Source organism: Centroberyx affinis, unplaced genomic scaffold (assembly GCF_046629955.1).
Source record: "Centroberyx affinis isolate AG114_WGS23_722 - 3 ecotype Tasmania unplaced genomic scaffold, CSIRO-AGI_Caff_v1 ptg004376l_1, whole genome shotgun sequence".
Lineage (NCBI taxonomy): Eukaryota > Metazoa > Chordata > Actinopteri > Beryciformes > Berycidae > Centroberyx > Centroberyx affinis.
Window position 1 is genome coordinate 1 of NW_027282069.1, and position 142,007 is coordinate 142,007.

The window sequence follows — 142,007 nt, forward strand, 5'->3', positions numbered from 1 at the left end:
GTTACCAGGTGGTTCGTGAACCTCTGTGTCAGCCATCAAGATTAAAATGATGTGAACACTGACATCTTAACCTTTGTCTTTCAGGGAATGGCAAAGATCAGATACTGGGAACTGCTTTGCTAAAGGAGTAAGTATTTATACAGTTAGCTCGCCCCTTATAGACCTGTGCAAAGATACAGTAATTAGTAGTTACTACATATCTATGTCTGTCTCCACCTGTGTACAGTTTCATCTTTGAGCGGGTTCGTCGGCATGGGGACAGCAATGCCGTAGTGACCCGGGCACAGCTGGGTGGAGGAGAGCTGCGTGACCCAAACCAGAAGAAGCTTGCCATGTGCCTGCAGAACATTGGAAATGAGCTGGATGGAAATGAAGAGCTCCAAAGGTATCTGACTGTGTTGGATTTTCATCAACTTTCAGGCGAAAGAATTATGAATTCCAGTGTTCCACCATTCATGCCTGTGCAATTATTCTGTTCCTGTTTGCTACAGGATACATTAATCAATCTACCTATGTTTTCCCCAGGATGATAAACGATTCTTGCACTCAGTCCAACAAAGGAGGTTTTCATGAAAGTTGCCGTTGAGATATTTTCTGATGGCAAATTCAACTGGGGCAGGGTGGTCGCACTCTTCTACTTTGCCAGTCGGTTGGCCATCAAAGTGAGTGAAGCAGCCCCGTTGTACTTGTCCCCCCAATACGGCTGATTATTGAATAACATAGACCCGAAAACTGACACGTCTCCCACTCACCGTTTTCAGGCTGTGGTGACCCAAGTTCCAGATATCATCAGAACCATTATCGCTTGGACTATGGACTACCTGCGTGAAAACGTGATCAACTGGATCAGAGAGCAAGGTGGATGGGTAAGGAGCCAGCTTAAAAATACAGTTCAAACACATGATCTGTTATCAATTTAGACTCAACTCTTGGTGGCTGTGATGACAGTTGTTAACATCAGTCCTGTTGTTTCTGATTTTTAGGAGCGAATTCGTTCTCACTTCGGCAGTTCCACTTGGCAGACGTTGGGAATTTTCTCAGCTGGTGTTCTCACCACTTTTCTGGTGACTGAGAGGAGCTGAAGAGCAGACAGGAGGAAGAGGAAGAGTTGGACTGGAAGAACTTGAATTTGGATGCAAACAACCACTGTTTGTTTGCACCTCCCATTCATGTCAAACAAGTCACTGAATACTTTTTTGCCGCCAGAAAGGGTATATGGACTGATAAATATCTTTTTTTCTCTCAGCTTACCCCTGAGTTGAGATGCACTACAGAGTTTATTCTGTGAATTATTTTCATTGACTTTTCTTTTTGCTCGAGTCTCTGCTCTTCCAGTTTCCCTTTCTTTCCATCCGTCTCATCATGGTTTCCGTATGCTATAGTATGTTTTTTATGTCTGAGTGTTCACTTGTGTAAATCTGTAATGATCTGCTGGTATTGGAAATGTTTGTTGAGGGCGCTCAGACAGCAATATTCCACTTAGTTTTAACATAGGGGTTATTTGGGACTTGACCGCCATGAAAACCATTATATAAACTAATCACCAAGATTGGATGCAGTGTGGACGAGTTTGTAGTGTTTGCGCAGCGGTGAGTCGGGGCCGGGCATTTTGAGGAGGTAGAGGAAGAAGGAGGAAGAAGAGGAAAAATAGGAAGAGGAGGAAGACAAATGAGAAATACATGAGGGTCCATCAGCAGACCTGTCTGGACCAAAACTATCATTAAACCTTGAAGTATCTTTGAAATCATGAGTCTCTAATCCACACAGCACAATGCCTGAGTAGACATAAGTGTGAAAACATGTTCTTTCTGAAGCACCCGAGGCGCAAACTCACAATCTTCATCTGCAATGGCAAGTCTTTTTTTTTGAAAGATTTATTTTTGGCATTTTATGCTTTATTGGACAGACACAGTGAGAGAAAGAGACAGGAAGGCATGGGAGAGAGAGTGAGGAGAGGACATGCAGCAAAGGACCATGGGCCGGATTTGAACTCGGGTCGCTGCGGGAAGGACTGAGCCTTATGGTATGTGCTCTACTTGGTGAGCCACCTGGGCACCTCTGCAATGGCAGATCTTGATCATGTTGAGCTACCTGAGAAGTGGGACAGCTAGAGGTGGCTTCACACTAGAACTTAGCCAACCACCAGGGTGCAGGATAACAGCTGTCCATGCATTTACAGGCAGATTCAAACTAGTGTCAAATATTCAGTATTCAAGACAAACTTCTGAGAATTTGCATACTTCATCTAGACAACATAGAGATGTCTGTAAGTTATTTTAACAAAGATTGATTGCTCAATAAGCCAAAAACTGATGTTTAAAGATGCTCTATTTCCATTGACTGCAATAGTTTACATTAGGGCAGAATTCAAAATACTGTCAAAAGTTCCGTTTTTGAAATAAAATTCTGAAATTTTACACACTTCATCTACCATGACTGGACATTTTTGTCATTTATTTTCATGAACATTGGAGATTTATTTAGCGAGAATTTGCAGTAGCTGTTTGCAGTAGCTGTTTACAGTAAAACATTTTGATGCACTGGGCTCAATTTTTGATCATTCAAAAATCTGGCTGGATCGTTTGTGGAGGACAGTCTGAAGATGCAGTGTAGCAAGTTTGGTGTCAATTGAGCAAAAAAATGTGGGAGGAGATAGGCAAAAAACAGAGTGATGCACTTCATAATTCCTGGCAGCTCGAAGCATCTGAACATCTCTGCTCACTTGGGCCTACATTTTGGTTAAAGTTGCAAAGCCGCAGCACGTCCGACTGATTTGTTATGAATTTTCAAAGTTTTAAACTTTAGACGGTTGCTGTAGCGCCACCATCAGGACTATTGACCCCCAAAGCCAGTTGAGTAAGTTTGGCATGGGACTGGACCTATGTGCAAAGTTTGGTTTATTTTCATGCATGGGAAGGCAAATTTCCTTGTAGGAAGAAGAAGAAGCAGAATAATAATAACATTGGCAAAAATACAAGAGGGACCGGGAGCTGCCCGGCCCCTAATTAGTTACATATTGACTAATAATAATCTGTCACATGACTTTACGGAAGCAGTATCCACACAGGCAAAGATGGCATCTCCAACAGGAGGAGGTGAGTCTGGTGTCAGCAATAGCAATACTATAAAGTTGACATTGATTGTGACAAACATCAACAGTATCGTAGACAATCCAACAGTTGAACCATCTTGTTTGTGGCTATAGCGTGTTTGCTCGGCTTGTTAATATTAACTTTTGATGAACTGACGTTAGCAAGATAGCTAAACATTAGCATTTTCGATTTACATAGGCTTGAACGCAGTTGGCTAGCTACAATATTGCCCTGCTGACTCGAGATCGGTTTTTTAAAGTCTAACGTTTTTGCGGCCGCAGAAGGCGGTGGCTGCTGCAGGACTGGAGATCCAAGGTAAGCGTCAGACTGTAAAAACCGATCTCGAGTCAGCAGAGCTATACTGCTGTGATTTAGTTAACATGTCTGAACAAAACCGAAACATAGATATCAGCAGACTAACGTCAGCGCAACTTGAATGGATGGAAATTATACTTCCTCATGGTAGTTTCCTTTGGTACAGCTAACATGGCCTCCGTAGCATGTTTGATAATGTTGTCATAATTATCATTATTTCATGTGTGGACAGAACATGAGACTCAGAAAGTTAGAATGTTCCTCACAACTGACACTCGTCCAAACATGCCGTTGCCATGGTACCGCATCATCTTTTTGAGTCTCATACACTGAAACAGCACCGATATCCCTGACAACATTATCAATCATCCTATGGCCGCCATTGTAAGTGTGCCAGCCAAATGACTATTCAAGATTGTAAATTTGAATAGGAATTACTGGTCTATCAATTCTAATGATATGGTTTTACCTTGAAGAGGTCATCAGTCAGTTTCCCCGGCTTTGTAGCTGACTATTGTTTTCTAACCGCAACGTTATCTAACTTAAGCTAATTAATACAGAGTGAATATTCTGCTGACTTTGTTTACTTTAATCACTGTTACCAGGTGGTTCGTGAACCTCTGTGTCAGCCATCAAGATTAAAATGATGTGAACACTGACATCTTAACCTTTGTCTTTCAGGGAATGGCAAAGATCAGATACTGGGAACTGCTTTGCTAAAGGAGTAAGTATTTATATAGTTAGCTCGCCCCTTATAGACCTGTGCAAAGATACAGTAATTAGTAGTTACTACATATCTATGTCTGTCTCCACCTGTGTACAGTTTCATCTTTGAGCGGGTTCGTCGGCATGGGGACAGCAATGCCGTAGTGACCCGGGCACAGCTGGGTGGAGGAGAGCTGCGTGACCCAAACCAGAAGAAGCTTGCCATGTGCCTGCAGAACATTGGAAATGAGCTGGATGGAAATGAAGAGCTCCAAAGGTATCTGACTGTGTTGGATTTTCATCAACTTTCAGGCCGAAAGAAATTATGAATTCCAGTGTTCCACCATTCATGCCTGTGCAATTATTCTGTTCCTGTTTGCTACAGGATACATTAATCAATCTACCTATGTTTTCCCCAGGATGATAAACGATTCTGCACTCAGTCCAACAAAGGAGGTTTTCATGAAAGTTGCCGTTGAGATATTTTCTGATGGCAAATTCAACTGGGGCAGGGTGGTCGCACTCTTCTACTTTGCCAGTCGGTTGGCCATCAAAGTGAGTGAAGCAGCCCCGTTGTACTTGTCCCCCCAATACGGCTGATTATTGAATAACATAGACCCGAAAACTGACACGTCTCCCACTCACCGTTTTCAGGCTGTGGTGAATCAAAATGTCAACTGGATCAGGGAGCAAGGTGGCTGGGTAAGAAACCAACTGAAAGACAGGCTACAGTCTAATCACATCATCTATTAGCAATTAAGATTTCACTTTCGGCTGTGACGACAGTTGTTAACATCAGTCTGTCGTTTCTGATTTTTAGGAGCGAATTCGTTCTCACTTCGGCAGTTCCACTTGGCAGACGTTGGGAATTTTCTCAGCTGGTGTTCTCACCACTTTTCTGGTGACTGAGAGGAGCTGAAGAGCAGACAGGAGGAAGAGGAAGAGTTGGACTGGAAGAAGTTGAATTTGGATGCAAACAACCACTGTTTGTTTGCACCTCCCATTCATGTCAAACAAGTCACTGAATACTTTTTTGCCGCCAGAAAGGGTATATGGACTGATAAATATATTTTTTTTTCTCTCAGCTTACCCCTGAGTTGAAATGCACTACAGAGTTTATTCTGTGAATTATTTTCATTGACTTTTCTTTTTGCTCGAGTCTCTGCTCTTCCAGTTTCCCTTTCTTTCCATCCGTCTCATCATGGTTTCCGTATGCTATAGTATGTTTTTTATGTCTGAGTGTTCACTTGTGTAAATCTGTAATGATCTGCTGGTATTGGAAATGTTTGTTGAGGGCGCTCAGACAGCAATATTCCACTTAGTTTTAACATAGGGGTTATTTGGGACTTGAGCCATGAATAACCATTATGTTAAACTAATCACCAAGATTGGATGCAGTGTGGACGAGTTTGTAGTGTTTGCGCAGCGGTGAGTCGGGGCCGGGCATTTTGAGGAGGTAGAGGAAGAAGGAGGAAGAAGAGGAAAAATAGGAAGAGGAGGAAGACAAATGAGAAATACATGAGGGTCCATCAGCAGACCTGTCTGGACCAAAACTATCATTAAACCTTGAAGTATCTTTGAAATCATGAGTCTCTAATCCACACAGCACAATGCCTGAGTAGACATAAGTGTGAAAACATGTTCTTTCTGAAGCACCCGAGGCGCAAACTCACAATCTTCATCTGCAATGGCAAGTCTTTTTTTTTGAAAGATTTATTTTTGGCATTTTATGCTTTATTGGACAGACACAGTGAGAGAAAGAGACAGGAAGGCATGGGAGAGAGAGTGAGGAGAGGACATGGCAGATCTTGATCATGTTGAGCTACCTGAGAAGTGGGACAGCTAGAGGTGGCTTCACACTAGAACTTAGCCAACCACCAGGGTGCAGGATAACAGCTGTCCATGCATTTACAGGCAGATTCAAACTAGTGTCAAATATTCAGTATTCAAGACAAACTTCTGAGAATTTGCATACTTCATCTAGACAACATAGAGATGTCTAAGTTATTTTAACAAAGATTGATTGCTCAATAAGCCAAAAACTGATGTTTAAAGATGCTCTATTTCCATTGACTGCAATAGTTTACATTAGGGCAGAATTCAAAATACTGTCAAAAGTTCCGTTTTTGAAATAAAATTCTGAAATTTTACACACTTCATCTACCATGACTGGACATTTTTGTCATTTATTTTCATGAACATTGGAGATTTATTTAGCGAGAATTTGCAGTAGCTGTTTGCAGTAGCTGTTTACAGTAAAACATTTTGATGCACTGGGCTCAATTTTTGATCATTCAAAAATCTGGCTGGATCGTTTGTGGAGGACAGTCTGAAGATGCAGTGTAGCAAGTTTGGTGTCAATTGAGCAAAAAATGTGGGAGGAGATAGGCAAAAAACAGAGTGATGCACTTCATAATTCCTGGCAGCTCGAAGCATCTGAACATCTCTGCTCACTTGGGCCTACATTTTGGTGAAAGTTGCAAAGCCGCAGCATGTCCGACTGATTTGTTATGAATTTTCAAAGTTTTAAACTTTAGACGGTTGCTGTAGCGCCACCATCAGGACTATTGACCCCCAAAGCCAGTTGAGTAAGTTTGGCATGGGACTGGACCTATGTGCAAAGTTTGGTTTATTTTCATGCATGGGAAGGCAAATTTCCTTGTAGGAAGAAGAAGAAGCAGAATAATAATAACATTGGCAAAAATACAAGAGGGACCGGGAGCTGCCCGGCCCCTAATTAGTTACATATTGACTAATAATAATCTGTCACATAACTTTACGGAAGCAGTATCCACACAGGCAAAGATGGCATCTCCAACAGGAGGAGGCGAGTCTGGTGTCAGCAATAGCAATACTATAAAGTTGACGTTGATTGTGACAAACATCAACAGTATCGTAGACAATCCAACAGTTGAACCATCTTGTTTGTGGCTATAGCGTGTTTGCTCGGCTTGTTAATATTAACTTTTGATGAACTGACGTTAGCAAGATTGCTAAACATTAGCATTTTCTATTTACATAGGCTTGAACGCAGTTGGCTAGCTACAATATTGCCCTGCTGACTCGAGATCGGTTTTTAAAGTCTGACGTTTTTGCGGCCGCAGAAAGCGGTGGCTGCTGCAGGACTGGAGATCCAAGGTAAGCGTCAGACTGTAAAAACCGATCTCGAGTCAGCAGAGCTATACTGCTGTGATTTAGTTAACATGTCTGAACAAAACCGAAACATAGATATCAGCAGACTAACGTCAGCGCAACTTGAATGGATGGAAATTATACTTCCTCATGGTAGTTTCCTTTGGTACAGCTAATATGGCCTCCGTAGCATGTTTGATAATGTTGTCATAATTATCATTATTTCATGTGTGGACAGAACATGAGACTCAGAAAGTTAGAATGTTCCTCACAACTGACACTCGTCCAAACATGCCGTTGCCATGGTACCGCATCATCTTTTTGAGTCTCATACACTAAAACAGCACCGATCTCCCTGACAACATTATCAATCATCCTATGGCCGCCATTGTAAGTGTGCCAGCCAAATGACTATTCAAGATTGTAAATTTGAATAGGAACGCTTGGTCTATCAATTCTAATGATATGGTTTTACCTTGAAGAGGTCATCAGTCAGTTTCCCCGGCTTTGTAGTTGACTATTGTTTTCTATCCACAACATTATCTAACTGAAGCTAATTAATACAGAGTGAATATTCTGCTGACTTCTGCTGTTTACTTTAATCACTGTTACCAGGTGGTTCGTGAACATCTGTGTCAGCCATCAAAATTAGAATGATGTGCACACTGACATCTTAACCTTTGTTTTTCAGGGAATGGCAAAGACCAGATACTGGAAGACGGAAATGCTTTGCTAAAGGAGTAAGTGTTTATACAGTCGGCCCGCTCCTTATTGACCCGTGCAAAGATACAGTAATTATTAGTTACTACATATCTATGTCTGTCTCCACCTGTGTACAGTTTCATCTTTGAGCGGGTTCGTCGGCATGGGGACAGCAATGCCGTAGTGACCCGGGCACAGCTGGGTGGAGGAGAGCTGCGTGACCCAAACCACGAGAAGCTTGCCAAGTGCCTGGAGGCTATTGGAAATGAGCTGGATGGAAATGAAGAGCTCCAAAGGTATCTGACTGTGTTGGATTTTCATCAACTTTCAGGCCGAAAGAATTATGAATTCCAGTGTTCCACCATTCATGCCTGTGCAATTATTCTGTTCCTGTTTGCTACAGGATACATTAATCAATCTACCTATGTTTTCCCCAGGATGATAAACGATTTGAAACTCAATGCAAAAGGGGAAAGTTTCATACAAATTGCCATTGAGAACTGGATCAGGGAGCAAGGTGGCTGGGTAAGAAACAACTGAAAGACAGGCTACACTTCAAACACATAATCTATTAGCAGTTAGGGGCCGTGTCCACCAAGCGACCTCTTGAGCGCTTGAAGTGCTGGTGCTGAGCGCTTTGGCAGCGTCAGGTGAGCGCTGGAGCAGGGAGCTGAGAAGACGTCTCTGGGTGTTGTTGCTATGATAAACGTTAGCCTAGCTAACACTAGCTACAAAACGGCAGGATGCCGGCTCTTGGTCCCGCCCCTGGTTGGTAGAACTCTGAAGTGACATTGATGAGTGGTGTGCTTCAGACAAAGTTGAAATAGTTCCAACTTGAGAACAGGTCCAGCGCTCACGGGGCTGAGTGTTAAAGAGAGGTGAGGTACTTGTTTTGGGTCATAAGTGCTGAAAGCGCAACTTTTCCATAGGAAATAATGTAGAAACAGCGCCAGCGCTCTTTGGTGGACACGGGGCCTTAAGATTTCACTCTCGGCTGTGATGACACTTGTTAACATTTGTGTCTGATGTTCATGATTTTTAGGAGAGAATTTGTTCTCACTTTGGCACTTCCACTTGGCAGACATTGGGAGTTTTCTTAGCTGGTGTTCTTACCACTTTTCTGGTCACTAAGGAGGATTGAAGAGCAGACAGGAGGAAGATGGGAGGAGCTGCGAGGGAGGGAAATGGGGATCGAAACGAGGACAACATGAAGCAACATTCTGAGGACAGAAGAGACAAGTTATGGCAGAGTTGGACTGCAGAACTTGCATTTGGACGTGAAGAGCCACTCTTAGTTTGCACCTGCCATTCATGTCAAACAAGTCACTGAATACTTTTTTGCCGCCAGAATTGTTGAAGGGTATATGGACTGATAAATCTATTTTTTCAACTTACCCCTGAGTTGAGATGCACTACAGAGTTTCTTCTGTGAATTATTTTCATTGCACTTTTCTTTTTGCTTGATTCTCTTTTTCCAGTTTCCCTTTCTCTCCATCCGTCTCATCATGGTATCTGTATGCTAGAGTATGCTTTTTATGTGTCTGAGTGTTCACCACACTAGGGACTTGTTTCCAAAGTATTGTGCGTACAAAGTAATTAGCATGATTCAAAAAAGGCACATCAGAAAGATACAGTAAATGTGGCGATAAAATGCACTTGACTACAATCATGTTTCATCACTGCTTGCTTATGTTTTTTTATTTATTTATTTTTTTTTAATTCCCATCTCACACACAATTTAATGAGTTGCTGCCATTGGGCTTTTTACCTGCATGGTCACCAACTTTATGTGCGCTCCCACCAACTCGCAGAGGTCTATGTACTGTATGTATGTATATATGTAATCTTTTTGAATCGGAGTCACACAACTGAGCTCTGAATTACATTTCATGGGATCTTTAAAAGACATGTTGCACTGCAGACACGAAAAGCACTTAGCATCGCTCACAGATGCTTACCTCACTCTAGGCATATGTTCAAAGTACTGTATTTTTAAGTGAGTTATTCAAACTACAATCTTACCTACACAACAAAATGCTTTTTATACATTTTTCTTGTATGTCAGTGCCTTGGGGTTTGTTTTTACTATGAAATCACTTTGATATTCTCTACTTTTCACATTTGTAAAGCTAAAATTTGTTTCCAGTCTCCCTTAAAACCTTTTTCTTGACATTGTATTTTGTAATATGGAAATAAAACATTTTTAAGACTTATTATCAAATCTGCATTATCACAGTTAATGAATGAGGATTATATTTAACAGGTTTACAGTAATGTCATTACATCAGTTATTAGCTGAAAAACATCAGATGAAGCTGAAAAACAGGTGATTCTTGTATTCAGAAACATGAGCATGATTTTGATTTGGGGATTTTGCTCACAAACAGTTGAAGTATTCATAGATTACTGAATTTATAGTCTATGAACGGCAAATTCAATCTTACTTCATATAATGGGTTTGGGAGACAGTAAACCACAACTAACTGAAAATAATCAGATTACATTACTACAGAGGACTTAACAATGTGATTACAGAGAATCATGTTCAAAGTCATCCTTGGGATTGTAAACTAACTAATGAACAGGATGACTAACATTTAACAGTTTTTCTACTGTATAAACACAGTAGAATCAAGGCGAGCCCTTGATGCCCCACTTCAAAGCCAACAAGGCAGCAGCTGAATCACAACTAATAATAGCTTTGTTAGGTTTAACAAACCAACCAAACTATCCACCATGAAGCCCATATAATTGCCAATAATTATGTTGCAAAGACTGATACTCCATCAGAAATCCATAAGCCTTGAATTTGAAGCCCCACATACCTGCCTTTCTACTATACCCAAACCCTGCCTTTCTACTATTTAGATCCTTTGATCCATCAGTAAAGATCTGTAGCCCTCATGTTGTTTATATATTTATCCATATATATATTTCAAATACTGGTATCTTTCTTCTGCAGCCGTTCCACTACTGCCTTATCAATATTGGGTTCTTCAACCAAAAAGGCATAGTTAACCAAAATTAATCAATCACATATCCTACCAACTCCTAATCTTCTTGCAAACTCTCTTACATGAACTATGAAATTTCCTTTCCTCTTTCTTTTAGAAAATTCCCAATTGACATCAAAGAGACATGAAGCTGTGATTGATTTTAATTTAACCCAATAAAAACACTGAGTCAGCTAAGGCTGGGAACACACTTACTCAAATTAACTAGCACTGCATGTAAACGAAGGGTAATTGCAAAACAAAGCCACAACAGTTTGTGATTCTAACTTTCTCTGCGTTATACCAAGGAGACAGTATTCATTCCATAATATTAAACCCACCGACTGCACAACTCCGAGGATGATGGGAAACGCCTCGAGCTGAGCGCTCATTGGTTCATCACAGTTGTATCACACACCCACAGTGAAATTAAAAACTTAAGTTTTTATATCTATTCCAAGATGTCACTCCCTGAGCAGTATATTATTTTATTAGAACGCTATGTAATATTTTCCACAAATGCCACCTGTAATGCCTATATTAAAATAAAAATAAGTAACGTGAAGGTCTGGGTCGTTAGAGCACAGTGAGTGTGGGGGGCGGTATCACCTTTTAAATTGTTTATCAACCGCCGTTAAACAAAACTGAAGAAGATGAAGAAAAAGAGCAGTTGAGTGTGCAGTCGGGAGTGTTCGGCTTGTTGGTTCCTCGCCTGACTGCACTCGGCTACTCTCGTGTATTTTCCAGGCGTGCAGGTAGTCATCTCAAACGAGCCTGCTGTTGTATGCCGTATAGTCACATGACTATACGGAAGAAGTATCCAAACAGACAACAAGATGGCGTCGCCAACGGGACGAGGTGAATCAGGTGCGAGCAGTAGGCCTATTGTAGACATAAATAATCTGACACTTGAACCAGTAAATTTTGCTTTGTGATTATAGCTTGTTTGCTTGCTGCTAACTCTAACATTAGCTGAGCGGACGTTAGCAATACATTAGCATTTTGTATTTGTTTCTTCGTGACAGCTTGACAGCAATCACTTTTTTAAGCGGTGCAGTCGTCTGACAACAGAAACAGATAGATATGCCAATGACAACACCTGCATTGTGTTATACGCTGTGTTGAAACACAATATAGGATATCACAGTTGTCTTCCTAACATTGCTGGCAATGGTGAGAATGGATCTATCTGAAGTACTTGCCATTTGTGAAAAAGGTCTATTTAGCTATCATGTCTGAATAAAACCGAAACATCAGCAGAGTAACGTTACAGCATTTCACCTTCAAGATGTCGCCGTCAGTCAGTTTCTCGAGCTTGGTAACGTTAGTTTAGCTAACTAACGTTATCTAGCCACAATGTGATCTAATTTAGGCTAATTAACACATTCTGCTCTGACTTTGTTTGCTGTAATTGCGATCCACCTGGTTGTTGAACGTCTGCTTCAGGGTTAGCATGACGTGAACTGACATCTTATAAACATCTTTGTCTTTCAGGGAATGGTAAAGATCAGACACTGGAAGAGGGAACTACTGTGCTAAAGGAGTAAGTATTTATACAGTCAGGCTGCTCCTTATTGACCTGTGCAACAACACAGTACTAGTTACAATCTATCTATCTCTATGTACAGTTTCATCCATGAGCGGGTTCAGCGGCATGGAGACAGCAATACTGAAGTGACCCGGGCACAACTGGGTGAGAGAGAGCTGTCTCAAACAGAAATGAAGCTGCTGGCTGCTATGCTGCGCACTCTAGGGGAAAGGTATCTTACTGCGTTGGATTGTCATCAACTTTCAGGCTGAAAGAATTATGAATTCCAATGTTTTACCAGTCATAACGATGCAGTTATTCTGTTCCTAATTGCTATTGGATACATTCATTGATCAACCTTTCCTATGTTTTCCCTGGGATGATAAAAAATTCTGCTCTTCCACTCACCCCTTCTCTGGCTGTGGTGGGCGACTACATGATCAGGTTTGACGAGGAAGCTGCCAGCTTAAGCAAGCAAGCTGCCAGGGTAAGGAGCCAATTTAAAAAATATAGTTCAAACACATAATCTATTAGCAACTAAGACTCCACTCTTGGTGGCTGTGATGACAGTTGTTAACATCTTGTCTGTCATCTATGATTTTTAGGACAGAATTCGTTCTGTCTTTGATGCTCCTACTTGCCAGACGTTGACAGTTTTCTTAGCTGGTGTTCTCATCACTTTTCTGGTCACTGCGGGGGATTGAAGAGCAGACAGGAGGAAGATGGGAAGAGCTGCGAGGGAGGGAAATGGAGATAGGAACGTGGTCAACATGAAGGAACATTCTGAGGACTGAAGAGACAAGTTATGGCAGAGTTGGACTGAGAGAACTTGCATTTGGACGTGAAGAGCCACTCATAGTTTGCACCTGCCATTCATGTCAAACAAGTCACTGAATACTTTTTTGCTGCCAGAATTGTTGAAAGGTATATGGACTGATTAATATTTTTTTCTCTGAGCTTACCTATGAGTTCAGATGCACTACAGAGTTTCTTCTGTGAGTTATTTTCATTGCACTTTTTTTGTTTTACTTGAGTCTCTGCTTTTTCCAGTTTCCCTTTCTCTCCATCGATCTGATCATGGTTTCTGTATGCTAGAGTATGCTTTTTCTCATGTGTCTGTGTGTGTTCACTTGTGTAAATCTGTAATAATCTGCTGGCATTGGAAGTGTTTGTTGAGGATGGTCAGACCTTAAAGACCCCATGAAGTAGAAAAATGACTTTTTGGAGTACTCAACCATCAGGTAAAGCAACAAGATGAGATGTACAAAGAAAAAAAAAATTCCTCTCAGACATTTGTGCTCAAACAACCTGAAATAGTCTTTCCACCTTCCAGTATACTCAGCTCAACCTGCTGTCAGTGGATAACAATTTGATTGACACCCCTCAGAAAGCCTGAGGTGCCACACTAGGGACTTGTTTCCAAAGTAATGTGCATACAAAGTAATCAGCATCATTCAATAAGGCACATCAGTAAGATACAGTAAATGTGGTAGAATGCACTTGACTACAATCTTGTTTCATCACTGTCTGTTTTTTTTCTTTCTTTTTTATTCACATTTCATACACCATGTAATGAGTTGCTGCCATTGGGCTTTCTACCAGCATGGTCACCAACTTAATGTGTGCTCCCATTGTTCAACTCGCAGAGGTCTAAATGTGTGTGTGTGTGTGTGTGTGTGTATATATATATATATATATATATACTGTATATATGTATGTATATGTATATATAATCTTTTGGAATCAGAGCCACACATCAACTGAGCTCTAAATTACATTTCATGGGGTCTTTAAAAGACATGTTGCACTGCAGACACGGAAAGCACTGATGCTTCCTCACTCTAGGCATATGTTCGAAGTACTGTATTTTTAAGTGAGTTATTCAAACTACAATCTTACCTACACAATAAAATGCTTTTTATACATTTTCTTTTTTTCAGTGCCTTGGTGTTTATTTTTACTGTCAGTTTGATGTTCTCAAATTTTCACATTTTCTATCACATTTGTAAATTTGATTTCAGTCTCCCTGAAAATCTATTTACAGAGACATTGTATGTTGTAATATGGAAATAAAATATTTTTTAATATTTATAGGGTTTACAGTAATGTCATTACAAAAAAATTAATCAGTTATTAGCTGAAAACATCAGATAAACCTGAAAAACAGGTGATTACTTCTCATATTATTCAGAAACATGAGCATGATTTTGATTTGGGTATTTTGCTCACAGTCAATACAGTTTGAAGTAATAATTGTAGATTACGCTATTGAATTTATAGTAAAAGTAAACCACAACTAACTGAAAGTAATCAGACAGAGGAATTCAACTGATTACAATCATGTTCAAAGTCATCCTGTGGATTGTGAACTACAATGAACAGGATGATTTTAATTGTGTTTTGTATATTCATCCACATCTATATTTGAAATACTGGTATCTTTCAGAATCAGAATCAGGTTTATTGCCAAGTAAGTTTTCACAGTACAAGGAATTTGCCTTGGTATGAAGGTGCATACAATAAACATAAAAATTGAGAAAAATAATAATAATAAAAAAAATATATAATAAAAATTCTGCAACTGTTCCAGTAATGTCATATCAATATTAGGTTCTGGGAGGAGCAAAAGGCACAATTGACCAAAATGAATCAATCACATCCTTCCTGCCAATTCATAATCTTCTAGCAAACTCTTTTATATGAACTGCGAAATTTCCTTTCCCCTTTAATTCCCAATTGTCACCAAGGAGACATTTGACTGAGAAGTTGTGAATTGATTTAATTGAATTTAAACCAATAAAAACACTAGCTGGGAACACACTTGGGAACCCTATATCAAATGAACTAGAACTGTATGTAAACCAAGGGTAATTCCAACACAAACCCACAAGCGTTTGTGATGCTAAATTTATTTTCGTTATATTATGGAGACAAAATTCATTCCATAATATTAAATCCATACTGGTGTCATGCTGCGCAGACCTGATCGACATGAGTTTACTGCGCATAATCGATACAGATCACCTGCAGCCGCCCTTCAGTTGCCATAAACAAAAAACTTTGTCACGTGATACGGAAAAAGTATCCAAACAAACAGGCAAGATGGCGTCGCCAACGGGAGGAGGTGAATCAGGTGCGAGCAACAGTAACATTAAACTGACTGTGACACTGACAACCGTATCGTAGACATAGCTGATCTGACACTTAGCTGCGCGGACGTTAGCGTTACATTGGCATTTTGTATTTGTTTCTTCGTGACAGTTTGACAGCAATCACTTTTTTAAGCGGTGCAGTCGTCTGACAACAGAGACAGGAAGAAAGAAGTTATCATAGAGTCGGAGGCGACAGAAAGTTGCTGGCAGGGTGGATCTACCTGAAGTTTGAGAAAAAGGTCTATTCAGCTAACATGTCTGAATAAAACCGAAACACATCAGCATTTCACCTTCAAGATGTCGCCGTCAGTCAGTTTCTGGAGCTTGGTCACGTTAATTTAGCTAACTAACGTTATCTAGCCACAGTGTGATCTAATTTAGGCTAATTAACACAGCCAATATTCTGCTCTGACTTTGTGTACTGTAATTTTGATTCACCTGGTTGTTGAACATCTGCTTCAGGGTTAGTATGACGTGAACTGACATCTTATAAACATCTTTCCCATCATCCCTCGTTTTTCAGGGAATGGTAGAGATCAGATACTGGAAGAGAGAACTGCTTTGCTAACAGAGTAAGTATTTATACAGTCAGTCCGCTCCTTTTTGACCTGTGCAACGACACCATTCCTACTAGTTACGATCTATCTACTGCATCTATCTCTATGTACAGTTTCATCCATGAGCGGCTTCAGCTGCATGGAGACAGCAATACTGAAGTGACCCGGGCACAACTGGGTGAGGGGGAGACTGACCCAGTCCACAGGCAGCTTGCTCAGAGGCTGCGGGAGATTCATGACTCGCTGGATGGCAATGTAGAGCTCCAAAGGTATCTTACTGTGTTGGATTTCCATCAGCTTTCAGGCCGAAACAATTATGAATTTAAATGTTTTACCAGTCTTAACTATACACTATGTCTGTTCCTAATTGCTACAGGATACATTTAATTGATCAACCTTTCCTATGTTTTCCCCAGGATGATAAACGGTTACTCCAAACAAGGTCCAGCAAGGAAAGTTTTCTTGGATGTTGCTGCTGAGGTCTTTTCTGATGGAAATGTCAGCTGGGGCAGGATTGCTGCTCTGTCCTACTTTGCCGGTCGGTTGGGCTACAGAGTGAGTGCAGCAGCCCCTTCTTACCCCCTCTGGCCCAAAAACTGCTTTATTATGGAGTGATTATTGAATATCACAGACCCAAAATCTGACACTTCTCCCACTCAACCTTTCTCAGGCTGCGACGGGTGAAATTGTCAACTGGATCAGGGACCAAGGTGGCTGGGTAAGAAACCAACTCAAAGATAGGCTACAGTTCAAACACATAATCTATTAGTAATTAAGACTCCACTGGTGGCTGTGATGACAGTTGTTAACATCTTTTTTAGGAGAGAATTCGTTCTCACTTCGGCAGTTCCACTTGGCAGACGTTGGCAGTTTTCTCAGCTGGTGTTCTCACCACTTTTCTGGTGACTCAGAGGAGCTGAAGAGCAGACAGGAGGAAGATGTGAAGAACTGGGCATAAGAACGAGGGCAACATGAAGGAACATTCTAACGACAGAAGAGACAAGTTATGGCAGAGTTGCAAATCAATTCAAAGTTATTCTGAGTGATCACCTTTATCCTATGATGAAACATTTCTATCCTGATGGTAGTGGTCTCTTCCAGGACGACAGTGCCCCCACCCACATGGCACGAGGGCTCACTGAATGGTTTGATGAGTAGGAAAATGATGTGAATCATATGCTATGGCCTTCGCAGTCACCAGATCTCAACCCAATTGTACACCTATGGGAGATTTTGGACTGACGTGTTAGACAGCGCTCTCCACCACCATCATCAAAACAGATGAGGGAATAACTTTTGGAAGAATGGTGTTCCCTCCCTCCAGTAGAGTTCAGAGACTTGTAGAATCTATGCCAAGGAGCATTGAAGCTGTTCTGGCGGCTCGTGGCCCAACACCTTACTAAGACACTTTACGTTACATTCCTTTAATTTGTCATCCATGTTTATATGTATGTATGTATGTACACATGCATACACACATTACATTTTTTTAATTAAATCACTGTGATATTCTCAATTTTTTTTTTATTCTCAATTTGTTTCCTGTCTCCCTGAAAATCTTTATGCAGAGACATCGTATGACATTGTATGCAATATGAAAATAAAACATTTTAAGACTTCCTAACTTCCTACCAGATCTGCATCATCACAGTTAAGGAATGAGGATTGTATGTCACAGGTTTACAGTAATCTCATTACAAAAAATGAATTACCATTAACTGAAAAACCGGATGAAACAGATGATTACTTACTGTATTATTCAGAGACATGAGCATGATTTTTGATTTGTGGATTTTGCTCACAAAGTCTACACAGTTTGAAGTAATAATTACTGTTGTCGATAACACTATTGAATTTAGGGTCTATGAATGGCAAGTTCAATCTTAATTCATACAATGGATTCGGGAGACAAAGTAAACCAAAAGTAAAAAAGTAATCAGACTACAGAGTAATTATCAAACTGATTACAGGGAATCATGTTCATGTTCAACTCATCCTGCGGATTGTGAGTTAACTAATGAATAGGACGATTTTATCTAATGAAGTTGAACAGTGAAGTGAGGTCAATAATGCATGAAACACTCTGCAAAATAGTTACTGTTTAATGGCTTGATATAAACAATAAGCTACAAGCAAGAGGTGTAACAGATGTAAACATCCTAGTGGTCACATAAGCTCAGTGATTTCATTGGGTCATAAGTGCTGTAAAAACAACTAAAAGACTACAAAAATACCACTCACTCCGACAGTAAAACTTTCAAGATGGACATGCTAAAAAAGGCATTTTTTTTCTCCCCTGAAGAAAACATGTTCCTGGCACATTCACAGACATACAAACAGCACATATTTAAAACAAATGGAATGGAAGGTGAGCGTTGTCGGCTCTATCTCGTCTCCAGCAACCCGTCTCTGATCCTCCATCTCCAGGCGGGGCTGAAGTCTGGCGCAGACACACAGCAGAGCTCCAGCCCGGACTCCTGCACCTCCTCATCGTGGGCGACCTGCTGGCCCTCCTGGGTCTCCAAGGTGAAAACCCTCTCGGAGATCTACAGGGGAGGGACACGCATAGGTATGATACGAGTGTAACCTCGCTCTTTACAACGTCCGTGATGGACAAACGTGAGTAGTCGTGCTGAGGCATGACGGCGTGCGAGCCCCCACCTGATCGCTGATTCCAGTGGCGATGTGGCCCACCTTCACCCGGCGCGTCTCTCTGATCCGGATGCTTCTCCTGTTGAAGTCTCTGATGCAGACGTCCACCCCTGAGCCAATCACAGAGCAGAGAGACAGACGGCATGAGGGCAAAGCACATGATGTCACTGAGAGTCGGGTACAATATTTGGCATTTTAAAAGAAGAGACACGAGTGACGTCCGTCTCACCCTCAAAACAGGAAGGTGGTGGGAGCGGCGTGTGACCCAGCCAGTCCATACTGAAAACCTGTCCATCTGGTTGACTGTTGTAGGAGAACACACCGGAGCTTAAGTCGTCTCCTGGGCTCATGGACCAGCGGCCAGAGTCCTGGGATATGGGGTAAAGGAAGAGGAACACAGGCAGAACAGTTGGTTTGTTGATACTTTAGCCAAATTGGATGAGCCAAGAAACAAGAGTCCTTTTGGTACATGGACAGATATTAGGTATTAGGACAGATTAATTAATACTATGCATATTTTCAGATTTTGTTGGATAATTCTCACTCTGCAATGGTTTCTTAAACATCACCAGACATCTACAAATGTATTTTTAGGATCTCTTTCCAGCTTTTCTGCATTTCAGTGCATCTCTCTGATGATTCAGCTCTGGCTACACTAGGCCTGCCTGGAACCAGCCCCCCCCCCTGAAGAGCTGTGATGCTCGGATTTGAAAAAGTGGTTGTCACAATGATTTATAGAAGGCACTAACTTACTCTGAGGCAGTATGGAGTGCACAGTGGGAGTAAATGGTAACAGGTAAGCGAGGGTTGGGGTTATCAATCCAAACTCTTATCATTCTCCTGCTACAGTGCTTCAAACTTGGGATGTACAACTTTTTGTCAATACCAGCTTCCCCATTTTGGAGATGATAATGATTGGACTGGACTCAGATCCTTGTTTACTTGTTCTCACTTACCCCAACCATGCACTGCACACTGCTGGGGAGTAAGTTAGAGATGTGACCTGGGTTACCTTTTTGTCCCATGGTTCCCGATTTGAGTAACAGTCACTGCTGAGGCAAGACAACAGCTGCTCCTGTATCTCAGCAGAGTGCAGCTGGGACAGACTGCTCAGGTAGAAATCTGCATTCAAACAGACAGACAATGAGGAGGAGGGTTCAGTCGTATACGTGACAAAAGAAAAACATGCAGGATATTGAGAGAAGCCTCACCTCGCTCCAGTTTGCGTAGCTCAAGTTCGGAGACGGTGGTGGTAACGTTGCCCATCTGGTGGTTTGGTTCAGAGATGAGTGTTTGCAGACGGAGAGGTGAGCCTTGCTCTGACGTATCAGCATCAGCCTCATTCTCTGCATCATCATCATCATCATCATCCTCCAGCTCCTCCTCCTTCCCTGAGATCACCACTTTCTCCTCAAACTCTGAGTCAGAGTCAGAGTCGACTCTGCTGGTGGGGTGTTGCAGGGAGTCGGGAGGTTTGTCAACAATATGCAGGGGCTCTGTGTAGGGTCCCCTCGCTGGGCTGGTCAGTCCTCCCACTAGAATCAGACAAACACAACAGCTTAACCCATGTGGCTGGTGCTGACACAACATTATCTGCACTGATTGGCTGATGTGAACGCTGATGCAAGAATCGCTGCAGTGCAGCTTTGGTTACCATCTTTCAGAGCTCTGGCTGTTCTTTCTTTGAGGTTGGATGCTGACGCTCTCGCGACTGGGTCCTTCTGAAGTCCTGCCTTTATAACTTCAGCCGTGAGGAGACTACAGTCAGGAGGGATCTCTCTCAGAGGCGGAGGCTCGTAGGCAATCTGTAACCATCAAAATATGGTCAAGGTCTGATGTGAATTCTGTGAGGGGTAAACTGAACGTCCACGATGAAACAGCGGGTAGTGTGTGTGTCGCTGTGAAGGATACCTTCAGGTAAAGTCTGCAGGTGTAGTAACGCGTCCAAGGCTGACACCCATTGAGCATGTGCAGTAACATACAGCAGCTGCTCCACACATCTGCTTTGGCTCCTCGGGGTTGCTCATTTACAATCTCAGGGGCCATGTGAGTCTCTGTGCCCTTCAGATCTGCGTTGAGTTAGATTGGGAAACAGTGAAGATTGACACATGGAAGTCGCCGACAAAGTACAGTATATGACTAATACATGTAGATTTGAATGTCTGAAGTCACGCTGTGTTACCTTTGGACCCACTGAGGCTCTGTCCGTGATTGTCGAGTCTCTCTGAGTGTCCAAAGTCACACAGGAAGGTGTCTCTACCGTCCTCTGACAGCAACACGTTGTCAGCTGTGGGAAACAGGCAGATATGATAATCAGCTGGTTTGTGGATGACATATTTAGCAACAGTGTATCTGCACAGACAGAAAATGGTCTGGAGACCCGTGAGGCAAACTAAGAGAGGGAAATATTAAGTCAGTGAGGGACAGCTGCTGTACACAACACTTTAATGTGGAATGAATGTGGAGACTAGTAACAGAGACAGCAGGTGAAGGGATTTGGCAGTGTTACCTTGTTTTATCTTAGGCACTACAGACACCAGGTGGCGCCTGAGCTTTGGCTTTAACAGCCTATACTGAGTTGTTTGTCTGCCTGCCAGTTTTGATCTGGTTCTTGGTCTTCCTCTTACTCACTCTCTCATTGTTTCTCTCTGTTTTCTCTCTCCCTCTGTCTTACTTTTTTACAATGTGTTTTCTCTCCTTCAGTCTCTCCTTGTACTTACCCCCCCCCCCTTTCTCTCGCTAACTACTTCCTCCTCCTCCTCCTCCTCCCATCCCCCTCTCTGTCTCGCTCTCCCTTTCTGTCTTTCTTTTGCTCTGGTTTGCACATGCGCTGTCTCTACAGAGCAGCGGTGAGTCACTGTGGGAAATTCCCAGCCCTTCTCTGTGCTAGTCTGGTTTCACAACACAGGTGCTGGAGATGAGATCTAAACTACATCTATGACATTTGTGTTCCACACAACAGCTGCACAAAGAGCTACTAAACTCCTCTGATGAAAACTAATTAGAAATCTGACTTGCTCTCTCTGTATTTTTTGTTTTCCACCAGGTACCATAACAAGCAAAAGCCAAGCTGACACATTCTGTTGTGCCATCAGTTGTGCTAACTCAGTTTGATCTACACTTTGTCAAAACTTTGGACACACCACATTTTTCTTTATTTTTACTATTTTCCACATTATAGAATAATAGGAAAGACATCAAAACTATGAAATAACAGAAATGGAAATTATGCAGTGACCAAAAAAGTTAAAACTATCTTGATTCTTTAAACTAGCCGCCCTTTGCCTTGATGGAAAGGCAAAGGTTTTGGAAAGAAATTCATACATAGGCATTCACTTTACATTTGTCTAAGAAACAAATGCAATTCAAGCATTTAAGCATAAACCTTTAGATCAAAATGGCTTTAAGATAATGAAAAACATAGTACTTTCAATCAGGTGTGTCCAAACCTTTGGATGTTAGTGTATAATTACTGTTTAAATAAATACAAGTTTTCACTCAAACCTTTTGGCAAATAATTGACAAAAACATACATTTTGTTACATTTCAAAGATTCTTTAAATTCTCTACTGCATTGGGAAAGCTAAAATATTTCTGATAAAATACTGATAATTACTCAAATATTTCTGATATGTTGTTTAGCTCTTAAGGCTCTGCCTGAAAAAGAAATGTAAGAAAGAACTGGGAAAAAACAAATGGCTGAGTGCTCTTTACATGCATGTCTCAACAATTATCTAATGTTGTCAATTTGATTCAGGTTATTTGAGGTAAAACCTAGTGGAGTGACTTTAGTTATGATATAGGTATGTCAAACTTCAGTAATGACTAAAGCATACACTTTCAACAGGGCGGCTCCACTGAAATCGTGTTATGACTTTTTAGTATAACAACTCAGATAAGACTTGAACGTTTGTTTTACTATAATGTCACACATACATTTGTTGAAGAAATGTTTTGGAAACAGCCGTTAGCTTGACTTACCCTTTATGTCTAGATGCACCACTCTTTTCTTCACTAAGTACTCCAGCGCTACCAGGACTTGCCAGAGGTAGTGGAGGCTCAGGTCCTCGGGCAGCCGGCCCCGCTCCGCTATCAGCTGGCCCAGGGAGCCTGGAATAACAGAGGAGGTCAGGGCCACAACTAAGTTCATCTGATTACTAATACACATGATCTGATACAACCACCTTAGGCCTGTGGAGAAACCTGGTTTAGAGAAAAGAGGGGGGTAGGTGACAGTAGGTATGTCACTGGGTTTACCAAGTGGGCCATCTCCCATCATAGCTGTTTTGTGGGATTTTTTTTTTTTTTGCATCTTTTCTTGCATCCCAGAACCACCCACTACAACACCGTAACACTAATCACAACCATATTCATCTACGCTTCGACAACATTATCCCGACATTGCACCTACACGTGGGTTTACACCACCCACCACATCTCACCCAGCAATTTCCGCCCTCACCCTCCATCTCAGTAGCAACTGGGTAAATGAAATGGCTGACACATCTGCTGCACCTACTATCAGAGAGCGAGTGATAACAGAATGTAGTGTGTGTAAACGACAGAAGTACGGCTTGTTTACCAGATTTGTGGTCCATCAGGAGGACGACATATGGCCCCTCTCTGACCACACCAAAGAGTTCCACCACACGGGGAGACTTGAGGGCACTCCACGCACCCACCTCCTCACTGCTGAAACTCTTCAGGGCGATCTGGGAGGAGAGAGCGGAACAAGAGAGTCAGCAATCACACAAGAACACATTTTAGACACCGAAAAGACACAGCAGGAGGCTCTTTTGCGATACCTTTTTGGCAGCGAATCTGAAGCCTGTGTTAACATCTTCAGCACTGTGCACTTCGCCGTAGGAGCCTTCCTTGATGAACTTCACGAGGACGTACTCCCTCCCCTCCCTGTATTCAGAATCCACAGGTTGAATGTTCTGAAAGGAAAGGAGAGAATCAAGTTAGGTTACTTAAAACGAATCGTCAAGTGGTGTTAATTTAAGCCGAGACCCTCAGATGGGAGTGAAATAGAACCTACTTCATTGTCAAAGATGATTCCCTCATTGATGACAGAATTGGTTGCCGATAGCTCCTCCTCCTCCTCCCGCACATCCCGCTCCACGTCTTTGAAAAAGGGGCCTGTGTAGCACGGGTCCCCATGACAGACGTTGCCCCTGAGGCCGGCCAGGGCCAGACTGCAGTCTCCCACACTGCTGAGGGAGGAGTCTGTGTCGCTGTCCTGCCCATAGGAAGCGAGGTTTGAGAGGGGGCCGCACACCTGGTCGCTCCAACCCAGAGGAGTGCAGCTGGAGCCCCCGCTGTAGATCTGTCGTCTGTACAGAGGAGGGCCCCTGTCCTGCACTTGTGAGCTTTCAACACTGCTGCTGAAAGAAGCGCTGCTGATGCTTCTCCCCCCGAGAGACTCCGACACCTCCTCCTACGAGAGAGATGGGCAAACGGCGAGGCGATCAGACCAGGCGATGCACCGTTTTCATTCTCAGGTGATGACGCTGACAGTGAGAGTTGGCTCAGGGGCTCAACGTTCACGGCCATGAGAGGCAGCTTTGTCTAAATTCAGTGATTCACTTCCACAACACAGGAAGGCTAATGTTTGCACCAGGATGTCTAGAAGTAGAGGCTCAGGCTGCCTAAGAATGTCGCAATTTACCCTTGAAAATGATTCACAAGAAAAACATTGCAATCCTCATCAGTTCGCTTTAGAATATATGAGTAATAAATATGTCTACTTACTTCTGCATGGTGGTTACAATAACATTTTTCCTTTTTCTACATAAATCGCTGTGGGATGTGAAGAATAACCAATGTTCCTCTTACCTGGATCTGGACCGGAGAACTTCCGCTCTCTTGTTCAGGGACTCCAGAGGGCACTCGATGTCTCTGTCGCTGCTTCTCCCTCTTCCTCTCCTCTTTCTTTTTCTCTTTGCGCTTCTGTCTCTTCCGGGCCTTCTTCCTCGGGGTCGTGGAGCTGTTAGGTTCCTGGATGGAGGCGGTCGTCGGGCATGCCACGTTGTTGTGCTCCGAGGAAAGACTGCAGAAAGAAAAAGCACGGTTACAAATGTGAATTCCCACTATGGCATGGAGGAATCCAGTATATTCTAAATAGTAAAATAAGATTGCAAAGGCGGAGTGAAATTGTGAAGACTTGTTATGGATGTAAAGGTAATGTCATACCTGATGAAGCAGTTGGGGGAGGGAACATAGGAGCGTTCAGAACAGGATGGGCTAAATTCTTGGGAGTCCTGGGTTTCACCTGGAAAGAGAGCAGGTGCTCAATGTTCAATTCTCTGTCTAGGCACGGTTAACCAAGCTTACATGTTATGTTTTAAATGAGTCGAATCCATATACTCACAAACAGCCTGAGCAATGAAGGGAGAGTTCTTCAATGGCCCTTCTCCCACTTGCTCTGCAGTCCCTTGTGTCAGCGCCTTCTTTAGACTGGAGGTAAAATGGGACATGTCCATTTTGCTTTCCTTCCCCCCCTCCTCCTCCGCCTCTGCCTCCTGGTCCGGGGTTGGGCAGCTCGGGTGGGATCCCTTCAAGTTGACTTGGGACGACCCGGAGAACGGTGCGGTCGAGTTGCAAATCCTCTGCCTCACCGCCATTTCATCTACTGGAGGTAGAAACAGTCAGAACACTATAAGCAATCTGTAAGCCAACGCATATACGATGACAACCCGACGACTTTATACATCTGTTCCTCTCGGCAAAACCTGTGTGTGTGATCACACACGCTTGTTGTTGAAGAGCAGGAGCAGTTTCTTGCCGTTTCCAGGGCCACCAATAGTAATCAAACAAGGCAGAACAGTTTATTAACTTGAGCTAACATCCTTACTCCTGTCAACTGAACTTTGCACCCACTTAAAATGGAACAATGGCAGGTTTTGTGTTGCAGTGAAATACATGTCAATCTGCTTCTTTATGGCTTGCTTAATGTGAGACATATTTGACTCTGACAAGGTTAGGATTAGGGATTATGATTGACATATCGAAACTTGATCGTCGGAAATTACTGAGACTAAGTTTGCAGTGGGCAGATGAGGCAGGAAACGCAACCCTGGCCTTGTTTTGACAGTTGCAACCGTGCAGCTAGACGCAAGTGCAATGCTTCAGTCAGGAAGTAAACTACAGCCTTATGGGAAAAAGCACATTGTCCTAGGCAAGGCTGAATTTCCAATAAAGTTTCACATGATCAATTCCCAATGGCTTGGAAGTTCTAAAAATGAAAACATGCAGTGTATGTCTGTAAAACCAGCACGTCACACACACTCCTTTAATCTCAACAGTGGTCAAATGCATCAAATATAGGTAATTAAGGAGGAAGGAGTTAATTGGTAGTCAGTAATTGAGAACTCTGGGACTACAGTTGCAGTTTGTTGCATCAGTGTGTCTGTGTTGCACTTGACCCTTTCTGCACAGAGAGATTCTTGATAAAGGCCCTATAAGAGTGATATAGAGTACAGCGAGAGTATGACTGCCGATATATTAGACTCATAATTTCTGCTAATTATACTAAACCCCCTGGAAAACTGACTTCAAAGAGAGGCCCACGTATGGATTTAAAATCGTACTTATACTGCCCATATCACAGAAAACTGCCAACATTCAAGCTCTGGTATTGGTTTTCATTACCTTGTGTGCCGACTTCACGCGCTCCAACATACAGTATACCTAGAACAAAGCAATTCAACTACCACTTCCTTCTGAGGACGCTGCATATGCACCGGTGCTCCAAAAACACACAGCTTAACACCACACCCCAACTGAATTCAAGCAGGGAGGAAGCAGAGACAAACCCACTATACGACCACAAAAACAAACACTGAGGGGGGCAGAGACATCTAGACGTACCGACAGAGGCCAGTCTGAGCTGCTGTCTCTCTCCTGGGCGTCCGTTCTAAATAGCTTGACATCTACAATGGTAAAACCAGGTACTCGGTTGGTCTAGTCGGTCCTTGCAGATTCTGTCTAGGCTGTGTGTCTGCTTTCCGCCACTGCTCTGCTCGGCTTGATCCTGGCTCTCTGCCAACCGGGGGAGGAGCTGCGATTGGCTGACAATGACTTATGGGAAATGCATCTCCACTTCCCCATATTCCCCCCTCCCTCCGCTCCCTCCAGCAGTGCTGGTTTACTCGCCCTGCCTCTTCCCTCTATCTAAATGACAGGATAATCCGTTGATCTATGATGTATGAAAAGTGGCCTTAATATCAAACTCAACTTCCTCTTATGTTGTGCTCGGATGCGCGAATCAACTATGAACCATGGACGATGACAAGAGCTATGTACTTTTTCTGTACTTTAACACCCTGTGGCCACACACATGCACTAGGCCTATCACAGTGTTGTTGGTTTTGAAAAGGTTATGGTGTATCACAACACGTGTTCAAGGTTAAACGTCAAACAGATAATGTATAAATGTTTATAAGTAAAAACACTGTAGGCCTGTCATGTTAAATATATTCACAGGCCCATGAACTGGTTGCCAATCAATCTAGTCTGTGCTTTTTATAATGACTATTTATCAGTGGTGGCACTTCAAGTTGAGTTTGAGGCTGACCTTCTGTTTCATATAGTTGTCATTGTTCCCAACCAAGCTCTGTCGTGTAAACAATGGAAACATGGACTAATAACTGACCAATAACAAACTAACTACATACAACCTCATACAATTTCAAACTAAATTTAAAGAATTTGCAACCTTTGGTGTTCTGACGTCCAACCCTCTAATGGCATGTAGTCAGCTCATGTGAGTTTGAATGTCTGTCATGTCAGACTTCAAGTCATAAAAATGTATAATGATAATAATAAAGGTTTTTCTTGAGGACTGCCCACTCAAGTAAGAATCTGAGTTTCATAATGAGGACTTTATTATGACAAAATATTTGCCACCAAGTGAATTGGGAGCAAACGAATGAGCTGTCAGTTGAACTGTGAGGAGTCAGAGCAGGAAAAGTTGGTCTTCTGTCTCTATCTGGAATAATCTCACTTCCTTTTTTGATTTCCTTTTTAGCAGCATAACAACTTACTCATAAAAGAACCACAGGATATAGGAACTTAAGAACAACACATCATCAAACCATTAACAAAAAGCAAAATGCAAGTTGCCTATTGGCTCCTCAGTGATAGGGAAATTGCTTATAGAGTGACAAAAACACTTAATCTGCAACACTTTCACATAAATAAATAGCTGCTTTGTTACTCTCTGTCGCCAACTGATATAATACAATACAATATGATTCAACCAATAGCCAGTTCATGAAAGCTTTTATATTTGCCGTTCTGAACACCAGGTGTCTGGTAGGTCTTTCCTGGGAAAAAACATCTGGCAACAGCGGTTTGTTTGGAATAAACAGAACTGGGTAGTTAGCATGAGCAGTGATAGCCACCATGGCTGAACAGACAAAGAAAAGAGCACCACCTACAGAAACTCAAACTTCATCAACAGAAAATCCAAAGAAAAAGACGTCCTAGAACTGGTCACACTGCAAAAACGCCACAGCAATGACGGCTTAGCACCACAGATGGAGACAAACTTAAAAAAAAAAAAAAACGAGGATCTCGCAGATTGCTATTTTGAATCCTACCCAAACAAACACAGCTGTTTGATAATATACTTCAGTCTGAACAGGCGCTTTCCCTTCAAATGAAAACACATGATGTAGGGGCGCAGGGGAAATCTGTAGTTCATGTTAGGACTATATATGACACCAAACAAGTCAGGCAAACATCAATACAAAAACAGGCCACAGCTGAAAGACACACCAACACCAGCTAATGAATGGCCACCGACTTATGCTGTACACCCACTCAGATTAGTAAAATACCAAAGCCTTTAGTAAGGACAGTTAAGGGGGGCTGAGTCTCCAGTCGGCCCCAGAAAACACACGACACAGCATTCCTGCAGGGAAAGCCGTCTGCCTCTCAGGAAAGCGTCCCGGTGCTCGGCTGAACCAGTGCACTTGTCCAGTGAAATTGGGAAACTATCCATGTGCTGCGACTGCATCGGTCTGAGTGCTTCTCATGCTCTCTCTCCTCTCACACCTTCCGTCTTTCCTGTTACACTGTCACTACAACTATGATGAAGGAAGAGGCGCCATTACAGTCTGAAAAGGTGACTGCTGAGCAAAAGTCAAAATGGATGCTGCAGATACAGAACTTTTGGATCAGGGATGCTGGAAGCAGCCTGGTGCAATAAGTCATCAGCTTTCAATTAGCTAATTAAATCTTGAGGGTTTATATATTTTTATCAAGAAAATGTGTGTTTTTCCTCTCACTGATGGGCCAATCATCTCACAAAGAGTATAGGGGAAAAAATGATACGGTACTTCTTGATACTTTTCCCCACAATATTGTATTGCTATGCTGACAACACGCATCAATACGCTTAGTCACATCAAAGCTATTGATAAAAATGTATTAAATCAGCAAAAAGAAAAAGGAGAACAAATAGCAGCAGATTATGTTTCACAAACTTCTGCCTTCCAAATCCAGATACAAGTCAATACTGAAGACTAAAATGGCTACCTCAAGTTTTGTGCTCCCTTTTTTTTCTGGATATGTTTTGTATTTTGAATGTTTTAACTAAATAACAGATTGATATTTTTGTTGTGTTTTTAATCATATTTTTGTTGTTGATTGCTTGTATGTTCTTATTCTTATTCAATGATACCACCTTACGCATTTAAAAGTTCCTTTAAAAAAATATTTCAATTGAATTGAAAGATGACAATGATGTTTTATCAAATGATGTTCAGCAAATTAAAGAGTGCTCAAACGTTTTATATTTCATTGAGCTATTACCTTGTGGCTTTTTGCTCATGAATATAATTGAATTTAAGCATTTTACTAGAGAAGTGATGTAAGAGAAAAGTAAATCATAATATATGATAGTATGAAGCAGCTTCTCTTGTCTCCTCCACTAATGGGGGAGCAGATAAAACAATATCATAACAGCTAGTTCATGTTTTCGCTCCCTGACTTGTGCAATTGTAAAACTGTGCAGGTGAAAAACCCAATTGTGTCTGGCCCTTGTCCGAACTGCCCACCAGGCCGTGCAGTACCTGCTGATCAGTAAGCCTTTTCAGTACACAGAGCATGAACATTATTCAAATTTCAAAGGCATTTTTCCCTTCCGACATCAGGACTGTGAATGCCAGGATATTATGCTGTATACCATGTGTTACACAGAGTCAAGATCAGAAACATACTGACATACTAACTTGAAAAATTGAGTGAAAAATGCCCATAACACTGTGCTTCATGAGTAATAATCGAATCCAAAGTGAAGAAAAACAGCCACACTTTGATGGCAGAAACATCAGCATGAGGGACTTCGGTATGGTTTTAATCTAGTATGAAAAACTTGTCATGTGGCGTGTAGTCCATGTTTTGCATGCTACATTAGACTACAGCCTACTAACTGTTAGGATTGTGTATGTGCTGAACAGATTTTGGACACTGCCTGCCGCATCTTCTTTCTATTTAGTGGAGAAAAGGAGGGGTGACGTTTGGACTAACAGGACACCCGTGGTTTCCCATCCAAGGCCAAGGATGGACCGGGGCCAGGCCTGCTTAGCTTTAAATGCAGGCCAGGAGTTTGAGTCGGGGCCAAGGAGGCTCCTGCTATCCCACAGCTAGGACTATTTGTGCCCTGTCGAGGAGCAGCAGCACTTATAGCCCCAACATACCTGTCAAATACGGCCTAATGAAAACTACCAAAGCTGGTGGATAAGAGGTGATGAAGGCAGAACATTGGATATATCAATACTGGACAAATTTGACCTGGAATGAACAATGTTGACAATGTCTGGGTTAGTTCGGGGCATTGTGTCTAAAACAGTCTCTCTGACAAAAATCACTATAATACATGAATACTGTAGTGTCTGTGGTACTAGTGAGTTTATAGTGACCTTATCCTATCACTATAGCATTCCTATAGGACGTTGCACAGTTCTGATGTGACATTTGTATGGTGTTCTTCTAAAATGTATTTTAGGAGTATTATTATTATAGTTATAGTATTATAGGTTCAAGGCTATCTGAGAATTCCCTGTCATATGTCGTTTGGCAAGCAAAAACATCCACCCATACACGCACTGACACTGAAAAGTGCAAGTTCAAGTACAATACGAGCTTTTTTAGCATAGATAGATAAAGCATTGTTTCATTTGTTCCAATGTATCAGACCATAAAAACATATCTGGGGTTGTGAAAAGTTTGGTCACCCCAACTTTAACACAATAGGTACCAGCAGCCTATAGGCTACAGCGGTGGTCTTTGATGTTCGTAACATATAGATTCCATTTATCTTCCTGCCACAGTGAAATGTCTTCTTTAACAGCGTAATGCGCTCGCTACTAAAATAATAGCAGAACTTCCTTCTTCTCGCTACAGTACAGTCACCGCCATTTCACATACTAGCTTCATTAAGAATTTAGGCAGATGTACTTTTGCCAATCGTTGTGAAGTTAACAATATTAGAAATCGCTCTCTCGGTAGAACGGCAGGAATCGAGACTAGAAAACTATTCACCTGGTAAAATAAAGTCAATTTTAGGACAAATAATGGTTCTTGACTTACCAAGTTTCCAATTAGTAGGCGTCGGCCGGTTGTGCTTACAGCAGTTTCAAGTGAGCCAGAATAAAATATGAAACCTCCGGTTATAAATTTCAAAATAAAGTTCTTGCCTTAGCTATATGAACACTACAGATACCCCGCACACTGACAACAAAGAAAGTAATGTCCACACTGAATTTAACGAAACAAAAATGGGGAAACATTTATAATCAAACATTGTGCAAAGTGCAAAAATTGTACTGTACAAAAAGTGTTCGGTGAGAAAACAGAGATGTTTCGGTGCTGTAGTGTAGGCTACCTTCATCATTCTGTCTTCATCTGTAATTTTTGGATTTTGATCTTAGTTTTAGCATGAAACACAAAGAGACATAATGCTATATAATCTTTTATATTTTTTCACTGATTATTTTGATATGAGTTTTGGTGTTATTTACACCCCAGCAGTAGGCTTACTTAACACATGGTTTTATTCTGAGTGACACATTTTATACTTTTGTTTTGAAGCCCAAATCGCAACACTTCCTGTCTGTTTCTACCTATCTGTGGCTAGCTTGACGAAGCACATCAAGATGCAGGAAGGAAATGGTCGCGTCATGAGGTGGTGTGAAAAAAACAAAACATTTCAAGAAACAGTTCTGCATCTCCATTAAAGATGTGAATTAAGGGGAAAACGTCACCAAACGGTACAAATAGTAGCCTACACTACGCTTAATAGGCTTTACATGTTTTATAAGCATTGGTATTTATTGATAACATATAACATTTATTGATAACATATAACATTTATTGATAACATATAACATATATATAGATATATATATCTATATATATATATATAGAGCTGCGATGATTAATCGATTAATCGATTAGTTGTCAACTATTAAATTAATCGCCAACTATTTTGATAATCGATTAATCGGTTTGAGTAATTTTTCTAAGAAAAATAAGTCAAAATTCTCTGATTCCAGCTTCTTAAATGTGAATATTTTCTGGTTTCTTTACTCCTCTATGACAGTAAACTGAATATCTTTGGGTTGTGGACAAAACAAGACATTTGAGGACGTCATCTTGGGCTTTGGGAAACACTGATCGACATTTTTCACCATTTTCTGACATTTTATAGACCAAACAATTAATCGATTAATCGAGAAAATCGACAGATTAATCGACAATGAAAATAATCGTTAGTTGCAGCCCTATATATATATAATACAATACATTTTAGACGGGGGTCAAGACATCTCAGTGTAGACTAAATAAATCCCCTCTAGTCTGTCCATTGACAAATAATAGTAATGTAATATTATAAAAATATAATCATAATATTACTTATTATGTAATTTGTGTCTTATGTTTTTGTGCACACAAGCAGCGTATAGGCGTGTACTATTGTATATGCATAGCCTACTTACTTATACTATATATAATATACATACATACATTATTCAATTGTCACAGCAGCAACAAACTTGGGACATACATGTGACATGTTGACATATTGGCATGACGACATATGGACACATGACATGTAGTAAAGTTATTATTACTGCTATTGTTCCACTATATATAGCCCATTTTAAACTCTGTTATATAAAAGTGCTGCAAAAAATAAAGTAAATAAGCCAAGCAGAAAAGGTTTCATAATGAAAAAGACAGTAGCTATCTTTGACAATACAGTCTCATTAGATTGATAAAGTCTGTTGAGTACAGTTCATATTGTATCCTGAACATGACACGCAGTGTCATCCAGGATGCTATAATGTCACATGCTGCTGTACATCCACAAGGCGGGAGTGATTATCTGCTGCTTTTTAAGAGAGCTTTGATAATGACATTAGCCATAGATCATGTTCTTCTGAGATGGTTTTATTCCTCCCCCTTGATAAAGACAAACGACCCAAATTATTAGTAGTGATAATCTAACCTTGTCTTCAAGAAGATAGACCAAAGCATCTGACGTCAATGTTTTGTCACTGAAATAATACACACATTGGTTTTCTTTTCACAGTAATAATGTAATGCTTTATTGATCCCTGTTAGTAAATTCTCTTTTCGCTTTCCCTCCCTGCACAGCGAGGGTCAGAGGTCAGAGGTCAGCGACAGAACAGGGAGGCATTCAGTGTCTTGCTCAAGGACACTTCAGCAGTGTGGATGCTTGTCAATGCTTGGGCCTTGGTTTAAGAGTGGTCTTGCTATGCTGCCTTGTTGCCACAAATATTTTGTTATATATCACCATCTGTGGTCTGATATCTGACTTTGTCACTTGGCTGTCATATACTGCTGCTTTTTTATCTCCTGCAGGTCAGGACTGTGTAAGTGACTGTTGACTCCAAATAGTTGAGATCAGCAAACAAAGAAATGGGTTTCCAAAATGAACTTTGTTTAATTTTGTTAGATTTGTTAGTATACACGTAATTTTTGAATTGTAAACTGGAAGTACTTGTATGTAATTCACCTTGTATTTCACCTTGCTAGAAATAAAGCTGGACAGAATTTTTTTTTACCAAAGTGTAGTTTATCTGTCCATAAACTTATTCTGAATAGAGTTGTTTGTATGTTCAAAGAATGGCCACAAGATGGGGGCCTAAACTACTGATTGAAAGGCATTTCAAGTTCAACACATTCACACCAGTGTTCACATTTACATGTATAGCCTCTGTGATGTGCCATCTTATGTAATTAACTGTGATAATACATATTAGCCTGTTTAATGCTGAATAATTTTCCAAATCAATCATTCATTTAAGTGTAGTGCATTGGCACTGAATGCACCATCTTCTAGTTGTGCAGATATCCTATATCTTGTGCTGCATATTATGTACAGAATAAATTCTTAAATATTAATTTGTTAGAGAAGTTATACATTATTTTATTGTATTGTCACTATTTATCTATTACTGTAGACAATTCAGTTTTGAAGCTGGACATTCATCTGACTGCAATATGTCCAGGTGTAGACCTGAATGGAAGAAGACTATTGGTCAAAGGGTGTAAGGGATGTAATGCCCATTCCCATTCACATCTATAAAACTTTTCATAATGGTGTAATGCTGTTTCTTTTCATGGTAAAAACTGACTAGCACTGTTCAGGAGACTCTGATGAAAGCTGATGCATTACATCATACCATTGTAAGAATTTAATTATCCTTGTGGTTTTGCACAGTCGAATTAGTGTTTGTGAACATGAACAACTCTCTACAAGCTGGAAACCAGAGAGCTAAGATTTAACACTCTGCTCCATATAGAGAAACCTTTTCCAGATTACATCCGGATATTATCAATCAATTTTATTGATGCAGATTTTCTTTCGTATTTCAATGGGGTTTTGGCACAGACAGATTCTTCCATTCTTCTATAATTGCCACTAGAGGGGTTGAGTTCATCATCAATACTGCAAGGATAAGAGTTTCTTTCATATTTTAACAGCATATTCTTCTGTACATTTTGTACTGTCTCCTTGGTTCATCTTAATTTTTGGCCCAATTATCATGTTCAGCGCTGCAGTTGAACTACAAAATGGTTTGCTTGTTTAGACAGACCAGTGAACATTAATAGAGTAAAAATGTAATATCAAGTAGAATCAAGTGGGTGTAACTCTACAGTTTTTTTTGAAGTAGGAAGAAAACTTAAAAAAAAAAATAGGATAACCACATACTATTTTTGGGACAATTTACGATAGGCCTTTAAACACATTTAATGTTGTTACTCTTTATTTAGACAGCAGGAATGTGGCAGGACAGGTGGGATACAGGAGAGAAAGCTCTGCCAGGACATGATCCTATAGGAGAGAACAGAATCGACTATCTCTGGGAAACATGATACTTAAGCACACTTTCATGTGGCACTTATATGATACTCTCTGTGGTTTTGTATGTGGTAACATCTGCAGTACATTAGCATAAGGCCTGTGGTGCATTACCAGATATTTGGTTGTCCTGAGATACAGTGGCGTGCTGGGACAAAATACTTTCAGTTGGCTAAAGCACCTACCATGTGAATCCAACATCTTGGGTTCAAAATCAGCCTTTGTTGCTTTCCCATCTTGCTTATACTCTCTCCCATCCACATAATAGTTGCTTTTTTGACATTTTTTCTGCACAGATTTGATAAGAGAAGGAAGCAAATGTCTTATGATTTTATAAAGAGGACAGAAACATTCATGTGGCCTCAAATGCTCTCTGCTGACTGATGTAAGCTGTTGAAGAGAGGCAAGGCACATGTGCTAGGGGTGAATAACCTACATAGTGGAAAAACTGCAGTGTAAATGCTCCTCAGAATGGTTATAAGCCCATTTTAGCTTGTAGTTCTTCAGGTAGTCAGCATTAGTGATGCCTGTTTAGACACTGTCTTGGTGTTTCAACCCCCCCCCCACCTGCACGTCTATGCTCTGATAACTATATCAACACTGTTAGACATTTTATTGCATTTTTACAGTAACTTACTGGCGACACTGTTGCCAGGAAGTTACTGTAATTACGGTCTACAGTACCTTTACTGTTATGATGTTTTACAGTAAAACACTTTTACTGTAAGTGCATTTTACGGTAAAACAGCTTTACTGTAAGTGCGTTTTACAGTTAGACAGTCTTACCGTGAGTGTGCTTTACAGTATAACTGCTCTATTGTAAATGTGGTTTCTAGTATGATACTGTAATTGTCTTTTATAGTACGATACTGTAATTGTTTTACAGTATATCTGGTCTACTGTAATTGTGTTTTGGAGTATGATACTATAATTGTGTTTTACAGCATAACACATTAATATTGCAGAGTATTACTGCAAATTTAAACAGGTTTACTGTATTTAATATAAGAATATTTTACTATAAACAATTAAATTTCATAAAAGAAGTATTAGTCAGAGTACAGTGAATAAAACAGGTATTTATTGTCAACAGATTTGTACAAATTAAATCCATTTAAGTGTTCTCAATGGCATAAAGAACAATGTCACAAAACAATGAACATAGGACACTATACAAAAACAAAACCATAGACAATAGAAAACACTACAGGACCTGACAAATTTTATACAACACATATACACCAACATGAACACCTGTATCATTTAAATGCCAAACAGCCACAAACCAGCAAAGGCTGTATTGTCGTCCACCACATCTGGATCTTCATCCATGGTGGGATGATGGTGGGATCCATCTTGTGGGAGCTGAGCTGTAAAGAAATAGAGGGACAATGTGAGACGTCATGAGATGGTCAGGGGGTTATCTACATGTTTAAATCAACAGGTAGGCTAACAAATTAAGTTGAAGTGAGGAGGAGAGGAAAGGAGAGGAGAGGAGACAAGAGAGGAGATGAGGAGAGGAGATGAGAGTAGGAGGAGAGGAGAGGAGAGGAGGAGAGGAAAGGAGAGGACGAGAGGAGAGGAGACAAGAGAGGAGAGGAGAGGAGGAGGAAAGGAGAGGAGGAGAGGACAGGGGACAAGGAGTGGAGAAGAGGAGAGAGGAGAGGAAAGGAGAGGACGAGAGGAGAGGAGACAAGAGAGGAGAGGAGAGGAGGAGGAGAGGACAGGAGACAAGGAGAGGAGGAGAGGAGAGAGGAGACAAGAGAGGAGAGGAGGAGAGGAGAGGAGACAAGAGAGGAGATGAGGAGGAAAGGAGAGGACAGGAGAGGAGAGAGGAGACAAGGAGAGGAGAGAGGAGACAAGGAGAGGAGAGGAGAGGAAAGGAGGTGAGGAGACAAGGAGGAGAGAGGAGAGGAGAGGAGACAAGAGAGGAGATGAGGAGAGGAGAGAGGAGATGAGGAGAGTAGAGTAGAGGAGAGGAGAGGAGAGGAGACAATAAGAGGAGAGGAGAAGAGACAAGGAGAGGAGAGGAGAGGAAAGGAGGGGAGGAGGTTATAAATTCTAGTCATATTAAAAGGCCAGAGTAGAGCCAGAGCATGCAAGATAGGAGGCAAAGGAAACAAAATAATAAACAATTGAGAAAATTCTTACCTAGTTGGAAGTCCTCTAGTTGGGAGTCGATCTACGAATGACAAAGGCGGCTCAGGATGTCCTAAAATGGCCACCGTACTACAGGTCCTGCATGCACAAAATCAAAACACCAAAACAAATCAGACGATGACGTATAAATCCAACAATAAAAAAATGATTGGTGAATAATCTATGATTTATCTCCCCTCCCTCCCTGCTAAAGGGAGGGAGGGAGGAGATGTTAACATTCTAATAGAGTTCCTTCTCTAATGCTAGTAATTCCTCCACTTCCTGAATGGAGGGATTACTACCCAAGCTTTAAACCAGATATAATAAAATAATTAGTGTGCATGTAAATATACAGAATGTTATATAACAACTTACTTGTCTCCTCTGTCGAGCCTTCTTCTTCTGAGACTGCTGCACCCTCTCCCCCAGGTTCTGAGGCAGCACAGATGTGTAGTTCCTTCTGACTGCTTCGTAGTAGGTTGCACATGATACTGGAAAAAATACAAAATCACAATGACAATGCAGGCAGAACCTTTGTAATTTCATAATTGAAATGTGGTTAGATTGATAGCCCCAAAAGAGAACAACAAATGAGAGCACTCAGGGGCACTGCTCGGCATGTGAAATAGGGGTTATGCCCAACCTACTTCCGCATTCTGTAAAAACGGATTTACTAGTTTCCGGTTCAGTTTCGCTTTACCGAAAGCTTGTTGTTGTACCAGCTACGTGTGGATATGGTGGTGTTTTATTCACGGCGTCTTCGGAAGCTGCCAAAGATGAGCATTTCTGATGTACATCGTATGCAGGTTGACCTCCAAGACTCCCACGACCAAACTGGATAAAGTGTTTAAGCTGTACGCTTCTTCATACATGTGCGACAAGGGCAGCTGTGTACTAGCTAGCTGGCTAGTTATTTAGCTAGCTCACTGCTTAACACTGTTGTTAAGTGTCTGAGCAAGTGTCTGATTAATGATTGCTATATGTGTAGATGCCTATATAATCACGTTGTCGTTTTATTTTCACCAGTGTCAAACAGAGACAGGCTGACTGGTGAAATCGGTATCAGGGCAGCTGAGTAGGCTAATCAGGGATCATGACCAGGTCCCCCTGTGACAGCTGCCCTGGTACCGTATATACTGTAGTCTTGGAGGTCAAACTGCATATATAATGTACATCGGAAATGCTCATCTCTGGCAGCTCCCGAAGACACTGTGAATAAAACAACGCCATATCCACATGTAGCTGCTACAACAAGCTTTCGGAAAAACTGAACTGGAAACTAGTAAATTTGTTTTAACAGAATGCGGAAGTAAGTTGGGCATAACGCCTATTGATTCACCACTCCAAACCTTACAACTTCATCTGCTTTCATTGAATTAAAAGTAGTGCATTATCATCCAGAGAGGACAATTATAATAACATCAAAATGTATTTTTATTCCCAAATTATGAACCCAGCTTACATTTTATGAGCACCTCAGGAACATCCAGGCTCTTTTTGACTTCTCCAATGATGCCGTAACTGCCACATTGGGATCTGAAGCTGAAAAGGACATTGGCATGGAAAGAAATTATCTAGGGATGCCCGACATGTACAATAAAAATGTACAAGAACCAGCTTCTTGACTTCCAATAATATTTCATACCTCTCGGATGGATTAAAACGCCTTTGATTTTCCTCTGAATTATAGAGGCACCTAACCACGTCCTGTACCATTCAAGATATGATTAAATTATAAAATCATAAGTCATAGCTATTCTATACACTGTTGTATAAAAAAATATTTACACTTGAGGCCATGTGTCCAGTGGTCAAATCATAGCCATGAGGTTACAATAGCAGTCTCTACCCTCTCTCTCTCTCTAACGGTCAAATCACTATAATATGGCCAAATCGTATTCCATAAACGCCGTACGTGTTTTACAATTGTTAGTGTCACGTTTTACATGCCAGAGTAGCTGTAGATGGCCGATGCAAAACATACCTTAGCGTTCCCTTTTTAAATAAGCTTTATCTGTTTAAATAATGCCATCAAAAACGGTTGCGGCTCGCCAGAGCAAATGGCTTCCTGCAAGCCAAATAGCACAGAAGTTGTATAGGAAAACTGTACGCTGAACTCCATTCAAACGGCTTCCTTTGTCGTTGTTAATAGTAGAAACAAATGCATGGCCAATTCACAACTCGACCCGAAAGATTTGCAGTAAAGAACATATTCTGTCAACTAATTAATTAATCTGCTTTAGTTGCTTGTAAATAGATTGATATTAACGTACCGATAAATTGACATTTAAATTTGGCGCGTTAATTTACAACAACATATCACGCCGCTATCAACGCATTATTACACATAAAAAGTTCCCTAGTCGACTTAAATCGTTTAAACAAATCATTAATCATTAAAAAAAAATATATGGACAAGCAAGTTGGGGTTTAGTTCTGCATAAGCTTGGCTGGCCGTTACCGTTAAGCTAGCCTTTTAGTAGTAGGAGTTTGGCTAGCGCACCCAGCAACTAAATTAACGGATTTTTAAACGAAAGTTGATAAAGTAGCTGTACAAACAAGGTAACCTTGGCCTACTGACTTACCACTGACTTGCCGCAACTTTCGGCGATCGATCGGGCTTGCTTCAGTGGCCTTCTCGGATGTTCTGTCCTGTTCTGCCCAAGGTTCTGCCTCCCCAGCAGGTGCTCCCTTCAAAACAGTCCCACCGTCTGCGTTGCACTGCTTCAGAATGGCGAATGACGCGGTGAAAAGGCCAATAGATCGACATTTTCAGTGGTTGCTTTTTCTGTGTTCTAATAATTTTTGTGAAATGTATATGGTGTAAATAATTTGACGTTACCTTTTCATGACTGTCAAACAACAGTAAGATCATTAAAATGTTTTTCTTGAAGTCTCAAAATGCTAGCATGAATCCTCTCTTGAATGGAAGTTTGCTAGCTTGTTAGCATTTTGTGACTTCCAGAAAATAAACATTTGAATAATGATGCAGGTCTTTGATAACCGTGAAAATGTAACGACACATTATTTACACCGTATACATGTCAGATAAATTATCAGAATACAGAAAAAGCAGCCACAGTAAATGTCGATGTTGTTGAACCGCACGTTGTGGGCGTGGCCTGTTTGAAACGTCACGGGGCCTGTTTCGAACACATTTTTGGGGGGCTTGGCCGTGGATTGGCTACATTCCATTACAAATCCCGTCAATCTGCCGTACAATGTGTATGGACATTTCTGGTTTCTGAAATTCCCAGTTATCTAAAGCTGGGGCATGGGAGTAAACTGACCTGGAAATGTCCGTATACCCACAATGGAATAATCTGGGAAGTATCTGGGACCTGAAATCCCTGGGTATCTTAAGTGGACAGGCGTGTGCTGGGAGCTGTTGACATGCTGAAGTACAATATTTCCGTTTACTTCCGTAAATTGGAAATTTCATGGCAATATACAGAATGTGATTTTTCACAGAAATGTGTATTTTCATCCATTGTTGTATGTGAGTTATCTATATTATATCAAAAAAATATAAGAACATAACTTTATATATAATTACAGGCAGTTATAATATATATTTATTATATACAGTAGTATTATATATAATAATTATTATAATTAATAATTTTTTAACATATAGGCTACATTTAGATTTTTGAAGTGGTCTTATGATCAAAATATAATAAAATGCTAATAAATTAATAATAATGATCATAATTTAAAAGGCAGAATGTTGTTGAAGACATTATGTTGATTTATAAGTATTTTGTTAACCTTTTTACAACCATTTAGCATTAAACGTTGTTTCAGCGTTGATTCAACGTTGAAACAACAACTGACATTATTTCAACCACATTTCAACGTTGAAGGTCGGTCACGTGCCAGCTGGGTACAGTAGCACTACTGCTAATGTGTTAACAGTAAATTACCGCAATCTCCTCTCTCTGCAAAAAATACAGTAAGTTACTGTAAAAGACATATAACGTCATGCACTATACCCATAATGCTATGCAAATTACAGTAACTAAGTGTAAAGATGTTTTATGGTAGGTTTACTGGGCATTTTGTGGTATTTAACTGTAAAAAATACAGCAAAGGCTAACAGTGAAGTATCAGTGGAATACCACAAGAGCATGTCCAAGTACCACCAAGTACCAATTTTGGGTACTTGGTGGTAGGGTGGATAAGATCTGAATTCAACACTGCCACAGTCCTAAAACTGCCTTAGCTCAGTGAGCCCATCAGAATCGACCAAACAGCGGTACGACAGTTTGACTAACAGCAGATATTACTCTCCTGCAGTCCTGCTGCTATTGGTGTTACCACAGCTGCTAAACTGGTCCCCCCGGTTGAATTAGCTAGGGATGTAAAATTTGACTCCTGTTTTAGATTCGGCACATTTGAACTCATTCAGCATAGAGAACAAATGTTTGAGAGGCTGCATTGTTAGGGCAGGGTAGACATGCTGACTGATGAACAGTGAAGTGGTTCTCCTGCTTTGAACACAGCTTGGTGTCCAGTGTCCAAGTTATGATTGCCTGTACTGGCCTCTGGTTGGGTGGATAACAGACCACAGTATTTCTCCAGACAGCAATGGTTAGCAACTGTTTGTGTGACTAAATGAAATGAATGTAAAGCTAACTGGACAGTTATGTGCACTCTCCCAGCTAGTTTTCATTTTAATTTAGAAGGCTAACAAAGGAACGTGTTGATTAAAATATATCAAAATTTACTGACCGATAGGCTGCAAATTTTCTAATATCATCATTTCTAATTATCATCCAGAAATAGACAATCTATTGAAGGAGACAACAATAGATTGTCTCCTTCAATAGTTTTTTTTGTACTCCAAATATTTGATCAATATATATATATAAATATATGCATATATATCAAATCAAAGGATTGATATATTAATAATAATAACATATCATCATAATTCACCAAGCTGTGCAGTTTTCCTGTCAAAATGTACTGGGATAATATGGAAGATAGCCTAGTTGGGAACCTTCTCCTGGGTTTTCGGCAGTTTCTTACCAATACAGTATATAAAAAAATTGAAGATAATTTTTGAGCAAATTACACTTTGATTTAGTTGCCAGATGTATGTAGTTCCATTGTCAGCTACACTGCAAAGCTGTCAGTAACCTCTTTGTGACCTGACCAAAGGTAACATAATCATGAAAGTTTTGTGAAATATGAAAAATGCAGGCTTCTTCAAACTACAAATTTACTATGGATATACACAGTTTAAATGCAAAATAAATGCCTTTGGTCACATCTAACCCTTTTACTAGCACTGTCTAAAGTCTTCTAAATTCACAGATAATCTTTTACCATAATAACCTGGTGGAGCTGAAAAGATGTATTCACAAGGAGCGAATCGTTCGTGAATCGCACATCACTGGAACAGCTAGTGTTGGACTCTCAGACAGAGCCAGTGAGAGAAGCTGCTGCTGTGTTCAGAAAATGGCTGACAGATTTTCTAGATTCAACGAAGAGCGTGATTTCCAGGTAATGCTTGTCGGACGACTAATAAACTGCATAATTTTTTTTTCCATATTCCGATATATTGGCACAAAAACGTGGAATGAAAAAATCCTTAACGACTGAAATAGATTACAAGTAGCATCGTACGTGCAGCTCGCTTGCTAGCACTGCAAGCTAGCTAGCTGGTTAACTAGGCTATAGCTACACTGCGGCGCTTTTGAATTTAACTTCCTTCAGCTCTCCAGAATTAGCAATGCGATTTATTTGACTCAAAGCATGGGTTGAATAGTAACATTGGTCTCTGCATGCTACGTTAACATAGTTTACCTTGCACTAGCAAACTAGATTGCCAACGTCAACTAGCTCGTTAGTGACCTTGGGAAGACTGGTTGTTTATCGACATAAGCTGACGATAGCTAGCTAGCAGCTAGCTACACGTTGGCTAATGTTAGCAAGCATTGGCTGTCGTATTATTTGTGCTGACAAAGATATGCTGTCACAGCAGCTAATGTTGGCTCTCTGTAAATTAGGTCCAGTGATTTAATGACATGTTTTAACCTTTTAAGACATCTGAAGCAGGACAACAATGTATGGAGAACGGCATGTAGTGGGACCGAGTTAGCTAAGTTAGCTAACTTTAGATTTCAATAACATCATTTTGGCCTGTACTTGCGTTACCTATTGTCTGTTTCCTATCTATAGCATGGTAACGTCTGTGTTTTTGTGACGTCATTTAATGTTTTCCCATTTGCTGTTGTAATGTTACCACACTTTTTTGCTGCATCTTGTCTTTCTGGTTTGGACTTATAGTGGAAGTTAAATTTATTTGGAATAGGCAACACAAAATTACAGTAGGCCCCACTACACAGCTAGCTAGATGGCAAGAAGAGATCCACATTTTGTTACAATTGGCTCTTTCTCTCGCGAGTTTGGCATCTCAAAATATCAGGATATTCACTATTTATATTCACAATAAGGGTCCATTTTTGCGGAATGATAACATTGTTACTGTAAAATGACATTCATTCAGGCTTTACGCATTGCCCTTTAGCACATTAGTATCACACCTAAGTTAATGAACTTCCTCAATCGGTCTCTGGGATGTGTTTACTTGCCTAACTGTGCTCCATTTACCACATAACGTATAACCAAGTTCAAACAAAGAACAACATTATTTGCTAAACTACACAGTTAGCTAAATCCCAGCTTTAGCTGGCCGTCTTTTCACACTGTAAATATTATGTTGTTCATCACAGTAATTTTCTCCTGGATCCCTCAGATGACATTGCAACCACTCTCTACTTGAGCAGCAATCAGTGATACTTTCTATTAATCTGCTTCTCATCTCATGTAGGCTAGGTTGGGTTTTTAAGTCTTGACAGCTGCCCACTCTCCAACATGGTATTTAACGGCTAACCCACCATCTCACACCATAAACGTAATATCCTAAATAACCATGTTAATAATTATGCTGTACTTTCTTGATGACTATAGGGAAATTCTCTTTTTGCTTGCCCCTTTCCACAGGGAGGTCAGAGGTCAGGGTCGGCTACAGAACAGTGTCCCTGGAGCTAGCAGGGATTCAGTGCCTAAATACGCAGTTTTGGGATTATTAAATAAGCAGTTTTGGGATTATTAAATAAGCAGTTTTGGGATTACAGTGGGACACCTGTGCCCATTGAAGCTCAGATGTCAATTACCTAACAATATGAAATTATTTCTTTGGGCTGCAGCCGTGGCGGACAACACCAAGAACATAAAAAAAAAATCAGACAAGTGGATGCCATTCAATCATACGTTAGTACTAATGGATGCTTTCTAAACAAAGAGCCTAGTTCTTACACAATTTAGTTGTCAGTGTGATGAAAATTACAAGATCAGTTCACATGTCTGGTCGGGCAAAATGTCGGTGCCCATCTAGTTTAAAAAATACAAACATTGCTGCCTTCTCTCAACTTTTAGATTTGTGAAGGAAGAGAAGTGTTGGTGTGCTGCTATACCCATAGTGATGTTCAGGATGGGTCAAATTTGGGGCTTAGATGGTTCTTTTGAAAACCAACCCTGAGGGAAGTGCCCATCGTCTCTTTTCTTTCAGAAGCCCCTTCCCCAGCATTTTGCTGAGGACAGCATTTTCTTTTGTCATTTACATCCCCATTAAAGAATGTAGGCAGGGTTGATGAACAAGGACAATGAAGTCACCGATGCCCTGGTCTCTGTCCATAATGCAATTTTTTTGGTGTAGGCCTAATAGAGAATGATCCTGAAACCAACTTCTAATAAAACTCGTCCGTAATGCGTAAAGGTTATCACCTATTTTTTCAAAAAACATTTGCAGTAGCTGCCACACAAAGATGTTGTAGTTTCTTTAATTAGAGGTATTCAGCTGTTTACTGCAGTGAAACGGTCTATCAAATCAAATTACCAGACATGCCACAAAACTCATGACAAGTTTTAGCAGTTGTACTGGGAACGGCTTGTGTGATTGCTTATGATTTATTCAAACCCACTATGCTGCTGTGTGTCCGGTGGGAGGTCAGTCTTCTGGTATGTTGTCAGTGGAAGGTGAATTGCTGTGTGGTCTGAATGAGTCTGTGTTGAGAGCTGCTCCAGCTCAGCACAGTAGAGCTCTGTGTGAGATCTTCTGTGAAGGCATTCAGATGCTCAGTATTCAGAGTGTTTCTCTCCTCGACTCCACGGACTGAAGCCTGCTGCCAAGCAACATTGCACAGGGAACACGAGCCCCACAGATGGTCTGGCTAATATCTACAGCGCAACCGATCTCTGCGTTTTCTAACAGCCCTATCCACCCTATTGATTTACATTGTTGTTGGAGCTCCGGTATGTTGCAGATCTTGAATTGCAGAAACATTGCAGGCAATTATGAGGGTCCAAGGAGCTAGCAGGCAGCACCTCTCTCTCAGGTCATCCTAATGCGGTGTCATACAGAGTGAAGCACCCACCCAGTTGTAGAGCAACTGGAAATTCAACATTATCCTCCCTGTACTGCATTTCAGATGACAGAGTGAAGATAATTTTTATTTGGCAGTTATTTTTTTTTTGTACTAGAGTCAGAGAGATGAGGAGGCCAGCAGCAGTGAAAATACAAGGTCATTGTGGTGGGTGGGGGCTATGCTGATAGGGCATTAAGCGGTCTGAGCAGAAAGTCTGGAGGAGGAGAGATGGCGGGAAGAGGAGGGAGCCATTGATTTGTACATAAATATCTCCTCCGCTCTCCCACAACATCCCCCTCTCTCAGAATCCTCTGCTTCACTCATGCTGATGCTGGGTCCAATTTCACCTGGATTAATGACTGCCACTGTGGGATCAGATCACCTCCTATTGTGTGGGCTGATTTGAGCAGTTGCTTCTTATCTGTGTAAAGCCAGATTCGATAGAGAAGGTGGCAGGCAAAGGCTCAAGAATGAAGTTGCCCATTCATGAATCATGTTTTTACAGAAATGTGCACTTCCACAGTCCCAAAGAAAAGGCAAATGTTAGCTGTAGACTGCAGATTAGTTTAGGATGCTATCTCAATTTAAGGAGGTCCTCAACAACAGAAAGTTAAGGTAGACATCCTGCAGTGCATATTCAAGTCATAAAAAGATATAAAAAAGGAAAATTGAATTCTTGTTGTAGGGTAGATTGGAAATCATTGAGTTGTATCTGGTCTTTAGTAAGTTCAGTTTAAATTTAGTTGTTTCTACAGCAAGCCTGTTGCTAGTAGTTGCAAGGAACTAGTAAATAATATCGCACTATTGATAATTTTTAGAACTCTTTAGCTGTCTGCCTGTTTGAAGGTCAGGAGAAAACGCAGACTCACAAAGATGACCTTCGTTTCTCCTCTGCTGCTACTGAGAGGAAGCCATCTGTCTCCGAGCAGAAACTACACCTATAAACAAACCCGGGCCTTTAGGATAGAATAGCGAGCCCATTACTCATCCTCTGTCCCACCCGGGGCAAGGACCTACACGTAAATCGTTGTTGTGTTTAGGTTCACCTCTACTGTGAAATCAGTGTACAAATAACCTGGGAAAGTCGTGCCTCACTATCTACTATTGTCATAGCCTAGCGATGGGTTACAATTTGGAACAAATTCACCAAGAAATGAATAGGCATAAACCAGTCCAATCAAGTTATTAGCCTATACAATGATGGAGGCTATGACTAAACTAAACCATAGGCTAACTAAACTATAGATGACAGTAAAACTCAGGTTGAAGGTCATGAATATGCATAAGATCAATTAATCATGCCCAACAGTAGCTCTAAGGGATATTAGTTTTGTGTTTCACTGGAGTCAGATAACAGACACAATAATAAATTGGAATATTGCAGAATGAAATAACAATTCGCAGCTTGTATAATGAAATAAGCATCACAATAGAGCTCAACAAACAATTGGAGAAAAAAATCACAATACGAACATCTGCAACTTCCAAAGTGCAGAAGCTGCAATTAATCGCTTAAGAGAGAGGGGAGTTCAAAATGGATTTGGACTTTTTTTTTTTAGAGTTCCAGGTAATCTTTCATGAATCAAATGAAAAAACCTCTCATAATACTCAAATTCAGTAAATCCTGCACACTGACATCTATTTTTTTGTTTTTACAAAATCACATTTCTTTAAACAATTTAAAAGTTCTAAAAAAGAAAAAAATGTGATGATATGAATCACAGTTTTAATCGCATTTCGATTTTATTGTCAATATCTTTCAGCCCTAACTCGCAATATTACTGCATCAGAAGTATCGTTACCCTAGCTGTTTTTTGTTTTTCTACGCTTTTCTGGACCGTATAGTGAAGGGGGACTGGAAGACGGAGAATGAGTGGTTGAAATGCAACAAAGGAAATTATGCCGACACAAATCGCCTAAGTTGCGAGTACCTGCTGCACATGTTAGTCCTCTGGGGCACGGAGCTCAGCGTCTAGCTTGTTCCTCGCCTAACTCTCTGTCCCAATGTGTCACACTCAGGGTGGGAATCACTTTGACCAGTATGAAGAGGGCCAGTTGGAGCTGGAGCAGGCGTCCCTGGACAAGCCCATCGAATCGGTAAGGCCGCATCCATCAACCCGCACCATTGGACCAGCTGTGAGAGTGGATGATTGGTCCAGGGAGGAATAAGAGCCACACCCTTTACTCCATTCATTCTGCCCATGTAGATGCATCCAGTGTTTCCTTGAACACACTGCCACCTAACCTGTAGAATCATTGTCTTATGTCCATTAAAACCCTTTTAGTCTCCCCCATCCACACTTCCCAAGTCCTCTGCCTATTCCATTTCCTGTGTGACAGTTAAATGATTATGTATATGCTAGATCTTGTTTTCCTGTTTTATTTAGAGCTTATAGATAAACGATTTGATTTTGTATCAGTCTCCCATTAGTCATTGTTAGTCATCCAAGCCCTATGAGATGAGATGACTGTGAAAACATGGAGTGGATAAAGCACTGTCATTATTGACTATTTTCGAAATACCCTAGCTATTCATCCATTTTAAAGTCAAAAAATAAATGTAAGTCTTTCCGTTAATGGCCAAATTTGATGTTGGATACATTGCCCAGGATCCTTTAGCCAACTTTATTGAACTGTGCAGCTTAGTTGAGCCCATTTCTCACACTAGTTCTTGGTGGATAAACACTCCTGGACAATGGAGCCATGAAAGATAGTCATGTTAAATCACTTCAACTTGACACACACCAAGCACATAGACACACACACTTAAATTGTAAATTATGACCCACTGGTGATCTACCCATTGAACCAGTCTTATAAGATGTAAACATACATTCAGATGGGTACGTTCATAAATATAACCCAATTTACTACTCATTAAGGACAAACGGAATTAACAAGCGTTACAGAGCAAATTTGGAGTTAAAAGCTGAGTTGACCATTCTATATCAGATTGTTTTGTACTGGCTCAAATTTGTCTTATTTGGAAAAAGGGTTGTCAGTGCTTAATCCACTCCATTTAGCAAGCAAGAGAGAGTGGACTTTAGATGATGTGAATGGCTACATTTGTGTTTGAGTGAGTGTGTGTCTCTGTAGCTTAGAATTTATGTGTGTTAGTGTATAGTGTTTGTGTCTATAGGACAGTTATCTTATTGTACACAACTTGGGGTGTTCGACATTTCTCTCCTGCAGCGAATTGGCCCCTATTAGCTAAGCAGCAATGACCCGGTTTGTATTTGCACGCTCTGCTTTCCTACTCCTATCTTTAGGGTCCTTGTAACGCTTCTCTTACTGTCTCTCTCTCACTCTTTCTCTTTTTCACTCCTGTCACACTTTTTATATCTATTCTCTCTCTGCTCTCTCTCTCTGCTCTCTGCTCTCTCTCTCGCTCCCTCCCTACTACACAGTGATTCGGTGTACAGTACCCTCTGTCATTCTGTGCTGGCATGGTGCTTGTGCAACTGGGACTGCATTTTTCGCTGAAGAGGCACATAGATAATAGCGCAGGCAGCTCTATTCTCTCTGTCTTTCCCCACTCTCTCCATCCCCCCTTCAGTCTCTGAAGCATTGTGGTGAGCAGGCCCAAACTCCACTTACCTCCACAGTGTCAGATCGCTTCTTCTCAGCATTGTGAATGTGCTTTGTGAACCAATCAAATAAGATCAGCTGGTATAGATCAAAACGATATTGTACTTCTCGTTATTCCATTAATGCATATTTACATATGATATGCCTTTATATATGTAACAGTACATAATTGGCCAAATTCAAAGTGATCAGAGATATGGCACATTGGGTGTTATTAAGCCTGTGTCTTTTCTTTGAGTTTCTGAGCAGCAGCAGGACCAAGTTTAGTCCTCTTGGCTTTGCAAATGACTGCACTGATATTCAAATGTCCTGCTGAAAGGAAAAATACACCTTTTTAAATACAATTTGCATATGTTTTTCTTATCGATATAATTATCTGAGATCATATTTGTTAACATGAACATGTGTTTTCCAAAGCTAGAATCCAGTGAACCAAGAATATTGAAAATTTGTATTCTGGACAAGGTCGAGTTTTATGACGTGTCATCTCACAGGCCAGGTGGCCCACTGTGTGTGGGTGGTGGAGAGGGGGAAAAGAAATGGAGAGGTGGCCTGCTCACCTGGCTTGAGTGGCTCTTTTGCTCCTGCGCTATTGTTTATGGAGGGGCGCTGAGGGCCGCGCTGCAGCAGCACACAGCTCTTGACACATAGGTGGCCACATCAGAGGTGCTGTCAACTGTCACTTAGTCAACAATAGTAACACTTGCACACCTGACACATCCTCTTTGGAAAGTGCACACACCCATAAAAAAAGAGGGCCGGAAACTATTTCATCCGCAGGCAAGCGAACGGCAAAAATCACTGCATTAACTATTGTACAAGCCAAACTGATAGTTGGAGAAGAACTTTCAAAGCTACGGCCAAACTTGTGATTAATGTTCATTTTCCACTTGGCCTCAATATAGAGCTTCAATTATGATCTCCAGGTAAACTGATACTTTGCATGTCAGTCTAAAGGGTTTCAACACACAGACTGAGAGAGTGTAACCACTTGCTCAGGTACAGAGGCCTGCCCCTCCCTCCTTAGTGGCAAACCTCTAAGGTGATGTGATCCGTGGCAGTTGTCAACAAGTCTTAAGTCACGGAGCCGCTAGTGAATGCATCGGCCCAGCTTCTCGGAGCCCCTCCCCCTGCCACTTATTGTGTGTGATCTATAGGCAGCTAGAGGTCTGTGGTACTTTATTGGGATCTTTTTTCTCTTTCTGTCTTTCCCCTTTGGTCTTTGCTCTTTATCTCTAACATTGTTTTTGCATTGCATGTGTTAACTGGGTAGCATTCAGTACTATTTCCTCTCAAAACTCTGTCCTAATCACTACTACACTTTTCCTCCCAGATCCATTCCTCCCAACGTCTCCTGCCCCTTCCAGTCCTCAAGCCTACCCTCCTCCCTTCTCCCTCCTCCCCTCTCCTTGACCCTGTCCCAGAGCGATATGCAGCGGGCAGCCTCAGAGCCACAGAAACCACACATGCACACCGGTAATCTAAGAAACACATGTACACAGGTTGCTGTTGGACATGGAAGATTAATTTGGTCTTCTTGGACACTTTGATTGGCCCCTTTCCAGTCACCTTATGTTACACCACTGAACAGACATTTGGTGCCTCTCTACTCTGGTCCAGGTACTCACATCCATCAGAACTGGGCTGGTTACATCAAGTGGAACAACACAGCCTGGGGACATTTTAGGTGTTGCAGTGTTGCAGCTGTCTCTGAAATGTCCAACCTTGAACTTAGCGGCTCTCACTTCTCGTCCATACAGTATGTGCCCTTTTGCCCTGCAGCACAAACACCAGCTATATCTGTTATTTGGCAGTGTAAACTGTTCAACTCCTGCCACCTATAAGTCCAAAGGAAGGGTCAGATGATGTCACTAACCTGGCCCTTTTACAGTCCCGACCCACATTGTTTCGTGCTCTCCATTTAGCACCAGCCCTAGCCCAGTGAGCAGCAGGGATGATAGGGTCAAAGTCATTGCCGAGGTCCCTGAAACGTTTTAAACATCAACAACTGAGTAAAAGTGGAAAAAACTGAACACGCTACTTCCAGTTTACAAATTAAAAGCATTTCGCTGTACACCAATCAACAGTTTTTGCAGGCTCCCTTCCACTCACAAATTAGTTGAGGAAAAAGAGGGTGTTGAATTTTGGCATACAGTGACCACACTTTGCTAAATTCCCTGTCGTTGAATTGGGCTCCCCAAAATCTGTTTACAAGGTAAGTATGTGTGCCTAGGAAAGATTTACATTAATTGCAGTCTTGCTGTATTGTGTTTTCCCCACTCAATCAGTTAATGAAATCCTAAAGTGAACCCCTTAAAGGTCAATTAGACAACATCTACCGTTACCTCAGTTCAGTGCTATATTATTAACAAGGGCTGGGTAGTAGGAGCTCTCTGTTTTAGTAGTTTGGCTCTTAAAGCTCTGAGACTGTTGTTTCCATTTAGTCACACCTAGCTGAAACCGACCAGGAATGTACAGAGCACCAAACACAAGGGAACTGCAAGAGTTTATGAGGAGCAGCAGAAAGCAGAGCCTGTCCACCTCCAGCACCTGCCAACAGACATTCCACTGGGACACGAGAGGGGATGACGCCTGGTTGCGACCCTGTTTTCCGCAAGACAAATTCCCTAACAGTGCCTCACTCTTACTTGCTTTCCTCAAAATGTGCAAAATCTCACAATCTATGACTCAAAGAGGTCATTCAAGGAATACCATATGAAATATTTGGTTTTGGCTTCATTATTTGCTGCTTAACTGGATTAGTATGTTGCCCTCACTGAATAGTAACTGCCCAGGGGGAAAACGGAGTAATCTGAACCAGAGTGATTGCCCATGCCCACACAGGGACACACACACACACACACACACACATATATGCACACACACAAAAGAATTAAGACTCCTTAATACTCTGAGGTCTCTAGATGGGGTCCCCTGCATATCTCCTCCCTCACCCACATCTCTTTGATTTACCCTTTTGCCATGCACTGTGCCAATGACAGCACAATGCACACTCTTAAAACCACCCCCTCTTGTAGATCTCTTTTGTTTGGATAACATTTTCTTTTTTTATTTCTCCTATATTAACAGTCAATTGGTGGATTTATTGACATGCCTACCTTATTTTTTCTGTTTGTATACAGTATTATGTTTGTTCAAAGGCAGAGAGAGATTTGCATTTAAGAACTAGAGAAGCTAGCAGAATTGCAGTTGAAAGCGTTTGGCCGGTTTCTTACGTTGTGTCACGTGTGACTGTTCTTTTGACAGCCCAGTATTTTAAAGCCAGGTTCGTATGGAAATGCCTTCACTCCACTTGCACTGCTGTTGGACTCGCCGTCGTTGCTTTCATCCGTCTGTCTGTCTGTCTATTCTTTTAGTGCATTCATCTGTTGTTCAGCACGCAGCCCGCGCCTCATCTCCGCCCTCCACACATTGCTCAGCCCATTTTGATCTAATCTATTTACTAGTGTCAGCAGTTGCCACCGGTGCCTCATCCGCCCTGCCCTGCCTGTTTTTATTTTGTTTACAAATCTGATTCAGATAATAAATTTAGCTTTGGACACCCAAGGAAAAATGTGATAGGGGTGCGTTAGGGGAATCGCACTTATTTCAAGGCAGGGCTCCTTTACTGTCTGAGCTTGCAAAATTTAACATTTCATTGTGCAACCCTTGGGTAATTCTCTGACTTCAGTGTTACAACATAAATGTTGAATCGGGTAACAGAATGTGTGTAGGATTGCTGTGGGGGCAGAGCAAGCATTTATGGTTCTCAGGCTCCCGGTTTATGTTATTTTCTTCTTCACTATAAGCCCCATAGATCAGCTAGGCCAATATAAATGTTTGTGTGTGGGGTGTTGCTGCACCGTAATGCTGCAGTGAAGGACAGAAGCATGCCCAGTGTCAAGAGAAAGGGAGGGGGGCGGGGGGTGGAGCTCACTGCAGCAAAATCTGCAGTGTTGCTTTGCAGAATGGAATCATGGGTCATGTAGTCCACCAGGCTGAATTAAACGCAGTCTAGCAGCTCTGCAGCCTCTAATTCTGCATATCTTATCATGACATGCCCAGTAGCTGCCAGGCAGGGACGTGTTGCACACAGTGATACCACGTTAGGTAATATACTCTTTAATTTCCTAGTTATGAGTCGATACAGGCTGGCTCTCCCCAGCTCTCTTCCCACCGAGTGAAGCTCGGCAGCAGCAGATTCCTCTCTTATCTCATCCAGCAGCGGAAGGGATCTGACAGCCACACAGAGCGAGCACAGCTCCTGCGTCCATTCCCAGGCCTGGCTGTGTGCGTGTGTTCATGAAATTAGACGAAAGAGAGGGGGGGGGGGGGGACACACACGCCCCCAAAGAGAAACAGGAAGTGGTGCAATTTAGCCTCTCTCTCGGGTATGAGAGACAAACATCAGCATAGCCTTGGGAACAGATTTATCTTAGTCATGACGGGGAGCTGCCATTGCACAATATTTCACAACTGACTTTTTTTTTTTCTTGAAACCTAGAATAGGTTACGGGCAGGAGACGGCAACAGTTTGCTTTGAAACACCAAAGACGATTGGAAAAAAGCATTAGACCCAATTGAGACCTATGGGCGGAGATGCAGTGTGTGCCGTGTGTGTGACCACCACCACCACCCCACCTCCCCCCCCCTTCACATGCACTAACCCATACTGGCCCAGCTCACCTCCACCACCCTAGAACTCCATCCACACCATGGTTCAGCCTGCTCTATCCTGCCCCGCTCCTCCTCCTCCTCTGTCGACAACTTCTTGAGCCCTGTCGAGCCATCACCTCTCTGTGCCTGAGCCCACCTGAGACTAACACAGTTGGACTTCTGTTGCCTCCCCCCAACCACCCACCCGGCCCGCCCCTCCCTCTGTATGTGTACCATTCACAGTGCGCTACTAACACCGACGTTTCTTTTTGTTAAAACTCTTTAACAAAAAGCTGCATGCTGTTTTTTTTCCTGTTTGGTTTCAACCCCTTTCACTTTCTGTTTGTGAAACTTGATGTCCACTCTCTTTGTGATTATAAATATCCTTCTTTTTGTTTGATTTTGTATGTTTTTTTTGGTAGACTGCAGCACTCTGGTGAATGTTAGACAAGCTTGGAATAGTTATAATCACAACAGAAAAACACTGCTTATTAAGAAATCTCATTGTTTTCTGTTTTATTTGTGCTTGAGGATGTACTGTAGTGTGTAGTGGTGGGACGGTCTTGCATTTCACTCAATGTTTTTGTTTTATTGCTGACCCATACTAGTGATATAACAGTCTCAGTCATGCACATTTGGCCCCACAATGTGCTAGGGATTCCTGTTGTGCATGTTCTCACACTCCTCTAGCCTCTTTGATTCATTATCAGTTGCCTGGTCTCGTCCACCTTGCTGATTTCTGGTTGTATACTGTTTGCATGCTTCGTCATAGCAATCATTAGTATTAATAAAAATGAGGAAAATGCATACTTTGAACTGGATGGCCCCACCCCAGTTGCACGCTTATTTTTGGGGGTACACTGTGGAACCGTGCCTATGATGAGCTTGTTGTAAAACTGCTGTAAGCACATTTTGGCTAGCAAAACACAATCTTGCAGTATGGTAAAGGCCATCTCGCTCACAAAGTATGTGTTTTCCAGTGTATGAATACTAATGATATCTATAACCACCATCAAGGAAGAGGCATCATAACAGCCTAAGTGGTCCCCACTAATGGATTACAAATAGAAAATGCCTACGTGGTTGGGACCAGACCATCGATAACAGACCAGAGAAGCTGGTGGTGTCCAAGAACATGCACAATAGGAACCTCTAGTGTATCTAAGGGGCTACATGCACACAATGTCTCTCCCTCTCCTACCTGCACACACACATCCCCTCACAACCTGAATACTCTCTCAACCCCTGGGCCTTGTAATGGTAATCCAAGGCCCCCCTATCTTCACTTCTCTCTCTCTCTTTCTCTCGCTATATTTCTTTTGTGACAGCTGCATATGTTTTCATGGTTCTGCCCCCCCTTTTGTCATGGTTATGGAATCACAGCAAGCTTGGAGTTTCTGGTCCTCGTTCTGTTAATGCAAGATTTCCATACCTGTTCTGTGTCACTTTTCTTTGTGTACTAAGGTCTCGCTCTGTAGTGGTTCATATATGTATGCGTGTGATACATATATTGCCCTCTCCTTTCTCCTCCTCCTCCTTACTTCTCAGTCAGTAGATGTGACTTGTGTCTCTTTGTTAGCCAAAAGAGTAGAAATGCCTCATGCCCAATTTCTTAGCCCAAACAAGGTTTTTAACTGCACTCTCAACACATGGTTGCTAGTTTACAGGCTACACACAGCCCATTTATTCATCATAGTGGAAAACCTCTCCTTCCTCTCAATCTCCCACCCTCTACCCCCCCTCCCCCCCTTCCAACTGCCCCCTCACCACTCCTTGTGCTGGAAGACACTGATGTTACACGCTGTAGGTGATGTGGATGACAATGATGATGATGATGGTGATGGTGGTGGTGCTGATGATGATAGTGTGATCTATGTGTTTGTTTGTTTTTTGTTTGTTTTGTTTTTGTTTGTTTTTTGACCCGTGCCCACGGGGGAAAGCTCCTCTTATTATTGGAATATTTTTGGTCTTTTTCTCCTCTGTTCTCTCTGCTAGGATAACATCGGGCACCGGCTGCTTCAGAAACATGGCTGGAAGTTGGGGCAAGGCCTTGGCAAAACCATGCAGGGTAAGGATTCACTCTCCACTGTACACCTATGTCAAATGTACGCTGGTACTACTGGGCCACTACCTTCTATCCTTCTCTTTCCCTTCACATCTCTCAAGGTTTTTTTACTTTATTTTTTGTATCAACAAATTTCCTTTCCATTTTCTTTGATCTCCACATCCTTTTTCTGACCTCTCCCTTTGTGTCTGTCACTGGGTTAAATGGATCATTATTTAAGCGAACGTCATCCCAGTTGTTCCTGTCGCTCTCATGCTGCCGTTCCCTGGAACTTGCAGAGCGAGGAAAATGTTCCTGAGGCCTTGTAATGGGACAGGATTAGGACAGGGGGCAGGGGCCAGGGGGCTTGGGAGAGGGAGGTGAATAGTGTTTATTTGCCTGACTGCGTCATTTCTGTTCCCTTCCCGTGATGCATTTAGCCTACAGCAAGTCTCATTAAAGTGGGCCCATATTTTTTTTTATATATATAAATATATTTTATTTTTTTTCTGTGTGTGTGTGTGTTTGTTTTTATTTTTTTTTATTGTGGGACAAGCTATGTGCACAGTATTTCAGGACAAACACTTGCCAGAATGTGGCTTCTCACTTTCACATCAGTGTGTTGAAGGTCCCCTGACAGATTAATCAAACAAAATAGTTGTTAGTTGTACCCATAGCCTACTCTATGACCATGAGGATATGAATTTGTGGTTGGCTGCGATGGCGGAGCTTTGTGCTAACAGAACATCATTATCATAGTTGGCGTGACCTTTGCTAAAAGCATTAGCTCGACATGGCAAAATTATTCTTGATGTCTCAGCCTTAGTATGTGTTGAAGCAAAGCTTGATTACATGAAGTACTCATCGTGCTCCTTATTTGACTTCCCTTATAGACTATTTCTGTTAACCATGACTTAACAGAATTAATTAAAAGAGAGCATTTATGTTAATACGGCACCACAGACATTTCTTTGGACTGAAAGGGAGTGTGCATAGCAATATTGTGGTTGTAAAGGAATGTTTTAACAGCATAAGCTGATTCTTTTCCTCAGGCTTTTGTCATTCATTAGCCTGCAAATGCCTAAAGTAAGAGCTGATCTATTTTTTTGTTCTAGCTAGCCATCTGTGTATTGACATTACAGGATAGTTCTGTCTGGTTTAAGATTAGCTCAGGTGTATCATTTTAAAAACACTCTGTAAGCCTTGCACATAGCACTCTATAAGATGTAGGGAGCTTTAGGCCACATTAATGATGTTTACTTTCTGGAGACAGCTGTGATTGGCTGGCTGAGTCTGTATTGATTGTGCTGAGCAGAAGGGGAGTAGGCTGGACGGAGCTGGGTTTGTGTGGGCAGGTTTGGCTAACGTCAGCACCTCATTAGCTCAGCCCTGCTTTGCTCACAGGCTCATTGGCTCAGTAGCAGTGGTGCAGAGACCTGGCATGCCTCCATGGAGCCTCTGCCTTTTACAATCTCTCTTCGCCCGTTTCCTCTCCTCTTCAGTCTCTTCACTCTCTTCTTTCCTCTTTCTTACTCTAATTCTGCCGTCATAGCCTAGCCCTCCCCTGTACTCTCTCCAAAAAGGATGATGAATAGCGTTATCTTCCTCCAGCTCTAAATGATGTCATCACTGGCAGGCCAGTGGGGCCCTGCAGTCCACTGAGAATTGGGTTTGTTTTTCGTAGACTTTCTAGCATTTTGTCTAATTTACCTCCTCCACCATGTCCTTTTTTATCCTCTGGGTCTCCATCTACACCCTCATACCCCCAGATCCCCATTTTTAATTTCTACAACTCTCAAACAGTCATTTCTCATTGCTCCGTCTCTCTTTGTCGCCCCATTTCAACTCTTGCTCACACACAGTCCTCTCCCTATACACCCAGCAGTAACATCTGTGCTCAATTTCAGCATGTTAATGAGAAACACCCCTTAGTCCACAAGTTGAGTCTCCAACACACACCCAGACAATAGACAAGCTAACGTCTGTTATCCAAACACATGAACAGTGACTCCCTTAACATCATGACTTGGAGCTGAAGTCATGTAACCTTTCGAGGACACTCAGGCAGTGTCTGCTTTCTGACAACTAACGCACAAGTGCTTGCTTCAAGTTTCATGTCACCCTAACCATTGGAGCGGACTTCCTTATACTCGGTAACAACACGTGCAATTGGCTGTTATTCTGGTAGGTGCGTCAGATGCCAGTGTTGAATTATCACCATTTGGCATGGCAAAGTGTGGCGTCCACCCTTGTTTTGTGTCTGTGCCACTCTCTTGAGTGCTGTAGGCTACTATAGGCAACATAGATTTGAATGTGTCTCACCCTACCGGTTTGCACAACTTAGCTAAGCAGCCACTCAAAGGAATGCCACACAACGGCCTCAAACATGTCAATGTTAAAACTGTTCTGTGTCCTTAACACTTGTCTCCATGTTGCTCTGTCAGATTGAAGAGCTATGATATCCTGTGGTCTGACAGGGTGATGAATGGGACATTAAAATGTTGATAGTGTGTGTACCGGTGAGCTTCAAAGGCCAGAACACTGTCAGGCCTGTTTGTATCGGAGGCTGGTGATGGCTGGCTGTTGAGCTCTGTTGTTGCTGCCCCTAGCACCTCTGTTCATGGACATATATGGCCTTCATTCCCTGTGTCACCCATTAGCAACACAAACACTCAGCCGGACCATGGCCAGGGACCAGAGCAGACCAGGAAGCTGCCTCATTCTTGGCAGGCTGACAAGAGTATGGAAGCTAACAACATAGCAGTAACTTGTGAGCTCAGCCCTCAGTGTCCATGGTTGTTTATTTTCATGTGGCCTTGAAACAGCTGAATAGCGATCTATTTGATGTGATAGGGATGTGTGCTTTGTGTGGAGGAGAGAACAAGTTGCAGGGGCTGACTGACTGTGCTCGTGTTTTTGCCGCTGGCACCACTGTTGTGTGGTTATGTAAGCATCCTGCTTTGTGGGCAGATGAGTCTGTGGCGATGTGTGTCCAGTTGTTGTGTAGGAATTAATGGTCCAGTGTTTGAGCCCACTAACTGTGCTCAAATTTGCTAATCTACTTTGTTAGGAGTAGACTCGCAACACAATTGTACCATTGCGTCACAGCATAGTCTGCAGGATAATCATTATAATCTTCCTCTCCTTTCTGTCCCTCTTGCCAGAAGAGAAGGTTTTTGAATTTTGAAGTCAAAGCAATGTGTCCCCTATTTTAAGTTTTCACTGTATTGACTTTGTTCTTATTCTTCTTTTGTCCTTTTTGCCCCTTTTTAGGTAAGGTTTGTTGGATTCCCTCTGTATGTCAGTATGTGCGCGTGTGCGTGTGGGTGTGTTTCTTTCTCCCACTCTGCAATTGACCTCAATGTAACATCCCTTTTACAGTGTACTGTAGGCTAATGGCCTCTCTCAGCTTCCTCCTTTTTGCTTCATAAATCACTAAACCCTTATTTCAATCTGCTGAAGTGTAAAGTGTTTCGATTTGAACAAAGAACAAAAATCCATTTGAAATCAAGGTAGATTTAGGAAGCCATGATTCCATCACATCCCGTAGAATCATCAGCTCCACGTCTTTAGATTTTTATTTTTTCCTCTTTGAGTGTCCGTGGCTGCTGTCGGGTTTCTGATTGGCTGTAACCACGGCTCAGACTTTGAATGGCTTGCAGAGTAGACAAGTCCCCCCCCCCCTCTGCTTGTTTGCCTGTATCTACCTCCAATCCTGTGAAACTTGTGTGTATGTGTGTGGTCATTATGTGGGACTGAGATGTGTGTGTGTGTGTGTGTGTCCGTTACTGACCGGGCCATAGAGTCAACTTACAGGGAAAACCTCACGCCACCCCTCTGCACCCAAAATGTCTCTGTCCCCATGGTTACACACTCCCATCCTCCCCCTGTTCCTTTGCCCCCCTTGCACAGCATGCTTGTCCCAGAGGTGCACTCCTGCCTGCCTCAAACTGTGTCACACTCATCTGGGGCTTTAAGCAGTGTTGGAGGTAATACACTCATGGGATTTCACATGATTGTAATGCTCCAGAAGGGTGCACATTTAAATAGTAATTTGGTCAACCACGTTTTGCTGTTACATAGCAATGCATATCTGACTCTAAGCACTGCTCAAAGCCTGGCTGGCCCTTTTTTCTCAGGTACATTTTCTGTATGTGTTCACCGTCCTGGGGGTAAGCATATCCCAAAATGAGCTTGCTGGCTGTGGGCTAGCAAGGAAATGAAAGGATCTTGGGGAGATCTGCTAACCGGGCTGACAAGCGTCTGTGAGGCAAAAGGCTCGTAGGGGAGAATGGTGGTCGTACCTAGCGGCATCCATTGTCACGTTCCAGATGACTGATCGCATGTTACAAAACAAAGGCATGATTTCTCTAAACCAGACGCTCCTAAATAGATGTTATTTTTAAACGTAATAACCCAAGCATGATTTGTGAACAGTGAACTTGATACCTTCATCTGTTCAAGTTGATATACCCCCTGTTTTTTACAATCATTCCCTCACCCAGTACAGTGCCCCCAAGAGTACTTATCTGATGGGGTACTTATTGAACCCAGTCATCAGGCTAAGGTGAAAGTGATGGAGAGCAGGATTATTACTGATATGGGGGTGCAGGATTTTGGGCTTACTTTGTAAAGGGAGGCAGTCTGGTACCCTTGGGGCATCTTCTGGTTGAGAGAGCAAGATGAAGCCAGGCTAGGAACCTGGGGACTGGGACGGGTGGCTGGGAGAGAGTGGTGAGAGGAAATCCCTGTAAGCACCTAGCCCAGAGTGAAGGGAGGTGGTGGGGGGGGTGGGGGGGGGACACACTGAAGCCCCTCTCGTAATGAACCCCCCTAAACCCCACAACCCCACTCCCAACCCCACCCTCCCTTCTCTATGTGCCTCAATCTTCCTGCTTAACCAATTGGTGTTTCTTTTTTACAGTGATTTGATCCTGCCCATGTTGTGCTGATGGTAAACTTAGTGGTAAATGTTATTTTATCCCCCAATTGAATTGTTTTTTTGGTTTTTGTTTTGTTTTGTTTTAGTTTCTCCCATTTTTTTTGTTTTCTCGTCATCAGAGCACCAATGCTACATAGGCTTTCAATTCTCTCTCTGTATTAGCCTTCATTCTGCTGCTTGTATATTATCATACATTCAGTATATATTACTCTTAGAACATTGTCATTTTGTTTGTTTTCAGTTTTTTTTAACCTTGTGATTCACACCCTGTGATTTTAGATGCACTTTTTTTTTTTTTTTTGTCCGGTCCCTTTCTTTTCCACTGGAATGGGTAATGTGAAGTATTGTCACTGTGTTTAAAGATTGGTGATAGTTTGGGATGGTTGTAATTGTTTATTGATCACTGATTCTGGGCCTGGCTTGCGATTCCATCCTGCTGTTCTCAGTGAAAGGGTCCACTGGGGAACTTGACTGCAGTGGTCTGTCCGTGGGCTGGCCTACAGCCCAACCTGCTTGTGGTTTCACTCCTCTAATGCTGTTAGGCAAATAGCAGGAAGGCACATGTCTACCAGTAGAAAGTCTTGAGACCTTGGTGTCACACTCAGAATCCTCACATCACTTCCTCAGTGGGATAAGGCCTGTCTGTGATAATCAAATCAGAGTTAAGTTTCTAGTTGATAACCTGTCCAGCGGACAGACACTGCAGTGGGGATGTGAGTCCAGGCAGGCCGTTATATGATATGATGCCCATGCATCTATGATTTCAGAATTATTATGCCATTGGGCTATGAATACAAAATTGCACAGGAAGGTATATAATAAAATATTTACACAAAATTATATTCTTACCTCTTGCCAGGAAGTTAAGAATGGGCCACAAATTAAGTGGACTCACATTTTTGTAGGAATTAGTGCTAAGGTAGTTGAAGGCTTTTCACTTCCCTTAAACTTGTGAATAGATTATACATGTTGTCTCTGTGTCTTTGGCACAAACTATTAGTCTTCCAAGATGGAGAAACAAATGTATGGTATTAGAATTCTGTTTTATCTCTTTTTTTTTTTCTTTTTTTTTTTTTTAGAGAAAAGCCTTTTTTGTGGATAGAATTGGTAAGAAATTAAACTAGCTGTTCTACTTAAGTAACATAAGTAACATAACTATAAAACTGGCACTATACAGTCGTAAGTTTCAAATTATGTGATCAATTGGTTCTCAGTTGCTATAGTTGTAGCCATTCCATATGCCCAATGGTATAAACTGACAACAAAATTGATTTATGGAAAAGAACCAACTTGAGTATGTGGGGAAAAAAAACTGAAACCAAACTGAATTGATAATCAGTATCAATAAGATTGATTATTGTATCTGGCTGGCAACAGCTGCAGCAGACTAGTCCAAATTCTTTTTATGCATTTTGTTTTGAGATTCCCGTCTATCTGTCTGTCTGTCTGTCTGTCCTCCCCCTCCTTTCCCTCCTACCCATACCCCTGTTTTACCAGGTAAGTATCCCCATCCCTTGCACTGTCACCATGGCGATTCCTGGCCTGTGACGTCACTCTGCTGTAGTTCAGTGCTTGTGTCCTTTTTTTACTCTGTCTTTCTCTCTGCTTTGTTTGGCTGATTATGAGTGGATTAAGCAATTCTGTGTCAATCTCCGAAGTAGTTTTGATTTTTGTTTTATTTTTTTAATATCTTTTATGTTTCATTCTGTTTTTGGTTGTTTTTGGTTTGTTTATTTTTCTACAGTTAATTTCCTTCTGATCTAGCTCTTTTCACAGCTTACATAACATAGCTTAAATAGACAGGGGAAGAGTCTTTTCGCCCCAGCCATGATGAGGAAAGGGGCCTAGGACAGGGGAACAGAAGACGGGCCTCTTACAGGACACTGAAAGAGCTTGCGAGGATCAGCCAGCCATCGGGCAGTTCAGAAAGAGATGATGCATTAGATGAGATGGGGAGGCTCTATTGCCCTTATGGAGGTTGTCGCAGTGACGCTCAGTAAGCAGCAGCAGCTGCGCCAGGCCCCTCCTCCTCCCCGTCCCTTAGGCTGTAGCGTCCTTGATAAACTTGGCATTCTGGTTTAACAGGACTGCAGCACTGAAGAGAGAGAGGGGGGGGCATACTCAGCAGAGCTAGATTGAAAAGAGTTATAGATATGGCAACAGATTGGCTTAAACCTGACAGTCTTGTTTCCAGTCGACTTTATCCCTCTCTCCAGTAAAACACATCTCTGAACTACCCTGATGACTTTTTTTTTACCTCCCTTTATTCACCAGGACTACAATAGGTGCAGCTAATTTGACTGTTTAAAAAGAAAAGCAAATCAGCCAGCCAGGTGTAGCAGAGCAGGCAGCCTAGATAAGTTGCGCTGTACTTGGTGGCTGTAGTAAGCTGTGAGAATGGCTGGTGTTTGGTTCACTGTAGCTTTCTGGTCTCTTTGCACTTCAAGGCAAAATTCTCTAACCCCAGCACCCTATGCTCTAAAAGCAGGCTGTCTCCGAGCTGGCCCTCCATCCCAGTGTCAAAAGCTCACCTAGTCCTGTCTCTGTCTCTTTCACCCCAGGGCGCACCGATCCTGTGCCCATCATCCTCAAATATGATGTCATGGGGATGGGACGGATGGAGATGGAGGTAAGATGCTCTGTTTGTTATTTTATGTTCTGCACTTGTGTGTTGTGTTTAACGCAGAAATGCACTGGAAGTGTCAGGCAGTTTTCAACTGTGCCCATCGCACACTAAAGATGTTCCAAAGGCAGGTCAAGGCGTTTCAACAAATCTACTCTAAAGTTTGTTTCATTTTGGTGCGTCAACAAAGGACGAGACCAGCTGTTTGGTGAGGTTTCTGGAACTGACCTATTTTGCGGCAAAGGGACATCATGCATGGTTTTAATTTGGGTGTTCTTGTCGAGAACTAGGCTATAGGAAGCCAAGACAATTATTGGGAATGAAAATCCCCAAAATGATCTGTAATATATAATTGCAAACTAAGTGAGTAATTTAGCTGGTAGAATGCAATTGGTCAGGTGTATGAACAATATATGAAAACCATATAGTATAATCCACGTAGCTGGTCGCCAAATATATGTAACAAACTGAAACAGGCCATGAAACGGAAAATATGATATAGTAACAATGAACAAAGACAGTGCTGCTGATGCATTAAATGTGATGCCTGTAGTACACCATTGAAGTAGATTCTTGCCCTCCGCTGCATTTGACCGTACCCATCTAGAAATGGTTATTATTCTTGAGACTGAATCTTAGGGAAAACAAAAGAGCACAGCATGGCTGGACAAAATGAACACGTGTTTTAACCGGTATATTTGTCCTTACAGCTGGACTATGCAGAAGACGCCACAGAGAAGAGAAGAGTGCTCGAGGTGGAGAAGGAAGATACAGAAGAACTCAGACAGAAATACAAGGTGAGGCTCTAATGCTCTGATTCATAGTCTTCTCAAGGTTAGGCTGGCCTTCATAGCCTTTACTGCTGTTATGCTTTAACGCTCCTTACTTCGACCCGCTCTCTCTTTGAATTAGGCTGTCTCTTTATCTCTCTCTGTCAACCCACTTATTTCTGTTCCGTTCTCATTTCTTCTGGCTTTGTCATGTGCTTTTGACTCATGAGCTTCTTGTAAAGATTCTCCTCTCATTAGAATTGTGGAGCGATTCTCCTTTTCCTCCTCCCTTTATGCTCTCCCCTCTTTACTTGGCCTTTTTCCCAGTGTAAAAAAAACTAGATCGCTCCATCTAGGGAGCAGAAGTCATTTTATCTGTGCCGCTGGAAATTAGAAGCATATAGGAGACAAATGGAGAGAAATAGACAAGGGAGATCAGAAGGGGGACCTATAGAGGCAGCTGGCAGACTAAAAACATTTTCACAGGTGATTAGTCAGTCATATGTAGTGTCACGCACTTGGTATAAACCCCAACAATGGCTGTAATACTGGCCTATTAGTGCCATGGATTTAATTTTACCAGGTAGTGTTTCACTACCTGTTTAGATGAATAACATCTTTTGACACCTTGATGTGATATCTTTGAGAAACAACATCCCCTGAAGTATTTATATTAGCTAGGATTAATTTAATAATAGGAAGCACAGGATATTTTAACTTTTTTTTTTTTTTGCTTCTGTTTTTTTGAGACTGTACAGCTACAGTAACATTGTGCCATACAGTTTCTTGTTCTTATCGAATGCATGCCAAGGTCACTCACTCATGCATTTTCTGCCAACAATAGGACCAGGTGGAAAAGGAGAAAGCCATTGCAAAGGCTCTGGAGGACCTGAGAGCCAACTTCTACTGTGAGCTATGTGACAAACAGTACACCAAACATCAGGAATTTGACAACCACATCAACTCCTACGATCACGCTCACAAGCAGGTGAGGACGACCGCTTATTATTAACACATCATCTGTCCAATCCTTTGTATTCTCGTTTTTGCATGATGTGTGCCTGCTGGTGGAGATTCATATTGCCTTAAAAGATGAGAGTGATTAAATGGTGGTCTGGCTTTTGCCGTGGAAGCAGAGATCTTGAAGTCCTCTCTCTGCTTTGCTTTTGTGTAATGTAGAGGCTTAAGGAGCTGAAGCAGAGGGAGTTTGCGCGGAATGTGTCATCTCGTTCCCGGAAAGATGGGAAGAAGCAAGAAAAGATGCTGCGCCGGCTACATGAGCTGGCTGAGCAGAGGAAACAGCAGGACCGGTAAGAATGTATTCCTGGAGTGCCCTCTGCTGGCTGGATTTCAGGGTAGAACTATTGACATTGTAATTAGATGCCCCCTGTGTTTTAAATGAATAATAAGAGTAATGTAGATTCTAAAGGGGTTAATAAAGAAAACAAACCAGAAAAGATCTTTTTTTGGGGGGTGTTTTCCTCAAATGCAACATTAGAATAACCGAATATCAGGGAGTGATAACTGAAGATCATTTGATTTGGTCAACTCACATGACACTGCAGGTGCCATATCTAGCAGATGGATGATGTTATGCAAATGTGTAGCCAGTTAACTTCCACAATCCTCAATTTCATTAACTTCAGTTATTGCATTGTCAAGTATATGAATGGCGGAGTTTGTATTTGTGTGAATCTGCTCCCTAGCAAGCAAGACAGTTGGACCTGTCAGTTAAAAAAAGTTTCAAGGAAGGGGGCACAGAGGGGCACAGAGCTAAAATATATTTGGTGTAACACCCAATGAGATGTACATTAACAATTTGAATGGATGTTGCTGAAGAAAAGAAAGAGCTGCCTGAACCAAAGTCCATTCAAATTGTTAAATGTACTCTTGGAAGGGTATTGTCCCATTTATACCCTAGCAGCTTGCCAAAGAGTTAAAGTTTTACCTCATATTTCTGGATATCCCCAGTTAAAACTTTTTATTACCCATGTCTTAAGATTATTCTTGATGATCTCTGGATATCACTACTAAATGAGCAGTGGGTTTGTCCCTCTCAGCTTACTCTGTGATCAGACTCAAGCTAACTCCCATTGACATTCTTCAATATTGCTTCAATTTTCCAAGTCCCAAAACATTCTGGAATTTTTATTCTAGGCATATAGAATAAAACATATTGACCCAAAGTAAAACAGAGATGGGGAAGACCATCCTATAACTTGCTACTTTCTACTTACTACTTACTTTACTAAATCCCTTGAATGATTTGTTATTTAGTTGATAAAACTGCTTTCTAACCCTCATATTGTAGACTTTGTCAAGATCTTGTGTACTGAGAAACAAATTCAACATGTTTTAAACTTCCACTGCTATTACAGCTTGCTCTCACCATCAGGTTGGAAACATTTATCCCATGTCTCACTGTGGTCATTCCCTTGTATTTCAGTACTCCAGGAAGTGGTCCCATGTTCAAAACTACCACAGTGGCTGTGGACGGAGAGAAGCCAGAAGATGGCGACAGCACAGTGCCTGAGAATATTGCTCTGACAGACAGTGCCGCGGAGGGCTCATCGGGAGATAAAAGTGGGCAGGCTTCCCCAAAGCCAGGCCCAACCATCAGCTTCTCTCTGGGGAAGAACAGCTCCTCCTCCCCAACCCCCACTGGGGCATCCAAAGTCAGTGTGTCCTTTTCCTTTGCCAAGAAAGCCCCGGTGAAGCTGGAGACGGCAGCTGCCGTGTTTGCTGACCACGGAGAGGAGGCCATGGAGGGAGAGGAGGGACAGGAGGGAGAGAGGGCCACAGGACAAGAGGAGGCGCCAGCTTGCGACACAGAAAGCCCCAAGGGAGGAACAGGAGGAGGTGAAGGAGGAGAAGGCGGAGAAGGCGGGAGTGTGATGGCGACGGAAGAGGTGCAGCAGCAGGATGACGGAGCCTCTCTAGCCTCCACTCTCAACAAACTGAAGATGATGATGAAGAAGGAGGAGGGCTATGCAGGACAGGAGCCTCAGTACTATCACTACATACCTCCAGCTCACTGCCGCGTAAAGCCCCACTTCCAGTTCCTGCTGTTCATGAAGGCAACTGACCAGTGTGAGAGCAAAGAGGAGGAAGATGAAGAGGACGGGCAGGAGGAGAAAAAGGTTGAGGAGAGTTCAGAGCAGACGGAGCCCAACGTTACGGATTGTAAGAGTGAGAAAGAGCAAGGGAAGGTCACTTCAACCCATGTCCCAGAGCCAACCCCTCCATCACCTAAAGTGAAGACCGAGGAGGCGTCCTCATGCGCCGTGGACACAGCTTCCACAATACCCACCACCCCCGCACACACAGCAGAGAGCACGCCGGATGCTCCGGATCCCAACTTGGGCCCTAAAATCCCTACAGGTCCCTTCTTCCCTGTCCTGAGCAAAGATGAGAGCACGACCCTGCAGTGGCCCTCTGAGCTCCTCGAATTTACAAAAGCTCAGCCCTCACTGTCTTACAGCTGTAATCCCCTCTACTTTGACTTCAAGCTGTCCCGCAACAAAGGAGTGCGTGGTGGGAAAACAGCAAAGTCCCCGAAGCCTTGTGAAGAGGGTGATGACAAGGGACAAGAGATGGCTGCCTCAACTGCTGAAGTGGATGCAACCACTAACCCTGGGCCCAGCACTGACAAAGATAAACCCATGATGAAGGGCGAGTCTGGCCAATCAGAAGGTGATGAGCAAAAGGCAGCAACTGGCAGCAGTGGTGCCAAGAAAAAGAAGAAGAAGAAGAAGCATAAGAAGTCAGTGAAGCACTCAAAACGCAAAGGAAAAGAAAAAGGAGCAGCAGAAGATGGGGAGGGAGAAACTGAGGCCATGCAAGAAAAACCCAAAAAGAAGAAAAAACACAAACGAAAGAAGAGCAAAAACAAGGTTCCAGGTCAAGATGAGGAAGCAACAGGTGATGAAAAGGAGAAATCAAAACCAAAGGCAGAAGATAAAGCCGTCGCCTCCACTGTTCAGCTGACAACTGGAACGGCAGGAGCTACAGGAAGTACAGTAGAACCTGGGAAGAGGAAACGTCCTGCCAAGGAAGTGCCTTCCAAGTCTGGAGTAGAGGAAGGAGGGTCTACAAAAGGCTCTGACAACAAGGCCAACTCCTCAGAGGAGCACAATGGCACCAAGAGACAGAAGACTGACTCCAATGCACCTCAAAGTGCCTCCTGTTCCACCTCAGCCCAAAAGAGTCCCGGTCCGGGCAGACCTCCCAGCAGCGAGAGTGAAGAAGAAGGAGGCTCTGCTACCCAGCGCTCTCGCCATCGCAGGTCGAGTCCTCGGGAACAGCGACGCCACCATAGTGAGGACTCTGGCCGCTCCTGCAGCCGTTCGTCAAGGAGGGGGGAAAGACGGGGCAGCAGTCGGCGGCGCCACCGCGGCCAAACCTCCCGTAGCCACTCGTACTCCAGCAGCTCTGAGCGCTCCTCAGCGGGCAGCAGTGCCTACAGCCACAGGAGCCGCAGCTACTCGGACAGCTACAGCGACTACAGCAACGAGGGTCGCAGGCGGAGGCACTCCAAACGCTCGTCAGACTCTGAGTATGAGCGGAGGGGCAGCCGGGGACGCAGACGATCCAGGAGACGCCAGTACTCCTCTTCCTCCTCTGAAGACTCGCGCTCACGCTCACGCAGCCACAGCCGCAGGAAGAGGCACCGGCGGCACCATCGGAGCAGCTCTAGGAGCTCCAGTAGCAGGAGCCGCAGCAGCAGCGCCAGATCCTGGAGGCGCAGCTACAGCCGGAGCCACAGCTCTGCCAGCCGCTCCTCAAGTTCCACCAAGGGCTCCCCTCATCGTCGGGGCATCAGGAGCCGTGCGGACATTGACGCACATCGCAGGGACTTCAACCGCTCTCGCATCTACCGCTCCCAGTCTCCACGTTCAGCTTCATCACGAGGCCCCAACCGCAACAGCCACTCATCCAGCTCACAGGGTCTGAGGCCAGGGGCGTCTCGAGACGCAGGGGAGCAGAGAAACACCCTTACTGCTCGCCAGCTGCTGGAGAAGGTTCAGTCTAAGAAAGGCTCTGATGACCATCCCACAGGGACAAAATCTGGCATTAAGATCAAGGACCCACCACAGGGCTACTTTGGTCCCAAACTACCCCCTGCCCTGGGAAATAAAGCCCTGCTTCCCCTTTTTGGTAAGTTGCAGGCAGGGAAGAAACCACCTATAATTCCCCTGACCAGACCTGATGAGGGTGAGAAGTCATCAGCAGGGAAAGGCTCTGAGGCTGAAGGAGAGATTATTCTGGTAGAGCCCATAAGGGAGTTCCCCCCGCCACCACCACCTCCAGCTCCACCAGTCCAGAAGGTTGAGGAGGCCCTGCAGATCACAGTTGTGCAAGAAGAGGCACAGCACCCCAGCACTGAAACCCAGGTACACCATGAGCCCCGGCCACTGTTTGAACAGGAGCCCTCCATGCTGATGCCCCAGTACCAAGGAGAGGCAGGACAGGACCCCTCCCAGAACCCCATGATGGAGCCGCTCATGCCTGAAATGCAACAGCAGCAGCCCCCCATGCATGCCTACCCCGCTTACCCCCCACCCACCTTGGAGGAGGAAGGTATGGAGGCCGAGGAGGATGGCCTGGCTCCTCTGGAGAGTCAGCCTATCACATTCACACCAGAGGAGATGGAGAAATACAGCAAGCTGCAGCAGGCTGCCCAGCAGCACATCCAGCAGCAGCTCCTGGCCAAACAGGTCAAGACCTTTCCCTCTGCTGCCGCTGCAGCGGCTGCAGCTGCAGCAGCTGCCAACTTGGCCCCGGCTCCCCCTCCCCCCACCCTGCAGCAAATCCACATCCAGCAGCCCGCTGTGTCCGTAGCCTCTGCCACCTCGATCACCACAGTGCAGCATGCCATCCTGCAGCACCATGCAGCCACTGCTGCAGCCATGGGCATCCACCCAGCACATCCCCACCACCCACACCCCGCCCATGCCCAACTGGCCCAGGTACACCACATTCCCCAGCACCACCTTACCCCTATCTCCCTGTCTCCCCTGGGCCACTCTCTTGGTCACTCTCTGGGACACTCACTGGGACACGCTGGGCTGATCCCTGCCCACCACACAGCCTTCCTCTCTGGTCAGCCCATACACATTATCCCAGCCTCCGCACTTCACCACACCCCCTTAGCTCTCCACCATGTACCACATACAGCCCTTTACCCCACACTCTTCACCCCCCGGCCCTCACAGGCTGCTGCCGCTGCGGCTCTCCAGCTCCACCCCCTCCTACACCCCATCTTCTCAGGGCAGGACCTCCAGCACCCCCCTAACCACGGGTCTTGAGGAGTGATGGCAGTGAAGCAGCGTATTCACAGCAGCCAACCAGGAGGGGGACTCACCTGAACCGGCTTGGTTGAGACGCGAGCGAGGGCTTTGAAGGAGGCCTCGTACAACAGTGTGCAGGCAGTGACACTAGGAAGCAGGAAGCTTGTCACCAAACCACCGTTGTACTGGCCTACACAGTGCAGCAAGATGTAGCCACCAAGTGGTGCTGCCTGTGTAGAGGTCAGACCTGACACTAACATTTTTCTTCTGGCTCTTATGAAATTTTTTCACTGTAATAGCAATGCTTTGCCCTGAATTTTCTTACACAGGGTGAAAATCTAAAGAGACTTCTCAGACTCTTGGGGTATGTTGACAAACTACAGGACACACATTTGTTTTGACTGGGCAGCCAGTCAAGGAAACCACTGGAGTATTTTATTTTCCACAGTTGAATATGATTGTTAATTTCATAGTTCTTGCTTGTTTCCTGCAGCCAAAGAGAGACGTAGTGGCTGAAGCCATAAGCAGAATCATGTTGTGGGTAATAAAGTATGAAATGGGGAGGAAGTGGGTTTGCCCTAGAAAGGAACTGCTTTGACTCTGTAATGTAACCTGGTTGCTTTAGAGAGCCTGACTTATTTTGTAATTACTGATATTCTGTTATGTTCTAATATGACTACTTGCTCTCTATTGGATCCTTGCTCTCAAAACAATTTGTGATGCAGTAAATTGTACATATATCAGTGTGTAATGTGAAGAATCCCGCCAATATGATGCCCATATTAAAATTAATGCTATGGTGCCCAAATTGGTATCAAATTGTCACATAAGAAACCCTTCTCTGAGCGATGGGAATTATGTTTCAGGTGACACATCCCTAGTACTCAGAGGCAACGGTCATGTTCCCTGTGGTAAGGGTACACCTGAATGACTTGCACTGAAATCTACATCAAGATGCTGCTTTTGCATCATGTAACTATATGATTGTAGTATACTGCAATAATTGTATTTTTCTGTTTTTAAATTATTTTCCAAAATGCTCTTCAAAAGAAGGGTTGTGTTTTGCTTTTGTGTAATTTTGTAAATAAAACTGCTGTAGTTTAACCTAATAACATTCTAGAGGTTTGAAGCTACTGTTGGAAAAGCAGAATGAATGACAACTTGGAAGGAAAATGGACAAATGCATGTGTATTTTATCAAGGTTATTTCTAAACTACCCTGGCTAAGATGGGCGGGGGTTGGCAAAGGATAGCGATCTGTTAAACAGTAGCAACTGTATGTCTTTTTTAAATCTTACTATGCTTCAGCAAATAAAAACATTTGAGTTCATTTGTCTGTTTCCATAAAGCCTCTAGGGTTCACGCCATTCACCAGAAAACACTTTGTTAAAAATCTGCAAACCACTAAACATGTGAATGATGACACTAGCATCGCTTTTTGAAAAAGTCTTAATTCCTTAAAACAAATTTGGTCAAAGACAGGCAAGCATTCCCCAAAGAAGTCCACTTTGAACACAAGCCACTAGATGGTGCCCTAGTTGCTTTTAATTTACTTGTGAAACCAGGAAATGTCCAATGTGCATACTTAGAGAGAGTAGTGCCACTCAAGTGCTAAAGCTTTGGTAAGCTACCAGTAATTCTGTTACAGTGGAAGAGAAAACCGTTATAATAGCTGTGTGACTGAAGTCTGTCACAGATTTAACTGAACCTTGCTCTATTCCCAGCAGTCACTAGATGAAGATATCATGAAAATGAAACAAAAACAGAATTAATTTTTATTCTATTCAGAGAATTAAAACACTCACATAGTGAGACTAGACCCAACCAGAAATCCAAGAGAATCTTACAGGGGTAGTTACAATTTATGACTTTATGAAACTGTATGGCAAACAATTACAAACTAATACTTTTTGCTTCCATTGTTTTTCTGAGCAGTTCCTTGTTGCCACCCCATTCATCTCTGGTGTATATCTTGGCTTTCATACATCATTACACATTATAAAATATGATTCTCCAAGGAGTATTATTAAGTTGCCATGTAATGAAATATGTCAAGATCAGGTCAAGATTGGTATTTCCATAGAGCCCCACTTCTCTAGGAAGCATGCTTAGCAAGGCAGAATGACATCAGTACTAATAACATTTCTGACAGATAATTAAGGGGGGAACAAAAAAACGAAACTATGAGTAGCTGATTAGTGGAGGCAAAGGCAAGCTGAGCTTTAAGATTAGTTTGAAGAATAGAAAAAGCAGAAAACCATCTGAAATATTCTTGTCACATTGCTGATTTACAGTTTCACAGACTGGCTTTGATGAAGGACTGGATCATGGATGTGTGGCAGTGATCTGAGGAGAGTAGCGGTTATCATCACAAAGTTCAAAGTCATCTTGGAGCTTGGAGTGGAATGAAATACTGTATATGTATTTGAACTCTTCTTCAGCCTTACAAATTTGCAGGTGCCAAAAAAATGAATGGTGGAAAACAAAACATAATGGCACAATTTATAAAAATCATGACCCCCCCCCCCCAAATCTGATACGTTAAAAACACTAGAATTCTATCACTGTTCACATGTCATGGGTACTGTGGTGTAAAAATGTCCAAGACTGATCGAAAAAACCGCCATTGTGAGTGGATAGTGGTCAGCCCAGGTATCTGATAACCAGGAACATGAAGACGCAGGTCAGCAGCATGCCTCCAATCATGATGAACTTGTCCTGGGTGGCTCGCCTCTCTATCAGTCTCATCACTGTGTTGGACAGCCCCAACATGTTCGCCACGTCCAGCATCTTCTTGTGGGTCCCCTGCACAGAGCCAAGACAAAGCCATATTTGTAGAAAGTGTTGATTTCATGTATTAGATTGTATTCGATTAGGCTCAAACAGCCAAAACTGCACAAAATGACACATCGCTTCAGGTTACATCTGGACCCCACTTTAATCTATCATGTAACAATCTTCTTCCCCTTCTACTCTGAATAAAAAAATAAAAATAAAGGCTTAGCTAATGAAGACTGTGATATACTGTTGGTTTGACAACTGTTGACCAAATGCACTTATTGTAAGTCACTTTTTGGACAAAAGCGTCTGCTAAATGACGTAATGTAATGTTTTGGAAAATGGAAGTATTGTAGTACTTATTTCAAATTGCCATGATCTAACCTAAATTCAGCTTATTTGGGAGACACTGTCTGAGTGCCAACACCCTCCCTGTCGCGCCGCTCCCTCCCCACCACAGCAGTTTCTCACGGCTAGACAAGCAGGCCGTGAGTGCTGATCACCAGACACACCCTGATAAGAGGAGGCCTGAAGCAAAACCAGGAAGACCATCTCCTCCCTGGAAACATGGACTCACCCTCTGGCTGAGCATACTCACACGAACAATCAGACTATTGTGATCGCTGTGGACACCAGAAACTGGGTCAGGGTATATATTGAAACATTTTTCACCTTAATTCATCCAGGGAAGGGCTTTGCTGAGCAGACTCTGCCCCTGGGTTCCTCTCTCTAGAAAACAATCACTTGACAAATCCTCTGAATTCCTTTGCTAGATCCTATGTGGAGGCATACGCACACACCTTGAGCGTCCCCCTCTGATCTCTGAGGCCGTTGAGGATGCCGCTGCCACTGCCCAAGAGGTCATCCATGCCTCTGTGTGCGTTGTGCAAGTTGGAGTTCAACTGTAGCGTCTCGTCTATGGGGATGGAGGTATCTGCGTCCTACATTGGATGAGAACAAACATCTTCTCATCAGACATTACTCAGTTTGAGATTAATGCATTTATTTTTATTTAACTATTCTGTCAGCCAACCAAAGTGGCTGAGCCATTCCCAAAGTTCACTAGCCACTTGCTCCATTTTACCAGCCCACTAGGTTTTCAGAATAGAGGAGGACCTCCGATTGCTGGTTTTGTTACACTCTAAAGTGGCTGTCAGCCACAATTGACTAGCATTTGTCTGGTGGCCGGTGTTAATCTCCCACCCTGTTTTAAGGTACATCAGACTTGCATTGGTCGTGAAGGTGCGGCTCATGAGTTCCTCCCTCTCTCTGTCCTGGGCCTCTCTGGCGTAGCGTCGGTGCTGGAAATTTCGTAGCGCCGTCTGGAGGTGCTGGACATCGTACTTGAGCTGGTCCACCCGCCTGAGGGGAGGCAAAACATACAACTATTCACTCAACTTTGAAGTGCCATGAAGTAGAATAAGGCTTTTTCCACAGCTGCTCAAAACATTTTCAGTTTTGTCTGACACTCACTCACCGTATGACATCTTTTATAATGTTATACCTCAATTCGGTTTAGTAAAACTATTCATAATTGTTCTGGTTAATGTGAACGTCTTTCCCCCTCACATCTGACGTGGCTGGAATGAAGAGGAAACACTTGCGGGCCCGCTCCCTCCCAGCCACCGCCTCTCCTTAGCGTCGTTCCGTGCTCTGCTCTGCCCTGCGGCCCGACTAGAGATGTACTGAGATCAGAGGAGTGCTGTGGGATGGGACGCACTTTGTCCCCTGGGGCCTCTTTACCCAGCTCAGAAATGAATCTTTGCCCAATGCAGCAAGAATGCTGGTGATGACGGGGCTTCCGAGGAAATGTTTTCATAGAGCCACAAGGCAGGAGAGGGCTGCCTGTCTCGTCTGCTACACCCTTCCCATGCTTTTATGAGATATGGATCACCCTGCCAGCTCTGGGGCTTTAGGGTCACCATCAATTGACTCACTCCAAACTCACAATTTGGCGTTCTGGCGGCGGTTTGGTGGTTCCTTGCTGGCCAGGATCTCAAGGCGTTCTAAATGATTGAAGATCTGGTCGATTCTGCTCTGCAGGTCATTCTCCAACACTTGTGAGAAGAGTAGAAGAAAAAACTAAATTCAAAAAATACATTTTTAAAAATAAATGAATACAAACCCATTTACATATCAGTCAGTGTGATTTGTGGAAAGTAGACTTTCCCCAGACTATAGACTTAGTAGGATAAACAGGAAGGAAGATAGTACATAATGTGCTATTTTCTCTCATTTCCTCCTTGTGTCTATTCCTAATGATCTGCGTCAAAACAAAAGGACTATGCAAATACATCAACTTTTGATAAAGGCAAATCAAGTACGTGTTTGATCTCATGATATACATCATTAGCTGTTACACCCTCATTCAATTCTCAGCTTGCTGAGATTGTGGGCACCAGTTTATTCCAGGGTGGCAGCACAGAGACTTAAGAAAAGCTTTATCTGACCACATTAAAAAAGATCCACCCCTTTCCCATCAGTAACTTTTTGGGCCTATGCTACATCCTTCCCTGTGTTAACATGCGAGTTGATGTCATTTGAGGTGGGGAAAGGGGGGGGGGCGGGCAGCTGCCTGGCTCCCACCATTATCTAGACGAAGCCCTCCCAGCTTCTTCCACTGCCCCCACCCCACTGCTTCCTGTCCTGGCACCAGCCTGGCCCACAACAGAGTTGTTCAGGCACCACAGAAGACAATCAACCAGGCAGACACTAAAGCCCACAACCTTTGCCCCTGTTGTCATAAGGACACAAACTGCTCCCCTTTATCAGATTTATGCTGCCTCCTGTTCAATCTGCCTCCTGTTCAATCACTGATCATTATATCAGAGAGGCCATATCAAGGAACCAGTATAGATTAGAATTTAGAATAGATTACAAAAGAATCTGAAAAGGGACTAGGAGTGTAGGAAATTTCCAACTTCGCCCTGAACACTCAGATCCATCACCAAGACCACAGCAAGACTCAAAACAATGGGCGAGCTGAATGTGATATGTCACGTAGCCCAAGTCATGTGTCAACTCACAGTGTACTGACTGCCGATCTGTCGTCTCCAGCCTCCCCATATGAGACTGCACCTCCTGAATTTGCCTAATCAAGAACAGACAGTGAAAATGGTCATGAACCAACACATGATGACAAGAACTAACTAACTAACCATTTAACTTTATCTAACGTTATATTAGAAGTGTCTTACGCGTGAAACATTAATTTTACCAAACGTCCACGAAAGTAGCGACAAGTTTTGTAACGTCAACTTCTGATAAAGTCACTTATCAAAACTAGAAATATGACGCTACTGTTAGCTTCACGTCCATATGTGAATTGAATAAAACTAACGCTGTATCAAGTTAGCAGCAGTTTAGCTTCTCAGTGATTTTTTGGGCGAGCGTTTATCAATTTGAGAGATTTATTTGTTTGTAGAATTTTTTGCTAATCCATAATCTTATTGTATTAAAGTTACGACGGCTAAAATTAACTGGCTAGTAATTAGCTCGCTCTACCTTCTGGTGTATGACAATTAACGTTAGCTAGCTAAGACAATCTGTACAGTTTTAACGGAAAACAGACACACTTACTTGTTTGTCTGATGGTAAAGCGTCTCCATTCTCTGCGTTTTGATGTAACCGTCAGGCTACCCTTTGGTTTGTACTTTATTTATAACACCTTTATTCTGACAGGTAGCTTAGCCAGCTAGCTAGCTAACGGTAGTGGAGTGCACACGTCATCAGCTGGGAGTTTGTGTACGGAAATACAAAAGCGGAAGCTCAGTAGCGTCACCTGCGAGGAGGAAGAAGCAAAGAGCGCTCACTCTGCCCCTATTTTCGGACACCAAAAAAGTGATCGCAAAGCTCGGCGGACCACAGTCTCGCATTGGCGTTAATATAAAATGTGCGAGGTGTTCCGTTGCAGCTGCAGATATCTTCCGTTAAAAACACATACGGTTTATTCGGACCACACTCACGAAACGAAAGTGTTGTTAACAATCACAGCTAAAAATGTACGTCTTATGAGGGATTGCTCTTGGGAAAAACGAGTTTTGTTTTAGAGCTGTACCAGATCCGTCGCTATGGTAACGGTCGACCTCTGCCTTCTTTGTGTGAGGCATGAAGGGAGCGCCTGCGTGAGGGCTCCCAGCATCCCACCATTATTACCCACTTTTGATGAACCACTTGTGTTGATCTTCTCAATTTACGATCTTCGGCTTCACATAGGAAAACATATTCCGTCTAATAAAAAGACACCACCTAGCGTCAGTAGCAGGTAGTAGGCATACTCTGGTGAGAAAAATTACAACAGAATACCATTCTGCATCGAACATATGATTATTCTCCCCTCTTTAAAAGTCTATGTTGAGACACAACACTAAGGTTAAATATGTCACCAAATCATGTAGACATTGAATGCTGCACTGGGGTTACAAAAAACCTTCCAAAACTCAAAACCGACAAGTCAAAATACTACTGCTCTCCTGTAAAAGTTTGTTTGATTGATTCTAAACCTCCAAACTTAAATTCCCCTTTTACCAGGCTGTCGGCCACATCTGCATGAGCGTGTATTGATGTTATAGTGGCTATTCCCTGGAGCTATAAGTCACTGACAGCTATGATACCACAAATCCTTTCCCCCTACCAAGACACGCTCAGAGAGAAGAAGCGTCCGTTGACAAGTAGACATGTGACAGGAGAGACTTGACGAGAAGACGTCCCGGGGCTAGGTTTTGTCAGCTCACCCTGACTCGGTCTAATTAGGCTATCCTCTTTTTTTCCACAGATAGGTGTCAGAATATCCCTGTCTGTCCATCCGGGAGCTTCCCTTTCGCCTGCGGTCAGACACACCAAAAAATAATTGATATTAAACTTTTCATGGTGAGATGAGATTATAAGTCACTGCGGGGAGGATGAGTGAGGAAGGAGACAGATTGTTTGTGAGGTTGCCCCGTCACAGACCGACCCTGAGTAGTGTGTGAAAGAATCACGATTTGATTTCCCAGAAGTGAAATGTGAAAATTTCACAATAGCTCCTTGGTGATTTAGTGGAGGGAAAATCATCCCGGGGCGCTGGGCCTGGCACCCTTACAAAACCACATCTCAATCAGCGCGCTCCAACCCTCCATCACCCTGCCGTCTGCGCATTTTGGGAGGGGAGGCTCACGAGCGAGCAAAGCCAATTCAAGCATCCTTTGTGCGTTTTAGTGCAGCGAGCTGTTACGGGCTCCTGTTTGCCAGTGATCGCTGTTTTTGTTTACCCCCCGTTCAGCGCAGCAATCAGATGACACAGCCCAGACAGTTTGTGCCGCGCCTGCCTGACGATACTTGAGTTGATGGTTGTATCTTCGGGCTAAAACACTCCTCAACAGAGGTCCTTTTCACCCACCCACCCCCACATGTCAGAAACCATGAGATCCGTTCATGCCACTTCTTGCTCTCGCTGCTCACCATTTTCGGTTGTCATAACACTTCCCCGGGGCAGCGGCTAGATGTGCACAGATTTAACCTGTTGCTCAGAATAGGAAAAAAGAAGCAGAAAAAAGGGAAGGGAGAAAAAATATAGGGCCCCCTCGGAGCCTTCGGCACATTACATGAGGAGCGTTTACCTCTCTGCCGGGGTCGTGGGGTTCTCTCTGTCTGTCCTTTATCTTTCAGCCCTGGGGAGAGGATGAGATGAGCTTACTGGTCTTCCCCCACACCTGAGCACCACCGGCACAAACTGCAACCCAGACTCCAGGTGTGGAGCTCCAACTCCAACTGACCGAGAGATCACATGTGGTTATAGCTGGTTTGACATAAGAATGTTGTATATATGTATGTTAGAATGAGATTTCAGGGCTCTCTCTCTCTCTGTGTGTGTGTGTGTGTGTGTGTGTGTGGCCCCCTTCTCTGGATCATCAAAAGAAACTATTTCCTGATGCCAGGCTTGGCCCCTTTGGGTGCCTCCAAACGTCGTTTCCTGGAACCAGAGGGAATTTTGTGCTGGATCAGTCTCCCTTTCCTGGTTAGACACCATGGCAGCAGAGTTATTGTTAAGTGGAAGAAGAAAGCAGCTCACTGTACTAAATTACTATCCCCCTCCCAACCCCCACATCCATACACTGTTGTTTTGTTCATAAAGGGAAAATGATATGTTATTGAATCACTTATATATGATGTATTTAATGATGTTTCCCAGGCAATCTAATATATTATAACACTGCAATCACGGCCTATTGAAGAAGCCAATTATGAGGAGCAAAGTTGCCTTGGGTCAACAATGTTTGAATACCAATCATTTTTTGAAGGCACACTGATCTTCTCGCTCCCCCCCCCGAGGGAAATGATCCACTTGTCTTTGAAGCTGTGTGATGAGAGGCTGAATGAAAGCAAATGAGGGCCTGTCAGGGAAGACAGGAGAAATTCATAAGCTCCCAGTGTCTCAGTGGGTCCCGCTGGGGAAGGGGCCCTTTGGCCTTTGAGCTTGGTGTGTGGAAGCGAGAGGCGAGTGCCCACCCAATGCGACAAGGTGAAACGACTTGATTAAAAGACACTGGCATCTTCTCCCTCCGTCTCTCTGTTTCACTCTCTTGTTCTCCCTCTCTTGCTCCGTTTCTCCTCAGAGAGCATAGGGATCGTACAGCTGTCAGCCTTATGGACACACACACACACACACACACACATAGCCCTGTGGCCATACCACCTGTGAGTGGTGACACTTCGACCTCCGAGGACGAGAGACGATGTCCGTCCCTGCGGTCGGATGACAGCTCACCCGGGATGGGAACGCAAACAGCAACATGGCACCGAGCGGCGCGCCCCGTCGGGCTTCCCCCTGCCAGGCCAATTACACACACTGACAGCTTCCCACCGCAGTCATGCACCGGGGCGCAGCCACACTCTCACGGTAGAGTCATACACTACCTGTCAAACGTTTGGACACAACTTTTTCTTTATTTCTACTATTTCACACATTTTAGAATAATAGTAAATACACCAAAACTATGAAATAACACAAAAAAAGTGTGAAACAAATCAAATCTTTTATTTTAGATTCTTTAAAGTAGCCGCCCTTTGCCTTGATGGAAAGGCAAAGGCGTTGGAAAGAAATTCATACAGAGGCATCAACGTCACTACTTATATTTGTCTAAGAAACAAATTTAAAGCATTTAAGCATAAGCCTTTAGATCAAAAATGGCTTCCTAATGAGAGTGTGACGATAACAGACTGCCTCGGTGATGGCATATGATTGCCTGGTTGAACCCTTTAATAACAATGCTGCTTTAATAAGTATATGGGCAGTCTTGTGCTGGAAACAGGAACAGCGAGACTGCATGATTGTTTAGCGATAGATATTACAAATAAATACAGACAACACTTCTGACTTATTTTTTTGGAGATGCTGTGTGTTGAGAGAACACTAAGCACCTGCTCTTTATCTGTGTTTTTCTGCCTTGGACATTGTTGATCTGGGAAAGTTTTGTTCTGCTACTAATGGAGGTCAGTGTGTTTTTGTGTGGGTGGCTGAGAGAAAGGCAGAGGAGTACCATACATTAAGCAGGGAGGGGGGAGTCAGTCACAGAGGTGTGTGTGGGGTCTTATCGTGCCCTATCGCAGCGGCTGCAGTGTAAACCCCAGTGTTAGCGCTGCAGGTGTTCCTCCGGAGCAGCGGCGGCACCCATGGGAACGGCCTCCCCCGGCAGTTTCCCAGTGGGAGGAGAGGGATTGCTGTGGGGCTTACTGTGGGACCGCTGAAGGGGGGGGATAAGTCCATTTGCGGGGCCGTCTTCGCTGTGTGAAATGAATTCACAAAAGCACTATTGCCACGCTGCCATATCTATCGCTCTTTATCTGTGTCTCCTGGCTGTTGCTCTTGGCTGCTTCCCCAGACAATCAGCGCCCTTGTGTTAGTTAAGTTGTGTTGTGTTTGTTAGTTTCTCCTTTCCATCTCTCTCTCTCTCTCTCTCTTTCCAGACCGCTCCAAGTCAGCTGTGCCAGTCCTCCATCATTTCCATCAGTTGTAATCCTGCCGTATACCTATGCGTCTCATCACCCACTGGGAAGAACCCCCCTCCCCCCCATCCCGTCCCAGTCAGCCCCAGCCTCAGAGTCAGGCCCCCCCATAGAGGTATGCACTCAGCCTTGTCATAGCTCTAGGCAGTGCATGTTCTTGTTGTGGGTTGAGCAATTGCATTAGTCATTTCACATTCCAAATTCCTACCCCATGCCGTATTCCCAACTCTCTCTCTCTCTCTCCCTCTTTCTCTCTCTCTCCCCCTGTTTTCCTGCACCGAATCCATTTCTCTCTTCATCCCCTTCATCACTTAATTTTCCCTTCGTGCTAAGTTAGGCGCGTGGGGATTATTTAGGACCCGGCGCTGATGCTATCACGAAGCACCCTTTCTTCATATAGGCGGAAGTGTTGCAGGGTGTAGGGCTCGATGTTTGACCCAGGGCTCACGGGTGTTTTCCGGTTTCAGGAGCGGGACTGCGCTGTGTGTCCTTGAGCAACGCACCCACCCGGCCTTCTACGCTTCAGTTAACATCCACCGTTCTCGCACAAATGAGTGATGTATAAACCTGAAAGCTATGTAAGTTGCTATGGATAATATCTTTTTGCTAAGCAACGCAAATGTAATACATATATCGAGACGTCCCGGCCACAGTGGGCCTATTCATCTTCATCTATCAGAGTGTGGTGCAGCACCGCAGCCCGGCCCGGCATACTCACCTGTACCTGAACCTGGCCAACACACACACACACACACACACACACACACACACACACACAAGAGATAGTGTTACCTGCCGGCGTCACCCTACATTATCTATGTCATTCATGCCTCCACTGTGTGTCTCAGGGTGACAGCGAGGCGTTTGAGCGGCTGTGTAGCCCCACGCCCGCACAGGAACACTGACTACAAACACACACTCGCATATCACTCCCATTGAAGTGACCACAGGTGTGCGCGAGGCAAGTATGCACACACACACACATATGCAAAAACTTTTTTCTCTGAACCCTCACCTGTCTCCTGACTGACTCAAACACACACTCAGACACAAACATACACACACACACAGGCTTGCATATTGCACCCCCCCCCTTGCTCTGGACACCCCTCCACCCCCCCCCCCCTCTAAGCAGCCACCCTGGGGGCTTGTGCGTGCGAATCCGGCTGTGGACTCAGCAGCCCCCATCGCTGCCCCCCCCCTCCACTCCACTAGTGAGGGAAATGAAGGCTTTAAGAGTTCATTATAAAACAACAACAGCAGCAGCAGGGGATCGGCCTCCTGGGGCTGCCAGCTATCCCTTCTCATCCCTCCATCTTCATCTTTTTCCTTTATGTCTCTCAATATCTCAGTGACACACTCTCTCTCTCTCTCTCTCTCTCTCTGTCTCATTCCTCGTCTCTATCGCTCTCTCCCAGTCAGTTTGCCCTGTCGAAACAGGATTTGTCTTTTTTTTTCTTTTTTTTTTAATATAGCATTCATGTTTAATAAAGTTAAATATTGATCCACAATGTGCCGGAGTCAGTCGTCTCACCGCATCGACCTGTTTGACCTCAGTCATCAGAAGGCTGAATTTATGATGAAGACATTTCTCATTCACGCAGGTAACATAATGTTGTTGTTGGACGACAAACACGGATCTGCAAAAAAAAAAAAGCTTTTCAGGAGCAAAGAAAATAACTGATGGCCATTTCAGGAATTATGCAATGGTATTTCAAAATGTTTCAAGGGCCCGAGGGTTATGAAACACACTCTATACATAACTGACCATGTAAACTTTCAAGAAAGAATAGGACAACCACCAAAATTGCAGATGTATGGTTTTTCTGCAGTAACAGTGATAATCTCTCCTACACAAATGAGCTTTTTTCCCTTACTTACCGCCTGTGGTATGACTGAAATTAGTGATTGACATACAAGAGGCCCAGTCTTATACCTGCTTTGAAGTGTGATTGTCTTGGAGGCACAACTTTTTTTTTTTTTTTGGCCTTAATATTCCTAAAAGTCACAGTAAACCCCCCCAAAAAAACATTGGTTTGGAACATTGGTCACTCCTAAGAGGTACAGCATGTTCATCACACTTGCTGAGAGATAATTTGCCTCAAATGAAAGATAAGCTCCAACAATACCGTAATGGAGATGTATAAGGCCACTCAAACTTGTAACCAAACTAGTAATTTCTAAATTTTCATACAATTCACTGCAATACCAGGTCAAAGATCCCGGGCGTATGATGTTCTAATAAGGAATAATAATATGTAATCATAGTAATTAGAGAGCAACATCAAAAGCACCAGAACACACGCTATAAATACCTCGCACAATAGCTCTCTGTGTGCTGTAGTCTCACTGATGTCTCCCAAATGAGTGGAGAGTTATGATTCACAGATAATGTGCGTGTAAACTGCTCTCAACGTCACAATGTTATACCTTCCCCAGCGGTTAATTGGGGTCAAACGCTCTATATACGTTTGTGGACGGCATTCCTCTGAATCATCATCTTTGTCATCACCGCCATTATCACTGTCATCGTGGTTGGTGTGCTGGCCAGAGGCAGAACACCTGTAAGCATGCACACACACACACACATAACACACACACACCCTTTTACTGGGCGGTTGAGGGTGATGCAGCGAGACCACAGTCCTTTCAGATGAAAAGGAGGGCAGGGCAGTATCATCAGGAAGTGGTTTAGCTCGATAGATGCAGACAGCAGAGTTTCAGGCAGGTGTAGTGCCGCTGCTTCCCTGTTGCGTGTGGAGTGTGTGCGTGTGTGTGTGTGTGTGTGTGTGTGTGAGAGAGAGAGAGAGAGAGAGAGAGAGAGGGGTGACAGGCTGAAAAACAGCCTGCAGCAACCCAACAAGACACGACAGACACAAAGCTCTTACAAATGTATGTTCATTTATTAATCTTATTTGTTTGTTTTTAAATAAGAATGTAATGCAACAAGATTAAAAAAAATAGTTTTGAAATATGGAGATATATTACCGAATTCAAAAGAATTGTACAAAAAATCTAACATATGATCTTAACTTTGTGATAGATTCAAAGGAAAGTACAGGTATCTGCAGAGAAAAGAACTCTGCAAAAGATCATAAATCTTAATGATAATTGCCAAAAGATGATGTGAGGTAGAAAATTATGATTCCACATTGTCATATGCCTGGAGCCCTGACATGAGTTATATTCATATCATACATACAGTTCAGAATCACTCCAAAGCATAAACTGGCCAATAAAAGAAACCCCTCGGGGCCAACATGCACCTTTGACCTGCACTCATGGCCAGATGAAGAAGTAAACACGGCTATTTTCTTTGATTGGCAATTGGGAAAGTAAGGAGCATGATTGGCCCATTTGGCAAAGGCATTTTAGAACAAAGATGTGCCTAAATTAGACTCTTAAGACCAAATGGTTTGGTCAGGCCATTTTAGACTTGAAAGCATAGCATAGTGCATGCAGACATATGCCTCAATAAATCAGAAATAGAACAGGAGGGTTTGTTCTTTCTTTCAGACATAAAAGTTTTTCCAGTCTTATTTTTTTTCAGTCTTTTTCAAAGAGTGTTCAGTGTTTCCCTCGTTATTTGTACATTCCCCTTTGTATTTCCCTTTGCTCTGTTGAGAACACATTAGGCTACATGTAGAGATTTCCATAGACATTTCCATAAGAGCAACTGAAACCCAGCTTGTTTCTTTACACAATAACCCTGTAAATGCATGTAGTTAAAATGTATATTAGTGGCATCAACAGTCAACTCTCAAGGCTTCCAGTGATTCTATTTAGACATTTCAAACATATGTTTTGGAAAATATTGTTAAGCATTGACCTAAAAGTTTTTTCTAAGTTCTATGTTTAATTATATACTTTTTTTTTCTTTTCTTTTTTTTTTTACCATACATAGCATGACCAACATAAGTGCTTTTTATACAAATAAATTGACCCTTACAACTTCTCCACAGCAAAAAAACACAGCAGACAGAAAGACAGACAGGTTGATGCACCAGATTCCTTTTAAGGCCCTTTTTTAACCTTACTGGCAACACTCTTGATTACAAGAACGTAAAAGTACAAAGCAGCAGTTCGACAGACATAATGAATGATACAATAAATAGTCAAGTGGAAAGGACCAATGCAATTACAATACAACAATGTCACTGTCAGAGCTCCCCTGCAGACGGGGTTGACATCGAAACGCTGGTGACATCCAGTCCAGTCCAGTCCAGTACCTGTTTTAAGAGCTCATCGCAGAGGGAAGCCGCTTCCCTCCTTCCCACAAGTGTGGGATTTCAGTGCATCCAGCAAGAGAAAAGCAGAGTGGTTTGAAAACATCCTCACCTAAGCTGCTATATCAAATTGGTGAAGATTAGCAAATAACCAGCAATAATATAATATTCCAATTCTATGTGCTTCCCGAAATAACATGCAACTCAGAATGGACATCTGTCAAGACATGCTCAGATGTGAAATCTCTCAATGTAATGTCTATAAGAGATTACAGTTCAGCCATGTCGGCATGTCAGGGGGTCGAAAACACAGATGATCAAATTCCACCTCGAATCTCTTTCTCTCTCACATTATCCACTGACTCAATGATTCTTTCTTTTTCTAATAACTCTTGCAAGTCCTCACATTCCTCCCTATACATAGTTTTTTCTTCCACCTCATCATTCGGGTTTGCTCGGTTCTCTTCCCCTGCTTATGCTTTTTTGCAGGTGTACACCTCCTCCTCCCTGACACAGGTCTGACACTCCACATGGCAGCACCAGCGCACCTGGCAGTGGCAGGACAGGCTGGTGAGGCGCATGGCTGTGTTGTAGCCACGCCCGCAGCACAGACTCTGGCAGCTGGTGTCCTTGGCACACGAGCGGCCGCCGGTGCCCGGGGAGTAGCGGGACGGCCTGCAGAAGCTGGGGGAGTCCTCCAGGAAGACCAGGTCAGTGGTGCGGAGGCTCTGGCCATGGCGACGGGGCCCCGCCAGCTCCGTCTCCCCGGTGGCCGCGTTGGTGACGCTCAGCACCCGCACCGCGGTGTCGTACCGGAACTTGAGCAGCCGCCCCGTGTCGTGGAAGGGAGACAGCTGCTTCCAGCAAGTCCGTACGGCACAGGAGCCGGAGACGCCGTGACACTTGCAGGTCGTCTTCAGCCCGCTCTTCACCGCCTGAGAGGGGAGAAGAAGACATGGGGGGGGGGGGAGAGAGATGTCAGTTACCTCCGTCTGATTCATTACCTGGCCTCTTATCTCGGGGGCCTATCTAGACAGAGTGAAGCGGTTTCCTGCAGGGTGGGGCGGTGGGTCTCCTGGGTAGGGGGCTAGGGGTGGATGGTCTGCAGTTAGTGAGCCTTTAGCCCAGCTCAGTCCAAATGTTTGACATAATGGATTGGGCGGGGGGGGCTGTTCAGCACGCCGTATTTCATTTACCTTACATCGCTCACTTGGACAGCCCCTGCGGATTCATTTTTTTCCCAATGTGTTGAAACTGGCTCTGTCTGCCTCTCTCCTGTCTCTCTTTTCTAAAGCCTGAGGCACGGGTGACAAACAGCGCAGACAGTGGAATCTCTCCACCCTGTTCTTTGTGCATGCCTGCTCATGGAAAACATTGATAAGAATTTCAGAACGAGAAGTGCCAAAAAAAATGTGGCAATGGTTAGTGATGGTGCCCCTGCTTCAGGTTAATAGTTCACTGAGCTTGATGGTCAGTGATGAGAGCCCAATCACTCAGCCTGAGAGCCTCTGCCTTGGCGGGGGCCAGAGACAGGTCAGATGGCATGGGGGGTTATTGTGAGAGAGAGGTGGGGGGGGGCACCCAGGGGCGACTTCTAGGTTGAAGAGTTCTGCTCAGTTCTTCCCTTCGCAGGTATGAACCCCTCGGGGGGCTTCAGAGTGCCATTACTGCGGGACGGGGGGGGGGGGGCCGGCAACCACTTCATGTTTTTGTTAACGCGGCTCCTGGTCTCTTCCTCGGCCGCATCGGTGTAAGGTGAGGAAAACATTTGACTCAATAAAGATAAGATAAGATAGATGCCGTTAGTTCTTCCTGTTTGGGTTTTTTTTTCTTTCTTTCTCCTCCCGGTCTCTGCAGGCTCTGGCCTACCTTAGGTGTGAGCTACAGGGGGATACGGAGCCCCGGGGCCTGCTATTTCGAAGCGACACAGTAGTGGTTATGAACATTAGGTGGATTTATGAAGAGCACGGTGATCCAGTAAGTGGAAAAAATGCTCGCTCGTATATTAAAAGAGGCCACGGTTATAATCGTTCTCTCCGACATGAGACCTTTAATTTTCTGCAGGCCCGCACAGCAAGCTTTATCATGCCTGAGAACACCTGGCTCCAGCGCTCCCACAGCCGTCTCGTCTCCTTGCTACACACCGCCTCACCCATCGCCTCCGTATCCACCGAGGCCGACGGCTGAGGCAACGAGGGGGCGTTGAGCCGGTTGGCACTGTGAAAAGTATGCAGGTGAGGATTACTACCCTGTGCCCTCTCATGGCGCAGGAGTGTGTCAGAGGTATAATTGTCGTGTAAAATTGCAGCCCGACTAATTGAGCTAAGTGGGGCTCAGGCGGAGGCGATGTTTTCGATGCCTTGGGCTTGGGAGGCGACTTCATTGTACACGCTTCTTCATATAACAGGGACACCGGGGCCCAGGACTCAGCGGCCGCTTGAGCGCCCCTTGACGTAATGTTTCCACTCTACACCCTTGTGTTTGTGTTTGTCCACACTCACCCGGATTCCGACGTTGATGTTGTGGGTGTCGATCTGAGCCCTCAGGTCCTTGCTGACCCTCTTTTGGCCTAGGAACTTCTTGAGGAACTTGGTGCTGTATTTCAGGTTGTCGCCGCAGACCCCCCACTGCCACGCTTCCCGATGCTGAAGGCCGGGGGAGTCGTCGCACGTGCACCTCTCCATTCGGCCTGAGCTGCATGCTTTGGCTAGTGCATGGGACAGTGCGGCCGAGGACACTGCCAGTAGAAAGGCGGTCTCCTTAAACCCTGGGATAGATAGATATATAACACTTTATAGGTGGTAGATTTATTTATTTATTTATTTTTTAAAAACAGGCAGAAATCCATTTTAATCTGGGGAGAGTTTAGTTTACAATACTCTGAATGCAATTCTGTAGCATTAAAAAAAAAATTGTGTCCTCAAAGGATTGATTCATAGTTTACTATTACCAAAATGTCTTTTGTGCCATTGAGTAGGCCTTTAAACTATAAAGTTTACAGAGGGCTCACTACGTTGTCATGGTTTACTACAGCCTCAACATTATTCTGCAAGTTTAGTTGTGTCATGATTCCTCCTCTGACCTTTCCGTTTGGTTACGCACTGTTATTTGCTTAGCCCAGAGCCGTCACCAGGGTATATTTTGATCCAATTAATTATTATTTTGACTAGGAAGGATTTTCCCAGATGAAAGTGGGTAATCACGCCACCCTTTTCCTCTGGGAATGGGCGCTTTCCCGAGATAAAAATAACCACGGGGCTTGTGCGCTCTCCACCGCACCAGATTCCTTGGCTCTGTAGTCCCTCATTACCTCCATGCTGACCTGTTCATGTTCTCCCCCCACGCTGATATCCATATGCATAAGGACTTGAAGATTGTAAAGCATTTTCTCCCCTGCAGGGACTTGAGCTATGCAATATAGTGATTTAGTATAGGGTCATCTTCTTTTTTTTTCAAGTGTAGGCTAATCAATGGTTGTATAAAAAAATATCCAAGTAGAAGTAGTCAACATAAATGAAACTGTTCTCAAATGTTCTCAAGTCAAGGGTTGAGGTGGGTGAGGGAGAAATTACTTGAGCAGCATAAAATAGAAGAGAAAGCCTCTAAAAGTAACCTACTCTGGATCTAATGAGGCTTCGTCGTCACAAATCATTTGGTCATTTTCAATGATCATGATCATGATCAACCATGATCAACATTATAAGAGATATTAGTTGCTAGAAGTAGGTCTAAAGGCCAGAATGACACTTTGACTGTAAATAGGCTGCACCGCTGTAGCCTACTCACTACTCTTATGACTAAAAATAAAGGATAGGCAGGGATAAAGCAAGTCCGAGAGTTAACGTTTGGGAAGTTACTCAAATTAAAGTAGATATTTGCAAGTCCCCCAAAAGTAGCAGAGCCAGTAACTCAACAGTCTATTCAAGAACTAAAGTAGTTGAAGCCAGTTGAAGCCAATGGCTATGCTGTAGGGTAAATAAACCGATGTAAAGGTGGTTAAACTATGACCTCCAGGTTGTGATTATCATTAGCCAAACAACCACCAATATAAAAAAAAATTACATTTTTAAAAAAGCAAGAATTTAGTTGCATTTTTTTCTTAAAATACCTTCATACAATATCTTCATATATATTTTTGTATCCATTTGATACTACCTACTATGATGTATCCTATGAATTTCCATCATAAATATATATGTCAGGGTAAACTAACTTTAGATGTGTTTACCCTCCATTACATCCCTGTCTGAGACCAAGTCGACTTCTGGCCTAAGAGCCACGCTATTGATATAAAAATGCATGGTCTGTTTACAGTCTATTTCTCCAGTCTTGGCCCCTAGCTTTTTTAACTGCTCAAATTGCAATAATTTACAATAATAATAATATAGTTTATTGACCCCCATAGGCAAGTTCTCTTTTTGCTCTCACTGTCTTTTGCTATAGACAAATAATTACTTGGTCTTAACCAAGATACACAGATGCTGCCATCAACTCAAGTCTGTAAGGAAGTTAAAGTCTGGAGAAGTTTGATTAGGTTCTATTCAGTCGTGCAGATTTTATATGCCAGTTGAAAATAGTTTTGAACGTTATTATAGCCTTATAATAGACATTTATAGCCTAAGGAAAGTCTCTAGCAGGTAGAGAGACCGTCCCGTAACTGGAAGGTCTCAGGTTCGATCCCAGTAGCAGCATGTATCCTGCTGAAGTGCCCTTGAGCAAGAACCCCTTCCTGCTCACTCACTGTAAGTTGCTCGAGAGTGTCAGCAAAATGACTGTGTTGAAGTTAAGATGTAAGAATAGATTTATATATGCCGACACACTGACAGCCTACCTCTTTTCAGAAGGCTTCCCCTGCCGTCCAGACTGCAGTTCCAGCGCTCGTTCCTAAACTGATACCGACACTCCAGGAGGCTGAGGCGCACCGACTCCCGCAGCGTCTCGGCCAAGCCAGGCTCCCTGCGGCACAGCCTCTTCTGCCGCCTGGTCAGAGTCATCTGCTCGCACTGCTTCAGGTGGGCCTTGCCTGTCGGAGGCTCATTGGAGAACGGACCTGGTAAAAACACCAAGGGTTCCCGACCTGTCAGCCTGGGAATGGAAAGAAGAAACACATTAAATATAATTTGTCAGCTAGATCAGTCGACTTTTGGAGAACTACCATGCTTTCTAAAGTCGAAATATAAATGCAGCTGTAGGTCTAGCCTGTGTGTCCAAAAATATTTATTAATAATAAAATTACTTTAAAATGAATAATGAAAAGATACGACTATGGTCACATGTTTTACGCACAGTCTTGCCAACTGAAAATAATTATCTGACTGCACCAGAAAATACAGAGATTTTCCATTAAGATCAGCTTCCCTCTCAAAAAGGCTTATAGCCATTGCTGTCATGAACGCTGCCCACTGCGTGCAAAATGAAGATAACCCAATATGCAGATTGGAAATGCTCTCCTTTGTTAAGCATATGAACAAGGGAAACATCGACTCGCAATTCAAGGTAATTATAATTTCAATGAATTCATAAAGGCCAACACAAAAAGGAGAATTAAACGAATCAAAATAGCCAAACCATTAAAAGGCATAAATATGTAGCCTATATATAGGAAGAACGTGGCTCAACCCCGTGTGCGTAATTACGCGTGCGTAATCTGGCAAAGGGGTGCAAAGATTATTTTTACGGTTCAAGCATTTCCACCTCTATTCTGTGCATTGAAACAAGTAGTGCAATCAATTAAAATGAGAAGCAGAAATAAAAAAGAAAATTGTCTGACCCGAAATAAGCTGCAGTGTGCGAGAGGAGGATGCAGAGTGCAATGAGTCGCAATAGGCAGGCGGTCCTTGGGAGCCTGGAGCGCATGGTGCCGGGTTGGCGCTGCTCTTCATCTCGCTGATTCTGCAACGGAGAAAGTCTGTGCCGTCTGGTCGGCGCACCTCTTTAAGGGGTCCCACACAGACTTTCAATCCACTGCGCCAGGCCCAGTGGTCCGCTGGGAGGCAGGGCCCTTTGGGGGGGACGCATCATCTTGCCGCACCCTCATTGGATTCGCTCAAGATTGTTACTGTATGTCTCCTCCCACTGTAACGCCACCCAAGTGGATGGAAATGACCTGGTTTACCTGCTGCTGCAGAATACAGCTGGTCACCTGCGACCAGGAGGTTCAGGTGTCCAGCAATCCAAACGCTGGAATCAAAACCTCAAAATGAACATACTCTTTATAGACAGAGACAGGCAGGCGTGATGAGGCAGCGAGACACCTGGCAGCTTAAAAGTTTAAATAACTTCCTATCACTTCCTTCACTATGTTAACTTTGCTTTGATGTCACAGACTTTTAGTTGTGGTTGATTCACATCAACTCCAAACACTTTAACTACTCATAAAAGGCCAATGGGATATTCAGCTGCATTTTAAATGCAGCATGATGGTCTTTTAGTTATAGAGACTCTCCCTCAGCCAGTTCAAGCCGCCATGGCAGCTAGCATCCCCCCTGCTGAAGTGTCCTTGAGCAAGACAATGAATCCCCATATCTGACCCTGGAGAAGGGAAACCAACAAGAGAATTTCCCTGTGGCGATCAATAAAGCGTCATATTGATATTGTTAACATTTGAGAGCATAAAACCCTCCAGTCTGGCAAACAATCACATTTTAGCAAAGTAACTGTTTCAATGCTGCAGTTTGCTGCCTTCACCTCACCTTAAAGCAGAGATGAGACTCAAGACAGACTAAAGATGAGAGGTAAATGGTCCATGAATCTCAAATTGAAGAAGGCGGGCGAATATCCATATCATAGGCCCTAGTCTGTTCTTCCCAGCACAACTGGCTCCATGAGAGAAAGGCCAACCTTGCATAGAGCACCATCTAGTGGATTCAATATAGAAATTCAATCAATTCATAGAACGTGATGAGATTTTATGGGTAATCTTGCTAAAGGCGGACCAAAGTCAGTAAGCCAAAACTGAAGAGATGGAAAAGAAAAAAGACATTATAGCATATAGTCCTCATTTCAAGTCAGGTCAAGCCCCAAGTTAAAAGCAATGTCTCAGGTCAAGGTCCCATCCAATTTACAAGTCAATTTGTGTCACAAGCACAGATGGGCAGTATTTCCAGTATGTGTCTTTAAGAAAGTCTATTTAACTATATTTGTGTGTTTTCTACTTTGTTTTTGTCTACTTTGCAGTTGTCGGAAACATTTAATTTCTAACACACTAATTCTGAGGACACCATTTTTTAAAAATACGTAAACACTTAATTTAAAAGATAAGGTGTTTTTTTTTTTATAAGAAAAGATAGTATTTAGAAAACATATTTGCCAGTGTGGCCTATAGCTACTTGAATGGTTCAGGGCTACAATGGAACGCTGGTAGAATGCTGTGTGTAAGACAAACAACTGGTCGCACAGGTAGGACTACATTATTAGGCCTACGCTCAGACCAGTATAGAATACACTCATCAGACTTGAAGGGTGGATGGTACAGGGTGTCTTGTTTCAGGGATGTGATCTTATTCATACTGTACAGCCAATCCCAAGAGGCACATGTCTGGAATTAAAACCTCAAAAATTAGCATATTCCTATGAGCAGAGACAGATGGGCCTAATTGGGCAGTTTAAATAACTTTTTTCATTTGTCAATCAGGTTTTTAAGTTGGGACAATGGGTAGCTGTGGTTTTTTTTGTTCATAGATGTTTGGAAAAGACGTGTTTGGAAAAGGATTTACTTTCAGTATTTTGCTGGTTTAAGCTGGTTTAATTAGGCTAAATACATTTCGTCTTTCCACTAGCATTTTGCTTCATTTTATTGCTTATTTTGATACCTTTGTTTTACCTTAGTGGAAAGAATATTTGCAATGTGTAACAACATAACTTTTGCTGTATTTTAACCATCTTGAGTACCAAGCAATTTAGTTAAAGCCCCATTCAGTAATTGCATGGCACCCACTATTGAAGCATTGGGACCACTACTGACCTTGTTGACAGATTGGACTTTCAAAAATATTTCTAGATGCATGTCACTCATCACTTGGTAATAAGAATTTCCCTATAGGAATCATATTAATAAAGGAACTGAAGGACTACACGGTCCTCTGTGCTTGGGGAAATTGTATGACCCATGGCCTTATGAGACCCAAGTAAAGTTATTGTATAATTAAAAAAAAACATCGATGTAACACAAAGTCTGTCTTAATTCCTGGAAACTTGACACGTTTGAAGATGCAAGGTTTTCACCTGACAGCTGCGATTCACTGATTGGCCAGGCGTCCAGGTGTAACTTCCGGTGGGAAAGTCGGAAGTTTTTCAGTTTACGAGGAGAATCGCAAGACCTGCCAACCTGACAGGCAGGTACCGTCTGGATAGCTATTGGCTCGCTGTACTAGGAGGCGGGACAATGTGATTTCGTAGAACAAGGTGATTGGTGAAGACTTTGGATGCGCAACGTCCATGACGCGGCCTTTTAGACGCTTGTGAAAACGCCATTTTGTTGTTGAATAGGAGCGTAGACGAAAGATCGAGAAACATTAAGGTAAAATATTATTTACGAATACTTGCTGTAACATCGGTATGATTTTCGTTAATGTAAAGGATGCGGCCTCATATATCCGTTAATGTCTTCAGTGCTACCATTTGAGATAAATTCTGTAAGCCTGAAGCCGGACACAACGCTGCTCTCTAACTTACCATCAGAACAGCTAACGTCAGTTAGCTATTTCCCTAGCAGGTTAACGTTGGGATGATATAGTTCAGGGAGTCAGACATTTGCTTGCTGAACACAGATTTCCCTTCTAAATGTCAATCATTGCCTTCTCTATCAAATAACTACGAGGTGATTTCTGTTTGCCGATATAGATGTGCGTTAGTTCAATTTAGCTAATCTAACTAACGTTAGCTATGTTCCTACTCTCAGTGATGATGGCTAAAGCATAGCTAACGTTAACGTTACATGCTTGTTGTAATAACGTAAGCCCCCTCATTCTGGCTGTCGTTAGCTCACTGAAGTGTTCGGTTAATCAGCGGTTAGCTACTTACAGGCTGACGTTACACCATATGTTCTGTTGATGTTAGTCAAAGTTCATGCATAGTAATGCAGCCAACTCAGTGTTAACTGAGTTAGCTTGTGGTTGTATTTCATCAGGGGCGATTGAGTAGAGTGAACTGAACCGGGCCCAGTCAAGTCATTCTTAAAGGCAGGATAACCAACCTTTCTCGTTCGTCGCTAATACCTATAATGTTTTTGATTGTTATTGATACTAAAAGCAACCGCCTGTTAAGTGGTAAGTTAATTAGCTTCTCAGACGTCAAATCAAAGACAACCGACGTTAGGTATCGTAAACATTAACTGACTTTTACATTCACTTTTCCCAAGTTCTGTCTTTGTAACCTCCAGCAGTTGGGACACAATCATCTAGTCAATCCACACTCAACCATCAATTAAATTAACGCTATACTCTCCCATACTTCCAATACTAAGTTGCCTCCTTTTGTGTCTTGCTCAATACCTAACATTCCTGTTTACACAAAGGATCACTTCCTCTTTCATTTGAGAAAGAGGATGCATAATCCTAATGAGCTATCAAGCCAGGAGAATCAAGTATATTCATTTGTGTCTACTACAACAGGTTAGCTGTAATCTTAATGCTGATAATTGGGGCCCGTTGATGAACATCATTCTGTTTACCATTACTTTTTATGTTTGGATACTTGACATGGTTGTGCAACTGTCCTCAAATCATCACGCTACGCACACCGTTGAAATGTTTTGTTGGAAATTAGAATGATAGCAGCCCAATTACTTGTGGATTAAATTGACATAGGTTTTTTTATGTCTTCTCTGTTGAATTAGGCTATGGCTTCTTTGTTGGTCCTTCTGTTTTCAAGTGGACTGATAGAATAATTATTTCCGCCGCTGTCTCTCTTGGTTAATTCAGATGTTCAGCTCTGCTTACAGGTGTTGTGTTACCTGTTCCTTCTTCAGGCTCCAGCAATCTCATTCCTCTTTCCTAGCAAGTGCTGGCCTGTATTCTCCTGTCACTGACCTCTTAGTGTGCTTTTCCATGAGCTGCAGGGCAATGTCAGGCCCTCTCATTGTTTTTCCTTAGGCTCGCAGGTACAAAACACCTCAGGGTGCTCATTGCCTGACCCATAACATCTTGTCCATTGTTAATGGATGAGCCAAGCCCTTTTCACTGTTCCATTGTATTTGACAATTGTGTCAGCTGCTGCATAATTGGCTGTGTTTTGTAACAGAATTGCAGCTTAGTCATGTGCAGTCTTTGGTGATGATGTCTTGAAATGGCAAGGGAGCCTACAGCTTTGTTTAATCTTGCACTTGTTTTAGTGTTTGGATGGGTTTGTGAAATGTTACTTGCTGGTATTGGTTATGCTGCTGGTTGTCTTCTGTTTAGAGTTACTGATGGCATCACAACCAGTCTGCTTGTATTTCCTGGCCTGCTGGCATGATATGCAGTTGTTCGGCAGTAATTTTTTCCCTAGCAACCTAAGAACATACAGTTTCATCATATAAGCAATGTAGACGGTATGATGTCATGTCAAGATATTTCCAGTGCAGCTACAATGGAGTTTAATTGCAGGATAATTTTCAGCTATATCCAAAACATCAATGGTAAACATCAGGCTTTGGTGTCAGTCCCTCAGAATTAAAGAGCAAAGGCTTCTTTCTAGACTTACCATTTTGCGCTGACGTTGATCAATCATACAGGGAGAAATCCATCATTCAAGTGGCAGAGATAGCCTACCAATTTCTCCACCGACAGTCGCCTCAATAGACCAGAATGCAATGCAGCCACACTCTCTTGTGCTTACTATCGCTATTGCTGTCTTCACCTACATGTAGGCTGTAACCCACAGCTGAATTGGACAAGTTCAGGCATGTTCTCTGGGGGTTCTTCAAATGCATTCTGGGAAATGTATGATATCACTAGGGCTGCAACTAACGATTATTTTCATTATCGATTAATCTGTTGATTATTTCTTCGATTAATCGATGAATCGGTTAAAAAACAAAAACAAATTTTATTTCCATCATTTTATTCAAAAACAAAATGTTATTCCAAATTGACAATATTAACACAAATAACAGACCTAAATGTATGCTTTACAACATGTGCAAAAGATATATGCTCGTTTTTTTAATAAAGTGCACAAAAAACAGGTATTTTTTACGTTGCTTGAACGGACCTGAGCTGTTAAAATAATAATAAATTATAAATAATAAAAAATAAAAACGTAAAACACAAACTAAGTGTTAATTAAGTGTTAACTTCTAAATTTGTTCAGTATTATTCCAATTTTTTAATAGTGTGCCTGTAGTCATGGAGAACATGCGTTCAATTGAAAGAACTTGACTGGCTTTTCTCATTGAAGAAATGGGAACAGGATTTATTTGTGTTCCTCAGTCAGTCTGCGAGTATCTGCTACACACACACACACACAGCTGCAATAGAGAAAAAGAAAGAAAGTGAGTTTCTTGTTCCTACGCTTTTTGTTTTTAGATTATTAATTTAGCTGTAGTAGAAATTACTCACTGCCATGTGGCTGGACTTCTATCGTGACATTAGTTTAGCCTAACAAAAGCTGGGGATCAGCATGGGTTACACTGTAGGGCAGGGGTAGGCAACCATGACCACGTGCCATGGAGGGCCAAGAATATGCAGGTTTTCATTCCAACCAAAGGCTGCACCAGTTGATTTCACTGATTAATACACCTTTAACCAGGAACTAACCAGTGAAATCACCAGGAATAAATAGAACTTCATCCTCCTCCATCGTTTGACTTACTGAGAAAATTGTGGGCTAGATTCAAGTAAAAATCTCACATACTAGACTGTCTTTAAATGAAAATGGGAAATATTCAACACATGTCCTATCTGGTGTGCAGTTTTCAGGGATTTTACCATTTGCTCCTGTTGTTTCTACTCCTGCAGATCAGCCAAAATGGGAAATTTTGCAAGCCTGTTTAAAAATCTCTTTGGAAAGAAAGAGATGAGGATCCTGATGGTAGGACTGGACGCTGCTGGAAAGACCACCATCCTGTACAAGCTCAAACTGGGAGAGATCGTTACCACAATCCCTACCATCGGTGAGTCCTCTCCTGCATCTGTCTGTACACCCCCTACATCTCCTCGCTACACAACCAGCTACCAACTACGCAAGGCCTCAAACATCACCTACCCACGTCTCTGATCTTGTTGACCATGTTTTCATGTAGAGGAGTGGAAATGAACTTCATAAAGACAGGCACGTGCTCCCACCCTGTTCCCTCTCCTCCGCTCTGGTCTGTAATTGCTGCCCACATGCCCAGAGACGCTGCCCTAAGCTGGCCTCAGGGCCTGAAGTAATGAGAGCAGGGCATCGCGGAGGCCACATCAGGCTGCTTTAACATATAACCTAGGCGGTCCGCCTTTTAGAGACATGATGGATTCTTTTAACTGTAGTTGAAATGAAAATCTTTACTCTCGGGAGGAATGCACATTTTTATACTAAGCTAGTATCTTGCCCTTGGTATGAGCATGTTGCACTGTTTTTTTATGTCTCCCTTGATAACTGACAAGTTCTTATCTCTCTGTCCATTTCTTGCTGTCTCTCTCTCTGTCTGTCTGTCTCTCTCTTTCCCTCCACAGGTTTTAATGTTGAGACAGTAGAATACAAGAACATCAGTTTTACAGTGTGGGATGTGGGCGGTCAGGACAAAATTAGGCCACTATGGAGGCACTACTTCCAGAACACACAAGGTGAGATATTTCTTTTTTTTTTTGCAGATCTCAAAGCCTATTTTACAAGCACTGTGAGTCGAATCTTCATTTAAATTTTTTTCTTATCTGCTTCCTCCATCCACATCTTCCTACTCATCCTTTTCCATTTCTCAGGCCTGATCTTCGTAGTGGACAGTAATGACAGGGAGCGAGTTAATGAGGCGAAGGACGAGCTGTCGCGGATGCTGAATGAGGATGAGCTGAGAGACGCTGTGCTGCTTGTGTTTGCCAACAAACAGGTGATCTTGCTTCACTGTCCCAGTGTGCCTCATAGAATGATGAGCCTCAAAGTGGAGAACTTGGCGCAGATCGATCGGCCATCAATCACAATCGGCAGATAAACATTCTAAATACGTCACTGGTGAATAGCTGATCACCGTTTCAACTGCTCCATCAAAAAAAATGGTTACAATTGTCACATCAAGGAAGCAGTTGAATGTATGCTGTAAAAACTATGAGGCAATTTGTGGCAGTCAGCAGAACCTTGGTAGCGTCGTCTGGCATTGACAGGTCATTTCTTAAGTTGTGTTTTGAATTTCATGGTCTATGGTCATAGATTAGAACCAGTTCAATATATTGGACACAAGGTAGAGCCTATGCTGCCACAATGAAAAAGTTTTCATGCACTACTGGTGGCAAAGGGTGACCAAGATCCTCAGTCATCAAGCATACACTAACATGTAATTACTATGTTCGGATAAAACCTGTGATTTACAGCTATGTCATGCAGCCATAAGAACATTCTATTAAACACAGTGCTATATTTGAATTTTACTATTTACGCTTGCTGTGCACAGTACATGTTGTTTCGTTGCTAGTAGAAAGTCTAGGTAAAATGCATCATTTCAGTCAGCGATCAGATCAGTTATCGACTGATCACACTTTTAAACAATTGACACTTGCTATCGGCCCCAGAAAACCTTGACTGTGAAATGCATTGGCACGTTAACAGAGTTGTTCCTCTTTAATAAGCAGTGTGATGCCTTTCCTCTCCTTCAGGACCTGCCCAATGCCATGAACGCAGCTGAGATCACAGACAAGCTGTGCCTGCACTCCCTGCGCCATCGCAACTGGTACATCCAGGCCACGTGCGCCACTAGTGGAGACGGTCTCTATGAGGGCCTGGACTGGCTTTCCAACCAGCTAAAGAACGCGAAATGATCCGTCATTCCACCATCTCTCTTGTCATCTCTGTCTGTCGTCTACGCAGTGTGATGGGCGACTGCACTGGTCCTAGCCTCCCTCTCTCCTCTCTTCTCCTTCTCACTCCATCCTCTGAACCATCGGGGCTTTGGCCAGTGCTGCCCTGCATCTGTGTATGTGAGTGTGAGTGTTCGGATGGATCCCGATGTGTGTATGTGACTTTGGTGCATGTGTGAGCTGGGAGTGGGAGCAGCCCTGCTGTGCCTTGAACACGGTTAACTCTTACTTGTGGAAATGGCAGCATGGCTAACTCTCAAGCACCTGTACCCCCATCCCTCCCCACCTGACCCCAACCTCAGCGCATCCTAAGGCACTGATTTCCACAAAGCAAAGAAAGACCCAGGATCTCAATCCCATGTGTCATCTGTAAAGAATAAGGTTTGTCGGGGGGGGCGGGAGTAAAGATGACCTGATTTTTACATCATCTACTAATGTCAAGGCTTGTTAGGTAATTGTTGAACTGTTTATTTGAGAGCCCACACCATGCAAGGAGATATACCACAATGTAACCTGTATCAGGTTTGGGAAAATAAAATAAAATACCCTCTATCCTAGATCCCTCTTTGCATTCTTTCGAAAACCATGATCTTAGTTTTGTCCAACTTGAGTTATGGCTGTCGTATTAAACACTAGATACCTTATTGATTCTCTCTAAAACAACCACCATTTAAGCACAAGATTAAGAGGGATGTTGGGACAGTTATATTTTTCAGAATCCCGTGGAGTAGTTGCCACCTCTTTGAATAATTAGTTAAATTCAGTCCCACCTCTGAGAGCCATCACTCTTGTGGCACTGACCTCTAACAGCTTGATACAGTTTTTTCATGGGGCCTTGTGAATTTGCATGCAACAGTTTGAAAGATCCATCCTCACTGGGCATGGAAAAGGCAATAAATGTTGTGCGAGTGTATGTGTATGTATGTTTATATATTTGTGGGTATGCATGGTGGGTGGGGTGGAAGTGGTGTATTGTGAGTGTAGCTACTGGTCTGTTGGTGGATGTGTGTATCCTCGGGGTGTCGTAGGTTTGGTGATTTCAACTGCATTCCAGTCCATTGGAACGGCGAGGCCTTTTGAGAGTTGCTCCCACTCTGGCTCTCTATTTAGTTTTATTTTCTCTTGTCTTTTTTCTTTTTATTCAGTTTTGATTTTCAGTTATTTTTGATGCACAGATGACCTGGTTCACCGGGTTCAGCATGAGTTGATGAGCCAGGCATGCAGTCTTTCAATAAAATGCTCTAGGGACCATTTGGTTTGATCCAGAAAGGGCTGGTTGTGTTTGGCTCAGCTTTGGACTCTCCTACAGAGCATGAGGTTCCTCCTGCATTTTCCAGGTGCACTCACCAAGACGCACATGCTCTTACCCAATTTGTCAGTGCTGTGTTATATAGTTGTCATTGAATTGGAGATGTTGAGCTTTCTTCAGCCTTCAGTATAAAATCAGCAACATTAGTGCTGGGCTTTATGGTTTGTTTGCCCTACGTGTAGTCGGGGCTGCTTCCCCTGGTATCATTTACATCTTGCCCCTCTGATGCCATTTGCACAACCTGATCAGCTTGCACAATACAGTACTGTTTTAAGACATCAATGGTTTACTCACCAACCTCTCATAAAGCAATGAACTTGACAACGCAGCCCAAACATCATTGCCATAGAACTACACCAGCAGACAGTTAAAATGTGCAAATAAGGATGAGGCGCCCTCATAGCTGATCCAGTATCTGAAAGAGAATGGTTTTCCTTGCATCCATTTATCCCAAAGGCTCCTGCGAATGTTGAGAAACCAATCTTAGACTGTACTCACCCCCTACTGAGTGAAGATGACTCTTAAGGTCATGATCCCCACACTGACCTCTCAAGGGAACTGTTCCTTTTCCCTGCGTTTTCTACAACTGGACAGTTAGCAGTGTTTTTATTTTTCTTCTTCAGATACTCCAGACTTGGCAAGTTTGAGTAATTGAATAACTAATCTTTCGGGCTTTCGTTGTCCTGAGTGTAGAAGTAGTGCTAAAAATCCATTGAGTCAAATGATGAGTGACATAATCTATGGTATATGGCAAGAAAATAAAGTGTATATGAACTTCTGTATGAAAATGTATTTTAACTTGACAATGTCATTTAGCTACCCTTGTTCAGATGTAAAGCTTTAATTTTCAAGATCGTTTCTGTACAAATGACAGGGTGTGTGCATATGTATTTCTTTTTCTGAATTTTCTTTTGTTTTTAGCTTCTTTTTTTTTAAAACTCATCTTGTAACATCTGATAAATGCACTATAATAAAGAGATCTCTATTACAAGTCTGCTTGCCTGCCCTCCTCATTTCAGTAACTGTAAAAGATAACTGAGTTCTGAGTCACAATTATATGAGAAATTAATTCCTCACCATAATCCATAAGATCCATTTGTGGTCTAGTCAGCAAAAAGCATATTAAAAGTAGGGGAGAGCGGGGCACATTCTCACGTGGGTAAGTTGTCTCATTGGCTTTATTTCTGAAACTAAATATTTTGGAGCCAAAAGTCCAATTAGAAAAATGTTTACTTTCTTAATAAGGGGTTACCCATGTTGATTACGATAATCTAAGTCAAGACACTCTAATATAAAAGCAATTTGTATACCTGATAGTAAATAATGAAAATCTTAGTGTTTATATGCTCATTTATTTCTTATAAAGGAATCTAAATAATTATACATTGTGACCTATAAACTGATACTAAATTTGAATGGTTTAGTGAAGCTATGTGCTCAGGGAAGGGACCTTTGTCAGGAATGCCTGGATGGGGCATGTTGTCACATTGATTTCGGGGCATTTTGTCATAACTATCCAAATCCTTTTTTTTTTTTATTAATAGCGTTACATTCACTCGTTTCTGAATACATATGGTTTTGATACTTGCACCCACAAACCTTTGGCTTGTGTAGCAAGCGGTCTCTTTGCTGGACCGGCTGCACATACAATCACAGAGGCAGATTACTATTATTACTGTTTTCTTTAAGTGACTAAGAAGCCATTTTACATAATAAAACATCAAATTAAATGTGTGTATATTACATGTACATTAATATATCATACTGTTAGAAATTGTATCAGAAGTTTGTTTGTCTGAGCATCCCAGGATAGGTGAGGGAGGGGTTATTTCACCTGGTGTGTGGTGGGTGTCGATTTCTATGATGAAGTATGAGTATGTTTTTCATGTTATTATTGTATATTTACTTAAGAGGAAATGGAATTGTGTGCACAAACACAGCACACTTGTCTATGTGACAACATGCCCTGAGACATGGGGTAAGTTGTCACAAGTTATCAAGTGGTATTTCATCAGTAATAACTTTTTCTTCCTGTAAATTGTTCAAAATGTAAAAATGGCATTTTTTAAAGAAGACCTTAATGTAGCTAGAAAAATATGTCGTATCTCAGTAGTAAGGCACTACTGAGAAATACACCAATGAGTAAAAAGTGTGACAACATGCTGGTCTATACATTTCAAAACATTTGAAATGTTTACACAAAGCAGGAATATTGTTTTGATGGAGGTTGTACAGCTGGAACCCATCTATTATCTCTGTGTTGTGTGAAGACTGAGCATGACGACTCATATCATTTTTGCACTGTAGGCCTATGCATTATGAATTCAGGCACAGACTTACGTTAAGGTGTGCAATGTATAGTTTGGATAACCAGTGCAGTTTTGAGTGAATTTCTGTCACCTCCAGCAGACAAAATATTCTCCATGTTATTCTCATTTGTAGGAAACTCACTCCATTCAAGTATGGATCACATTAGCCATTCCCTGTTCAAAATTCACCTCATTTCGGGGCAACCTGGTGGCTCTTTCGCTACGGACTAGTAATTACTTGATCTAACCCAGCTGATGTTATCAACAACTCAGTGTGAAAGTAAAGTGAGGTTCGTTTGGATAACCTTACTAAAAATCTAGTATGGACAAAATTTGAATAGGTTCCTCAGTTATAGTAGATTTTCTATGCCAGTAAAAGAAAATTATTTTAGAGTATAATAGACATTTAATGTGAAGCTGATGCAGTATCTTGCTCAAGGAAACTTCAGCAGGGTCTCCCTACTCACTACGGCACTTTTGTGGAGCTTCAGGGAATCCAACCGGTCCACATCATAGACCATAAAGGGTCCACACCAGCAGTAATGTAATACGTGGGTAGTTTGCTGCTCTAACCACTGGAGGGAGCCCATGCATTTTCCATTTTGCAGTAGGATAATTATAATAGAATGATCCACCCAGCTGCACCATTGCCTCCTCCCATACACACCATCAAAGACACACATCCTGACACTAATGGGAATCATCTTCAGATATACCTCTGTGGTATAGGCCTATAGGTGGTAGGATGGTGTGTTGTAATGGAGACTGATGATCCCCAGGGCCAAGCTGCAGGGTGGGGGTCCTGGAATACAGTAGGGGTGATGCTGGTGGTGTAGTGGTGGTGATGACGGTATTCTGAGTGCCTGCTGTGCCAGGTAGACCACTGTTCACCCTCCTTTTCTTCTCCATCTGGATTTCAGGTGGCCAATTCTCCAAGGAGATGTCACCTTGGAAACAACACCTTATTTATTTATAGAGTGACTGGGAAGACATGGAGGGGAACGGAGAGCAGGAGACAAGACATGGACTCTGATACAGATTTTCATTTAGCTTGGGGTGCCATGTTTTTACAGTTGATCGCCAAACCAGTCTGCTTATATTCCCTGGCCTGCTTGTACGATATGTCAAGTTGTTGGGTGATAGCCTACACCTGTCAGTGTAGAGCAAGAGTAAGCCCTGGTTCACACCAGATGCAGAACGAATTGCGGAATCCGATTCCTTTCAGCGCCCATGTTACAATAGTTGCAGACGCGATTTCACGAGGCGAACAGTTCGCCTCCATTCATTGTCTATGAGAAGCAAATAACTGTGTGCGCATGGCATGACCGGACAGGTGGTGACACGAACCAGGCCTGCGATGCGGAGGTAGCCTAAAAGCACAATATCAATATTACATTTTCCATATGTATACTTATGGATTATATTTGGACAAAATTAAATGAAGAAAATTATAATAGACAAAACAGGTCTCCATAAACAATATTAAACAAACTGAGAATTTGCTTGGATGTTTGTCCCCAAAACACACCCTATGAAACTGCCACAAGTGATGATTTTTATTGCGCAAAGTGATGCAAAGCGAAGTGGTTGTAACATTAATGGATTAGAGTGAACACAGTGGCGCGGAGCTACGCATGCAATTAATGGACCTGTAGCTATAAAGGAGTTTACACATACGATGTGATAACTCCACCCCTGCGCTCTAAAACCCAGTGTCAGGTCTCACTGCCAAACGAGCTCCCAGCTCCGCAGCGCCACGTGCAGCCATTCAAGAATTGAGTCTTGTTCGCGAACGAGAGGAGCTGTGAGCAGGTTGAAGGAATTGAGCTGTTTTTATGCCTTTTGTGCAGGTTTACAGGTTATTAATGAGTTATTAATGGAAAGTTCATGTCTCGCTGAATTTTACATTAAATTAGAAAGTAAGCAGTCAAACATTAAGGAGAGTTTAAGGATATTTTGATGGATCTCCTCCATTAATAACTCCCTTAACTCATTTTAAGGGGGTTTTGTATGAATTAAGGGGTGAATTAATGTAAATGTAAGGTTATTTTAAGGGACTACTGGTTTGTACAGGATTGTATTATATTGTTAGGTGTCTCTGTTATTCCCCTGTACTTGAAAGGTGTTTTGTTGTTGGGTATACGGTTAAAACCTTTTCTTGTGCGTTGCGTTGTGTGTTGCTTAAAAGGTTTTTATTACTTGGTCCTGTTTGCTGCTATTTTTTTTTCTCTGGCAAGCTGCCAACTGAGACCAGAAGACGAATAAATATCAAAACTGGCATATAACCAAGTGGGGGGATGAGATATCTCTAGGCTACCCAGCAAACAACAAAATTTAGGCTACTCAAAAAAGGATAAGATGGTCACAACCTCAAACAGGAGTTACCTTAAGAGAACTAACCTAAACCTCTAATTACCTTAAATTAAAAAAAATATATTAAAAAAAAAACGAATGTGGGCTGCCAACACAAAACCCGCGTGGGCCCAGAGGTAGAAAAGTTGTTGTGGGCCCGAACGGGCTGGCCCACACTGGGCCTGTGTGGGCTTTCTGTGGGCAGTTTGCTAGTGTGGGCTGCCCACAGAAAGCCCGCAGGGAGCCCAAAGGAAGGGTTCTGCTGTGGGCCTTGCCTGAGCAAGCCCGCACTGGGCCCGTTTGGGTTTGGTGTGGGTTGGCCCTAGCCCACAGTGCCCACAAAAAGCCCGCATGGGCCCTGCAGGGGCTTGTTTGCAGGGGGTGCTCTGGGCGTGGTAACCATAGAAATGGCCGCAATGCACAGCTGTGTATTCTACAAGATGCTGCTAATGACAGCTAGCTAGCTAACTTTTGCATATGTTTACATAGCCATATAAATACTGAATTGTAATGTACATAGCCCACCTCATACACCCACTCTTGCACCGGCTCTCAATGTCCCAGTAGCTGCTTAGAAAGCAGTCATTAAGTTTTGTGAAATCACAGACCTCAAGAATCAACTTTTCCTCCATTTTTCAAACTCATTGACAAAAGAAATTTTTTTTAATTTCAATAGTCAGGCGACATGGTGTCCACTGTAATCAATTGTGTGGTGAAACTCAGCGTTGCGGTGTCAAAAAGTTAAGGCGAGTTAATTTATACTCATTATGCTATATTATTGAGGGGGGGTCTTATTGGCCTGTCCCCGACCCCCGTAAATTACGCCCTTGCCCTCAGTGTCTCCCATCCCTCCCTCCCTACGAATGGGAGTTCAAGAGGAAACGTCCTTGGTCCACTGTTCCCTTACAGTTTGAATTTAAAATATAGCTATCATAAATACATAAAAACACAGTTGTTTGTAATTAAGGTTGTAGTTGAAGTAGTAGTTGTAGTGATAGGATTAGATATATCAGCTATTAGTATTAGTAGTAGCACTAGTAGCAGTGGTTGTAGTTGTGGCTGATTTGTAAAATGTAACAGAAAAAATAAATGGAACAGACTAATATTATTGCAATCTATTGTGCATTATGTGTAAAATGCTTTACTAATTTGGTGAGAAAAGGTAAAATAAAGACAGATAAAGAATATAGACATTATTTATCTATTTCTTGCATGAAAAGCAATTTAGCCATAATGCTACAGTTATTCCTGTATGACATCTGAATTAGTACCTAACAGGAAACAAACAGGAGCAACCTACAGCCTGCAAAGTGTCATTTGCAGTTCTGAATTAGACCTGAATTATTAATTATTAATTTTGGATTAGCTTTATGTCACTCTGTCTGTCAGTGAATAGCATTTTAAGACTCCTTCCAACCCCTAAAGCATGGCGGGTCCTGGATGGAAGGAAAACAGTTTCTTGATTGTGGTAAGGACATTCACTTTGCTGAATAAACATGACAGTGCCTTCACTGAGGCTGTAACCAAATGTCCCTCTCTGCAGAAACAACGTGTAAAGAGGTTCCTGGCTGCGCAGCGTGGCTGTTTACCTCAAGAAAAAATCAAAGAGCTAGGAAAATAGCTCAGGGAGGAGACCGTCTTTGTCAATAAGTAAGTAAGAAAAAGCTTTGATGGAAGATAAAGTATGGAGAGACTGCAGATTCTCTAGGCAGACAGTAACACATTTGAAAATGTGACACATTTCATTTTCACATGTAGGTGCATTGGAATGACTGACAGCAAACTGTTGGACACCCTCCAACCACTTGACTTGGTAAGCATAGTAAACAACCTGAAACTAGTGTACTACCAATATAGATACTGCTGCTTATCAATGAAAAGAGAATGAGTGTTAAAGCTCTGTTCTACACAGGCATGGCACCAGAAACAGCTTTTGACCCTCAGAAAAATATCAGTGGAGCTTCAAATGGAGATGGAAAAGGAGCACTTCAAACGGCTCCTTGACAGAAAGGTATAACTATTTTTTCTTGTGAAACCATAAATAACAATGACTATTACTGTATATTGATGGTTGTGTGTAACTTGTGAAACCCAACCGCTGACAGTCTGAAGCCTAAACCAGCAGAGATCTCAGTGTTCCCCAGGGTGTCAATGGTCCAGGAAGCTGGTATCATGGCAATCCTTGATGGTGTCTTTGAACATTTCATTCCATCACCTGCTGACAGAGAAAAACTGGGAACCAAGGTCAAACCACTGGCAGAGAATCTATTGACCCTTCTCAGTTACTTCCCGTGGGTTTACATCACTACGGAGAACAACATGCTCAATGCACTCTCTTATGACAGAGATGTGTCACTGATTGTTGAGAGAACAGCAAAAGATGCGATTCTAAGAAAAAACAAATCTACAGAACCATTGGAGACTGACTGGTTCAGGAAACTTATTGTGAACATAGCAGCCACAGAAATCCCAGGATACCTTCTGAGCATCTTAACAGGCCAAATAAAGTGCAGAAAACCCGAAAATGCTGGAACATTACTGGAGGGAAAGGACAGTCAACAGTCTCATTTGGCGTGGAGCAGGATCACACTGGACCAGAACCTCCCACCTCTGCACCTGTGGATGTTCATGCTGAACCATCTGGACAACTAGAGGTTGTGAAGAGGTTTGCATTGCTACACTGAATGACTTGGTCTCAGGCAAAGCAGACCAGGATGCTGATGCACAGCTTTCTACCTCTCTTCCTCTGGATACTCTTGTCACCACAAATATGTTGTTTCATAAGAATTCAGCATATTTCAAAGAGGAGGATTTCTGCAAATTGGCTCCTTTCCACTACAATGGCTGTCCTAGCAATCCCAGAAGCAAGACCTGTGTCCAGTAGACACTGTTGCCACCAACTCTAGCGCTGTAAAGGAGAACTCTGTGTCTTCCAGACTCACTAAGCAGCCCATCAAAGCAGAACAAGAAGCCCCTCTACAGCTTCCCACCTCTGCTCCCCTGGGGACAACTGTCATGACAATAATGACTTTAAATGAATACTCCACACATTTCATTGGTGATTTCTACACACTGGCTTTGGAGGCTGGCTCTAAGTTGTCCATCACAGCATTCCAGGAAGCCATTTCAAAACTTCTCAGCTTTGCTACTGTGGACTCTCTAGCAGGGCCGGTTTTAGCCTGCTATATTACAGTGGGCTTGTAGAAATAATAGGTGGGCAACTTGGGCGGTAGGTAGCCCAGAGAAGCAGACTAGTAGTCTGAAGGTTGCCGGTTCAAATCACTGGCCAGATGGCACACAAATCTGGCAAAATGACAGCTGGCAACCGAAGCTCAAATGAGCTGCAGGTGTGCTTCTCCTTTTATAGTGTCCTGCTTGGCTTTAGGCTCCTTCCAACCTACATGACATTTCTCTAGGACTTAATTTTATAACTCCTGAACGGTAAGTGATACAGACTTGAAACCAACTCCTAGGGTGGGGTTTAGGGTTAGGAAAACTGGAGCTCCTGAAGCTGTGGCCACACTGGGTGAGTTACAGATATTGTTGATGTGAATTACACAAACCATCTGATATATTTTCAAACAGAGAAAAGTAAGTAATAGCAGAAGAACAATGATGCTGTTAAATGTGACAAAGGTAAAACAAGAGAAGATGTGAATACAGAACCAAAAAATTTGAAAATATATCGCTGCTATTATTCTTTTTCTTTTGTTTTTCATGGATGGAACCAAGCCCAAAAAGACCAAGAAGAAGGGAAAGTTCAAGGCAAGTAGTGATTTTGTGTACCATATTGTAAAGTGTTACCCAAAAACCTATGCAAAAACCTATTGTTTTATCATTAGATTCCAAGCAAGCCTGCATGATAGGGATCAGGGAAGAAGCAGAACAAGTAAATTTGGCATGTGCCAGATGTGAAAGCTCACAAAGTTTACACTAGAACAAATAGAACTATAGAACAAAGGTATTATTCTGAAATTGAACCACGGTGGGGAGAGTGAAATGATCAGAATCATCATACACTGTATGTCATTCTTATATTCTGCTCTCTCATTGAGTTAACTTATTGTAAATTAATTAAATAATAAAATAATCATCAAGTAAGTCATGCCCTGAACAGTATCATAAAATTTTCAATCATGAGGCGGAGAAGAGGAGAGTGACTACCTCTTTATTGAGATGATAATGCAATTTTTTCTTCATTTAATTTACATTTTATTAATTTAAATCTTTTCAAATTAATAAGGAGAATAAGTGGCAACAGACTACCATAACATGAAAGAAAAAGTTTACTTTCAAATTGTATCCAATGTAGTTTAGCCAATCATCAGATTGCACTTCTGTAACTTTAAATTGAGAATGCAGGTGTGTGAATGACTTACTTACTTGACTTAAGCCCTTTGCTCCTCTAGGGAGCATAGGCCATTTACAAGTGTCCTCCACTTCACTGTTGGCGGTGTGTGAATACTAAGTGTAAATTCTTATATAGCTTTCCTTCTGTATAGCTCTAACAAGACTTCTAACGTGTGTGTGTGTGTGTGTGTGTGTGTGTGACTTAAGTCACTTTCAGGGACACACACCAGACTTAAGACCAGTTGATTGGGGACGGCTTGTGCAATTGGGGACAAAAGCCGTGTCCCAATTGGTAAAAAGCTGATTTTTGGGTCAGTGGTTAAGGTTAGGGTTAGGTTAAGGTTAGGGTAAGGGTTAGGTTTAGGCAAGTAGTGGTTATGGTTATGGTTAGGGTAAGTCTCCAGGAAATGAATGTAGGTCTATGTGAATACCCCAAAAGTGACATAAGTAAGACTCTGTGTGTGTGTGTGTGTGTGTGTGTGTGTGTGTGTGTGTGTGTGTGTGTGTGTGTGTGTGTGTGTGTGTGTGTGTGTGTGTGTGTGTAAAGGAGACCTAGAGGCACTACAGAGAGGGCCAGATGTAAAGTGTCTAAATAAATCAACAATGTGACTGACTGACTTTCACAGCACCTTTTCCTCATGATTTTGCTTTGTGTAGCTTCAATAGGCCCTTTTCACATTGTCATGGTAACAGCTTCTGCATTGAGAAACAGGTGCATTACAACTTGCTCTGGCCCTCACTAAATCGCTTCACAACCTGCCCAAAATGAGCACTGGTGAATTACAAAGACTATTTTTGTTGACTCCTGGATCTAAACTACAAGTTCTTTGCCTAAAGTTATCTCTTTGCAAAAATAAAGTTGCCACAGGAAGTTGTAATGCACCGGTTTCTCACAACGTGAAAAGGGCCTATTAATCAGATAAGATTCATTTTGAGCCACCACAATCCATTTTTCCCATTATACGGTTTTGCATGGTTTTTCAGTGCATAGGGATTATGAACGTGTTTCAGTAGCCTTATTTTTGCTGCTAAAGGCTGTTGTTTTGTGCTCCTATGGTCTTCAACAATGCCCCAATCCTGGATAAAACCCACCTCAGTGGCAACATTGCCAGCTACCCTGTCTAAAAGCTAGAGAAAATCCTGCAGTCAAGGGTAGAATAGTACTGGAATTGTTTTCTAAAGATGGAACATTCACACTTTGATGCTCTCTTTATATTGATGTTTGCAGTACTCCTTTTTCTACCACATTTTCAAAGATTTGACCATTTGCTCCTGTTATTTCTACCTCTGCAGATCAGCCAAAATGGGAAATTTTGCAAGCCTGTTTAAAAATCTCTTTGGAAATGAAGAGGTGAGGATCCTGATGGTAGGACTGGACGCTGCTGGAAAGACCACCATCCTGTACAAGCTCAAGCTGGGAGAGATCGTTACCACAATCCCTACCATCGGTGAGTCCTCCTGCATCTGTCTGTCTCTGGACATTTCTACCCTACTGGCTGATGCTGTGTGGGCTGCTGCTGTCTTGTTGACCATGTTTTTATGTAGAGGAGTGGAAATGAACCTCATGAAGACCGTCAAAGACTCCCACCCTGTTCCCTCTCCTCCACTCTGGTCTGTAATCACTGCCCACATGCCCAGAGACGCTGCCCTAAGCTGGCCTCAGGGCCTGAAGTAATGAGAGCAGGGAATCGTGGAGGCCACATCAGGCTGCTTTAACATATAAAGCTAGTCCAGTGGTTCCAACTCCTATCTGCTGGTTGTCTATCCCACCAGGTAGTTAAGTGCACTTACCTGGCATCCCAGGTCTAACTGAGTCCTCAGGCAGTCAGTCCACCTTTAGAGATTCTTTTCACTGTAGTTGAAATGAAAACTTTACTCTCTGGAGGAATACACACCTTTATCCTAAGCTAATATCTTGGCATTGGGCATGTTGCACTGTTATTATGGCTCCATTGATAACTGACTTTTTTTTTTTATCTCTGTCCATTTCATGCTGTCTCTCTCTCTGTCTGTCTGTCTGTCTGTCTGTCTGTCTCTCTCTTTCCCTCCACAGGTTTTAATGTTGAGACAGTAGAATACAAGAACATCAGTTTTACAGTGTGGGATGTGGGTGGTCAGGACAAAAGTAGGCCACTATGGAAGGACTACTTCCATAACACAGTAGGTAAGATGTTTCCTGTTGCTTCCAGATAGCTCAAAGCCTATTTTACAAGCATCAGGCCCTTGTGGATTGAATCTTCGATTACATTTGATCTTCATCTGCTTCCACAATCCAGACTTCACTCATCCATTTCCATTTTTCAGGCTTGATCTTTGTAGTAGACAGTGATGACGAGGAGCGAATTCATCAGGCGAAGGAGGAGCTGACGCGGATGCTGGCTGAGGATGAGCTGAGAGACGCTGCGCTGCTTGTGTTTGCCAACAAACAGGTGAACTTGCTTCTCTGCCTCGCCATGCCTCTTAGAATGATGAGCCTCAAAGTGGAGAACTTTACAGGGATTGTTAGTTGCTGATAGTGAAATAAATTGACAAGTTTACAGTTTTCCTTTTCTCATAAGCAGTGTGATGCCTTTCCTCTCCTTCAGGACCTGCCCAATGCCATGAACGCAGCTGAGATCACAGACAAGCTGTGCCTGCACTCCCTGCACCATCGCGACTGGTATATCCAGGCCACGTGCGCCACCAGTGGAGACGTCTCTATGAGGGCCTGGACTGGCTTTCCAACCAGCTAAAGAACGCAAAATGATCCGTCATTCCACCATCTCTCTTGTCATCTCTGTCTGTCGTCTACGCAGTGTGATGGGCGACTGTACTGGTCCTAGCCTCCCTCTCTCCTCTCTTCTCCTTCTCACTCCATCCTCTGAACCATCGGGGCTTTGGCCAGTGCTGCCCTGCATCTGTGTATGTGAGTGTGAGTGCTCGGATGGATCCCGATGTGTGTATGTGACTTTGGTGCATGTGTGAGCTGGGAGTGGGAGCAGCCCTGCTGTGCCTTGAACACGGTTAACTCTTACTTGTGGAAATGGCAGCATGGCTAACTGGGTGATCAGCTTGCACAATACAGTACTGTTTTAATTATATGAGAAATTAATTCCTCACAATACTCCATAAGGTTGCTTGTATGTTGTAGTCAGCAAAAACCTATGAAAAGTACATTTCAAAACATTTGAAACCAAGGACAACCTACATAATGCAGGAATCATGTTTTGATAGAGATTTTGAGTAAGCAGCTTGACAAAAGTCAGCTGGAGTCCATCTATTGATGAGTAAAAAGTGTGACAACATGCTGGTCTCTAAATTTCAAAACATTTGAAATGTTTACATAAAGCAGGAATATTGTTTTGATGGAGGCTGGACAGCTGGAGCCCATCTATTATCTCTGTGTTGTGTGAAGACTGAGCAATTTAGAATAAATGACAAAACATGACTACTCATTTTTGCAGTGTAGGCCTATGCATTATGAATTAAGGCACAGACTTACGTTACAGTGTACAATGTATAGTTTGGATAACCAGTGCAGTTTTGAGTGAATTGCTTCCACCTCCAGCAGACATCCAAAATATTCTCCATGTTATTCTCACTTGTAGGAAACTGTCATTCCATTCAAGTATGGATCACATCAGCCATTCCCTGTTCAAAAATCACCTCCCTTCTACCTATGTGACAGGTGTCAGCTTTTCTTAGTGTGAGCGGCCTTGGGAATGAGCTCTCCTGCTCAGCAAAATGTACAGGCTCCAGTTTGTCACACTGACATCAATGTGTCACCAGTCAATAAGCGAGTTCAGAGCGCGGCCAGGATGAAGATGGAAAACCCCCAGTTGTTATCTATCTGAAGTGGTCACTGTTCTTCAAGGGACACGTGATGTTTGTTCAGCAAAACTGGAAAAAAAAAGTTGTCACTGAGGATTCTAGCAACCTGATATTGCTTTGATATATTGAATACATACACATACACATACACATACACTATACGTGATGGTCTGCACTCCAACAGATCTGGGGCGATTATGTTATCCGCCAACATTTTCTATAATATCTCTCACTCGCGTGCTTCCACCTCTGGCCCCCAGGTGCATGTTGATTACAACAAACTCTCCCTGCTGACCAGTGCAGACCAGTCCGACTACTATTGACGCCCCCAGTATCTTTGCCCCGGTGTTATTGGTTGCCCTAATGTCCCTGTTTGGTTTTCAAACAGGGTTTGGTCTACTTTCAGTTGTTCCTGAGACACCTACTCAGACAATTTCTCCAGCAAGGAGCATCTGTACAGACTCTGCTTTTTCCGTTCATCATTCTAATACTAAGACTGCAACACTACCTCAAGTTTCGTCTCAGGGGCTCCCCATCCCTGTTATTTGGAACAGCAGACCTGGCATATAGTCTTATGTCTTTAGGAAGCGACCTACACAGCATAGACACTTTTACCACCATCACCCTTCTCCAGTTAGTTTTGACAATTTGATCCATATTCCCTGCATTCACACACAATCAGTTAATCCTGGCACTTCTGTAAATTTTGCATTATTTAATGCCAGATCCCTGTCTAATAAGACTTTTATCCTCAATGATTTCATCTAATCTCACAACCTGGACTTCTTCTTTCTGATTGAGACCTGGCTAAGACCAGGTGACTGTGCCCCTTTCACTGAGCTTTGCCCTCCTGACTATCATTTTCTGAATTGTCCAAGAATTTCTGGTCGAGGAGGGAGTCTTGGTGTAATTTTTAAAAACCTTTTCAATTGTAATCCCATCACTACTGACAATTTTAATACCTCTGAGTTACTAAGTTTTTCTATGGAGTGCGTTTCCCCAGTGTTGTATGGTTATTTACCGACCCCGCAAACAGAATAATGGCTTTGTAACAGAATTTCCGGAATTATTATCCTCTATTGTTCTCAAACAGGATAAGTGCATTATTGTTGGAGATTTTAATATACATATTGATGACTGTTTTGCTGCAGCATTCTTAAACATTGTCAGATCATTCAATCTTATACAACATGTTTCTGGTCCCACACATAATCGCAGTCACACCCTTGACCTTGTTTTTACTCTTGGTTTGTCTCTGAATTCCCTCTCCACAATGGACTTTGTCTCAGATCATAAATGTATTCTGTTTGATACTGTTTTCAAGTCAGTACCACTACCTCAGAAGCTTAAGTTACATTCTCGCATCTTTTATAACCTTTTCAGCTACCAAATTTTCAGCTATTTTCTCTGACTTGAGCTATAGTTTACTTCATTCATCTAATATTAATGATTGGGTTACTTGTTTTAATGAGTCATGCTCATCAGTACTCGATGCTATTGCCCCTCTTACCCCTACTTATTTCGCTGACCTAATCACCGCCAACAAGCATAATCCCAGATTTCTATTTAAAACAATCAATCAACTTGTTAACCCTACCCACCTGCGTCTGTCGCCTCCTCTGTTGATTGTGAAAATCATTTATCATTCTTTGTTGATAAGGTCAGTACCATCAGATCGAATATCACGCCTCCTTCCTCCTGTCCTGAGCCTGCAGGCAATTGTTTTTTGCTAACTAAATTTGCTCCTGTTTCCCTGCAACATCTTTTAGATATCATATCACACATGCACCCGTCTTCCAGTCCATTAGATATAATTCCATCCAAATTCCTCAAAGAAGCCCTGCCTGTCATTGGCCATAGTCTCCTCTCCACTGTGAACCAGTCCCTTATCTCCACATGTGTACCTGATTACTTCAAGACGGAATGTGTCCAGCCCCTTTTAAAAAAACCTGGCCTTGATCCCCTCTCTCTTAATAATTACAGACCAATTTCTAAGCTCCCCTTCACCTCCAAAATCCTGGAGAAAGTAGTAGCTGAGCAGCTTCTACAGGTGATTGAGGAACATATTTGATAAATTCCAATCTGGTTTTCCGGCGAAAACATAGTACTGAGACTGCCTTGCTTAGAGTTACCAGTGACATCCTCTTGTGTGCTGATAATGGTGATTTCCTTCTTGACTTAAGTGTAGCCTTTGATACTATTGACCATGCCATCCTCATCTATAGGCTTAGCAGATGGGTTGGTATTTCGGGCACTGCTCTGAAATGGTTCTCCCCCTACTTGTCAACTTGTGACTCTATGTCCTCATCTGTCCCTCTACCGTGTGGGGTTCCTCAGGGTTCCATCCTCTGTCCTATACTGTTCTCATTATACATGCTTCCCTTGGGTCAGGGAAGTATGGGTTGTATATCATACCATTGTTACGCTGATGATACTCAGCTGTACTTGTCTCTTAAACCCAATAATCTGAACAATCTCATCACTCTCCACGACTGCCTGGGCGCTATTAAGGACTGCATGTCTTTTAACTTTTTGCAATTAAACTCTGATAAAACTGAGGTTCTGGTTTTTGGCCCCGATCACTTGGTTAGTGAGGTTCAACTCCATATAGGCCCTCTGGCACCTAACATTAAAGCCTCCTCTAAAAACCCGGATGTTGTTTTTGATCAGCACATGAATTTTGAGCAACATATTAACAAGCTGGTTCAATCCTGTTTTTTCCCAATTAAGGAATATCGCATAAATTAGATCAATGCTACCTGTTAAAGATCTGGAACATCTAATTCATGTTTTCATTTTCTTCTAGATTATTGTAATGCCATTCTCATGCCTTAGCCAGACAGCCTTGGCTTGGCTTCAACTGGTCCAAACGCAGTTGCCAGGCTTTTAACCAGGACTGACTGCAGGGCACACACTACTCCTATTCTCGCCTCTCTGCCCTGGCTCCCAGTGAACTCCCAGTTTAGAACTAATTTTAAGATCCTTATAATCACGTACAAGTCCTTGAATGGCCTGGCCCCTGACTACATCTGCGAGCTGCTGACACTGTATAAACCTGTGGGGTCACTGAGGTCCTCTGATCAAGGTCTGCTAGTCGTCCCCGGTTCTAGACTCAACTCTCTGGAATCGTCTCCCCAAACCGATTAGATCAGCTGAGTCGGTTGACTCTTTTAAGCAGCTCCTAAAAACCCATTTTTATAGGCTGGCCTTCTTGTGAAAAGTGGCTGTTTGGTTCTTTGGTTATGATTTGTTTGCATGTACGATTTTATGTGTGTATTTTATATGTATTTATTTGGACTTTTTATCATGTTGTTTGTTTTACATATATATATATATATGTTTTACACTATACTTTATATATGTGTTTGATTGCATTATTTTATTTTTTGGGTTTGTTTTCTCTTAAAGTTGTTTTTATGTCTTCCATGTCTTTTCTTTCTTTTATCTTCTTGTTGTGAAGCGCTTTGTAAACCGTGTGTTTTAAAAAGTCACCATATAAATAAAGCTTTACTTACTTACATTTACACACAAGTTCACTGCAGTGCTCCAGGTCTCAAATTCCTATATTCACGAGCTCTATATCAGAATACTCCCATGAAGACAATCTGGCACTGGAGCATGTATGGGCTTACTAGTGGCAGAGGGCTCCTAGACATTTTTTCCGTGGACTTTTTACAATATAGTTCATATATGCTAAAAAATCCTTATTGTCTCTCTCCTTGGCTACTCAACCTCCTTCTCCTCCCACATCCAAATTTCCATTTGCTTTGAGTGTGCCATCAGGGACAGAATATGATAATTGTGCTGATGGACTAATCGTGATGATTTAATTAGTTTCTTTGATGTTAATTGGAGTATTAAAGCACACAGATGGTAATTATTCTACCTTTCCAGAGAATGTATGTGCATGAAGCTTGAAAAAGAAGGGTATCAGGTTACCCACCCATCAGCTTCTTTTCATTAAAGGTACTCCAGCCTTAAGGTTAAGCTGCCAAAGAAAAGATAAATATAGTCATGGCTGTATCAATGGAAATTAGCCACTGTTGTTCCCTATTTGAACACAAGCACACACACACACACATACACATACACATACACAAAGACACTAATAAACTGTATTTTCACTATCTTTCGCTATTGACAAGTAATTAAGTTAAAATCTGAGTAAGAACAAAATTTGAATAGGTTCCTCAGTTATAGTAGATTTTCTATGCCAGTAAAAGAAAATGATTTTTAGAGTATAATAGACATTTAATGTGATACTTGTAGGAAAGGGAGTGCCTGCAGTATCTTGCTCAAGGACACTTCAGCAGGAGGGCTTGAATCTGAGTCCTTAGGGGTGAAAGAGTGTCACCCTATGCCACTTCAGGGGTTCATGCATCTCTTTGAATCCAACCCATGAAGGGTCCACACCAGCAGTAATGTAATACGTTGGTAGTTTGCTGCTCTAACCACTGGAGGGAGCCCATGCATTTTCCATTTTGCAGTAGGATAATTATAATAGAATGATCCACCCAGCTGCACCATCGCCTCCTCCCATACACACCATCAAAGACACACATCCTGACACTAATGGCAATCATCTTCAGATGTGCCTCTCTGGCCTATAGTAGGAGTATAGGACTGGTGGTGGGATGATGCGTTATAATGGAGACTGATGATCCCCAGGGCCAAGCTGCAGGGTGGGGGTCCTGGAATACACTAGGGCTGCTGTTGATGCTGTGGCGTAGTGGTGGCCATGATGTTATTTTGATGGCAAGCGGAATGTCTGCTGTGCCAGGTAGACCACTGCTCACCCTCCTTTTCTTCTCCATCTGGATTTCAGGTGGCCAATTCTCCAAGGAGACGTTACCTTGGAAACAGCGCCTTATTTATTTATAGAGCGACTGGGCAGACATGGAGGGGAACGGAGAGCAGGAGACAAGACATGGACTCTGATACAGATTTTCATTTAGCTTGGAGTGCCCACGCTAGGTGAGATCGGTGCAGAGGGACGGGGCAGTAGTCGTAATTTCACTTAATTGGAGAGTAGTTTAACATAGCATAGCCCACTGTGCCTTGGTTAAACGTGTCTGTCATTGTCTTGAAGTAATGGAGTGACCGATGAGCTCATGATGAGCAGATCCTACTTGACACAATATCTCTCACCCAGCAGCAGCTGCCAGGAGCCCTTTAATGGACCTGCATGATGCTTGATGACCTGCTCTGTTCATATTTGATTTTGAACAACTTTGAACCTGAACGAAAAACGTGATTGAGGTGTTAAGTCGAGGTGAATGCCATCTTCTTACAGTGTTGTGGATTTGAATCTGGTTCACGGCCTTTGACACATTTTCCATCTGCCCTCTATCAGATTCATATTCAGATTCAGAAAAAGCTTTATTGGCAGGAATCAAGTAGTATTGAGTGTTGCCAAAGCATATTACAATAGTATAGGACAAAACAAGGTACAATATAGAATACAATATCTATCTCCCTTTTTTCTTGCACACACACACACACACACACACACACACATAGTTTGCTACACTTGACCTTTGGCAGGTGGTCTCTGTGGATCTGCTAAATCTCACCTTGTTGTGTGACATCACACCCCTGAGTTTAACGCCACATTAGCCCTTCATTCACCCCACCCCCATTTCGACTCTTCAGCATCCCTCTTTGCAGCAACATTGATACCCTCAACCCCCAGTATTACCGCCACACACATACACACACACACACACACACACACACACACAAACACCTCTCCCTGACCCCCATCCCAGGGGAGCCCAGTTTTTCATTGTCCAGCTGGATCCCCGAGGAACCTTTGAAGATCAATCATATATTGGTAATGAAATGCAGAGAGCGGAAGGAGGAGGAGGGCGTATGTGACAAGTGTCTGCTGCAATTTCCTTGCGACAATATCACTGTTTGCAATGCCATTCCAGTATCTCACCTCTGTTTTACCTTTGCCCGGTGTGTATGTTGAGAGAAAAAATAAAAACAAACATACAGAAAAAAAGGGGGATAAAAGGCGGTTGTAGGTCCGTGCACATTTACATTGCAAATCTGTGTTAGCAGTCTGTACATGTGTGAATGTGTGTGTGTGAATGTATATAGGTAGGTGAGACTGTGCACTGCAAGTATTATTTAGCCGTAGATTTTCTGATAATGCATGTAAGTCTTCCTCTGCACTAGATTCCTGTCCCTCTATATGCCCATAGCATGTAAACATAACACACATAAATGGTCACTGGCATTCCTTGGCATACAGGAGTCACAGAAGGTGCTCAGCGGTGTGGCTGTGGCTGGCCGGCATTTTAATTCCTATCCATCCACCCACACATAAGTGGAAACACAGTTCACCAATGACTACACCTTTCTATAGAGACGAGTCATCTCTCGCCATCCACATTGCCATGGAAACACAGGATTTGGCCGGTCGATTGGCAGTAGACTTGCTGTGTAACAGTGGGGCCAAGAACTCTTTGATTTCAATACAGTTGAACCGTAGTCTGATGATCGCACTAATGTTGTTGGAGTTAAAGAAAAATGCCTGCAGTGCATGGAAAAAGAATGGGCTACTTGCCGTTTGCAGATGATTTCATGTGAATAAAGCCTTGCCCATGAATGCAGTCGCTATGGCATTGTATTAGTTTGGAGTGATTAGTCTTTTTCTCTCTTATGGCATGCAATAGCTTCAGTCTATAACACATATTTACAACATCTGTATGTGAATTCCATTTTTTACTAGGTTTTTCTTTCATGAATTCTAAATCTAGTGTCCAGGTTGTGCTGCTGATTTATTTAAGGGAAGAAGAAGAGGCAGTGTTATGTGTGCAATCATGAAAAACCAAATACTGAGCCCCATGATGTGGCTCATTGACTCAGATAGACATTTTCTCTATTGTTTCCAGTAGACGAATGGGCAGCGGTGCATTAGAGCCACTAGTATTGCTGGATTCCGGCAAAGTTTAAAAGGGTTAGATGATAAATGTCAGTCATATAATTGGAGCAGACTTGGTTCACTGTGTATTGCAGGCTTAGTGGATATGAAAGGGAGTGATATCCATCATCTCAGACATACAGGCCCATACTGCTTTACCTGCTCTCCTTGTCCCCCGAAGAACCTTCATCCTGCACTGCACTGCTCTGAATGTACAGTGTTATTGGGTAGTGCTCTGAAGGTTACAAATGAGGTAAGTAACTGTGTGTGTGTGTGTGTGTGTGTGTGTGCGGGCGCATGCACATACATGTGTGTGCATTTGCTTGTATATGTGTGTTTATACATGCATGTTGTGAAGGCAAGGTTGAAAGATGATCGATGCGCTGTGGCAGTTGACTTTTTTCTGTCTCACGCACACTAAGAGCCCCTGCCCCCCCCACCCCCTCCCTCCCCTCCCTCCCCCCCCCCTCCTCCACCTAGCCAGGTTGTCTTCTCTTGGTGCATCCAGTCACACCGTCATTGACATTCCTCCCCGGTCCCCCCTCTAACAACCTCAGATGGCCGGTCGCCACTGGAGCGAGGGCAGATCTATTGTGCCACAGAATGTGCTGGTGAAAGGGTTTCTGGGTCGATGAGCTCGCGCAGCTCGGATGGAGCGAAGGGAGGAGGACAACGAGGACAAACTGTGTTCCCGTTAACTCCTTAGGGACAACCAAACTTTCAATTGAGACTGTGAATGTAAAGCTGTGCTTTTAAGATCGGCAGAACAGTTAGTGTCCACGACAAAGCCCAATCTCCTCAGATTGAGCACAAAGATTTATGGGTATCATTTAGTTTTCGGAGGCCTTGGAGGGGGATGCTTTTTATTTTTTTAAATGCTTCCTTAAAAGACAATATGAGTGTTTTGACATATTGCAGGGGGTCGATTTGCATCTTCTTCTATTATTGAGATGTTTTGTAACCATTTTGTGCTGATTCATCACAGTCATTTTCTTCCAGTGTATCTTATCTTACCATGACACACTCAGAGAAAATGGCATGGTAACCTCAGTGGTGATGTTTTCTTTCACCGGTGCACTTGGACACAGTGAGGACGATAAGGAGGAAGAGGATGCTTTTCCTCAGGAGCTGTACTCATTTAGACACATTCATCACACCACCGAGGTTTCCATGGTATTTTTTTTTCATACAGCATGATTCTTGTGGGCGTTTGAGTTGTGATACATCTTCAGATGCACTGGAAGTCTACAGAACTGTTAGTTCAGAGGAAAATGGCTACCTAATATCTCATAAAGAACCTTGAACAACAGTATAAGCTAATAACTTCTATCGAGGCAAAAACGACATGGAACCTGTGTGTCATGAACACCGTTTTGCTCACCAGTAAGGCCAGATCCAGGACAACAGCGTAGCAGCAGATGTCATGTTATTAGAAAACAGGAGCAGAGTGCACTCATCTTCACACCGCAGAGCCACCTAGTCAGCAGTTTGCACATCTGCAGCCAGCAGCTTCCTGCCCCTGACCGACTCGGCAACCAACAATACATGAAAGCCCCGAGGCAAAATAAGCCATCGGCTGTACGCCATCTCCTATATTGTCTTTTAATATTGTAGTTGTATTGCACAATAATATAGTAAGCTATTTTAGATGTTACACAGATTGTAGCTTATATGACAACATGTGCCATATACAACTTCCTTGGGCCGATCATCTATTAGGCCTACTGCAGTGTATTTTCATAATATTGCTCCTTGCTGGAACCTTGTTCAAATGGTAAAGAGAAAAGGCTTGACCTTTCCACAGGGAATTTTAATATATAATTTTTTTTACGGTCTATCATTGCAATATGATTTCGTTTAACCATTCTGAATACAGCTCAGACAACCACCATTGTTCTAGGAAGTCTGTTTTTAGAAATGACAAAGGTTTGTTCCAAGATGTCTATGCACAATTGGTCTAAAAATCTACAACCCATATTGTCACACTATCAGGCTATTTCTCAGTGATGTAAATTGTTGTAAGTTGATGTAAGTTGTTTAGTTTGTGAAGCTAAATATCACTTAACTTGTGAATGCTTGAATTCCTTCTTATAAACTACATCCAGTCCACTATATTGCATGTAGGAGCAGGGACGCTCTGTTGCGGTAGGATTGCTTCCTCTGGCTGGTTAACAGGGGAAGCAGGGGCAAAAGCAACTAAAAGCTCAGGAACATGATTGAGAGTCCATCCTGCCCAGACTGGCTGCTTGACCCCAAAGGAGTTGCAGCACAAGCAGCTTACTGGGATTTTGCCCGAAATTGTTGTTTTTCTCATGAATGTTGTTCCAATGTTAAGATTTAAAAAATACAGAAAGTGTCAATTGCAAGGTTTACAATTTTGAAAGATGTGGCCTCAAATTCCTCTTGAAATAATATCAATTTGGATGATAAAGAGACACAGTTAGGTGTCAGATACAGGTGTCAATGAAATACAGGGAAAATGATGACACTGCAAAAAATGTCAAGCAGGGTATCTTACTTCTTACAACAGGGTATCTTACTATAATTTGCAGCTTAAAATTTGGATGGTTTCAAACGTTTTTCCCAAGATAGTGTTTTTTCAAGGCTTTTGAAACTTTTCAAGGCTACTGAAATGCTACTGTTTAATGCATTTCTTGCTTTAAGACTTAATTCCTTGTTTACTGGCTTTTACTTGTTTTATCTCCAACTGAATTGGCATTTACTTGAACGGCAGTGGTCACTTATGGATATAGCATGTTGTCTGGCAGTACTTGTGTAGGGTACTTGTGTTTTGTTTGTTTTTTTTCACTTGTATGCTTTTCTGTTATGATTGGAAAAAACTGAGAACCTGAAAAAAAATCCTTGGTTATTTCTTGAAAGAAATCATATTTACACGAATGAAAAGTGAAATTTATTAAAATGAGCAAAATCACCTGCCGTTAAGACAATCGCACTAAAACATATCCTGAGGTAGCCTAAGCTTAATAAGTGCAGATAAAAGACTTGCCCGACTTGCAGTAGCGGCTGCAGATAATTGTGGCTGGGGGAGCTAAGGGGGAGCTTAATTATTAACAGCAGGTGCTAACTTTATTCTAAATAATATAAAAAATAATAATAACAATACAATAGACTAGGGTGCGAATTAGGCTATACTGCTACACAAGGAGGGCCACTGTTTTTCCATTGGGAGCCAAATCCCCAACCCAATATTATATGCATGCGCGTGCTTCAATGAGCTGAAGACTGACTGTGTATTTAGACCTATTAGACTGTATATGATATAACACCGAGTCCAGTTAGACACAAGGCTATGCAGCTATGCACACAGTTTTAGACGGCAAATCAAGTGTTTATATAGTCAGAAGTTACACAAAAGATTTAAAAATGTGCTATATCAGACAAATTAATCACTGTATTATTCATGTAAACAAACAGTGCCACATACACAGGCACATCCATTCATCATACAGTATGTGCTATAATAAAAAGCAATAGAACCATTCATATAGACAGTGCTACATAAAAACCAGTTTTGATACACAACAACCAGCCTATACAGACGGCACACCACTGACAGGACTGTACAGTGGACTGTGCTGGACAGCTTAAGTAGTTGCTCAACTCATTGCCAATGGTCTAAAAGCAAGCAACTGAGGAAACAAACTGTGTAGACGGTACTTCTCACATGATCACACTGTTATAATTGGCCCACTCATTGCTGATAATAACTAGTCACTTAAAATCGACAACCAAAAAAATGTGTAGTCACGGAAGAACGATAAAGCAGTCAATCACACTGTCAATGTCCAATCCATAGCGTCCATAGCTTGTTTATGCCAACATGCATAACAGAAAGCTGCATCTGCCGTGACTTGCTGAGAGTGGGGTACAACTTTAGTTGAGGACACCTTGGTCCTTCACCTTGACTTAAATCCACGGTGCCAGTGATGGGATTGCTTGCATGGCTAGCGTACAGGTTTCCCCCACACTTTCATTTTCAGCTGGAGAATTTTCCTCAATCTCCGAGTCAATCTCCGAGCAAACCAATTGTGCATTTTATGACTAAAGCATGAAAGTTTCAGCATATAATCTACATGCCCCAAGGTTTTATTTCAGACATGGAGGCAATTTGTATCTGACCTCTGGTGACCTTGAGAGGTCATTGACTTCAGCATTGCATGTTTCCAGTTTTTGCCCCACCACTCTGCATTATAATCATGTATATCTTTGCCAAAATTGCATTTTTGTTCTAATAAAGATGCTTATTTGCTGCCAGCTGCCTCAGCCATGGCCCCATAACAAAATTCTGCTTAGAGCACCAATTTGGCCAGGGGGGCTCCTGACCCTACCAAGTATAGGCTATGTGTTTATTTCCAAGTGTAACTTCTGCTGTATGTTATATAGAATTACATGACTGTCATTCATTGGACCTCATTTGAGAAATCAAGTAAGTTCTTCTATTCTGACTGACTATTCTGGCTACATTAGCAAGAATGTAGAAGACAGAATTACAGTAATTATGTGGCAAACTAGCACGTTAGCGAACATGCTAATCGGAAGTTAGCATGCTAGCTTGTTTGCATTTTTCACCTGAAACCTTCACGTCCTCAAAAGAGGGTGTTTAATGAAATTTCACTCACTAAACATGTTTGAATTTAGTATTGCTGCATAACAATTTATAAAAGAATATATATATACACAATGTGGTATGTTCTTGTGCATTACAGGATAATCCCTCTGCATGCCTCAGCTAGCTTGTATGCACTCTTCAGAACTCTAGTCACCATGTCGAAGCACCTATACTGATTGATCTTGCCCAGCCTTCTACATCTAAGCATTCCAAGCTGCATTGCCCCACTAACTGGGAACTCTGTGCTCTCTGCTAAGTAGAAACAGGGGAAGATTTGCAATGCCCTGCCAGGTCAAGCGAGCCACCAGTAGGTAGCGGTTATGCGTCATTGGCCAGGGATCTCCTTGAATTTCAGGAACTTAGACAAATACCAGCCGAGCTGGACCTGGACAGGCTGGGGACAGGGCACAGTGGCACAAGACCTGTCAATTAAAATATAATCAAACCATGCTACAGTGACGGCGGAAGTTATCAGAAAAGGTGAAGCAGTCTGATGCACCCAAGGTTCACACACGGTCTGCTCACAGCTATGTCAACACTAAAGAGCCTGTGTGCTTCTTCTGCAACAAGCCAGCTGGCTCTGAAGTGCTCCATGAGGCATCAACAAAACAGTTAGATTTCAATGTTAGAAATGCTGCCTTGGAAATAGAAGACACTGAGTTGCTTGCCAAACTTGCACCTGGGGACATGATAGCCCTTGAGGCAAAATATCACCGAAACTGCCTCCGGATGCTCTATAACAAAGCAAGACAGGCTGTATCAAAGGATGAGCATGAGGAAGAGGCTCAGTTGCATGGCATTGCTTTTGCAGAGTTGGTAGCCTTTATGGAGGAAACAAGAGGTGACGATTGTGCCTGGGAGACCTGGGTGACCTGTACAAAGTCCGACTTGAACAGCTAGGTGCCACTGTGGGGCATCGGATCCACACAACCAGACTGAAGAACAGGCTTCTCTCTGTGTTTCCCGACTTAAGGGCACATCCGCAGGGGAGAGACACACTTCTGACATTTCAGGACGATATCGGAGATGCTCTCAAGAAGGCCTGTGACCACGGCAGTGATGCCATGCATTTGGTGAGAGCAGCACAAGTGATACGCAGAGAGATGTTTGACACCAAGTTCAACTTTGATGGCTCATTCCATCCATACCGCCATCTCTTTTGGCCTTGGTGAACATGATCCTGGATGGGGCAAACATCAAGCACCAGACTTACCTTGTGGAAACAGCTAATACAACCACCACTCTAACAGTCTCGCAGCTGTTGGTTTTCAACAGAGTCAAACATACACGGGCAGCAAAGTCATCAGGTACAGTGTGTCATGAAGTGGCCAACAAGCTGGATCCAAGTACCTGTGCCACTCTTCCATTGTTCCACGCACTTACGGGATGTGACACAGTGTCAGTATGTGCTGGAAGAGGAAAGAAAACTGCATGGGAGACTTGGAATGCTTTCCCTGAAGTGGCCGAGGCCTTCAATGAGCCCATGCAGATGCCAGGTGATGTGAGTGAGCTGTCCAAGTCACTGTTGGAGCGCTTTGTGGTGCTGATGTACGATAGGATGAGCGACACCATGGAGGTGAATGAAGCAAGAAAACAGCTCTTCACTCAGAAATCCAGAGCTCTGGAGAACATCCCACCCACGAAGGCTGCGCTAGAGCAACACATTAAGCGGGCCACCTATCAGGCCACTGTCTGGAGCAACACTTTAGTACCTGACCCTGAGCTGCGAAGCCCTTCTGATTGGGGCTGGGTGAAGGAAGCAACGGGATGGCAGCCACTGTGGACCACCCTTCCAGAAGCCTCACAGAGCTGCTACAAACTTATCCATTGTGGCTGCAAGAAAGGGTGTACTATGTGCTGCAAGTGCAAAAAGGCTGCCCTCAAGTGCACTGCCCTTTGCTCATGCTCAGGAGACTGCTAGGCTTAGAAAGGACACACATGACTATACTGAACTGATAATGTCATCGTAGGGTGGGTTAAGAGATGCCGACATGACAACAACATTGCTCAGTCAAATTTAAATTTGAAGTCCACTTTTTTTTTTTTTTTTGTGTGCGTGGTTCCCCCATTTGTTCATGTTTTACTTCATTAAAACAGAGTTTACAGCAGTTCTGAGCAATCTATGTGTAATAAGAGCGTAAAAATAAAACATAATTGATGTATACCGCCTTTATGCCTGCGAAAAAGTGAAAAAAAATTAAATTTGACAGCCTGAAATTTGTTCGCCTTCTGCCTAGTCCCAGAGGTCAAATCGGAAATGCCTTCACAACTGAAAATAAACTTCATGGTTTATAGAAACACTGGAGAAAGTTTCATGCTTTAGTCATAAAATGCACAACACCTTCCATACACAAGCTTATCTGCTCCACTATTCGGGTCCCTCTTCCGCCATCACCTTCCTCTTCCTCCGTAGCGATAACGTTATAGGCCTCACCACCTTGCCATTATCCATTTTTTCACGTTCACCGTCCTCCACCCTTCCTCGTTTTAAAGAAATTACAAATCGGTCTATCTTGACACACCACAGTCCACAGCTACGCAACTTAATTGAGCACCTATAGCTAAATTATCCTAATCTCTTTGACTCTCACAACAAAACTCTCTCCGATAGCGAGCAACCAATCACACCACACTTTAGGTCAGTGGAATCTTTTTTTTTTTTGCAAATAATAAACTTCTTATATTTTCATATAGAAATTAGCCTTGTTATATTCATTCTGTATCCTAAGTTTTATTTATTTTTTTCTCCAAAGAAAATTGCAGGGGGTGCTTAGGGGGAGCTTGGCTCATTCCAGGGGTAGCTGGACCCATTTTTGCAGCGCAAATAGCTGCCTTAGTTTGCCCATGCGCAGAACGGACACAAAGCTTCCCTAGCACTTTTTTCTAATGCCAGTCCAATAGCAATAGCGCCCTCTAGCGGCAAAAAGCCTGGCTGCGCAGTCACTCACCCACAACATACTCAACTAAATAGAGACATAGTTAAAATGTTCAGTAAGCCAGCAAAAGGGCAGCGGACTATTGGTTATTTCCTCAAATCAAGAAAAGTAAGTTGAATTACACTGAATTGTTTTGATAGCTGTGTTGTAAACTAGATTAGCCTTGTCTACAGTCACCTAGCTAGCTAGATACCAGCTTTAATTTACCAGCTAACAGGCATAGAGTGTGCAGTAACGTATATGGGTTATTATCCAATGCTAGTTAAAATTCCAACATTGTTTGGCACTTATTTTTTCTAAATTGCCAGTAGAAAGAGCAGGAAAAGACCACGATGATGACCACCTCCTGCTAAGTTGCTGGGAATGGGACGGCCAACGGAAACAGCTAAAAATTCTGCCCAGAGTTAACGTTAGCTATCATAGTTAGCTTGGATTCATACAGTTAGCTGGTTGACAGTAATGTTATTGTTACAATTTAGCGATACTTTTATCAATTTCTACCTACTCTAAATTTTACTATTGCTTTGCACTTTCTCCTGCGCTGTTAATAGGAGGAGCAGCAGCTGATTGTGCTCAGGTGAGGAGAAACGTTAGCTGGCCAAATAGCTGGAAGAGATGACATTTAAGTTTATATTCTGCTTGATTCTGCTTGATATTAAGCTTGTTACAGAGCTGACTGATAGACAAACAAGGTGTTTATTACAAATTTAGGGATACTCTTCTCAGTGTCTTGAAATTTCACCATTGCTTTTCACTCTTTTCTGCACTGTGAATAGAAACAGCAGGGAGCAGCAGAGCAGGAGCAGCAGGTGATTCTGCTCAGGTGAGGAGAAACTTCCTGGGATGGCTAAAGGAAAGAGGTAAATATTCTTGCTAGCTACAGTTAGTCTCCATACAGTTAGCTGGTTGACAGTCAAGGCATTTATTACAATTATAGGGATACCCTTCTCAGTTTTTTCTTTAAATTTCACCATTGCATTTACAGTATTTTTTTCTGCACTGTTAATAGGAGGGAATAGGCCCATAGTGTCTCACTAAATATCTGAATCTTGTCACAGGATACATTTAAAAATCTAATTGGGCAGGGTTATTCTTCAAAGCTGGTTAAAAATAAATAAATAAATAGTCTTGAACCAATTAGTCCCCTCACTTCTGAAATGATGGCTCTGCCTCTGATAAAGCCGTTTAATACCCAACAAAAAGTAGAATATACTTATGCTTACAATGTTTGACTTGCATTTGTTTCTATTTGCACATTTCACAGTGTTTAGAAAGGTATCATTAGTCAACATTACGCTAGCTAAGATTGGCTAATTAGATAAAAGATTGCATGTACGTTGGCTAGTAAGATGAAAGACGGGTTAATTTTTTATGGCTCATTTTACACACTCTTCGTCTAGTTTTCATCCAGTTACATACACATAGTTTTAAATGGCGCAAATGTGGCTGCACCAGGACAATCACCTACATTTACATGCAGGTCATTTTAGGGGTTAAACGTTGACTTCATTATGCAAACGTGCAAAAGCTTAAGCAGTTGTTAGAGTAGATTACAGTTAGTGATTATGGGATAAAGAGATTCATGTTGTTTTCTGCAGGTGAAACTACTTGCAAATAGAAAGTGATCTCCCCCCTTGGCCATGATGTTACATGGTGTTAGATTTAAGGAGTGGCCCACACCTCACTATAGCTTACAGGTTATTTAGTCTCATATTCAGTCTTAAAAATCTTATTTTTCTTAAAGCAAGTGAAAAATTCTGCTACTGAGGTGAGATAATTTCACTTGTCTCCAATGCACTTTAATTTGTCTCTGGCAGACAAGTGTAATTATTCTGAAACAAGGCAGAATAAGGCAGAGCCCTCCATTAGTATCAAGAACATTTCTTGAAACAGGTTAATTTGCTTTGGAAACAAGTGAAATGATCTCTCCCATATGGCAGATTCTTTCTCTTGCTTTAAAAAAATAAGACACAAAGACTCTAGATACTCTCTAGATACTATATTAGATACTTGATAAGATGGATTTTTTGCAGTGTAACATTTTTAATTATGAAATATGCAGCATGCTATTCATTGGGGGGCTTAATTATTTCATTGATATACACTGAGTGTACAAAACATTACAAACCAAAATAACACCTGCTCTTTTTATGATAAACATAAACCACGTGAATCCCAGTGAAAACTTTGATGCCTAATTGATTTCATCTTCAAATTCTACTTGTTCAACATATTCATTCTACCTACAGTATGTTATGCAAATAACTGAAACTGCACTGTACAGTGTATATTGGCCTATGTAATTTATATGTTTTACTTTAGATAGTCCCCTCATCTAGTATCATTTGACACCAAAACTTTGAAACCTGCTTCTATCGACGTAATTGCTAGGGACAAGTACAGCAATGATGACTTACGATGGACAAGATGGTATTTTTTGGTCAGTGTGATTGTTATTAAATTAATTATTAAATGCAGATCACCAAACTATCTTACACAGATGCGCGCAGCTTAGAGGGAACATTGGTCCTGATTGCTTCCAAATACATTTCTTGCAATTTTTGCCTGATCTATGCGCTCCATTATAATGATAACATTAAATTTGCACTCACTTATGCTAAGGGAGTTCCACATATTGCCATACCCTATTCACGACCGTGGTTTATTTCTGTGAATGCAGTTGCTTTATGTGGACTGGAGACCCATTGTTTTTACACTCTGTTGTTATTGTAGCCAAATCCTCCGGAGGTGATTTGGCTGATGAGATTTTCAATACTTCTTGGGGGCATTTACTCCTGGATTTTATGTGTTTTTGCTCTATATGATTACAATCCAATCACCCAGGCCAGGATGTATGTTAATGCCTGTTGTAAAGGGGGTTTCTACTTGTAGCCTTCAATTGACTTTAAGAAACATGATTGAAAGGGACTCAGGCAAACTCTCCCCTCACCTTAACCCCGACTTCACCTGAGAAATTGTACGTGTGTGTGTGTGTGTGTATCTGTGCTGCTGTGAAGTTTCTCAGGCTTCTTTCTAGCTGAGGTGGACAGGCACCAGCTGACAGGCTGATGTTTCCTTTCCTTGTGCCTCTAAACCAGCTGGACACGACAGACAGACCAGTATGCTGTGTAAGTCACGAGCAGCCTGACCATACATTATTCATCACACTCATCATTAAGATGCCTTCCTTCCTCTTTTATCTCTCCATCTTAAGGCATTTCACTTCTTTCACTCTCTCTCCCTCTCCCTCTTTCCTAATTCATCACAATGCATCAGCTACTGTACTTTAGAGAGAATAGCCACTCACCCCTCAGTCTTTGACAGCAACACTCTGAGTCTCTCCCTCATCCATAATACCTTCCTGTCTTCATTGTCCTTGTGTGTCCTTGACCTTACTCTAGCGTTCTGTAATATTCTCCCCATTTGCTTCTCTTAGCCACTTGTGGCTCATACTTGACCGTCCTCTCTGTCAGATATAACACTATAGACGATTAATCTCAATATGGATTTTCTTAAGCTGTGTTATCAGGATTATTCTTGTATAGCTAATGACAGTGGACTCTGCCCCGGTTCCTGACTGTGATATTTGTTGATTGGAGGTGATTGTTGCCACGAGTCAAAAGAGTCATAATTTATTCTTGTAAACAAACATCGAGCAGAGCAGAGCCACAGGCCGTAGTAATGTCAAGGTTGCCCTCCTGCAGTGGCCTTGTCACTCTCACCTGCCACTACACTTCAGTTGCCATGCCAATCCACTACAACCTCGCCCCAGGCTAACACAGCTTCATCATTAGCTGCTGTAGTCACTGGGGGATATTTCAAGTGTTCACTCTCTTTCTCCCTCTCTCTCTCTCTCTAACTCTCTCTCTCTCTCTCTCTCTCTCTCTGTCTCTCTCTCTCTCTCTCTCTCTCTGTCTCTCTCTCTCTCTCTCTCACTCGCTCTCTCTCTCTTACCCCCCTCCTCTCTGTAGCCCCACCAGGACCATCCTCCCCCATTCCTAGTAGGTGCTGCGAGCATTTCTCCACCCGCCCCCTACCAGCTCTGCTGCTGAGCCCCACACAGGACCAAGTCCCTGGACTCCCCTTTATTACCATATCATGAGATGCGCCTCAGGCTTGTAGCAATGCAGCGTGCTGCCTGTGTCTTTAAGAGAGAGAGAGAGAGGGTAATGTGTAATGGAGAGAAAACAAGGCAGGGAGTGAGAGAGTGAGAGAGGGAGCGTGAATTTATCATGGGCAAATTTTTTGCTTCATTCTTAGCCGTGTGCTGAGCATCCCTGTACTGGCACACACAGTCTCCCGAGGCACATAGCGCTGAGGAGTACGCCTCTCTCATACACACACACACACACACACACTCGTGCTCTCCCACCCAACCTCTCTCTCTCTCCCTCTCTCCCTGACACACACGCACACGCTCACACACGCGCAGTGCTGTCAGGAGCGCCGCTGCTGGACCACAGCCATCTCGCGAAGGAGGTTCCAGCGGAGGGAGAGGAAGACAGAGCGAGAGAGAGAGAGCGAGACAAAGGGAAGGAGGACGGAAGAAGGAGAGGAGCGAATAGGAAGCGGGGACCGGCACGAGGAAGGAGAGACTTAACGCTTTGTGAAGAACAGAAAGCGAGGGACAGGAGGAGGGAGGAGGAGGAAGAAAAAAAAAGAGAGGAGGTGGAACAGGAAACGCGATCACTTTCAGCTGCAGCGGTCCGTGTCGCAGCATGGGCAATGCACCATCCCAAGGCATGTCAACCCTATCTCCATGCATACTTATGTAGCAGGTATTTTCTTGTTTTGTGTGCTGTGCTATCCAACCAGCTGGCTGTCACATTCTCTGAGAGCAGGGGATGGGGGTTGGGCCGAGGGCTCGTGGAGAGGCATTGCTTGAGGAGTGTGATGCTCTGAGGTAGCCTGGGTTAATGAGTGGTAGGTACGGGTAAGGTGCCTTGGGAGAGGCACGCAGGGATGTGGAATATGGGGATGGGGGCAGAGGTGTTGGAGATGCTGGAAGCGCTGGGTGGAGGCACCTTGTGTAGAAGCAGCAAGAAATGCGAGGGGGCTTGTATAGATGGTGGAGGGACCACAAGTGCCATCAGTGAAGCAGGTGGTGCTGGTGTGTGTGTGTGTGTGTGTGTGTGTGTGTGAGAGAGAGAGAGAGAGAGAGAGATGTGACTAGTGTGAGAGCTTTGTGATGTGTGTAGTTGAGCGCAAGGTGTGAAAGGTTTGCTGTGTGTGTGTGTGTGTGTGTGTGTGTGGGTAAGAGTGGTGGTTGCAACTGCAGCTGTCAACCACATGGGAGAGCTCTGGGAAGTGAAGCGCTCCAAGGGGTGTGTGGGTGAGAAAGACGATGAGATAAAGGAGAAGCAAAGAAGAGACTTTAAACAAGCGACAACAACGAAAAGAACTAAAAAAACAGGCAATAGTGGAAGTAAAGATGAAATGTATGGCTTAACGTGGGGACTAGGCAGCGCTGCCTTGAGTGAAGGGGGGATGGTAATGTGAGTGGATGAACGGGTGGGTTAACTCCTTCATGCGATGCTTTCCCTCCCGGTCTCTCTCACTCTCTCTCTCTCTTTCCCACATTCTCTCTCTCTTTCTCCCCCTTTGGCAAAATACTCATTGAGAGCATTGCAAACTGAGATTTCTAACAAAATGCTGTGCTGGAAAATTGACTGAGGGGTCTGTGGTGGCAATGTGTGTGGCTGTGTGTGCATATGTGTCTATGTGTGACACCTGTGTCTCACGAAGAGGGAGTGCAGGGAAATGTAGAGAGAAATGATAGTGAAAGAGGGAAGAGGGAGCATGGGTTAAAGGAAGAAAGCAAAGCATGGGGGGGGGGGGACGTGCTCCAGGCATGTTGAAACACTCCTGGGATGGAAAGGCTTCTCTAATATGCAAGGGAGGGAGGAGAGCCGCTATCAAGATGCAAAAGAATAGGGGAAGGGGAAACGGGGAATGGGATGGCCGACACTCCTGATGAACACTCACTTTTCAGAGAGAAGGGCGGAACAGCACAGCTCAGGGAATTCTACCACCTCTCTTTCCCTATCTCACTCTTGTTTTCCATCTCTCTCACACATTTCTCCCCCCCCCCCCCCCCTTCTTCATCCCTTGCTTGTCTGTCACCCAGGGACAGTCTGGTTGCTAGTGGGGAGAGGGGAGAGAGAGAAAGAGAGAGGATATGAAAGAGGGGGAGAGAATGAAAGGAAGTTTGAAAGGACAAAAGCCAAGGGAAGGGAAGGCACTGAAATGGACAGGTGAGTTGTGGTGCTGAGGTCTTATGGGTGCTAGCAGCAACATAATTCCCTTCAACAGTGTGAACAGCTAAATAATTACTTTGGATGATTGCAAGGGATCAGTAGTAGTAAGAAGTACTTTAGTTCTGTTTGCTTGTGAACTGCAGCAGCATCTCGTGCTTTCCGAATTATCATCTTTGGTCTGTAATATTGATGTCTTCAAGTGATGTTGTCAGTTTCTTGCCTGCAGTGCTTTTTTCGCTTGGCCGGTCTGCCGACTTTGTAAACTTTGGAAGGTTGCTCGGTAGAATGGGGATTCGTTTCTCATTGAGTTCCCTATTCATCAAGTCGATGTTTGATTTCTCTTGTCAGAGGCTCTCATTGGTTTCTTTAAAGGAAGAGAGCTCATGCTGTAACAGACACAAGCAGCAGTGTCATAAGACCTTTGCATTGGCCAGAGGTCACTCACAGATCTGTTTGTATTTTTGAATTTTTTGATTTTATTTTTTACTTTTATCACAGTAAAGCTTGTCCTTGGAGCTCTGTCTGTAGTCAGTGTCTATATCTTGGAGGGACTGAAATGGATTAGCCTAGTAGGCTGAATATCTGAGCCACCATGGGTGTCTTTAGAAGTCTAATCTACCAGAACAAATGGTGACCGTCCGTGACCGTCCGTGACCGTCCGTATTCAGAATTGCCACCAGCAGCGATCGTGGGTGCTAAACAAACACATGCCAAGGTGCTACTTCAACTCATTGCAGCCAAAGACCACTTTCACAAACCATGCTGATGGTTGGGCTGTGCAGACAACTCACAGTACAGAACAGGGATCCAACTTTTTTTTTTTTTTTTTTAACTTTTACTCTAACAGAAGACACTTAGCTTTGCCAAGTTGTTCAGCAAAGAAGTAAGCCACTTGCATTTGGTAGTCAGAGTGTTACCTCTGCCTATCATGGTGAATAGAAGCCCCATAATAAGCCCATTACAGAGTTGCACCAGTATACACTACTAGGCTAAACCGTAAAGAATAGTTGTGGAATAGATTAAGCAGAGTTGAGCGGTAAGCCCAGCATTAGCCTGTCGGAGAGCTAATGCCTAGCGTAATGTGGCCATTGTGCAGAGACAGCAGATCCTGGTTGCTTTATGCTTCCATGTTATACCTTGTATGTTGGGCTTAGGTTTATGTGAACACACATGTCTGTCTCCTGCTGATCCTCTCTAGTGAGGCAAAGCCAGTGTCATGTCTGAGGGAGGGGCTTACAGTGATTGAGATGCTGCAATACCGTATACTGAGATGATGTTATACTATAAGGAGAATAACGGCATTACGAGAGACATGAAAACGGCATGGCGGTTGATGATAGGCGGGATAATGCATACAGGGGGTGATGAGAAGAAGAAGGTTTTCTTGTTCATGTGTGTTATGTTTTACTGGACAAACTCAATGCATCAGGACTGAATTGTTGGAAGACCACACATGTAATGGCCTCTTTGCCTCGGAGCCCTGATGCCTACTATATTTCCTTTGTTATATTAGGATCTGATTCATTGCAAAAAAAAAGGACAGGATTTTGTCTCGACAGTGATGCAGTGACACATTGACAACAGAATGTCACACCTAAACTCAGTTAACTCACATGTTTATTTGCATAACAGTTCTTTCGGCTTTTAATCTGATCTAAATCTTTAGATAAATTCATAGCACACATCATAGTAAGTAGTATCAAACGGATGTAATTTGTAAGAAGACAGGATTTGTTTAGAAAAATAAGCATAAATGAATGCTTTTCTGAAAGTATAATTGATTTGTATTTATAATGATGGTTTGCCTAATGATGATCACCGACTGGAGGTCATAGTTTACCCATCTTTTAATTTACCGCTACATCACTGCATACAATAGACAGTGGACTATACATATTACGTCATCATGTGCCTGTCAGATATTTATCTAGCATAGTAGGACATAACCTCGAGTAAATCAAGTTGTAGCCTTGCCGTTAACAAACATTTGAGTCTCTTGAAATCTATTTTAAAACCAGGTCAAGTCACAAGTGATAAGTTTTTGGAAGAACAGTTTGTGAATTACTGATTTCACAGTTGCTCCATGCTTTTCAGCATCTGTTATTAGCAGCAGCATGTAGTATGTGGCTCTCACTATGTTTGTAGAGTCATTGTTTTGTAGTTATGCACCTGCTTATTTCCTAGGTCTGTGCCACACAAAGCCCATGCATGCTGCCTTGTGATTGGCTGATGATGATGCAATGTTTTATGGCAGCGGAGCTGTTTGCTTTGAGGGCATTTCCAAAGTAATTGACCCTGCTGGGAATAGCTTCGCCTCGATGTATTGACGCTAAAGTAAATCAACTAAAGAAAATATTAACATGATATACAGATTCCACGCATTTTGGGACACAACCTTTCATGCATAAATTGGGACGAGTCTGTAGTGATTCTGTGATGGCTGTAATTGGGAAAATGCCAGATTTCTCTGTCCAAACTAGCAAGCTGTTCCTTATGTTAGGTTTGGTTCATGCAGTGTCCTTGTCACAGCATGTTGTAAATATATCGGGGCTTGTGCTCACATATATGCGCCCGCATGCATGCAAGTGTGTGCTTTACGTTAGCGTATGAGAGAGTGGCAACGCTATATGTGCGGCGTTTTGCTTTGTGGAAGAAGATTGATAATGGCGTGCTTCACTACAGAGCTGGGACTGCCCTAATATCCCATTCAAGAGTTTCTGTATTTCCCCAGGGATATAGCAGGGATTCCAAAATGTGAACTTAAGCTTGCAGACCAAACACAAAACCTTTGTCCATGGTTTGTGATTTGACTCCAAAGGGAATTGTATATGATGAGTCCCCCACAGTTGCATTGGTAAGCACAGTGGTAAGCTCTGAAGGTCATTAATGATTCAGGGGTTTAAATATTACATGCATTTATCAAAGGTCCCTGTTTCCATGCCACGATTCTGTGCAGGGTAGATTTTGATATCTGTGCACTATGATGGACTGAAAAGTATGAGTTTTTAATGTAAATTCAGGTTTTTATGTTTTATGAGAAATCTGGATGTACAAATTATGGTAAAACAAGCCATTTCTCAAAGTGAAAGTATATTATTTGGCATAGAAAAACTCTTAATCCACAGAGTGATTTAATTTTGACCTTTTCAGTTAAAAGTAGAGGAAGTGAACAAATAGATCTTGACTGGTTAGTGCTGCTAAGGTCTGCTGTTCTCTAGAAGCACATTGCTTGCTCTATTTAAATGTTAAAGTAATTTGCACAACTTTGCTGCCTATAAAATCATCTGGTCTAACATCTCAACATTAAATAATTTACTCTTGCAAAATAGCCACATATGAAAACCCACACGTGAATTCAAAGCATGTGTGCTCATGTTAGTTTTCATATGTGAATTTTTTTTTTTCACATTGTATTCTGACATCCCATGGCAGTATTTACTTCAGATGTGAACATTTCAATTCAAAGGTGAAAAGTGCTTTTTTTTCTCCACGTATTCACCTGTCATTACATAATGACAATAGTTGTTTCACATGGAAAAACTTGATTTCAAGAGACAATTCACATGGCTTTTCACATGTGACATAGTCATGATAAGCATAAAAATAAAAAATTAATCATAATCAACCCAAAAATATGTTGGAAAATGTATTAAAATACAAATACTTTCGATATCAATATAGCCTTTTAGAGCATTTTTGAATATGTGTGCAATTTTGTGTTTTCAGTAAGTTTTGGTTGGGGAATTTAATGTACTTCATTCATTGGATCAACCTCCATTCCCAAAGGGTTCACATATTGAGGTTCTACTGTACAAAATCAAAACCCTTGAAACTTGCTGGGGACAACCACACCCTAAGACTTTTAGCATTTTACAGAGATCCTGTGGAAAATGTATAGTTGAGTGTTGAGTTTGAATATCCAACCAGTCTCGATGATTATCATTTAGCACGGTCTTGATTAACACAGTTTTTTTTACAGTGATTGTGATTACAGTGAGGTGATTTGCCATGCTGATCGTAAAGCAGCCCTGCCACGTCAACCATCTATTTATTTATTCGAATCGAGCCTTCGTGTTAACATACATTTTTCTGTCAGAATGGAGACAGCTTGTCAAGTCAGCCAGTCAATCAGTTGCTCTCTCTATTGTGCTCTCTCTCACTCACACACACACACACACACACATACACACACACACACACACATATATACAGCAATTTATATACTATATATATATATCAGATGTGTATGCAGCAGTATATATATATATATACTTGCTATATATATATATATACTGCTGCATACACATCTGATTGGTCTGGCAAGGACGGGAAAATCAAGTACAATCTCAAGGCATTATGAAGGTTTTTTGGAAATAAGAGGTATTCTAAAGGGTTATTTTTCTCATTATGGAACGTGTAACGATTTCAGCAGAGCTGCAACGATTAATCGATTAGTTGTCAACTATTAAATTAATCGGCAACTATTTTGATAATCAATTAATCGGTTTGAGTAAGTCAAAATTCTCTGATTCCAGCTTCTTAAATGTGAATATTTTCTGGTTTCTTTACTCCTCTATGACAGTAAACTGAATATCTTTGGGTTGTGGACAAAACAAGACATTTGAGGACGTCATCTTGGGCTTTTAGAAACACTGATCGACATTTTTCACCATTTTCTGACATTTTATAGACCAAACAACTAATCGATTAATCGAGAAAGTAGACAAACGGGTTTTGCAGTTTGGAAATGAAAGACTAGGTCGGTAAAGAAGTCGACTTGTGAACCCGCTGACAAACTGTGCGTACCTGGAGACGACTTGTCAATGCGCCCCATACTTGCTACTATCTTCTCACACAACATCCACACCTCCAAAAGCCCAGCACTCTCTACTCCTGGAACAGGTCTAAGCCTCACCTGGTGTTTTGTTGTGACTGAAATAGAAGCACACACGCACTCTGTTTGTACCACGTTCAGTAGAAATGGGGCACACAGTGTCAGATTCAAACACATCTGCTCCTTCCCTACTGTACATGGGGCAGGGTGTGGTAGTCTAAACATAGGCGACGCAGCTTGTGTTGCATTGTTCTCCATCCTGCTAGGTCATGTTTTTGATACATGGACAAGGTGGTTTGTGGTTAAAATAAAACATTTAAAACCGGCTGAATGTTTAAAAGGGGTCATAGAGAGTTGAATTGAAGCACTTATGAACGCACCCGCTCTGTGTGTAGGATGGTATGCATTACATATGAGGGAGAGCCAGATTTAACTTACATTTTGGATGTCTTGGGGCTAAAGGTTCATTTCTGGAGTCTGTGTCGAACACAAAAGGTTGCTGAACTATGAAACAACTTAGAAACCTGGAAGAGGAAAACAGTCATTCCCTAAAATCTCCTCAGAAGAGAGAGAGAGAGAAAGAGGAAGTGTCAGGAAACTAAGATGGTGGTGTTACTGAGGTGCTGGAGTAAGCGATAATATTCCTCTTTCTTCTCCCTCAGACCATCTCCTCCCTCCGTTCTTCTCCCATCACTTCTGATTTTCATTCCCAAGATGGTTGGCCAGGAATACAAAGCAGGCAGTGCAGGCTCTGATGATTTTGGGCAGATTAGTCTCCTTCTGCTGCTGACAGGATCCAAATTTCCCTCATCTCATTCTGGTCTTGGTCTCTATAGACTAACGCTATCTCCCTCTCCCTCCTCCTGCTCTGCTGCTCTCTGACATGCTCGGCTCTTGCTCTATTCCTTTCAAACTAAAGGTTGACATATCAAACTGTTTAGAGAGCTCACTTTGCAAATTGCCAAGCAGCATCATCAACGACTGCCTGCACTGCCTTTAGGCTTGGCTGCAATTTAGATTTCCATCTTCAGTCCATCCGTAAACCTCCATCGCATTTACTGTCAGTTGCGTAGTAGTGTCTATCTCGCCTTAATTCACTGTTTGTGGATTCTAGTTTGTGTCAGTGATCTGCTACGTATAAATTATGTTTCTAATTCATTTGAGTGTGTGCATGTGCCTGTGTTTGGGTGTGTGTTTGTTTGAGTGTGTGTGTTAAGGGGTGTGTTCTGTGCTGCGCTTCGTCATGTGAATGTTAGTCTCAGCTGTAATGAAGTCTATGCTGTGCTGCAACCTTGTGCCTCACTGTTCATTCCCTTCCTCATTTCCCCCACTAGGAGCTACCCTTCCCACAAGGAAACCAATTCCCATGTTATCGCCCACTAATATACATGTAATGACTTCTAACCGGCTGAGGAGCAGATACGGACTCGCATTATCCAGTCGTGCAGCCAAGCCTAAAAGATGGATTTGCCGAAACGGGATCACTGCCGTGTCAGTGCGGGTGCGGAAACATCGCATGTGAACTCCATGGATGAGCCCAAGCCGCTGCCATAAACTATTAGAGCAGCGAGTATGAAAAGGTCAGGTCTCTGTTTTCTGGTCAGACAGACCAACTTCCCTCTCGTTCATCCGATGCTGCCTGGGCTCTGTGTCTCCTGATCGATTAGCCGGGTGGCATCCATCTCCTCAGCCTCCTCAGTCTAAGGCATTAATGGGAAACCAAGGGCTCTAACATAGTGCGTGCATGACATTGGCTGTTTGAAGCACTTATCACAGGCAACAGAGACACGAGACAGGCAGCAGAAATACAAGACAGGCAGCAGAGATACACTGTGCTTAGATTTCCCCCAGATTATGAGAGGAGAAGGGTTATGAGGGATGGTGTTAGGGTGCTGCCATGATGGATTTGCTTTCTGGACTGTAGTGAGCAGTGGGGGAGAAAGAGAGAGAGAGGAAATGGCTGAATTGAATATGACTGCACTGGTTTGTCTGGGATTGTGTGCAACCCAGTTATTGTTGCTGGTGGTAGTGAGTGAGTCATTGGTCAGAATTTGAGCGGTGAGGAATTGCCTACTGATATTTGACCTTGGTCAATAACGTGAGCTGTGCCGATGGGTGGGCACAGAGGTATTCACTGCCAAAGGGAGTGCTCAGCCTGTAGGTTACCATAAGAATGATTGAAGGTTTTCGTGTGAATGTTGTGGATACATTTTTTATCGTTTGGATTTGACTTCTATATATCCTGGCTCTGATTTTTACATTTTAGAATTAAATCCTATATATATATATATCCATGTTAAATGTATGCGTTTGTACAAACAGAACATCATATGCGTACGCATGCACACACGCAATCATCCACAAATCAATGCATGCACACACACAACTGACAGACACCTGACGCATAGAAAAGCTCCTCCATGCACCAAGCCCTACATTCCTCCCACAGTTACTAGGAAACAAGAGGCACACAGCGCTGGCTGTTGAGGCGGTAGGGGTGCGGTTAGGAAGCAGACTGGCAGTGAGGGGAGACGTGATGATGAGAAGCGTGGCTATGGGTTTGCAATCAGACGCTGTCTAGATTAAAAAAAGTGGAAAGATCAGGGTGTGTCATCTCAT

At 42.7% G+C, this 142,007-nt stretch overlaps 9 protein-coding genes, 1 long non-coding RNA gene and 1 pseudogene across 23 annotated transcripts; 7 read left to right on the forward strand and 4 right to left on the reverse strand.

Moving 5' to 3' along the window:
• The first annotated feature begins 29 nt into the window (after window positions 1-29).
• LOC139664805 (apoptosis regulator BAX-like) lies at window positions 30-2,416 on the forward strand. Its single transcript, XM_071543763.1, is given in 6 exon segments — window positions 30-127; window positions 227-385; window positions 526-541; window positions 543-662; window positions 762-866; window positions 984-2,416. Coding segments are annotated over 5 exon segments (393 nt in total). The 5' UTR covers window positions 30-127; window positions 227-332; the 3' UTR covers window positions 1,083-2,416.
• Window positions 2,417-2,950: 534 nt separating this feature from the next.
• On the forward strand, window positions 2,951-5,457 carry LOC139664813 (apoptosis regulator BAX-like). Of its 2 annotated transcripts, none has more exons than XM_071543785.1 (6): window positions 2,951-3,104; window positions 4,089-4,131; window positions 4,231-4,389; window positions 4,532-4,667; window positions 4,767-4,814; window positions 4,933-5,457. In XM_071543785.1, the coding sequence occupies exons 1-6, from the start codon at window positions 3,074-3,076 to the stop codon at window positions 5,029-5,031; spliced, it is 516 nt and encodes a 171-aa protein (XP_071399886.1). In that variant the 5' UTR covers window positions 2,951-3,073; the 3' UTR covers window positions 5,032-5,457. The 2 variants fall into 2 exon arrangements, with proteins under 2 accessions (XP_071399886.1, XP_071399885.1); XM_071543784.1 differs by having other exon boundaries at window positions 2,952-3,095.
• A 1,403-nt stretch (window positions 5,458-6,860) lies between these two features.
• Window positions 6,861-10,111, forward strand: LOC139664811 (apoptosis regulator BAX-like). 3 transcript variants are annotated; one of them, XM_071543780.1, is made up of 5 exons: window positions 6,861-6,939; window positions 7,936-7,984; window positions 8,084-8,242; window positions 8,384-8,471; window positions 8,989-10,111. In XM_071543780.1, exons 1-5 carry the CDS (start codon window positions 6,918-6,920, stop codon window positions 9,085-9,087), a joined length of 417 nt encoding a protein of 138 aa, XP_071399881.1. In that variant the 5' UTR covers window positions 6,861-6,917; the 3' UTR covers window positions 9,088-10,111. The 3 variants fall into 3 exon arrangements, with proteins under 3 accessions (XP_071399881.1, XP_071399880.1, XP_071399883.1); XM_071543782.1 differs by having other exon boundaries at window positions 6,918-6,948; XM_071543779.1 differs by having other exon boundaries at window positions 8,084-8,471.
• Window positions 10,112-15,569: 5,458 nt separating this feature from the next.
• On the forward strand, window positions 15,570-18,151 carry LOC139664812 (apoptosis regulator BAX-like). The gene is made up of 6 exons (XM_071543783.1): window positions 15,570-15,600; window positions 16,143-16,191; window positions 16,290-16,445; window positions 16,593-16,731; window positions 16,847-16,894; window positions 16,998-18,151. Exons 1-6 carry the CDS (start codon window positions 15,570-15,572, stop codon window positions 17,094-17,096), a joined length of 522 nt encoding a protein of 173 aa, XP_071399884.1. The 3' UTR covers window positions 17,097-18,151.
• Window positions 18,152-18,260: 109 nt separating this feature from the next.
• Window positions 18,261-31,473, reverse strand: map3k14a (mitogen-activated protein kinase kinase kinase 14a). Of its 5 annotated transcripts, none has more exons than XM_071543774.1 (16): window positions 31,429-31,473; window positions 25,202-25,462; window positions 25,024-25,102; window positions 24,667-24,880; window positions 23,870-24,268; window positions 23,634-23,768; window positions 23,411-23,540; window positions 22,810-22,938; window positions 21,011-21,115; window positions 20,740-20,897; window positions 20,483-20,633; window positions 20,040-20,363; window positions 19,841-19,950; window positions 19,058-19,196; window positions 18,838-18,938; window positions 18,261-18,722 (listed from the first exon to the last, which is right to left on the reverse strand). In XM_071543774.1, the coding sequence occupies exons 2-16, from the start codon at window positions 25,452-25,454 to the stop codon at window positions 18,561-18,563; spliced, it is 2,589 nt and encodes an 862-aa protein (XP_071399875.1). In that variant the 5' UTR covers window positions 25,455-25,462; window positions 31,429-31,473; the 3' UTR covers window positions 18,261-18,560. The 5 variants fall into 5 exon arrangements, with proteins under 5 accessions (XP_071399875.1, XP_071399878.1, XP_071399877.1 ...); XM_071543777.1 differs by having other exon boundaries at window positions 25,202-25,459; window positions 31,429-31,450; XM_071543776.1 differs by lacking the exon at window positions 31,429-31,473 and adding an exon at window positions 26,701-26,799.
• A 4,875-nt stretch (window positions 31,474-36,348) lies between these two features.
• Window positions 36,349-40,463, reverse strand: LOC139664815 (uncharacterized). Its single transcript, XR_011696851.1, has 5 exons — window positions 39,955-40,463; window positions 38,832-38,911; window positions 37,745-37,860; window positions 37,382-37,468; window positions 36,349-36,600 (listed from the first exon to the last, which is right to left on the reverse strand). It is a non-coding gene; the product is annotated as an uncharacterized lncRNA (long non-coding RNA).
• Window positions 40,464-42,802: 2,339 nt separating this feature from the next.
• gpatch8 (G patch domain containing 8) lies at window positions 42,803-70,754 on the forward strand. 6 transcript variants are annotated; one of them, XM_071543768.1, is made up of 10 exons: window positions 42,864-42,880; window positions 47,827-47,904; window positions 49,000-49,035; window positions 52,663-52,681; window positions 56,047-56,119; window positions 63,599-63,666; window positions 64,371-64,457; window positions 65,275-65,418; window positions 65,610-65,740; window positions 66,877-70,754. In XM_071543768.1, exons 5-10 carry the CDS (start codon window positions 56,113-56,115, stop codon window positions 70,736-70,738), a joined length of 4,299 nt encoding a protein of 1,432 aa, XP_071399869.1. In that variant the 5' UTR covers window positions 42,864-42,880; window positions 47,827-47,904; window positions 49,000-49,035; window positions 52,663-52,681; window positions 56,047-56,112; the 3' UTR covers window positions 70,739-70,754. The 6 variants fall into 6 exon arrangements, with proteins under 6 accessions (XP_071399865.1, XP_071399870.1, XP_071399866.1 ...); XM_071543769.1 differs by adding an exon at window positions 61,020-61,061 and having other exon boundaries at window positions 42,827-42,880; window positions 47,827-52,681; XM_071543766.1 differs by lacking the exon at window positions 49,000-49,035 and having other exon boundaries at window positions 42,866-42,880.
• Window positions 70,755-73,355: 2,601 nt separating this feature from the next.
• Window positions 73,356-77,221, reverse strand: gosr2 (golgi SNAP receptor complex member 2). 2 transcript variants are annotated; one of them, XM_071543771.1, is made up of 6 exons: window positions 77,077-77,221; window positions 76,524-76,588; window positions 75,446-75,554; window positions 74,727-74,859; window positions 74,298-74,438; window positions 73,356-73,524 (listed from the first exon to the last, which is right to left on the reverse strand). In XM_071543771.1, the coding sequence occupies exons 1-6, from the start codon at window positions 77,103-77,105 to the stop codon at window positions 73,363-73,365; spliced, it is 639 nt and encodes a 212-aa protein (XP_071399872.1). In that variant the 5' UTR covers window positions 77,106-77,221; the 3' UTR covers window positions 73,356-73,362. The 2 variants fall into 2 exon arrangements, with proteins under 2 accessions (XP_071399872.1, XP_071399873.1); XM_071543772.1 differs by lacking the exon at window positions 74,298-74,438.
• A 7,210-nt stretch (window positions 77,222-84,431) lies between these two features.
• On the reverse strand, window positions 84,432-91,641 carry wnt9b (wingless-type MMTV integration site family, member 9B). Its single transcript, XM_071543773.1, has 4 exons — window positions 91,477-91,641; window positions 90,538-90,791; window positions 88,208-88,473; window positions 84,432-86,641 (listed from the first exon to the last, which is right to left on the reverse strand). The coding sequence occupies exons 1-4, from the start codon at window positions 91,560-91,562 to the stop codon at window positions 86,180-86,182; spliced, it is 1,068 nt and encodes a 355-aa protein (XP_071399874.1). The 5' UTR covers window positions 91,563-91,641; the 3' UTR covers window positions 84,432-86,179.
• Window positions 91,642-94,147: 2,506 nt separating this feature from the next.
• On the forward strand, window positions 94,148-101,964 carry LOC139664802 (ADP-ribosylation factor 1-like). Its single transcript, XM_071543762.1, has 5 exons — window positions 94,148-94,224; window positions 97,643-97,797; window positions 98,339-98,449; window positions 98,585-98,709; window positions 99,470-101,964. Exons 2-5 carry the CDS (start codon window positions 97,653-97,655, stop codon window positions 99,629-99,631), a joined length of 543 nt encoding a protein of 180 aa, XP_071399863.1. The 5' UTR covers window positions 94,148-94,224; window positions 97,643-97,652; the 3' UTR covers window positions 99,632-101,964.
• Window positions 101,965-111,287: 9,323 nt separating this feature from the next.
• Window positions 111,288-112,928, forward strand: LOC139664803 (ADP-ribosylation factor 1-like; annotated as a pseudogene).
• The last annotated feature ends 29,079 nt before the right edge of the window (window positions 112,929-142,007 follow it).

Coding starts and splice junctions, on each gene's coding strand:
- LOC139664813 (XM_071543785.1), top strand. CDS start 3,074: ATGGCATCTCCAACAGGAGGAGGTGAGTCTG. Junction 4,132..4,230: donor GGAACTGCTTTGCTAAAGGA/GTAAGTATTTAT, acceptor ACCTGTGTACAG/TTTCATCTTTGAGCGGGTTC. Junction 4,815..4,932: donor TCAGGGAGCAAGGTGGCTGG/GTAAGAAACCAA, acceptor TCTGATTTTTAG/GAGCGAATTCGTTCTCACTT.
- LOC139664811 (XM_071543779.1), top strand. CDS start 6,918: ATGGCATCTCCAACAGGAGGAG. Junction 6,940..7,935: donor GGCATCTCCAACAGGAGGAG/GCGAGTCTGGTG, acceptor TTTGTTTTTCAG/GGAATGGCAAAGACCAGATA. Junction 7,985..8,083: donor GGAAATGCTTTGCTAAAGGA/GTAAGTGTTTAT, acceptor ACCTGTGTACAG/TTTCATCTTTGAGCGGGTTC.
- LOC139664812 (XM_071543783.1), top strand. CDS start 15,570: ATGGCGTCGCCAACGGGAGGAGGTGAATCAG. Junction 16,446..16,592: donor GGCAATGTAGAGCTCCAAAG/GTATCTTACTGT, acceptor TGTTTTCCCCAG/GATGATAAACGGTTACTCCA. Junction 16,895..16,997: donor TCAGGGACCAAGGTGGCTGG/GTAAGAAACCAA, acceptor CATCTTTTTTAG/GAGAGAATTCGTTCTCACTT.
- map3k14a (XM_071543774.1), bottom strand. CDS start 25,454: ATGGCGGTGAGGCAGAGGATTTGCAACTCGACCGCACCGTTCTCCGGG. Junction 22,939..23,410: donor CCTGATGGACCACAAATCTG/GTAAACAAGCCG, acceptor CTGTTATTCCAG/GCTCCCTGGGCCAGCTGATA. Junction 19,951..20,039: donor GCTACGCAAACTGGAGCGAG/GTGAGGCTTCTC, acceptor GTTTGAATGCAG/ATTTCTACCTGAGCAGTCTG.
- gpatch8 (XM_071543764.1), top strand. CDS start 42,836: ATGGCTGACAGATTTTCTAGATTCAACGAAGAGCGTGATTTCCAG. Junction 63,667..64,370: donor TGGGACGGATGGAGATGGAG/GTAAGATGCTCT, acceptor TTGTCCTTACAG/CTGGACTATGCAGAAGACGC. Junction 65,419..65,609: donor ACGATCACGCTCACAAGCAG/GTGAGGACGACC, acceptor TGTGTAATGTAG/AGGCTTAAGGAGCTGAAGCA.
- gosr2 (XM_071543771.1), bottom strand. CDS start 77,105: ATGGAGACGCTTTACCATCAGACAAACAA. Junction 76,589..77,076: donor CTTTACCATCAGACAAACAA/GTAAGTGTGTCT, acceptor GTTCTTGATTAG/GCAAATTCAGGAGGTGCAGT. Junction 73,525..74,297: donor ATCAGAGGGGGACGCTCAAG/GTGTGTGCGTAT, acceptor GGCTCTGTGCAG/GGGACCCACAAGAAGATGCT.
- wnt9b (XM_071543773.1), bottom strand. CDS start 91,562: ATGCGCTCCAGGCTCCCAAGGACCGCCTGCCTATTGCGACTCATTGCA. Junction 90,792..91,476: donor CACACTGCAGCTTATTTCGG/GTCAGACAATTT, acceptor TTCCATTCCCAG/GCTGACAGGTCGGGAACCCT. Junction 88,474..90,537: donor GGGAAGCCTTCTGAAAAGAG/GTAGGCTGTCAG, acceptor TATCTATCCCAG/GGTTTAAGGAGACCGCCTTT.
- LOC139664802 (XM_071543762.1), top strand. CDS start 97,653: ATGGGAAATTTTGCAAGCCTGTTTAAAAATCTCTTTGGAAAGAAAGAG. Junction 97,798..98,338: donor TACCACAATCCCTACCATCG/GTGAGTCCTCTC, acceptor TTCCCTCCACAG/GTTTTAATGTTGAGACAGTA. Junction 98,450..98,584: donor CTACTTCCAGAACACACAAG/GTGAGATATTTC, acceptor TCCATTTCTCAG/GCCTGATCTTCGTAGTGGAC.